At 44.9% G+C, this 144,179-nt stretch overlaps 5 protein-coding genes, 4 long non-coding RNA genes and 2 pseudogenes across 26 annotated transcripts; 6 read left to right on the forward strand and 5 right to left on the reverse strand.

The window, feature by feature from the left end:
• The window catches only part of LOC127921321 (thymidine phosphorylase-like), a 4,451-nt pseudogene extending 3,251 nt beyond the window's left edge, over positions 1-1,200 (forward strand).
• A 12,791-nt stretch (positions 1,201-13,991) lies between these two features.
• LOC127921319 (U6 snRNA-associated Sm-like protein LSm8) lies at positions 13,992-17,894 on the reverse strand. Its single transcript, XM_052505032.1, has 4 exons — positions 17,703-17,894; positions 15,599-15,639; positions 14,498-14,625; positions 13,992-14,260 (listed from the first exon to the last, which is right to left on the reverse strand). The coding sequence occupies exons 1-4, from the start codon at positions 17,731-17,733 to the stop codon at positions 14,170-14,172; spliced, it is 291 nt and encodes a 96-aa protein (XP_052360992.1). The 5' UTR covers positions 17,734-17,894; the 3' UTR covers positions 13,992-14,169.
• Positions 17,895-20,097: 2,203 nt separating this feature from the next.
• Positions 20,098-30,515, reverse strand: LOC127921322 (RAD50-interacting protein 1-like; annotated as a pseudogene).
• A 3,248-nt stretch (positions 30,516-33,763) lies between these two features.
• On the reverse strand, positions 33,764-34,536 carry LOC127921327 (uncharacterized). Its single transcript, XR_008108707.1, has 3 exons — positions 34,493-34,536; positions 34,253-34,358; positions 33,764-34,186 (listed from the first exon to the last, which is right to left on the reverse strand). It is a non-coding gene; the product is annotated as an uncharacterized LOC127921327 (long non-coding RNA).
• Positions 34,537-49,142: 14,606 nt separating this feature from the next.
• LOC127921323 (tetraspanin-8-like) lies at positions 49,143-56,214 on the reverse strand. The gene is made up of 9 exons (XM_052505034.1): positions 55,970-56,214; positions 53,850-53,915; positions 53,462-53,578; positions 53,084-53,158; positions 52,749-52,844; positions 51,254-51,352; positions 50,982-51,092; positions 50,716-50,799; positions 49,143-49,739 (listed from the first exon to the last, which is right to left on the reverse strand). The coding sequence occupies exons 1-9, from the start codon at positions 56,027-56,029 to the stop codon at positions 49,611-49,613; spliced, it is 837 nt and encodes a 278-aa protein (XP_052360994.1). The 5' UTR covers positions 56,030-56,214; the 3' UTR covers positions 49,143-49,610.
• On the forward strand, positions 51,267-51,833 carry LOC127921326 (uncharacterized). The gene is made up of 3 exons (XR_008108706.1): positions 51,267-51,416; positions 51,479-51,602; positions 51,666-51,833. It is a non-coding gene; the product is annotated as an uncharacterized LOC127921326 (long non-coding RNA).
• Positions 54,000-55,622, forward strand: LOC127921325 (uncharacterized). Of its 18 annotated transcripts, none has more exons than XR_008108700.1 (6): positions 54,005-54,046; positions 54,113-54,178; positions 54,245-54,508; positions 54,607-54,738; positions 54,797-55,192; positions 55,258-55,622. It is a non-coding gene; the product is annotated as an uncharacterized LOC127921325 (long non-coding RNA). The 18 variants fall into 18 exon arrangements; XR_008108695.1 differs by lacking the exon at positions 54,113-54,178 and having other exon boundaries at positions 54,008-54,112; positions 54,179-54,508; positions 55,258-55,323; positions 55,390-55,622; XR_008108702.1 differs by lacking the exon at positions 54,113-54,178 and having other exon boundaries at positions 54,008-54,112; positions 54,179-54,508; positions 54,797-55,060; positions 55,127-55,192.
• Positions 56,215-69,820: 13,606 nt separating the features above from the next.
• On the forward strand, positions 69,821-79,078 carry LOC127921324 (uncharacterized). The gene is made up of 6 exons (XM_052505035.1): positions 69,821-69,931; positions 71,519-71,614; positions 72,925-73,023; positions 73,398-73,508; positions 74,077-74,160; positions 78,484-79,078. Exons 1-6 carry the CDS (start codon positions 69,845-69,847, stop codon positions 78,610-78,612), a joined length of 606 nt encoding a protein of 201 aa, XP_052360995.1. The 5' UTR covers positions 69,821-69,844; the 3' UTR covers positions 78,613-79,078.
• Positions 79,079-82,903: 3,825 nt separating this feature from the next.
• Positions 82,904-89,633, forward strand: LOC127921316 (ras-related protein Rab-19-like). Its single transcript, XM_052505026.1, has 3 exons — positions 82,904-83,821; positions 88,916-89,099; positions 89,350-89,633. Exons 1-3 carry the CDS (start codon positions 83,618-83,620, stop codon positions 89,631-89,633), a joined length of 672 nt encoding a protein of 223 aa, XP_052360986.1. The 5' UTR covers positions 82,904-83,617.
• Positions 89,634-94,512: 4,879 nt separating this feature from the next.
• LOC127921317 (uncharacterized) lies at positions 94,513-99,397 on the forward strand. Its single transcript, XR_008108687.1, has 12 exons — positions 94,513-94,606; positions 94,699-94,742; positions 94,822-94,861; positions 95,213-95,300; positions 95,386-95,561; positions 95,604-95,735; positions 97,269-97,484; positions 97,611-97,694; positions 98,096-98,135; positions 98,175-98,218; positions 98,661-98,704; positions 98,805-99,397. It is a non-coding gene; the product is annotated as an uncharacterized LOC127921317 (long non-coding RNA).
• Positions 99,398-123,757: 24,360 nt separating this feature from the next.
• On the reverse strand, positions 123,758-125,696 carry LOC127921320 (uncharacterized). Its single transcript, XM_052505033.1, has 2 exons — positions 125,250-125,696; positions 123,758-125,029 (listed from the first exon to the last, which is right to left on the reverse strand). Exons 1-2 carry the CDS (start codon positions 125,672-125,674, stop codon positions 124,522-124,524), a joined length of 933 nt encoding a protein of 310 aa, XP_052360993.1. The 5' UTR covers positions 125,675-125,696; the 3' UTR covers positions 123,758-124,521.
• Between the last annotated feature and the right edge of the window lie 18,483 nt (positions 125,697-144,179).

A 144,179-nucleotide genomic window follows, 5' to 3' on the forward strand; every position in this document is an offset into this window, starting at 1 on the left:
GTTAGAATGACAGTGCTGCTCGGGCTTAGCTACAGTCTCGACACAGAAGCTGTGGACGTTCATTATCTTCAAACTCAAGTCAATATTCTGTGTGTGTGTGCGTGTGTGTAGGTGGGCTGCTGTTGTGGATGATTGGCCGTGCAGGGAGCCTGGAGGAGGTAAAAGGTGATCTCTACAACCCTGCAGAATGGTGCAGCCCTGGAAAAGTTCCAGAACATGATGATTGGTCAGGGAGTAGCCAGTCAGATCGCTGCATCACTCTGTTCAACCAACGCAGACTACTACAGCATCCTGAGACAGGCACACTACCAGACAGAACTGGAGACACAGAGCCACGGTAACACACACACACACACACACACACACACACACACACACACACACACACACACACACACACACACACACACACACACAGCACACAGGTACAGATACACAAATGCGCATACACACACACACACACACACACACACACACACACACACGGTAACACACACACACACACACACACACACACACACACACACACACACACACACACACACACACACACGTATACACTGCATGACTTTGTCTTTTGGTGTCTGCAGGGACAGTGCTGGACATTGACGGCATGGTCATTGCTCAGGTGCTGCACAGGTTGGGGGCGGGACGTTCGAAGGCCGGAGACCCTGTCAATCACAGCGTGGGGGCGGAGCTTCTGGTGTCTTTGGGACAGAAGGTGGAGGAAGGTGAGAACTCTCTGACTGTGTGTGTGTGTGTGTGGTGTGTAATATGTGTGTGTGTGTGTGTATGTGTGTGTGTGTGTGTGTGTGTGTGTGTGTGTGTGTGTGTGTGTGTATGGTCGGTGTCACCCTGATCTGACTCGACCTTTGCCCTCTGACCCCAGGGCAGCCATGGCTGCGTGTCCACTACGAGACTCCGCGCTGAGTGCAGAGCAGAGACTCAGTCTACAAGGGCGCTGACACTGGGGCCCGTCGACCAGCTACACACACAGCCACTAGTGGCAGAAATCATACTGCCATAGTGACACAAATCCACTCTATGTTAAAGCTTGATTGGGAGATGACCTGCCTTTGGGAATCTCAGTGTTTCATTTTTAAAGGATGTATAGTTCAGAACTAAAGCCTCTGTCTCCTGCTCTTCACTCTCAAAGTCCTCTCTGATTCACTCATATAAAGTCATAAGATTCTGTGGAGACTAAATAGTGTTTACCGTTTCCAGGAACTGTGTGAAGGCAATTTCTGTTAAACGTTACTAATGCTTGTGTACTAACATATCCTTCTTTAAGCCTCGGCATTGGGCTTGAGATGGTTCAAGAAACTCACATAAGATATAAAAGTGTGTGCACATTAATAGAGGCATGTTGTAACTGTTCTGGTGTGTAGAATGGCCCCAGGATGTCTGGGAGCTCAGCCAATACTTGACAGGAACTGACTGGTTCCTCTTAAGTTAACTGGAGACAGAGTAAAGGTTTTTATCCTGCACACCAATGATTGAACTATTGTTCTGTCTGGAGCCTGTTTCTGGGCAAAATATTCATGTTTTTTGTGTGTGTGTGACCAGTACGACCATACATCATCTGGGCTGACAGTCAAGGCACTAGCATGCCCAACTTGAGGGGAACCGTTAAGCTACTCAAATCAAATCAAAGTGTATTTGTCACGTGCGTGGAATACAACAGTTGATTACAGTGAAATACTTACTTACAGGCTCTAAGCAATAGTGCAAAAAAGGTATTAGGTGAACAATAGGTAAGTAAAGAATTAAAAACAACAGTAAAAAGACACTGAAAAATAACAGTAGAGAGGCTATATACAGTAGAGGCTATATACAGTAGAGGCTAGTAGAGAGCTTTTATACAGTAGAGAGGCTATATAGAGTAGAGGCTATATACAGTAGTGAGGCTATATACAGTAGAGGCTATATACAGTAGAGGCTATATACAGTAGTGAGGCTATATACAGTACGAGGCTATACAGTAGTGAGGCTATATACAGTAGAGGCTATATACAGTAGAGGTTATATACAGTAGAGAGGCTATATACAGTAGAGAGGCTATATAGGCTATATACAGTAGAGGCTATATACAGTAGTGAGGCTATATACAGTAGAGGAGTATATACAGGCTATATACAGTACAGGCTATATACAGTAGAGGCTATATACAGTAGTGAGGCTATATACAGTAGAGAGGCTATATACAGCTATATACAGTAGAGGCTATATACAGTAGTGAGGCTATATACAGTACAGTAGAGGCTATATACAGTACAGGCTATATACAGTAGAGAGGCTATATACAGTAGAGGCTATATACAGTAGTGAGGCTATATACAGTAGAGAGGCTATATACAGTAGAGAGGCTATATACATTTAGATATGGTATAACAGTAGAGGGCTATATACAGTAGAGAGGCTATATGACTGGTGTGGCACAGTAGTGAGGCTATATACAGCCTGGTCAGGATGGCTATATACAGTAGTGAGGCTATATACAGTAGAGTTTTTAGCTATATACAGTAGAGGCTATATACAGTTGGTGTGTTTGGACCGTTCTAGTTTGTTGGCTATATACAGTAGTTGAAGGCGGTCCTATGCGCGGTCCTCTTTTTCCTATATACAGTCATCTCCTTAGGCTATATACAGGTAGAGTTGTTATATACAGTAGTGAGGCTATATACAGTCGTGAGTGAACTATATACAGTAGGGGCTATATACAGTAGAGGCTATATACAGTAGTGAGGCTATCTATACAGTAGGGAGGCTATATACAGTAGAGAGGCTATATACAGTAGAGAGGCTATATACAGTAGTGATGAGCTATATACAGTAGAAGGCTATCTCACATAGTGTTCCTATATACAGAGAGGGCTATATACAGTAGAGCATCAGGCTATATACAGTAGCGAGGCTATATACAGTAGTGAGGCTATATACAGACTCCGGTTAATCGGGCTGATTGAGGTTGTTTGTACATTTAGATATGGTTGGGCACAGTGATGATGCATATATGATGAACAGAGAGTCTAGCAGTAGCGTATGACTGGTGTGGCTGGGTCTTTGACCATTTTAGGGCCATCCTCTGACACCGCCTGGTCAGGATGCTCTCAATGTTACTCACGTCTGCTAGAACGTTTGAGATCTCAGGACCCATGCCAAATGTTTTAGTTTCCTGAAGGAATAGGCTTTGCTCGTGCCCTCTTCACAGGACTGTCTTGGTGTGTTTGGACCGTTCTAGTTTGTTAGTGATGCCCTGGACACCAAGGAAGTTGAAGCTCTCGGCCTACTCACTACAGCCCCGTCGTATGAAAATGAGGCATTTTCCTCTTTTCCTGTAGCATGAACTCACAATCATCTCCTTACGTCTTGGTTACTTTAGGTATAGGTTGTTATTCTGGCACCACCCACGGCTATTATAAGATGATGGTGTTGGAGTATGGCCCGTGCCTGGGCATGCAGTCGTTGGGTGAACAGGGAGTACAGGAGGGGACTTAGCACGCACCCCTGGGGGGGTTACTCCAGTGCTGAGGATCAGTGTGGCAGATGTGTTGCACTACCCTCATCACCTGGGGTGGCCTGTCAGGAAGTCCAGGATCCAGTTGTAGTTTGAGGTGTTTAGTACCTGAATCCTTACTACATTAGTGATGAGCTTTGAGGGTACTATGGTGTTGAACGCTGAACTGCAGTCAATGAATAGCATTCTCACATAGGTGTTCCTTTTGTTCAGGTGGAAAGGGCTGTTTGGAGTGCAATAGTTTTGATTGCATAATCTTTGTACATCTGGTTTGGGCGGTATGCAAATTGGGCGTCTAGGGTTTCTGGGGTAATAGTGTTAAATGATGGGGAGCAGCGAAAAACCAATCTACCAGCCTTTCAAAGCACTTCAATGGCTACGGACGTGAGTGCCACTCACAGGACTTTGTGGTAATTGTGTAGAGAGGCTGTGGTTGCTTTGTGTTCTTGGGCACAGGAAATATGGTGGTCTGCTTGAAACATGTTTGTATTACAGTCTCAATGCAAATGTCAGTGAAGACACCTGTCAGTTCCCAGTCCAGCACATGCCCATAGCATGATGCGTCCTGGTAATCCGTCTGGCCCCGCAGCATTTTATGAATGTTGTGCGTGTTTAAAGGACTTACTCACGTAGGCTACGGTAGTATCTTTATTTGTGGATCACACAGTCGTGTGGAATAACAATTCACTGATGCTCTCATGCATGCCTCAGTGTTTAACAGCTAGGTGGCTACCGCTAACTAGCTCTAGGGGAGAGGGAAGGGTTAGCTTGTCTGGTAGGCTCGTGTCACAGGGCAGCTTTGCGGAAGGGTGCTTCCCTTTGTAGTCTGTAATAGTTTGCAAGCCCTGCCACATAAGGGGAGGGAAGGAGTGTAGTATGATTCAATCTTAGCCCTGTATAGTGACACTTTGCCTGTTTGATGGTTCAAACGCAGGGCTAGGTTCAGGATTTCACTATAAGCTTCGGGTTAGACCTGTCGCACCTTGAAAGTGGCAGCTCTACCCTTTGGTTAATTGAAATCAACTGTTTTTACTTGGAGAATTATCCATGGTAATATTTTAGTATAGGCTTGTCTTGTGGGATGACATCCTCAACGAGGCGTACAAAACAGTCTTGTGGTTTTAGCATCTGTTTTCATCTGACGGAACTTTTTTATAGACTGAGTCATTGGTGCTTACCTGCTTTGAATATTTTTTGCTTGCTGAAGCAGGAATTTTCAGGAAGATACAATGCCTTCTGAAAGTATTCGGCTCCCATTGAACTTTGCGACCTTTGCCACATTTCAGGCTTCAAAGATAAAGATATAAAACTGTATTTTTAATCAAGAATCAACAACAAGTGGGACACAATCATGAAGTGGAACGACATTTACAAGATATTTCAAACTTTTTTAACAAATCAAAAACTGAAAAATTGGGCGTGCAAAAGGACCTCTGTTTTTCAGCCCCTTTGAGCTCTTACGAATACTTTCGTAAGGCACTAAATAAAGATTATGGTCGGAAGTATCTCAGGCGTGACTTCCTGACTGTTATCCAGAAACACACAGTAAGCCGAGACAAATGCCGATCGACACACTGACTGTGCACACACACATTATATCAGCTGTTCACTGACATGTTTTCATTCGTGTGTATGTAGGGATTTTCCTTTTTGGTTTGTCTCAGCATGAACTCAACAGATTCTTCCAAAACAACAACGATACTGCTTTCCACCATTGCTTCTAAATATTCTAAATATGAAAACACATGAACCACACATCTCTATTATAATATAAATATAAGAACAAAATGTTTGGCCAGTATGGCCCCATATTTCCTGGTAACTTTAATATTATGCAAACGTTTGGTGACACAAAAGAAAGCTAACATTACAGAAAGAAAGGAGATATTACTGCACTGTTGGAGCTGGAACACAAGCATTTCACTACTCACTCACATACATCTGATAAATATGTATCGTGACCAATAAAATGTAGTTTGATTTGATTTGTAAAGGACATCATAAAGGCCCAATGTAGACTACATATCAATCAATAGAAAAATGTTTTGCAAATGTATTGAAAATTATATACAGAAATCAAAATTTGAACATTTGGCAGAAGCATGACAGATTTGCTTTGTCTTGGTTTTGTTTGTATCGGCTTTGTACATCTGGATTAGGGGTTTTCTCCCATTCTTCCTTTTCTCACGCTCTGTTCTGTTCTCAAGCTCTGTTAAATAAGACGGGGATTAGGCGAAAAACAGCAATCTTCAAGTCCTTCAATCCACAGATTTTCAATGGGTTCAAGTCTGGGCTTTGGCTGGGCCACTCAAGGACTTTTCACATTCTTGTTCTGAAGTCATTCCAGTATTGCTTTGGCCGTTTGTTTGGGGTCATTGTTCTGTTGGAACGTAAGTCTTTGCCTCAGTCTAAAGTTGTTTTGCGCTCTGAAGCAGGTCATCATCAAGGATTTGCCTGTATTTGGATCCATTCATTGTTCCCTCTGTCCTTGCCAGTCTCCCAGTCCATGCCGCTGAAAAGTGTCGCCATAGTATGATGCTGCCACCACGCTTCACTGTAGGGATGGTGTTAGACGGGTGATGAGCTGTGCCTGATTTTCTCAACATGGTCTCAGAGCATTTCGTATTATTTTGGACTAGGGTATATAATCCAAAACACTCCATTTACTGTGATATGTTACGTTTTGTATGGTATCTTATTTTGTGGATGTCCATTATCCATTTTGTATGATATGTTATGAATTACAATTCATAATACAATTCCTACAATATGTTTTGAATTTGTTAAATGTATGACATGTCACAAATTACAATTTGTTGTTGCTAACAGCTAGGTGTCTAACGCTAACTAGCTATAGAAGGGTTAAGGTTAGGGGAAGGGTTAGCTAAACGGGTTAGCTCAGGGGAAGGGTTAGCTATAAGGGTTAGGGGAAGGGTTAGCGAACTTGATAAGTAGTTCCAACGTAGCTAAACATTTGTTTCAATGTTGCTAATTAGCTAAAATGCTAAAGTTTTCCGTGATGAGATTCAAACACTCAACCTTGAGGTTGCTAGAAGTTTGTGTTATACACCCCACATCCACCCCGACTAATCACCCTACTATTGTTTTTGCCTTAAGAAACCTGTTTTATGTAACCATTATGGAGGAAATGATTGAATTACCTATGTAAATTAATTAAACATACTATGCTGTTTTTACTTGGAGAATTATCCATGGTTATATTTTAGTATAGGCTTGTCTTGTGTGACTTAGTCATGGGTCTGGGCGTACAGATAAGAGCCGCTTAGGTGCAACTGCAGTATGTGAGATCCTGTTTTAACAATCTACAGGAACTTTGATGTGTGAAAACTGTAAGAGAAATATTACGTATTTACCTGCTTTGTTGAATATTGATTGTTGAATTATATGCTGAACAATAGTAAGAGATTTTCATAACTACAAATGCTGTGCTTCTGTAAAGGGATGGCTCCCCTCTAGCTCCCTGCAGCTGGTCTGTGGGTATAGTCAAGGACATGGTGTGAGCCGAGATCGAGATGAGAAATAGAACAAACCCCTATTTGTTTCTAATCATCTATGCTTCTGAGAAACGAAGCCAGGGTACAGGGAAACAACACCAGGTGAACATAACCACAAGATGAACCCAAGGTAGCTTATGATGCCCGATCTGCATGGGAGGGGTGGAACCAGCCATGACGAAGCATTTCTAGGTCTGCTAAAAAGGACCTCTGTTTTTCTGTACCTTTGAGCTCTCGGCCTTACACTCAAGAGTGTGGGGTCGACCAGCTTCATTATTGCAATTCTTACTAAATAAAGATTATCATTTGAAGAAATTACAAAGTCTCTCTTGGTTAGAATGTCCTGCTTAACATTCAGGTAACACACAGAAACACACACAGACACGCACACAAACACACCGACACATGCACACACACTTGCGCACATGCGCACACACACAACAAACACACGCAACACGCGCACACACACATACACACTACTCAGCTGTTCACATTTGTCTTGATTGACATGTTTTTCAGTTAGTTTGTTGTTGTTGTTGATGTTAAACAGGTCCTTCAGTTTATAGTGACTGTGTATCTTTACCAGACTGTTGGTCAGAAAGTCAAGCTGAGATACGTTAGTCAACTGATTCTCTCTGAGGACCATTGCGAATCAAACTCTGACTACCTTGATGACCCTGACTATCCTGATCAAAACCATGGCTATCCTGAACCAAACCAGGCCTACTCACATACAAACCTTGCTGAATTGATACAAAATACTGTGCAGTAATGTCATATTTCACTGGATAAGTCTGAAACTTTGCACACAGACTGCTGCCATCTGGTGGCCAAAATCTAAAGTACAGCTAGACTGTAAAAACTTTTTTTTGGGGGGTTGTATTATTTTTACCATTTCCAATGTGTTATATTCTCCTACATTAATTTAACTTTTCCACAAATTTCCCAGTGTTTCCTTTCAAATGGTATTATGAATATGCAGATCTTTGCTTCAGGTCCTGAACTACAGGCAGTTAGATTTGGGTATGTCAATTTAGGTGAAAATTGAAAAAAGGTCACGATCCTTAAGATACCCTGCCTTTAAATATTTAATTGAGTTTCATAGTGCTATCATTGTGTGATGCCTGACATTGGTGATAAGTCAATTGATTGTCTGTAAATTAGGCATTCTGAATTAGATTTGATTCTTCACAATGGCACCCTCCTCTGGTTATCTTGAGTGACACAGGTAAGTTTTATATATACAGAGTAGCATTCTGTTTGTGAGATGTGGCGTAAGTGATGTTATGGTATAGGCCTATGAAATGCTTTGATTAAGATCCATTATGTGTCTTTCATATTTGATGGAAAAACATATCTATTAAGGCATTAGGAGGGAGACAGGTCAGATGTTAGGGAGGGTACAGGGACAGGGACAGGGTCAGATAGGGAGGGTACAGGTAGAGGAGGACAGGTCAGATGTTAGGTACGGACTAGGGAGGGTACAGGTAGAGGAAGACAGGTCAGATGTTAGGTACGGACTAGGGAGGGTACAGGTAGAGGAAGACAGGTCAGATGTTAGGAGGGACTAGGGAGGGTACAGGAAGACAGGTCAGATGTTAGGTACGGACTAGGGAGGGTACAGGTAGAGGAAGACAGGTCAGATGTTAGGTACGGACTAGGGAGGGTACAGGTAGAGGAAGACAGGTCAGATGTTAGGTCACGGACTAGGGAGGGTACAGGTAGAGTCAGGGAAGACAGGTCAGATGTTAGGTACGGACTAGGGTCAGGGACAGGGAGGGTACAGGTAGAGGAAGACAGGTCAGATGTTAGGTATGGACTAGGGAGGAAGGGTACAGGTAGAGGAAGACAGGTCAGATGTTAGGTACGGACTAGGGAGGGTACAGGTAGAGGAAGACAGGTCAGATGTTAGGTATGGACTAGGGAGGGTACAGGTAGAGGAAGACAGGTCAGATGTTAGGTACGGACTAGGGAGGGTACAGGAAGACAGGTCAGATGTTAGGTATGGACTAGGGAGGGTACAGGGAGGAAGACAGGTCAGATGTTAGGTTACAGACTAGGGAGGAGAGGAAGACAGGTCAGATGTTAGGTACGGACTAGGGAGGGTACAGGTAGAGGAAGAGAGGAAGACAGGTCAGATGTTAGGTACGGACTAGGGAGGGTACAGGAGGAAGACAGGTCAGATGTTAGGTACGGACTAGGGAGGGTACAGGTAGAGGAAGACAGGTCAGATGTTAGGTACGGACTAGGGAGGGTACAGGTAGAGGAAGACAGGTCAGATGTTAGGTACGGACTAGGGAGGGTACAGGTAGAGGAAGACAGGTCAGATGTTAGGGTCGGAGGGAGGGTACAGGTAGAGGAAGACAGGTCAGATCAGGGAGGGTCAGGTAGAGGAAGACAGGTACAGACAGATGTAGGGAGGGTACAGGTAGAGGAAGACAGGTCAGATGTTAGGTGGACTAGGGAGGGACTAGGAAGACAGGTCAGGTACTAGGGAGGTACAGGAAGACAGGTACAGACCAGGTCAGATCAGGGAGGGTTCAGGTAGAGGAAGACAGGTACAGACTAGGGAGGGTACAGGAAGACAGGTCAGATGTTAGGTATGGACTAGGGAGGTACAGGAAGACAGGTACAGACCAGGGTCAGATGAAAGGACAGGGAGGGTTCAGGTAGAGGAAGACAGGTACAGGTACAGACCAGGTCAGGGAGGTACAGGAGGAAGACAGGTCAGATGTTAGGTACGGACTAGGGAGGGTACAGGTAGAGGAAGACAGGTCAGATGTTAGGTACGGACTAGGGAGGGTACAGGTAGAGGAAGACAGGTCAGATGTTAGGTATGGACTAGGGAGGGTACAGGTAGAGGAAGACAGGTCAGATGTTAGGTATGGACTAGGGAGGGTACAGGAAGACAGGTACAGACCAGGGTCAGATGAAAGGATCAGGGAGGGTTCAGGTAGAGGAAGACAGGTACAGACCAGAGTCAGGGAGGGTTCAGGTAGAGGAAGACAGGTCAGATGTTAGGTTTGGACAAGGGAGGGTACGGGTAGAGGAAGACAGGTCAGATGTTAGGTACGGACTAGGGAGGGTACAGGTAGAGGAAGACAGGTCAGATGTTAGGTACGGACTAGGGAGGGTACAGGTAGAGGAAGACAGGTCAGATGTTAGGTATGGACTAGGGAGGGTTCAGGAAGATAGGTACAGACCAGGGTCAGATGAAAGGATCAGGGAGGGTTCAGGTAGAGGAAGACAGGTACAGACCAGGGTCAGGGAGGGTTCAGGTAGAGGAAGACAGGTCAGATGTTAGGTATGGACTAGGGAGGGTACAGGAAGACATGTACAGACCAGGGTCAGATGTAGAGATCAGACAGGGTTCAGGTAGAGGAAGACAGGTACAGACCAGGGTCAGATGAAAGGATCAGGGTTCAGAAGACAGGTACAGACCAGGGTCAGGGAGGGTTCAGGTAGAGGAAGACAGGTACACCAGGTCAGATGAAAGGATCAGGGAGGGTTCAGGTAGAGGAAGACAGGTCAGACCAGGATCAGGGAGGGTTCAGGTAGACAGGAAGACAGGTACAGACCAGGTCAGGGTCAGGTAGAGGAAGACAGGTACAGACCAGGGTCAGGTTCAGGTCAAGAGGAAGACAGGTACAGACCAGGGTCAGGGAGGGTTCAGGTAGAGGAAGACAGGTACAGACCAGGGTCAGGGAGGGTTCAGGTAGAGGAAGACAGGTACAGAGTGTCAGATTTAGAGATCAGGCAGGGTTCAGGTAGAGGAAGACAGGTACAGACCAGGGTCAGGGAGGGTTCAGGTAGAGGAAGACAGGTACAGACGAGGGTCAGATGTAGAGATCAGGCAGGGTTCAGGTAGAGGAAGACAGGTACAGACCAGGGTCAGGGAGGGTTCAGGTAGAGGAAGACAGGTACAGACCAGGGTCAGGGAGGGTTCAGGTAGAGGAAGACAGGTACAGACCAGGGTGGACAGGGAGGGTTCAGGTAGAGGAAGACAGGTACAGACCAGGGTCAGATGTAGAGATCAGGCAGGGTTCAGGTAGAGGAAGACAGGTACAGACCAGGGTCAGGGAGGGTTCAGGTAGAGGAAGACAGGTACAGACCAGGGTCAGGGAGGGTTCAGGTAGAGGAAGACAGGTACAGACCAGGGTCAGATGTAAGGATCAGGGAGGGTTCAGGTAGAGGAAGACAGGTACAGACCAGGGTCAGGGAGGGTTCAGGTAGAGGAAGACAGGTACAGACCAGGTCAGACCAGGGTCAGGGAGGGTTCAGGTAGAGGAAGACAGGTACAGACCAGGGTCAGGGATGTAGAGGAAGACAGTACAGAGTGTCAGATCAGGCAGGGTTCAGGTAGAGGAAGACAGGTACAGACCAGGGTCAGGGAGGGTTCAGGTAGAGGAAGACAGGTACAGACCAGGGTCAGATGTAGAGATCAGGCAGGGTTCAGGTAGAGGAAGACAGGTACAGACCAGGGTCAGGGAGGGGTTCAGGTAGAGGAAGACAGGTACAGACCAGGGTCAGGGAGGGTTCAGGTAGAGGAAGACAGGTACAGACCAGGGTCAGGGAGGGTTCAGGTAGAGGAAGACAGGTACAGACCAGGGTACAGACCAGATGTAGAGATCAGGGAGGTTCAGGTAGAGGAGACAGGTACAGACCAGGGTCAGGGAGGTACAGTTCATCAGGCAGGGTTCAGGTAGAGGAAGACAGGTACAGACCAGGGTCAGGGAGGGTTCAGGTAGAGGAAGACAGGTACAGACCATGTAGGTCAGGGAGGGTTCAGGTAGAGGAAGACAGGTACAGACCAGGGTCAGATAGAGATCAGGGAGGGAGGTAGAGGAAGACAGGTACAGACCAGGGTTCAGGTAGAGGAAGACAGGTACAGACCAGGGTCAGATGTAGAGATCAGACAGGGTTCAGGTAGAGGAAGACAGGTACAGACCAGGGTCAGATGTAGAGATCAGGGAGGGTTCAGGTAGAGGAAGACAGGTACAGACCAGGGTCAGGGAGGGTTCAGGTAGAGGAAGACAGGTACAGATTGATGATAATGGATAGAGTTAATACACTGGATTATAGGTTTGATGTGGGGGGTGAGGGTAAGGGGAGGGATGAGGGTAAGGGTGGGGGTAAGAAGAAGGGTGAGGGTATTGGGATGAGGGGATGTGGTAGGGTCATATTTATTTAGGTCAAAATGACTGTTTCCCTTTCTGACTCGTGATGGGTTGTGACTACTGTAGTAGTTAATGACTAACTGACCCGCTCCACCACTCACACCCATTGGTCACTAGTCCTTCCATACAGACAGACAGAGAGGGGTATTTGACCAGTGTGTATCCTCAAGGTTGGAAGACATGACAGTGTTCAGGAGCAGCTTTCTGGTACAGGTTGGAAACTCTTGACATTTTGAAAACCTTGACAGACCCAAATTGAAAGCAATTGCATAAAACTACTATAGATTTGTTCTACTCATGACTAGTTTGATAGTTATGACACTACCATTTGTTAAACGTATGATATGTCACGAATTACAATTTGTTGTTGCTAACAGCTAGGTGGCTAACGCTAACTAGCTCTAGGGGTTAAGGTTAGGGGAAGGGTTAGCTAAATTTCTAACGAGTTGCAACGTAGCTAAAAAGTAGTTACAAAGTTGCTAATTAGCTAAAATTGTCCGTGATAGGATTCAAGACATTTGTGTTATACACCCACCCATCCACCCCACTTTTGTTTTTGTCTTAAGTAACCTGTCTTTTGTAACCATACCAAACATAACATATTATACTAATTTGAGTTGTCCCAGATTTGCTTTTAATGTGCATTCAGGTCAAAGAGCAACATTTTTGTCTCATCAGACCTTTATCCAAACTTAAGGTGTGCCTTTTCTCTGGAGTGGTTTTCCAACGCCCAGATGGGTGAAGTCCTGTAGAGACTTGTCCTTCTGGCAGGTTCTCCCAGCTTAGCCAAGGAACTCTTTAGTTCTGCCAGAGTGGTCATTGGGTGTGGTATATGTGCACCAGGGGGTGTGGTATATGTGCACCAGGGGGTGTGGTATATGTGCACAAGGGGTGTGGTATATGTCCATAAGGGGGTGTGGTATATGTGCACAAGGGTGGTATATGTGCACGGGGTGTGGTATATGTGCACGGTGTGGTATATGTGCAGGGGGTATGTGCACAAGGGGGTGTGGTATATGTGCACGAGGGGGTGTGGTATATGTCCATAAGGGGGTGTGGTATATGTGCACAAGGGGGTGTGGTATATGTGCACAGGGGGGTGTGGTATATGTGCACAAGGGGGTGTGGTATATGTGCACAGGGGGGTGTGGTATATGTGCACGGGGGGGTGTGGTATATGTGCACAAGGGGGTGTGGTATATGTGCACGAGGGGGTGTGGTATATGTGCACAAGGGGGTGTGGTATATGTGCACGTGGTATATGGGTATATGTGCACATAGGGGTGTGGTATATGTCACGAGGGGGTGTGGTATATGTGCACAGGGGGGTGTGGTATATGTGCACGAGGGGGTGTGGTATATGTGCATGAGGGGTGTGGTATATGTGCACGGGGGTGTGGTATATGTGCACGAGGGGTGTGTGGTATATGTGCCAATATACCATGTGTAGTATATGTACGGGGTGTGGTATATGTGCACAGGGGGTTGCTATATATAAACTGGTATATGTGCCAACGGGGGTAGTAGTATATGTATTGTTTTGTCATACCCATGGTATATGGTCTGATATATGTGCACGAGGGGCTGTCATGCCAATCAGCATTCAGGGCTCGATCCACCCAGTTTATATATAGCCCTTTATGTCACACTGTTGTTGTCCAGTATGGTATATGTGCACACACTTCATGTTAAACGTAAAAAGTAACACACTTTATTCAGCCAAAAAAATATCACCACATTAACAACACACACTTCATCAACATCCTATTATTAGTCCCCTGGGTCCTTCATGGGGAGATAAACTGTGCTCTTCAGACAGGGACATCAGCTATTGCTGAGTAGGTGGTGAAAATTGAAACACTACTCTATTTCTAGCTTTCTCTTTCACACTCTCTCTCACACACACAATCACTCAGGTGTAGGGGTCAGCACATCCGAGTTGAGGGGTCAGGGTGAGAGGTCAGTGGACTATAGAGTTAAGGGGTTCAGCGCGGATGTTCCCCAGGTCCAGCGAAGAATCTGTGTCCTCGTCAATCTCCCCAATCACAGCTCTGCAAAATAGAGGAGAGCAGTTGGGCCTGGGTGTATTACTGTGTGTTGAAGTCTGGGGGGGGTCAAAGTGGCCAGTTAAAGTGTTCATTCCCCTCACGGTTTCAGAAATGTTGTCGACCCTCATTCTCTTCACCAATCCAAGTGCATGGTGGGGAGTGAACGGGCGCAGTGAGAGGTCATAAGGGGTCGTTTGGGTGAAAGGTGAGAGTTCCGCCAGAGGTCGACATGATACTTACACGTTGTCTCCTCTGACGATGTATAGTCCCAGGACCACCTGCTCCACACCCTGAGAGGAACTGAACACACGCTCATGACTCTCATCCAGAATCAGGTTGATGGTCTGGTCAAAGCCCTTCAGGGTGCCCTGAACACACACAGTCAGTTCAACGGTCCAATCAAAACAGTACACACACAATCAGATCAACGGTCCAATCAAAACAGTACACACACAATCAGATCAACGGTCCAATCAAAACAGTACACACAATCAGATCAACGGTCCAATCAAAACAGTACACACACAATCAGATCAACGGTCCAATCAAAACAGTACACACACAATCAGATCAACGGTCCAATCAAAACAGTACACACACAATCAGATCAACGGTCCAATCAAAACAGTACACACAGATCAACGGTCCAATCAAAACAGTACACACAATCAGATCAACGGTCCAATCAAAACAGTACACACACAATCAGATCAACGGTCCAATCAAAACAGTACACACACAATCAGATCAACGGTCCAATCAAAACAGTACACACAGATCAACGGTCCAATCAAAACAGTACACACACAGTCAGATCAACGGTCCAATCAAAACAGTACACACACAGTCAGATCAACGGTCCAATCAAAACAGTACACACAGATCAACGGTCCAATCAAAACAGTACACACACAATCAGATCAACGGTCCAATCAAAACAGTACACATCAGATCAACGGTCCAATCAAAACAGTACACACACACACAGATCAACGGTCCAATCAAAACAGTACACACAGATCAACGGTCCAATCAAAACAGTACACAGTACAGATCAACCTGGTCCAATCAAAACAGTACACACAGATCAACGGTCCAATCAAAACAGTACACACAGATCAACGGTCCAATCAAATCCAGCACACACAGATCAGCGGTCAACAGATCAACGGTCCAATCAAACCAGCACACACAGATCAACGGTCCAATCAAAACAGTACACACAGATCAACGGTCCAATCAAACCAGCACACACACAAAATCAGGTTTATGGTCCAGTCAAAACCATTCAGACGCACAGATCTGGAGCCAAGTACGGCAGTGAAGTAGCTAGAGACATACCACTATCATCCGTCCGTCAGATGTAACGATGGCCACTGTACCTGAAACACAGCAGCTAAGGAAGACATTTGGGACACTATTTCCAACCTGGTCTCAGGGTAGACGCCCAACCACCTACTTTACTTTCTACTTATTGAGTAACGTTCATTTTTATGTAACCATACTATGTCCTTCAATCCATTTGAGTGGCCAGGATTTTGGACGTTTACTATATTCCGTCTAGTCTATCACCTCGTTCAGAATAACAGCGTCAATGCTTGTTTTGGTGCATTCATTTCCAAAGTATGATACGCTTCGCTTGCCTTGCAACATTCCGTAGCAGTGGTTCACACGCTGAAAAAAAAGTTGCAAAGCAACATGTAAAGTGTTGGTCCCATGTTTCTGAGCTGAAATAAAAGATCCCAGAAATGTTCCATACACACAAAAAAGCCTATTTCCCTCAAATGTTTTGCACAAGTTTGTTTACATCCCTGCAACATTTAGCAGTGGTTCATAGCTGAACAAAAACGCTCTGGATAAGAGCGTCCCAGAAATGTTGCTAAATGACTTAAATCTTAAATGTAAATTTTTGTAAAATGAGAATGTCTCTTTTGTCAAGATAATCCATCCACTGTACAGGATAGGCATATCAAGAAGCTGATTAAACACCACGATCATTACGGGTGACCCTAAAAGGTCACAAAAATGTGCAGTTTTGTCACAACAATGCCAGATTTCTCAAGTAGAGGGAGTGTGTAATTGGCATGCTGACTGCAGGAATGTCCAACGGGGCTGTTGCCAGAGAATTTAATGTTCATTTCTCTACCATAATGTCGTTTTAGAGAATTTGGCAGTACTTCTAACCACAGACCATGTGTATGGCGTCGTGTGGGTGAGTGGTTTGCTGATGTCAACGTTGTGAACAGAGGGCCCCCCCCACGGTGGCGGTGGGGTTATGGTATGGGCAGGAATAAGCTACGGCCAACGAACACAACTGCATTTTATCGATGGCAATTTGAATGCATAGAGATACCGTGACAAAATCCTGAGGCCCATTGGTGTGCCACTCATCTTGTTTTAGCATGATAATGCACGGCCCCATGTCACAAGGACCTGTACACAATTCCTGGAAGCTGAAAATGGCCTACATTCTCAGGCATGTCACCCATTGAGCATTTTATTTGATCTTTATTGAACTAGGCAAGTCAGTTAGGCACAAATTCTTATTTTCAAAGACGGCCTAGGAACAGTGGGTTAACTGCCTTGTTCAGGGGCAGAACGACAGATTTGAACCTTGTCAGCTCGGGGATTCGATCTTGCAACCTTTCTAGTCCAACACTCTAACTAACCACTAGGCTACCTGACGCCCTAACCCACTAGGCTACCTGACGCCCTAACCACTAGGCTACCTGACGCTAACCCTGGCTACCTGACGCTCTAACCACTAGGCTACCTGGCTCTAACCACTAGGCTACGCGCTCTAACCACTAGGCTACCACTGCTACCTGACGCCCCAATCGAGGCATATGAGACCAGGCTGCTATTTCATGAGAAGCTGCACATGCAGCAATACTGTTGAGCTTGCACGTCAAATCCGTAGTTAGCTTGCTATTATAAACTTGGTGGTTCAAGCCCTGAATGCTGATTGGCTGAAAGCCGTTGTATATCAGAGAGTATACCACTGGTATGACAAAACATGTATTTTTACTGTTCTAATATTACATTTGTAAACAGTTTATAATAGCAATAAGGCACCTCGGGGGTTTGTGGTATATTGCCAATATACCACAACTAAGGGCTGTATTCAGGCACTCAGCTTTGAGTCGTGCTAAATATACCATAGCCGTGGTATATTGGCCATATACCACACCTCCTCGGGCCTTATTGCTTAAATAACACATTTGGAAGAACATGTACCCATGTTTGGCTTCCAAAATCATTTGTATTATATTTTATCTAACTAGCGCATAGTTACATGTCATTCTACTAAAAAGCCATATGCGATGCTATTGCTAGCAAAGCTCAATCTAGCAGGCCAAAGCACCCACACATCAATAATCACGCGATTCATCCGCAAAAGTCCCATTCAGTGACTGTACCAGGATGACTTTCGTTCAAAGGATACGGTTGATGTAGCTCTCGAGGGCAGTCGACATGGTGACAACAAAAAACTCGTTCAAATCCGCCGGGTTTATTTGGAAAACACAAACGTAGCTCCACCGTAGATCACAAAATCGGCGTGCAGGCACAACCCGGAAACAGCATCAGACCAGACTAGATGATTGCAGACCCACTAATGATTTTGGTGTCCAGAAGATGGCGCCGAATCCACAGAAAATGAGTGTCGCGCCGTTCTTTATACCTCAGTGGTGTCGCACTACCGATCCATGAGTTTACCAGACCGCCCTTTCTAGAGATAATAGGCTTGTTCGACCTTGGATCATAATTAATTACTGATTATTATTTGTAGATCAGTCAGTCACCATTTACCCACAATGCATCATGGATTTGATGTTCTCCAGCCAAAGGGACCAGGGTTCTGGTCTTGAAGCATGGTTTCAACTGCTCCTACAGTTTTGTTTCGGTACTGCAGTTTAACTGACACCCGGCACAGAAAAAAAGTCAGATTAGAAAATGTATTAATAAGACACTTTAGTCATAAACTTTGTGCACAAAACAGCCATTTCATTATTTGAATGATTTTCCCCAGTGCTCACAGTTGAAGACAGTTGTCCTGTTGGAGAGCATTAACGTAATGTATCATTGGTCAATTGTGACTGACTGATCTACAAATAATGAGTCGTTATTTATGATGCAAGGTGATTTGTAGATCAGTCAGGCAGCAGTCACCTGCAATATCAAACAAGTCCATTAACATGTTAATATTCATCCAATGTCTGCTGTTTTCGGATGATGTAATCGCTACTCCTTTTGCATATTGAGTACTAGTGCACATGTGATGTTGGTCTGTATAAACCGCATACAACCTGGTCATATGGATGCAGTCTCTAGCGCTCATTATACCTCAGTGTCTCCAACACCGCTTCTGTTTCTATGGCATACTGCACCTGGGCAGGCTGCTGAGACCCATACTGCACCTGGGCAGGCTGCTGAGACCCATACTGCACCTGGGCAGGCTGCTGAGACCCATACTGCACCTGGGCAGGCTGCTGAGACCCATACTGCACCTGGGCAGGCTGCTGAGACCCATACTGCACCTGGGCAGGCTGCTGAGACCCATACTGCACCTGGGCAGGCTGCTGAGACCCATACTGCACCTGGGCAGGCTGCTGAGACCCATACTGCACCTGGGCAGGCTGCTGAGACCCATACTGCACCTGGGCAGGCTGCTGAGACCCATACTGCACCTGGGCAGGCTGCTGAGACCCATACTGCACCTGGGCAGGCTGCTGAGACCCATACTGCACCTGGGCAGGCTGCTGAGACCCATACTGCACCTGGTCAGACTGCTGAGACCCATACTGCACCTGGGCAGTGTTGAGCACTGACCTAGGCACCCATACTGCACCTGGGCAGCTGCTGAGACCCATACTGCACCTGGGCAGACTGCTGAGACCCATACTGCACCTGGGCAGGCTGCTGAGACCCATACTGCACCTGGGCAGGCTGCTGAGACCCATACTGCACCTGGGCAGGCTGCTGAGACCCATACTGCACCTGGGCAGGCTGCTGGGCAGGCCTAAGACCCATACTGCACCTGGGCAGGCTGCTGAGACCCATACTGCACCTGGGCAGGCTGCTGAGACCCATACTGCACCTGGGCAGGCTGCTGAGACCCATACTGCACCTGGGCAGGCTGCTGAGACCCATACTGCACCTGGGCAGGCTGCTGAGACCCATACTGCACCTGGGCAGGCTGCTGAGACCCATACTGCACCTGGGCAGGCTGCTGAGACCCATACTGCACCTGGGCAGGCTGCTGAGACCCATACTGCACCTGGGCAGGCTGCTGAGACCCATACTGCACCTGGGCAGGCTGCTGAGACCCATACTGCACCTGGGCAGGCTGCTGGAGACCCATACTGCACCTGGGCAGGCTGCTGAGACCCATACTGCACCTGGGCAGGCTGCTGAGACCCATACTGCACCTGGGCAGGCTGCTGAGACCCATACTGCACCTGGGCAGGCTGCTGAGGCCCATACTGCACATGGGCAGGCTGCTGAGACCCATACTGCACCTGGGCAGGCTGCTGAGACCCATACTGCACCTGGGCAGGCTGCTGAGACCCATACTGCACCTGGGCAGGCTGCTGAGACCCATACTGCACCTGGGCAGGCTGCTGAGACCCATACTGCACCTGGGCAGGCTGCTGAGACCCATACTGCACCTGGGCAGGCTGCTGAGACCCATACTGCACCTAGGCAGGCTGCTGAGGCTCACTGGAGTGACTTCATTAGAATCTTTCTCTCTGAAATACATTAGCATGAACGTACATGATTGGTTGTCAAAACGGCAGTTACTTGACATAAATAACATTTTCGGGATTTAAACGTTTTATTTCTCACTTCATTACAAATGTATATGACATTAAATAAGGTAATGTGACAGACAGGGCTGTTGTTGTTATCAAATGCACTGGACTGCTTAAAACAGCAGTGTTAAGGTCTCCTATATCTCATGTGGTTAAAGACAACAGTCCCTGTCAGGAAGTGAGAGGGAGCCTCCTGATATACCCATCCACACCATGTGGTACTACTAGATGTCCTCCACAAGAAGACAGAAGTCTGTGCTGTCAGTCAATAGACAAATAATGTCCTCTACATGAGCAGTTCATTTAAACACATCCTTCAGGCTCCAGTCGAGGTCTCTCCCCTGCGTTTAGACCAGGAGTGGTGAGTTGATATGGAACAGGTGCTGAGCTTGTAGACAGAGGATCGGCAAAGTAAACAAAACTGGGATTAAACGGGATGGGACAGGAGTATTCAGGAATGACAGCGGTCTATTCCAGGTTTCTGGGATACGGTGTAGTTCATTGGTAGTGGTTGCTCTTTGCCAGCTATAGCCCGTCCTAGCCTGGTCACAGATCTGTTAGTGCTGCCTTGCTCAACTCCTACGGCCAATCGGCATCACAAAGACCATAGGAGTTGTCAAAAACACATCTGGGACCATGCTACTGTTCTTCCTCCCATCTCCCCTCACTTTCCCGGCCAGGAGGCCCTGAGGTTGAGCAGGATGAGGACGTCGCAGGGGGCCAGGCGGTAGACCCCCAGCTCGTTGAGGGCTGACGTAGGGCTGGGCTTGCCGTCCGGGGTCCCTGGTTGCTCCTCGTCTTCCTCAGCCTGCCTCAGGACGTCTCGTAGAAGAAGAGCCGAGCCCACATTCAGACACAGGATGACGCAGGCCTCCTTCACACTGAGAGAGGGAGACATGACCAATCATTTTTTACCTAGAAATGATTTGACAAGAAATTCAAGCAGGACATTTAATAACCTAAGGAACTACAAACTGTCGGTCTCTTCTAAAGATTATGGTCCAATGGACAATGTTTTCAGGTGATATTGTCAGCAGAATTGCCATTGTATGTAATGGCCCACTCACTGTTTGAAGAAGTTCTCAGGCCTCTTGCAGTAGTGTCCAAACAGAGGGAAGAGGTTTCTTGTCATGTCGAATTGGAGCTGGGCTGCACCCCCCTCGTTGAAGTGGTTATACAGAATCACCTAAGGGAGACAGGTAGCAGATCCATAAGTTAATAGAGATGTGATTACCCCCCACAAAAAAACATTCTCTATTGCTTCATCCTATTTTCTTACGTCTGTATTTTATCATTAGAATTAGTCAGTAGCCAATGTAGTTTTAATGTATTTGAGAACAGATGTGTCTAATGATGTGTGACAATCTGATTATCTTCTTTTAAGTCTCTCCAGACAGTAGTATCTGAGAAATCACTAAAAGTTCAAATATTTAATGAAGTCAACTATCTGATTCATTCCCATTGTAGCAGGTCAGCAGTGTGACTCACATTCTGGTAGAGGAAGAGGTCCAGCCTCTCAGCCAGGTCCTGCCAGCCCATCTGGAAGAGAGGCAGACACAGCATCTGCTGCAGCTGGAGCAGGTGGTCCCTGAGACAGAGCATCAGAGGACAGGCTAGACTGGACAGGGACATGGTGGCCTGGTCACACTGGGACGGCAGAGACAACCACCTGGGAGGAGAAGGATACACGTCGGTGTCATTCTAGTTTTCAACATTTTGTTGTTCAATTGGTTATATGGCGGCTGTAGGTGATGATCTGAGCTCAAGAAATCACATTTCATTTCTACTGTCCAGGCGTGTTACAGGACAAAGATATTTGTCACAAAGTGCTTACAATCAGCCTGGGCCTAAACACCAAGCAAAGCAAGGTGACAGTGGGTGTCTAGTGTTTAAAACTCCAAAGATAGGACTACATCTTGAGAGGAACTAGATTGAACAGAAAGAACCCTTCCTCTAAGAGAAGAGTGTCTCCATTGACCTGTCCCTGGAGTAGGGCTGAGCCTTCTTCTGTACGTCCCTCATGACAGCCTCCAGTAACCTGCCCAGCATGTCTCCTCTCAGCCTCTCCAGCAGCCCCAGGAGCCCCTCAAACAGAGACCCCTCCAGAGAGGCCAGACGGCCGGACTCAGTGACCCCAGTGGCCCCAACAGCTCCTCCTCCCCCAGGGCCACAGCAGACTGCTGCAGCTGCAGGAAGAACTGAGGAAGAACAGAGGACAGAGAAAAGAACATTGAACAGCATTGAAGAAGACCTCTGGAGCAGTGCAGTAAAAGGAGGAACATACAGCAGAGTGAAGGTGTTAATATGTGGCTTTTTCTGTCCCCTTAACTACTTCTGAACGGACAACACATGTACATTCAGACAGACTGACAGATTGACAGACAGGCAGGCAGACTGACAGACAGGCAGGCAGACTGAGGCAGACAGGCAGACTGACAGACACAGGCAGACAGCAGTCAGGCAGACTGACAGATTGACAGACAGGCAGGCAGACAGTCAGGCAGACTGACAGATTGACAGACAGGCAGACTGACAGACAGGCAGGCAGACACAGTCAGGCAGACTGACAGATTGACAGACAGGCAGGCAGACAGACAGATTGACAGACACAGGCAGACTGACAGACAGGCAGGCAGGCAGACAGACAGTCAGGCAGACTGACAGATTGACAGACAGGCAGGCAGACAGACAGATTGGCAGACAGTCAGGCAGACTGACAGATTGACAGACAGGCAGGACAGACAGATTGAGACAGTCAGGCAGACTGACAGATTGACAGACAGGCAGGCAGAGACAGACAGATTGGCAGACAGTCAGGCAGACTGACAGATTGACAGACAGGCAGGCAGACAGACAGATTGACAGACAGGCAGGGCAGCATGTGCCAAAGCAGCAGCTACTCTTCCTGGGGTCCAGTGAAATGAAGGCAGTTTATACAACTGTAATACATTACAATACATTCACAGATTTCACAACACACTGTGTTCCCTCAGGCAGACTACTCCACCACTACCACAGACAGACATCTACAGTACTAAACCCATGTGTATATATAGTGTCTTGTGTGTGTGTGTGTGTGTGTGTGTGTGTGTGTGTGTGTGTGTGTGTGTGTGTTGGTGTGTGTGTGTGTGTGTGTGTGTGTGTGTGTGTGTGTGTGTGTGTGTGTGTCTGTGCCAATGTTTGTGTTGCTTCACAGTCCCTGCTGTTCCATAAGGTGTTTTTTTATCTGTTTTTAAACCTAATTTTACTGCTTGCGTCAGATACTTGATGTGGAATAGAGTTCCATGTAGTCATGACTCTATGTAGTACTGTGGAATAGAGTTCCATGTAGTCATGGCTGTATGTGGTACTGTGGAATAGAGTTCCATGTAGTCATGGCTCTATGTGGTACTGTGGAATAGAGTTCCATGTAGTCATGGCTCTATGTAGTACTGTGGAATAGAGTTCCATGTAGTCATGGCTGTATGTGGTACTGTGGAATAGAGTTCCATGTAGTCATGGCTGTATGTGGTACTATGGAATAGAGTTCCATGTAGTCATGGCTGTATGTGGTACTGTGGAATAGAGTTCCATGTAGTCATGGCTGTATGTGGTACTGTGGAATAGAGTTCCATGTAGTCATGGCTGTATGTGGTACTGTGGAATAGAGTTCCATGTAGTCATGGCTCTATGTAGTACTGTGGAATAGAGTTCCATGTAGTCATGGCTCTATGTAGTACTGTGGAATAGAGTTCCATGTAGTCATGGCTCTATGTGGTACTATGGAATAGAGTTCCATGTAGTCATGGCTGTATGTAGTACTATGGAATAGAGTTCCATGTAGTCATGGCTCTATGTAGTACTGTGGAATAGAGTTCCATGTAGTCATGGCTCTATGTAGTACTGTGGAATAGAGTTCCATGTAGTCATGGCTCTATGTAGTACTGTGGAATAGAGTTCCATGTAGTCATGGCTCTATGTAGTACTGTGGAATAGAGTTCCATGTAGTCATGACTCTATGTAGTACTGTGGAATAGAGTTCCATGTAGTCATGACTCTATGTAGTACTGTGGAATAGAGTTCCATGTAGTCATGACTGTATGTAGTACTGTGGAATAGAGTTCCATGTAGTCATGACTCTATGTAGTACTGTGGAATAGAGTTCCATGTAGTCATGACTATGTAGTACTGTGGAATAGAGTTCCATGTAGTCATGACTCTATGTAGTACTGTGGAATAGAGTTCCATGTAGTCATGACTCTATGTAGTACTGTGGAATAGAGTTCCATGTAGTCATGACTCTATGTAGTACTGTGGAATAGAGTTCCATGTAGTCATGACTCTATGTAGTACTGTGTGCCTCCCATAGTCTGTTCTGGACTTGGGGACTGTGAAAGAGACCTGTGGCTTGTCTTATGGGGTATGTATGGGTGTCCGAGCTGTGTGCCAGTAGTTTAGACAGACAGCTCGGTGCATTCAACATGTCAATACCTCTCATAAATAAAAGTAGTGATGAAGTCAATCTCTTCTCCACTTTCAGCCAGGAGAGATTGACCTGCATATTATTAATGTTAGCTCTCTGTGTACATCCAAGGTCCAGCCGTGCTGCCCTGTTCTGAGACAAATGCAATTTTCCTAAGTCCTTTTTGTGGCACCTGAGCACACGACTGAATGAGTGTCAAGGTCTGACAAAACTAGGGCCTGTAGGACCTGCCTTGTTGATAGTGTTGTTAAGAAGGTAGGGCCTGTAAGGACCTGCCAGGAGACAAATGCCTGTAGGATTTTCTAAGTCCTGTAGGACCTGAGCCTTGTTGATAGTGTTGTTAAGAAGGTACAAACTAGGGCCTGACCTGCCTTGTTGATAGTGTTGTTAAGAAGGTAGAAACTAGGGCCTGTAGGACCTGCCTTGTTGATAGTGTTGTTAAGAAGGTAGAAACTAGGGCCTGTAGGACCTGCCTTGTTGATAGTGTTGTTAAGAAGGTAGAGTATTGCTTTATTATAGACAGACTTCTCCCCATCTTAGCTACTTCTGCATCAATATGTTTTGTATAGCAACAGCGTGATGACTCCGAGGGCCACGTACCACGTTGTCTCCCCAGTCCCCCAGCACGGTGGAGATGTAGTTGGCAGCGTTCAGAATAGCACAGTATCTAGCGCCCAGCGGGTTACGGGACTCTTCCTTCATCACCTGGGTGAGGCGGATACGGAAGTCGTCCACCAACTCTCTGTAGCGCCAGGAAACGCAGCTGGGCACGAGGGCAGGGAGGCACGGTAGCGGTCTGGTAGGGAGTATTAGAGATTGAGGGGAGAGAGAGGATAGAGGGAGGTGGAGGAGAGAGAGATAGAGTGCAGTTAGTCAGAGGCTGCCCCAACAGCAGGTTGTCCCTCTACGACAAAACAGAGGACAAGACAGACAGAGTGAGACAGATAGATAGAGAGGCAGAGAGAGAGAGGCAGAGAGAGAGGCAGAGGCAGAGGCAGAGAGAGAGGCAGAGAGAGAGAGGAGAGAGAGAGAGAGGCAGAGAGAGAGAGAGAGGCAGAGAGAGAGAGATAGAGATAGAGGCAGAGGCAGAGAGAGAGGCAGAGAGAGGCAGAGAGAGAGGCAGAGAGAGAGGCAGAGAGGAGAGAGAGATAGAGGCAGAGCAGAGAGAGAGAGAGGCAGAGAGAGAGAGAGGCAGAGAGAGGCAGAGAGAGGCAGAGAGAGAGAGATAGAGAGAGAGAGATCCTACCAGAAGATGACCAGCAGTAAGAGTCAGAATAATCCTACCAGAGAGACCAGCAGTAGAGAGCCTTGAGTCTCAGCGCAGTCTGGAGCCTTTCCCTAACCTCCTTGTTGGGAGCTCCAAGCCCACTGATGTCAGACAGCAGGCATCCACCTTCCCCCACTACAGAGAGAGGCATGAGCACACAAGTAGTTAATACCTTCCTAAATCCATACACTGACCACAGGTTGTCTCAGCGATGGCACATGTCACTGATGTCATTCACTAAATCATCCACCTTCTCTACACTGAGCACACATCACACATTCACTAAAATCACATACAGTAAACGGAGTCTAACAGAGAAGTCTCTTTAGTCTCTTAAATCTCTTTAGTCAGTCCCAATGGCTTCCTACCCTTCACTTCACCCAAACCCTTCAATGTTTGCAGATCTGTAAGGTAGAAGCGATATGGCGGAAGCTCTGCCAGTACACTGCTTATACCTATCCCAGCCCCTTCAGATCTGCGGAAATTGGAGGGGTTAGGGCCAAGGGGAAAGAGTAGGGAACGATGAGAGATGCTCCACTGCTGCCTCTCTCACTCACTCTTCCTCCACAGTGAGCCACTTCTGCAGCTTTGACCTCCTCCAGCAGTACATGCAGCACTCCGGGCAGGGTGCTGGGGTAGGAGGTGGGTGGTGCGCAGCTCCCTCTCAAACTGCAGGATCTCATCCACCAGGTGGCAGAAGAGAGAGTCGTCGTAGAGCAGCCGTGGAGCATCCAACGCTAGCTTCTCCTGGGCCAGGGTGAGTAGACCGCGACACAGCTCCACCTGGTGGGGACGTGAGGGATGACATGAGATACTTCAATAGCTATAACCATTATATTTTATTATATTTATATATATATGCTTATATCCTCTCATATGACTGTGGAACATCAAGAGCTGCTACGATTGACAGATGACTGCAATGGACTCAGCTTGACTTTCAGATTTGAATCTTGGGGGTGAACAAATACTTCAATGGCACATGAACTCAGGATTCTAGATGATTATATAGCGGCTGATCCTCTAACCTTGGCGTTGACGTTAGCTCCATTTCTGTCCCAGAATGGGCTGGATCTTCTCCTCCATGAAGTTGGAGCTGTTACCCATCCACATCAGGACCTGGGTCAGGAACCACTCAGGCTGCATGGAGACAGAGATGGAGGTTATTATTATATGTGTGTGTGTGTGTGTGTGTGTGTGTGTTGTGTGTGTGTGTGTTGTGTGTGTGTGTGCTGTGTGTGTGTGTGTGTGTGTGTGACATGCTCTCTCTGTGTGTGTGTGTGTGTGTGTGTGTGTGTGTGTGTGTGTGTGTGTGTGTGTGTGTGTGTGTGTGTGTGTGTGTGTGTGTGTGTGTGTGTGACATGCTCTCTCTCTGTGTGTGTGTGTGTGTGTGTGTGTGTGTGTGTGTCTGTGTGTGTGTGTGTGTGTGTGTGTGTGTGTGTGTGTGTGTGTGTGTGTGTGTGTGTGTGTTGCTCAAACCTTGTTGAGTGAATTGGTCTGACGGTTTCCAGTGAAGTGGTATCGAAACCTCTTGCTCAGAGGAAGCAACATGATCTGGACAGGAAGAGACAGGGGTGGAGCCGGGGCAACCCTACACGGGACACAGAGGTTGGCTTCTCTGATATGAGATCATCACTGAGAAACAGGTTAAAGAAACTGGCCAGGTATTCATCTCAGTACAATATCAACATCAATATCAGTCAATATCTTAGGAAGTGTGTGAGGAACAGTATGTCTGTGACTGGGAATGTATGATGTATGAAGCTAGTGTATGAAGAAGTGTGCAGAGTGGAAATAATGCACTGTGTCTATAACCTAGTAGTGTCTATAACCCAGTCCTGTCTATAACCCAGTCCTGTCTATAACCCAGTAGTGTCTATAACCCAGTCCTGTCTATAACCTAGTAGTGTCTATAACCCAGTCCTGTCTATAACCCAGTAGTGTCTATAACCCAGTCCTGTCTATAACCTAGTAGTGTCTATAACCCAGTCCTGTCTATAACCCAGTAGTGTCTATAACCCAGTCCTGTCTATAACCCAGTCCTGTCTATAACCTAGTAGTGTCTATAACCCAGTCCTGTCTATAACCTAGTAGTGTCTATAACCCAGTCCTGTCTATAACCCAGTAGTGTCTATAACCCAGTCCTGTCTATAACCCAGTCCTGTCTATAACCCAGTCCTGTCTATAACCCAGTCCTGTCTATAACCCAGTAGTGTCTATAACCCAGTCCTGTCTATAACCTAGTAGTGTCTATAACCCAGTCCTGTCTATAACCCAGTAGTGTCTATAACCTAGTCCTGTCTATAACCCAACTATAACCCAGTCCTGTCTATAACCTAGTAGTGTCTATAACCCAGTAGTGTCTATAACCTAGTAGTGTCTATAACCCAGTAGTGTCTATAACCCATCCTGTCTATAACCTAGTCCTGTCTATAACCCAGTCCTGTCTATAACCTAGTAGTGTCTACAACCCAGTAGTGTCTACAAAGTCGTGTCTATAACCCAGTCCTGTCTATAACCTAGTAGTGTCTATAACCCAGTAGTGTCTATAACCCAGTCCTGTCTATAACCTAGTCCTGTCTATAACCCAGTCCTGTCTATAACCTAGTAGTGTCTATAACCCAGTACTGTCTATAACCCAGTCGTGTCTATAACCCAGTCCTGTCTATAACCTAGTAGTGTCTATAACCCAGTCCTGTCTACAACCCAGTAGTGTCTATAACCTAGTAGTGTCTATAACCCAGTCCTGTCTACAACCCAGTCCTGTCTATAACCCAGTCCTGTCTATAACCCAGTCCTGTCTATAACCCAGTAGTGTCTATAACCCAGTCCTGTCTATAACCCAGTCCTGTCTATAACCCAGTCCTGTCTACAACCCAGTCCTGTCTACAACCCAGTCCTGTCTACAACCCAGTCCTGTCTACAACCCAGTCCTGTCTACAACCCAGTAGTGTGTATAACCTAGTAGTGTCTATAACCCAGTCCTGTCTATAACCCAGTCCTGTCTATAACCCAGTCCTGTCTATAACCTAGTAGTGTCTATAACCCAGTCCTGTCTACAACCCAGTAGTGTCTATAACCCAGTCCTGTCTATAACCCAGTCCTGTCTATAACCCAGTCCTGTCTTCTGTAGTGCTATAACAGTCATGGTAGAGTCTATAAGGCAGTCCTGTCTAACCCAGTAGTGTCTATAACCTAGCAGTGTTCGATTGTCTAAAACACACATGACTGTAAGTCGCTTTGGATGTCTGCTAAATGGCATATATATTTATATATATTTAACCCAGTCCTGTCTATAACCCAGTCCTGTCTATAACCTAGTAGTGTCTACAACCCTGTCTACAACCCAGTCCTGTCTATAACCCAGTCCTGTCTACAACAGTATTAGGGTGAAGGACTGTATTGGTGAAGGATACGAGGTCTGTAGAGACAGGAGCTGGGCCACCAGTAGCTCCAGCTGGCTGTGGAGCTCCTGAGCGTTGGCAGGGGGAGAGAGACTGGGTGGGGGAGATGGCGGCCAGTGGAGCTGGATCAGCAACTCCTCAAAATCACTGCCAGACAGAGGAGGAGGAGGAGTTACAAATCACATTCAGGTCTGAGAGTAGCTTGACTTTGGATCATCATAATAACTGTGAATCACCAAGGCCGGTCCTGGAGAGATACCGTGTGTCTCTTACTTGTTCTGGGCAACACAATACACCTGGTCAACTAATCATTTAGACTGAATTAGATGGGTTAGTGCCAGGCTGGAACAAAGGCCTGCATGGCCAGTTGCTCTCCAGGACCAGGGTTTCTGACCACTGATCTAAACAGAGATCCTAATAACTAGCACAGAGTTCTCCATCGCCAGTCCTTCTGCTCCGGCCCGGCCCGCTAACACAACACACTGCCTGGCCTGTCTGACCCACTCAGACACACATACCCAGCCAGTCTGTCCTTAATGATCTTGTGCCAGAAGCATAGTGTCTCTCTGAGGAAGGCCTGGAGATGAGAGCAGCCAGACTGCTTTAGGCCCACATCTAGACTGGCCATGCTGCCCACCGCCACCACTGCCTCCCATATACTGTTGGTGATCAGACACTGCTGGATGCTGTCACTGTGGGAGGAGAGAACGGCAGTTAGCGGAACAACTTAACATACAGTAGGATACCATTTTGTGTGTGTGTGTATTCCAATCAGGATCCTATCTTTGAATAGTGTCAAATATATTGTCCAACTGCAAGAAGATGAAAATATATTGTCCAACTGCAAGAAGATGAAAATATATTGTCCAACTGCAAGAAGATGAAAATATATTGTCCAACTGCAAGAAGAAGAAGAAGAAAATAATAATACTGTTGCTCACCTGAGTTCTTCAATGCGTGACAGACACTGCAGGTATTTCATGTGTTTCTCTGTGTTGTCCAGCTGTTCCAGGGTCTGTCCCAGGCTGTCTGCCCAGGGCTGGGCGCCCTGCAGGTGCTGTATCAGGGTGTTGGACAGGACCCTCTCCCGCTGGAGCAAACCCCAGAGACACACGGGACTCCTCGGCAGCAGACAGCGCTGCTGACACCCGCAGCGGCACCGAACTGGACACCGTCAGAACCTGAGAAGGTGGGTGGAGGAAGACCTGTCAGCAAGGGAAATGCACGCCCTTAAACTAGCTAGCAAAGGTTAGCTATATATCATGTTTGTATTACTTACATTAACTAGCAAGGGGCAGAATAATACTCGCATTATTAACGATTCTATTATTTTTCATGCAATAGTGATACAGCATTGAAAGCTGATGTGAGTGTGCAACATGAAGTTAACAACGCTTGCTAACTACCTGCTCCTCCAGCAACTTGTTTTCGCTGTCAGTTTCTCCAGGAGTGCGCTAACTTTCTTCAGCGACTTCAGATCCCTCCGATTTCTTTCTCTATCAATTCGACAACGTAGTCGGGAGTGCTCCCTCCCCCGATTCTGTTTTGAGTCTTCATAATTTGTCGATATAGGGCTTTGTAGATCAGAATCATCACTTTGGCCGTTTTGCTGCTCTGCAAAGGGCGCCGCCATCTTTCTTCTGTGTCTCTTCCACGTCAACAGCACGCAGATGTAAACACAGCACCGAACACAGCCGTCACCGTCTATACACCCCCTCTAGTGGTGACAGTTAGTACTGCGGGTCCTGTCACGGGTAAACACTTGGGACATTTCCAACTATAACACAATCCACGCTTCCTTCCATCCTCCATTCATTGGTTCATGTAACCAGTGATATCATAAGTGGAGTGGTGATAGCTTCAGACAATTTACAGTTGATGTGTTATTTCAGTGATTACTAAAGGGAATTAGGAAGGATGTTTCCAAAACAAGACCCTCTTCAGTGTTTGAGTGTCATGTTGACAATCAAGACCTCACGAAACAACTGGACATACTGTATGTGCTCAGTTATGTAGTTGTTGAACTAATCTGTTACCCAGAACGGAACAGTTACTCTCTTATTCTGTCCTATTCTACTGTATCTTAGTCTATGCAGCTCTGACATTGCTTGTCCACATATTTATATATTCTTAATTCATTTTAATTCCATCCCTTTACTTTAGATTGTGTATATTGTTAGATATTACTAGTTAGTTATTACTGCACTGTTGGAGCTAGAAACACAAGCATTTCGCTACACCCTCAATAACATCTACTATACACGTGTATGTGAAAAATGAAATGTGATTTGATTATATCTCAAACATATTATAACATTTGTACGGCTCCCTTATCCTTCATTCGGTACATCTGTTTCCTGTCTGTTCTATTTACTATCATAATGGTCTGTTCTGTTACTATATGCTTGAGTCTGTTCTGTTACTATCATATGCTTCAGTCTGTTCTGTTACTATCATATGCTTCAGTCTGTTCCATTGCTATCATATGCTTGAGTCTGTTCCTGTTACTATCATATGCTTGAGTCTGTTCTGTTACTATCATATGCTTGAGTCTGTTCCATTCCGTTAGTCTGTTCCATTGCTATCATATGCTTGAGTCTGTTCTGTTACTATCATATGCTTGAGTCTTTTCTGTTACTATCATATGCTTGAGTCTGTTCCGTTACTATCAGTCTTTTATTGCTATCATATGTGAGTCTGTTCCATTACTCTCATATGCTTGAGTCTGTTCCATTACTATCATATGCTTGAGTCTGTTCCCATTGCTATCATATGCTTGAGTCTGTTCCATTACTCTCATATGCTTCAGTCTGTTCCATTACTATCATATGCTTGAGTCTGTTCCATTGCTATCATATGCTTGAGTCTGTTCCATTACTCTCATATGCTTGAGTCTGTTCCATTGCTATCATATGCTTGAGTCTGTTCCAGTCTGTTACTATCATATGCTTGAGTCTGTTCCATTACTATCATATGCCTGAGTCTGTTCCATTGCTATCATATGCTTGAGTCTGTTCCATTGCTATCATATTATTGAGTCTGTTCCATTACTATCATATGCTTGAGTCTTTTCCATTACTATCATATGCTTGAGTCTGTTCTGTTACCATTACTATCATATGCTTGAGTCTGTTCAATTACTATCTTCCTCTGTACAAAATGTGCTCCAGATGTTTTGTGGGGTTGCATTGACATTGACATTGCTTAACACTTGGCCCTTCTCTGGATCCCTAGAGACCCAATGGGAGTTAGCTTCTCAAATAGCACTCTATTCCCTATATAGTGCACTACTTTTTGACCAGGGCCTAGAGGCATTAGGGGAATAGGGTGCCATTTTGGACGCAAGTGGTGAGGTCATAGTTGTCCAGAAATGGCTGATTATGTGATTTCATGTTCACTCAGGCCTCCTTGCTCTGGACTGGACCTCTGGAGTCTGGGTTCCTGTAGTAGATGCTTTGTTCTGCCAAGACAACAGATAGAAGAGCAGACAATAAGTGCTTTATGAGTTCTTAACTCTCTCTCTCTTTAATGGGGTGTTGTTGGCATGAGAAACATATGTTTTCATTGTCAAAGCAAATTAGAAATAAACAATAAAGAAAGTGAGAAGAAACAAAAACAACTTCAACAACAAGCGATTAGAAATAAACAGTAAACAACACAAAGGTTTTTCATAAAGATACAGACATTTCAAGAGTTATATTATCATATATGTCCAGGGTTTTAATGAGCAAATAGTTGTAGTACGAATAGTTGGGGGAAGATAAATTAACAGATTAATATTCACAATGTTGTTTTGCTCCACTGGTGCCGTTTTCTCAGGGCAACTGGCCACAAATCTTACTGTCTGGTTTCACATCTCTCTAACTTCCGGGAGAGCCCATTTAAAAGAAAATATAAGTCTAGTCCCTCCCTTTATGGCTGCCTAAGCTCTAACCATCAGTGACATAATGTTCATGCTCGTCCCTCCAATGTCACAAAACACCATTCAGCAGCATGTCAACACACTCTCATGTTGAGAAGAAGAAGAAACAGTTAAAGGAATCAGAAATCTATTTTCTGGACTTAAAGATCTTGGGCTTCAGCAAGACCAACTCTGAAGTGAACTGCTTATCCAAACTGTTGTTTTTAATATAACCAAATATAGAAATGGGAAGAATACTTATCTGCGTAAAACGGACGTTCATTTTCGTCTGTGTCTTGATCGGGAGTAAGTTATCGTCCAGTATTTTGACCTGTTAATATACGAGTTGATAAACCATTTTTTTAGAGGAGCAACGTTTTTAATACAGGCAAATGTTTTGTAATTATTGTCGGTTATTTTTGTAACTTCTGCGCGCGGTGGGGTCTTCAAGCAGTGAGAGTTGCAGTTTACACGCGACGGAATAAAGAGCAGTGCCACTTTCATCAACACTAATGAGCGAGTTGTTCTATAGCGCGGCATTTAAAGAAGCACTCAAATTAAATATACATGTATATAATGTTGCAATTAGGCTACTGGGTTTTGCTCAGTATAATCCTCGCGCTTTGCTAAATGTTTTAAAGTCATGAGTTATGTTTATTCTCATCTTCAAATAGGCCTACTGACCTTAGTTATCACGTTTTTGGCAGAATATTAGGATAGTCAATAACTGTTATTAGATTTTTATAAACAGCTGACTAAGTAAATATTTCAGCTATTCATTTCTTAGTAATGTATAATTTCTTAGTATATTTATAAATTAGGTATAATATATGTAAATACAATTTACTGTCTGCTTACAAACCATTTGTAGATGGCGTTGGTCAAATGCATTATGGAAGTTATGAAGAAATGGATCCCTCAACTCCTCTGAAACAAATGATTGTATCAACCTTTACTGTGCATTATCAGTAGAATTCTCAGAATAATACCCTGTACATTGTAATGATTGTATCAACCTTTACTGTGCATTATCAGTAGAATTCTCAGAATAATACCCTGTACATTGTAATGATTGTATCAACCTTTACTGTGCATTATCAGTATAATTCTCACTATAATACCCTGTACATTGTAATGATTGTATCAACCTTTACTGTGCATTATCAGTAGAATTCTCACTATAATACCCTGTACATTGTAATGATTGTATCAACCTTTACTGTGCATTATCAGTAGAATTCTCAGTATAATACCCTGTACATTGTAATGATTGTATCACCTTTTACTGTGCATTATCAGTAGAATTTTCAGTATAATACCCTGTACATTGTAATGACTGTATCAACCTTTACTGTGCATTATCAGAAGAATTAATTCTTTTATAATACCTGTACATTGTAATGATTGTATCAACCTTTACTGTGCATTATCAATAATTCTGAATAATACCCTGTACATTGTAATGACTGTATCAACCTTTACTGTGCATTATCAGTAGAATTCTCAGAATAATACCCTGTACATTGTAAATGACTGTATCAACCTTTACTGTGCATTATCAGTAGAATTATGAATAATACCCTGTACATTGTAATGATTGTATCAACCTTTGCTGTGCATTATCAGTAGAATTCTCAGTATAATACCCTGTACATTGTAATGACTGTATCAACCTTTACTGTGCATTATCAGTAGAATTCTCAGTATAATACCCTGTACATTCAAATGATTGTATCTACCAGATCTGTTGGTTTATCAGTAGAATTCTCACTATAATACCCTGTACATTGTAACAGATTGTATCTACCTTTACTGTGCATTATCAGTAGAATTCTCACTATAATACCCTGTACATTGTAATGATTGTATCACCTTTACTGTGCATTATCAGTGTGAATTCTCATGTATAATACCCTGTACATTGTAATGATTGTATCTACCTTTACTATTGCATTATCAGTAGAATTCTCACTATAATGTGTGTGTACATTGTAATGATTGTATCTACCTTTACTGTGCATTATCAGTATAATTCTCACTATAATACCCTGTACATTGTGTAATGATTGTATCTACCTTTACTGTGCATTATCAGTAGAATTCTCAGTATAATACCCTGTACATTGTAATGATTGTATCTTCCTTTACTGTGCATTATCAGTAGAATTCTCAGCAGAATAATACCCTGTACATTGTGATGACTGTGTCAACCTTTACTGTGCATTATCAGTAGAATTCTCAGTATAATACCTGTACATTGTAATGATTGTATCATGTGTTGTATCTCTTCAGATCATCAGCACCCTCTTGTTGGCCATCACCTTATTTGGACATGGGTACTTCCACCAATCAGAAGAAGTAATTATGTTTTTTTTTTATAGCTCCTATTACATTGACTAACCGTATTTCTGTGTGTTTCATTATAATAATTCTGTGTCCATATGTTTTGTTTGATAGATCTGTTTGTGCTGTCTTTCAACTCCTACAGTGTTTAGCATTCATTCAACCATAGCACTTTCCTGCATTTATAAACGAATCTTCGCTGTGCTTCAAGCGTATCATTGTAATATTCCATGAGCCTAAACCCAGAGTTGCCAATACTCATTAGTCTGGCTTGTCTTCCTATAGTCACAGATATATGAAATTCTGCCTGGGATAATAGTCCTATAATTCCTATAAAACTACAACCTAAAACGTCTTACCTGTCAATCTTTGGTGACTCATGTTAAAAGGAAAGACCAGCTTTGTGGTTCTGGTAAGCCTTCTGAGACCTGTCTCAAAGTGTTAGCCTGATCCATGGATCTGTTGGTTTGTCTTGGATAATTATCATAGGAGTTGGTTAGAAAGCACAAACTGATCTGGGATCTGGCTACCGACTTGACTTCACTGCTGCAAACTGTTCCTTTTGATAGGTAATAGCATGCCATACAACTCAACTGGAACCAGTCAACACTTTCCCCATGACATGTTTCGATTAAGCGGGATAAGGTTTGAATGAACCTTTAGTATTGATTTTGCTTGACAACCCCTGTATGTGTGTAGTTTTCTCAGGTATGTCACTGGCCAGCCTATCTGTTTGTGGGAGGCGTGAATGGATATCAAAGCAAACACGAGGTACAGTAGTCTATATATATATATATACATACACAGGTAACTGTCAAAAAATAAAGGAAACACTTACATAAACTGTCTTAATAGGGTGTGAAATTGTGTCACTTCTCTTGCGTTCTGTGCAAGCAGAGTCTGGTATATGCAGCAGTTTGGGCCGCCTGGATCGTTGTGAACTGTGTCGAGACCATTTCTTACTATCAAAGACCGTAATTAATTTGCCAGAATTGTACATAATTATGACATGACATTGAAGGTTGTGCAATGTAACAGCAATATTTAGACTTATGGATGCCACCTGTTGGATAAAATAAGGAACAATTCCGTATTTCACCGAAAGAATAAACGTTTTGTTTTTTCGAAAATGATAGTCCCGGATTTGACCATTAATGACCTAAGGCTCGTAATTCTGTGTGTTTCAATTATATTATAATTAAGTCTATGTTTTGATATTTGATAGAGCAGTTTGACTAAGCGGTGGTATTCATGCCCAGGCTTGTAGGCATTCATTCATTCATAGCACTTTCCTGCATTTGCCGAGCTCTTCGCTGTGCTTCAATGCGGTGCGCTGTTTATAATGTCCAGCCTACCAACTCCCGAGATTAGGCTGCCAATACTATAGTGCCTATAAGAACATCCAATGTCAAAGGTATATGAAATACAAATGGTATAGAGAGAAATAGTCCTATAATTCCTATAATAACTACAATAAAACTTCCCCTGGGAATATTGAAGACTCATGTTAAAAGGATGCCACGAGCTTTCATATGTTCTCATGTTCCAATTCAAGGAACTAAAATGTTAGCTTTTTTACATGGCACATATTGCACTTTTACTTTCTTCTCCAACACTTTGTTTTTGCATTATTTAAACCAAATTGAAGATGTTTCATTATTTATTTGAGACTAAATTGATTTTATTTATGTATTATATTAAGTTAAAATAAAAGTGTTCATTCAGTATTGTTGTAATTGTCATTATTACAATATATATATATAAAAATCAGGGTGCCGATTAATCGGTATAGGCTTTTTTTGGTTCTCCAATTATCGGTATCGGCGTTGAAAAATCATACCAACATATACATATCAACCTGTAGTTCTTTCAGGGCCTTCGAGGTATCTGCTTGGGGGGGATATACATGGCTGTGACTTTCATTCAACCTTGAGGCAATGTTTGTTTGCTGTTCTGGTAAAAAGATATTTGAGAAGTTATTGTATGATGGTGCAATGCATCTGATTCTTGATAATTCAATGTATTGTATCTGTCCTTTTCAAATTCAGAGCTGATTATAGCTTTCATCTGTGACTATAACACTCAATGTTAACTTGATTCATTTCAAGATGGAGGAGTTAACCAGAGAGGAACATCTAGCGATGATGCCTCTGAGTGGAGCGAATCAAACTGATTTAGAAGGGCTATACAACATACAGACTAACATTCAATGTCACCTTCATTTAATGCTTCTTATGTCTCTGCTTGTGCCGATTCAATGTGCCAATACAATGTCCCAGGGTGCCGATTCAAAGTCCCAGGGTGCCCATTCAATGTCCCAGGGTGCCAATTCAATGTCTCAAATGGGGTGCCCATTCAATGTCCCAGGGTGCCCATTCAAAGTCCCAGGGTGCCAATTCAATGTCCCAGGGTGCCAATTCAATGTCTCAGGGTGCCAATTCAATGTCCCAGGGGTGCCCATTCAATGTCCCAGGGTGCCCATTCAATGTCCCAGGGTGCCAATTCAATGTCCCAGGGTGCCAATTCAATGTCCCAGGGTGCCAATTCAATGTCCCAGGGTGCCAATTCAATGTCCCAGGTGTCAATTCAATGTCCCAGGGTGCCGATTCAATGTATGTGTGTCTTTAGGGGGACGGTGTCGATTTTTCCATATTATGTAAACCAAGGCCGATTCAATCAATGTCCAATGTATGTAAACCAAGGCCTGGACTAAAACACTTTCATTGGAGATTTCTCCATGGAGGTTCTTCCAGGACGAGGCCTTAACTATACCTGGTAAATCATGTTTTTAAAATGTCTGTTGTGCTGTTGTTCTGTTTCCTTCACTTTCAGTTAAAATGCTGTGGGCTCGTACAAGGCTACCAAGACTGGGGCACAGACATCCCCCTCTCCTGTCTCTGTTCTGATGAGGACTCAACAGACTTTAAATGTGTGAGTCTGCTGTGTTAAATAAGTTAACTTGTTGCTTTTGTTATGTGTGTGATGAGGAGGATGGGTTTCATGTGTCCGTCAGTTAACCTGTGTTATGTGTGTGAAGGAGGATGGGTTTCAGTGTGTCAGTCTTGTTGTTAACCTGTTTTTGTTATGTGTGTGATGAGGAGGATGGGTTTCAGTGTGTCAGTCTGTGTTAAATAAGTTAAATTATCAGTCAACGATGTTGCTGTTGTTATGTGTGTGATGAAAATGTCTGTTAAATAAATTATCTCTTGTCTTGTCTTTTTAAGAGCAATACATTTTTTATTTAAAAAAAAAAATACAAAACAGATGATGAGGACAGTGACAAGACAACCATAAATAAACTGAGGAAGATGTACATGACAATACTCTAAAAGACCAACAAATACCATAGAACACATTTGGACCAGACACATAATGGATGCCATGCTGCAGCCTAGTAATAAATCATGCAGCTAAAGTAGAGCACTGTTTTAAACCATGTCACATTCTATTTCAGGTTGCTCCTGGTAACAATACAATATTTGTTATTCACTATCCCAACAGTGATATGTCTGAGGATGATGACCACAAGGGATTAATGGATGAACACATTCTGGTATATAAAGAGGTAAAATCATGTCATTCCACTACACCAGGGATGGGCAACTGGCGGCCATTTTGAAGGCCCTCCGATCAATTAGGCCATGTCAGTTAATAATTAATTAGGCCGAACTATTAACCCATGTCAGTTAATATCTTTTAGATTGCTAAATTTGTTTACCAGTCAGCTATCTAAACCTGTTATCATGGTCGAATTACCGCCCATGGAGTCCCCATTGATGTTGTTAGTCAGTCTCACTCTCATGTCATATTAAAAACTGCATACATTTCTCACCACCCTATGGCAAAATGTGTAGAATTGCAGCAAACTTGCTTTAAAACGGCAATATTTTCTCTACACCCCATGTCAAAATGGGTCGAAATGAACTCTCTTAAAAAATTATCTCTGCTGTCAAGAAGGTGCAACTTAAAAGTTTATTTTTTAATTTTGCGCAAAATGTCTTGCAGTGCTCATTGATACAATAAACAGCTATATGTTCAAGATCTGATATGATACAGAGTGGATACTCTTGTTTTTTACAAACTCTTTATTTTTCATTTTCAGCCATGTCTTCCCATCTTAATCTCTTTTGTGGGCTATGACATCAGCCTGATAATAGGAACATTAGTAGCACTGAAAGCATTATGGGTATGTATTTCAGATCGATGTCCGTACTATTCCACCATTTCAGGGTTGGGGTCCATTCAGTTTTTAAATTCAATAAATAGAAAGTCAATTCTCTAATTGAAAATTGTCCGTCATTTTTCATGTGTATTTTTCAATTCAGGAAGTGAATTTCAGTACCAGAATTGAAAACTTTAGTAGTATTTGTTTATTATAATTATTACTGATGTGGCAGCTAAAATCTGAATTGCAGTACACAGTACATACAAGTAAACAAGAACAATTAAAACATCTGAAAGTCAGGATGCTAACTGAAGGATGGATGAATCGACCCCAACACTGTACCATAGTGATTTTCACCGTACCTTTTGAGTGTAGGCCTTTTAGATTGAACCATCATCTATCACACTCAGCATCTGGTCACCTGCTCCGTCAATCCTGACTGAACCGTTACTGTGTGTCTGGTCCTCAGGATGTTGGAGTTGTCCTGGCCATCACAATACTCTGCCAGATGAGAGTCATGTGTGAAAGGTCCCGAATGATACAAGCGCCATGCCACCTGTGATCTTCACCTCTCAACCACCTCAATACAGGGAGCTGTGTGACACAGCAGAGAGTGTCTGAAATGAAATGGTCCTCTTATGAAGGAGACTCAATGCACTAGTCTGAGTGCCAGTCTGTTTGTGCCATCATGACAACTCCTGTCACTCATTTGTGTCAAGCCAAACATGACAATGGGTGACAAAGAGTTGACTTGGCAATGACAGACTGGCACGATAACCCTTTATTTAGCTAGGCAAGTCAGTTACAAACAACTTCTTATTTACAATGACGGCCTACTGGGAACAGTGGGTTAAACTGCCTTGTTCAGGGCAGAACGACAGTTGGCATTGGCAAGACCACAAACACCACAAACAGATCTGGGATCAGGTTAGCAATGCACTCATATTATGTACATACTCATAACACACATGAAAGGACAACTCAGGACATTATTAGACATCTCTACTGTGTTGTCCAAAGTGTTACTGTTCAACCATTTAACCGTTGAAGTGCCTAAGTGTTGGTTACAGTGTCTTGAATAAAGGGACAATCATCTTTTAACATTATGGTCCTTCTTTATTTGACAACCATTTCTTCCAATGACTTTTTGTCCTTTGTCCTTTGTCCCCATCCTTATTTATTTTCTTTTATTTTCCTGCTCTCTCCTCTCATCCTCCTCTCTCTTCCTCTCTCCTCTCATCCTCTTTCCTCTTTTCCTTTTCTCCTGCTTTTCCTCCCCGCTCTCTTCCCTCTCCTCCTCCTCCTCCTCTTTTCCTCCTCTCCTCCTCTCTCTTCCTCCTCTCTCTCCTCCCTCTCTTCCCTCTCCACTCCTCCTCTCTTCCTCTTTTCCTCCCGCTCTCTCCTCTCATCCTCCTCTCTCTTCCCCTCCTCCTCTCCTCCTCTCTCTCTTCCTCCTCTCTATCTTCCCTCCTCTCTTCCTCTTTTCCATCCTCCTCCTCTCTCTTCCTCTCTTTCATCCTCCTCTCTTCCTCTCTCCTCCTCCTCTCTTAAAAACCTCACCTGCTCTCTCCTCTCATTCTCCTCTCTCTTCCTCTCTCCTCTCACCTCTCCTCTTTCTCTCTCCTTTCCTCTCTCACCCTCCTCTCTTTTTCTCTCCACCTGGCCCTCTCAGATCCTCTCTTCCTCTCTTTCACTCCTCTCTTCCTCTTTTCCTCCCGCTCTCTCCTCTCATTCTCCTCCTCTCTTCCTCTCTCCTCTCATCCAGACCTCTCTCCTCTTCTCTCAGCTCTCTCCTCTCATCCTCCTCTCTCTTCCTCTCTCCTCTCATCCTCTCTCTCTTCCTCTCTCCCTCTCCTCCTCCTCTTCCTCTTTTCCTCCTCTCTCTCCTCATTCTCCTCTCTTCCTCTTTTCAGCCTACTTCCTCAGGGCCTACCCCTTAAAACCTCACCACTATTCCTACTTGGCCTATCAGTTTCTATCTGATTCCACTACCAGACCCTACACCCATTAAAACCTCACCACTATTCCACTACTTGGCCCTATCAGATCCTACACCCATTAAAACCTCCCCACTATTCCACTACTTGGCTTTATCAGACCCTACACCCACTAAAACCTCCCCACTATTCCACTACTTGGCCCTATCAGATCCTGTACCAGGCCTCTTTTCCACGTTGATAGCATGCATACGTAAACACAGCACCAGACCAATGTTTATCTATTATATTGACTAGATAGTGACCGCTCTAACAATGGAAATACATCTCCTCAATGATCAAAGACAGGGGAGATCAGGTTATAACATTCTAGCCAATGAGAGGGCAGATGTGAAAAACTGGAACAATTAAGTTATTTTACTCAAAGTTGTCAGAATGTCACTTGCATCCACTTATATCAGTACATTTTGTAACAGCCTAAACATCACAGAACTATTAGATCAAATAAGCCTCACATATTTGACCCTTCCTAAGTTCGCCTCATGGTTACTTCTGCAACATCGACAACATTTTCCCTAAGCCCAATTCCCCATTCAACCACTGGTAGAAATCCCCTCACAACCATCTCAAGTGTGTTTCTAATACACAATGAAATGAAACACTGACTTCCCTTTTTGCTCACCAGGAAACTATTGGGTATGTTGTTGTGGACTGTTATTATCATTGCTTCACTGGAACCTGGTCAAAGCTTCTGTCCTCCTCTGGGTACATTAACTTCAACACAAAACCTGGGAGGCCCATGGTTCTCTCCTCTCCGTAGACTTATGGAATGGCTGTGAGCTTGTGTGGCCCCCACCACTTCACGGCTGAGCCGTTGTTGCTCCCTAGACGTTTCCACTTCACCATAACAGCACTTACAGTTGAGGCCGGGCAGCTCTGGCAGAGCATACATTTGATGAGACTGACTTGTTGGAAAGTCGGCATCCATAACGGTGCCACGTGAAAGTCACTGAGCTCTTCAGTAAGGACATTCTACTGCCAATGTTTGTCTATGGAATTCCATGGCTGTGTGCTCATACACCTATCAGCAAAGGGTGTGGCTGAAATAGCTGAATCCACTAATTTGACGGGGGTCCACATCATTTTGTATTTATAGGTTAGCTCACAGAAGCGATCTAGTTGTAAAGACATGTTGGTTTTGAAAGGCTGACTCTAAACGCTGACTGGCTCTGGAAGCTGGTTGGCTGTGGAGCTTGGTTGGACTGGAGGCTCGATTGTTCTGCGGTCACTTTTCAACAAGGGTTGCTTTTGTATGCGTTGACAAACATGGGCTCTTGGACATGCCCATGACCGACACCTATGGGAGAGTGAGCGTCGCCATTCCGCCATGCTCTATGGCAGGTGAGGAAACCTCTGTTATAACCAAGGGCACTGGGACAGCATTAAGGCTGCAACATTTCAGTTACTGTTACACTCTGTGCAGCATGCTGGCTTGTTGAAGAGCAGAATCTAAAGCAAATGTAGTTGTCCTTTAGACAATGTTTACGTTCTTCTCAGAGGCTTTGTCACAGATCCTCTACAGCTCTTGAGATGGTGTGGTACTTGTGGATAGGGCATCCCTGTGTCTCGTCCTCAACTGGATGTTGCTGGTAGGCAGGTTTTACCAGCCTCTGTTTAGTGTGCTTTGAGATGGGATTGAATCTTCATGTCTTACTTGGAGTCTCTCTGGTCTTGTCATGGATGTACTTGAGGTTGAAAGGGTAAAGCTGGTCGTTCCTCACGTTTGTCTCATTGAGGATGAAAAAGGACAAGTGAAAGGAGGAGAAAGGCCCAGTGTCGCTGTTTGCAACTCAGTCTGTGACACCCATTTCTCTTGAAGACTGGAGGGGTAGCTTCTCTACAATGGGAATGATTCCACGTGCTGTATTTTCAGTTGTATTTATACTTATTAACGATCCCCATTAGTTCCTGTCAAGGCAGTAGCTTCTCTTCCTGGGGTTTATTATGGATCCCCATTAGTTCCTGTCAAGGCAGTAGCTTCTCTTCCTGGGTTTATAATGGATCCCTTCCTGTCCAGGCAGTAGCTTCTCTTCCTGGGGTTTTATTATGGATCCACATTAGTTCCTGTCAAAGGCCTTCTGGGGTTATTATGGATCCCTATTAGTTCCTGCTAGGCAGCAACTACCCTTCCTGGGGTATATTATGGATCCTTATTGGTTCCTGCCAAAGGAATCAGCTACTCTTCTGGGGTTTATTATGGATCCCTATTGGTTCCTCCCAAGGCAGCAGCTACTCTTTCTGGGGTTTATTACGGATCCCCTTAGATCCTGCTAAGGCAGTCAGCCCTCAAAACCAACAAGTCTTTAAACCAGACAGCTCTCAGAGCTGAACTATATGAACAAAGTATTTGTATTCGGCTATTTCAGTCACACCCATTGCTGACAGGTGTATAAAATTAGGCACACAGCTATGCAATCTCCATAGACAAACATTGACAGTAGAATGGCCTTACTGAAGAGTTTAGAGACTTTCAACATGGCACAATCATAGGATGCCACCTTTCCAACAAGTCAGATCGCCAAATATTGAAACAATCTTGAAGCATAGATTCTGATTGGTCAGACCAACATTGAACAGTCCTTACCACGGGTACTTCCTGTTTAAATTTCTGCCTATAGGATGGGAGGAGCAAAATGGAGGTGTGATCTGATTTTCTGAAAGGAGGTGGGGGAGGGCCTTGTAGCCATCCCAGAAGGGGGAGAAACAATGGTCCAGAGTTCTCGATGCCCGATAGTAGCACAGGAGATGTGTTGATAGAACTTCGGTAGCATACTCCTCAGATGTATGTTATTAAAGTCCCCAGCTACAATAAATGCAGCCTCAGGATATGCAGTTTCCAGTTTGCACAAAGTCCAGTGTATTACTTTGTGCCCCTTCAGAGTTTTGGGTGCATGACGCCTCTGCTAGGAGAAGGTTTTGTAAAGTTACCCGTAATGTTACCTAATGTTTGAGTGTCCAGTTTTCCGTTGGTTAGGGGACCTTCTATCTGTATGTTAGGTTCTAAGTTCTGGTGCAAATCCAGTCAGACACCAAAGGAAGCTCAGACTAGATTTATTCCACCCAAAACTGGATGCTGCTGCTGCAAGCACACATAGAATTCACACAAGCATATATATACACCTTTCAATTAGGAGTCACCTCCTTGTATGTCTGGAATACAATCAGTCTCTGTTGTTGGGCAGGAACTGAGTCAGGTCCCCCTATTGGTGTAATCGTGGCCCAGCCTGAGTGCAGGACCTTTGTGGGCAGGGAGTGTGTGTGAGAGAGAAAAGGCTATAGTTGAAGGGTTGATGGGATGTGCCACTCTAGCCTCCCTCGTAGAAGTTTATTCTCTTCAACTTTGTCCTCACTTCGATGTGGAAGTCTCTCCCAGGCCTAGTTCCACCGAAACTCGCATGATCTTACCAGGAACTGAGACTCGCCTGTGGTTCTTTACCTACTTCCTTAGAAATATTAATATGCAGAAATAACATATCTGGCCGTACAGAGACATTCTGGACTTCCCTTTGTCTCTCCAGCTCCAACATCTTAACCAATAACAAATTATTACTACTAATAAGCACTTTTTTGTGATTATAAACAGACTCATTATGCATCGAAAACTGGCTCAAGTCAAATAGTTTGCAACAATCTTCCTTCTGGAACGTTCCACTTCACCTATAAAGCATAATGACTTGAGCAGACTGAACATTTCTGGGATCTTTTATTTCAGCTCATGAAACATGTGATCAACACTTTACATGTTGCATTTATATTTTTAAATATGTTTTTTCAGTGGACAATATTTTATGTTTAATGGATGTGGCAAGAACATCCATGTGTCCAGTTTTGTAAGGGTTAGGAGAATATTCCATCAACGTCCCAACAAACATACACAGAACATGGCTGCTATGTTCTCAGAAAACAAGATTAAGTAAAGGAGAGCCGCACGCTCTATTAGCTCAAATGCCTAAATATTTACGTCCAACATTTTGACAGACAAGCTATCTTCGTGTTCTCAGAACATAAGATATTCATGTTCTAGACACGTTTCAAGAACATTTCTGTGTATCAGTTGTCAGGACGTCGCCTGATGGAACAAAACAAATAGAAATGGTTTCATTACAAGTCAAGACTTGTTAGTGTTGTCATGCCAATCAAGGCCCTGATTGGTGAACCACTGATCCATTCATAGCTCTTTTTTTGTTGGCAAGTGACACTCACACAGAATGCTTTTAACATAACATCATCAAATGAGATATTTGACTACAATTGTGCATGTTAGTTTATACAATAATTATTATTCTACAGTTCTCACCAGTGATTTGAACTCATAACCTCTTGTTTCACGGTATGTCTAGCTTTCTGCTACACTACCATGTCCATATCATGTACTGATTAATCTGACCATTCTCATAATTGATTTGATTGACTTATTTCATCCATTTAAGGGCTTTCAGAACAGTTGTCTAATGTTGGTGGTGCATTTTAACCTGTTTTAATTGATACTCTTGAATCCCTTTTTCGTGAGAGTACTTTTAACAGAGGTGTCAAGTTGTTTCAAATCGGCACAAGTGTCTGGTGAGTAGGGGTAGGGTTTGTTCTGGACAGGACAGGGCCTAACTATAGTGGCCCAATAAGCACATGTCCTAGCGATATCCCTTATTGGGACAGTGGTGAAGGTGTTTGTCATTGGTCTTTGGTCTTGTGTTCAAGACCCACTTAACAAAACACGTTAATGTCATTATTTTGGCATCAGTTACAACAGACCTATCTGATCGAATTTAAAATTAGTTTGTCATCAAACGTTAGGAATATGTGCGTTTTCCCCTTGAGCACGAATTATAATTGACCACATTTCTACTACCTCATAAATGGTCAGTATTTATTCATTCTACATAGCTGAGCATCTCAAAAATAACTCCATGGTCATTTTGAAATCTACACCACATATATAATGCACAACAAACATGTCATTGACAAACTTATTTTGAATTAGATCAGATAGGTGTTTAACTGCTGCCAAATAATGACATGAACATATATTGGTACTAATGTGAGAGTAGGGTGACTCCTAGAGAGTATTGAACCCAGGACAACAGCACCAATGCCAAACCCTAACCACTGTCCAATAACAGCTATCACTATGGCATGTGCTTATTGGGCCAGTATAGTTAGGCCCTGTCCAATAGAAACCTACCTCCTCCTCCCTAGGAGGATATGAAAGAGCTGTATAGGTGATATGTAGAGCCGTTTGCACACTCTAGCCTGCATCTAGCTGATCTAAGATGTAATCATTCGTCCAAAAGTTGCAAATGTGAGTTTCTGTTGGACAAATTCAGGTATGTTTATTTCTGTTTCGTTCCGTTTGCTTCTGTTTAAGGTTTTTCTTTTAACAGAATCGGAGGAATGAACACACACCTGATCACACGCAAACACAATTCACTTTCAAAGCAGCCACATAAAAACCGCATTAACACTTTGCTCGTTGTATATAGAATTCCCTCTTGCAATTACCAACTTGCTCTCATCCTCTCACCTTTTCCATTCGCTTGTGGACTTTAGTGCACAACACATCAGCTGTCTGTAACCAGGAGAAAAAACCTTTACAAGCCAAACCTTCATATCATGACTGCTAACCGCTACACACAGCCTACAGTGGCAAACATTCATTAAAACAAGAGCTTATCTTGACTTGAATGAGTTCCAGAGTTGGATAGCCATAGCCAACTAAGTAACATAGCATCCTTCTCTGTTTGAGCCAGGTATTTGAATAGGCTAAACTAGCTAGCTGCATTCCCTAGCTAAGTGAAAGTGAAGAAAAGAATACAACCAAACATAGCTATCTATCTCTCTCTCCCCTCTCTCTCTATCTCTCTCTGTCTCCTTTCTCTCTCTCTCTCTTTCTCTCTCTATCTGTCTCCATCTCTCTCTCTCTCTCTCTGTCTCTCTCTTTCTCTCTGTCTTGCTTCTCCTTAATTTTGGAAGAAATTAATTTGTTCAACTATTGTCTTTTCTCTCATTGAGTCATCTATCTCTCTCTGTCTCACCACATGTTATGCACTGCAGTGCTAGCTAGCTGTAGCTTATTCTTTCAGTACTATATTAATTCTCTGATCTTCTAATTGGGTGGACAACGTCAGTTCATCTTGCAATTGGCTCTGACGTTGTCACAATTTCTGTGTAAGTCTATGGAAGTGGTTAAGAACCATGAGTTCTCTAGGTTTTGTATTAAAGTCAATGTACCCAGAGGAGGATAGAAGCTCGCTGTCCTCTAGCTACACCATGGTGCTACCCTACAGACTGCTGCTGAGGCTACTGTAGACCTTTAGTGCAAACAGTGTGTTTTAATCATTTATTTGCTGACCTGAATATATATAGTATAGTTTTATTAAAAAATATAACTTTTTAAATGTTTCCCTATTTGTATTTTTCAGAAATGCACTGAGGCGGATGGTCCTCCACACTTTGAGATCATTGTGAGGGGATTTCACCAGTGGTTGAATGGGGAATTGGGCTTCAGGGAAAATGTTGTTCGATGTTGCAGAAGTAACCAAGTGAGGCGGAACTTAGGGAAGGGTCAAATATGTGAGGCTTATTTGATCTAATAGTTCTGTGATGTTTAGGCTGTTACAAATGTACTGATATAAGTGGATGCAAGTTACATTCTGGCAACTTTAAGTAAAATAACTTAGTTGTGTATCTGCTTTCTCATTGGCTAGAATGTTACAACCTGATCTCCCCTGTCTTTGATCATTGAGGAGATGCATTTCCATTGTTAGAGCGGTCACTATCTAGTCAATATAACAGATAAACATTGGTCTGGTGCTGTGTTTACGTATGCATGCTATCAACGTGGAAAAGAGGCCTAGTACAGGATCTGATAGGGCCAAGCAGTGGAATAGTGGGGGAAGTGGGTGTAGTCTGATAGGGCCAAGTAGTGGAATAGTGGGGAGGTTTTAGTGGGTGTAGGGTCTGATAGGGCCAAGTAGTGGAATAGTGGGGAGGTTTTAGTGGGTGTAGGGTCTGATAGGGCCAAGTAGTGGAATAGTGGGGAGGTTTTAGTGGGTGTAGGATCTGATAGGGCCAAGTAGTGGAATAGTGGGGAGGTTTTAGTGGGTGTAGGATCTGATAGTGCCAAGTAGTGGAATAGTGGTGAGGTTTTAATGGGTGTAGGATTTGATAGGGCCAAATAGTGGAATAGTGGTGAGGTTTTAATGGGTGTAGGATTTGATAGGGCCAAATAGTGGAATAGTGGTGAGGTTTTAATGGGTGTAGGATCTGATAGGGCCAAGTAGGCTGAAAAGAGGAAGAGAGGAGGAGGAGAGGAGGAAGAGAGAGGAGAGAGCAGGAGGAAAAGAGGAAGAAAGAGGAGGAGGGAAGAAGAGAGGAGAGAGAGCAAGTGGAAAGAGGAAGAAGGAGAGGGAGAGGAGGAGGAAGAAGAGAGAGCAGGAGGAAAAGACAAAGGCAGAAAATAAAATAAGGATGGGGACAAAGGACAAAGGACAAAAGTCATTGGAAGAAATGGTTGTCGAATAAAGAAGGACCATAATGTTAAAAGATGATTGTCCCTTTATTCAAGACACTGTAACCAACACTTAGGCACTTCAACGGTTAAATGGTTGAACAGTAACACTTTGGACAACACAGTAGAGATGTCTAATAATGTCCTGAGTTGTCCTTTCATGTGTGTTATGAGTATGTACATAATAGGAGTGCATTGCTAACCTGATCCCAGATCTGTTTGTGGTCTTTATGCCAACGGTCGTTCTGCCCTGAACAAGGCAGTTTAACCCACTGTTCCCCAGTAGGCCGTCATTGTAAATAAGAAGTTGTTTGTAACTGACTTGCCTAGATAAATAAAGGCCATCGTGCCAGTCTGTCATTGCCAAGTCAACTCTTTGTCACCCATTGTCATGTTTGGCTTGACACAAATGAGTGACAGGAGTTGTCATGATGGCACAAACAGACTGGCACTCAGACTAGTGCATTGAGTCTCCTTCACAAGAGGACCATTTCATTTCAGACACTCTCTGCTGTGTCACACAGCTCCCTGTATTGAGGTGGTTGAGAGGTGAAGATCACAGGTGGCACATCAACCTTTCTTCTCATCTGGCAGAGTATTGTGATGGCCAGGACAACTCCAACATCCTGAGGACCAGACACACAGTAACGGTTCAGTCAGGATTGACGGACAGGTGACCAGATGCTGAGTGTGATAGATGATGGTTCAATCTAATAGGCCTACACTCAACACCTATGGTAAAAATCACTATAGTACAGCGTTGGGGTGTGATAGAAAAATTACATATTTACCTGATTTGTTAATTATTAATAGTTTGCAATTAATGTTTAATAGATAGAAGGATATTTCTGTCCTGTTAGTTTCTATTTTATTATGGTCTCCTCTAGTTCCCTGCAGCTAATCTGGGCATATGGTCACCAGAGATGATTTGAGCTGACAAATGAGTTAAAGACTGCATTACATAGTAAAGATGTGATGGGTGTAACCAAGAGGAGTTTAGAACAATTCCTCATTGTCACTCTAAATCATTCTTCCATCTTGGAAACTAAGCCAGGGTGGGGTTAAGACAACAACCCAAGTGCAGATAACGACAGGATGCAGCCAGTGGCTTATGATACTCCTTGGTCTGCATGGGGGGGTTGAACCAACCATGACTGAGCATGGTTAGTGTCAGCTATACACAGTACTCTGTATTTGTGTAAGGTTAAGAGGTTAGGGGGGGGGGGGGGGTCAACCATCCTCAGTATTGCAATAATTAATCAATATTAAATAAAGATGATTGTTTGAAGAAATGACCAAGTCTCTCTCAGTACCCACGACAGTTAGCATCCTGACTTTCAGATGTTTTAATTGTTCTTGTTTACTTGTATGTACTGTGTACTGCAATTCAGATTTTAGCTGCCACATCAGTAATAATTATAATAAACAAATACTACTAAAGTTTTCAATTCGGGTAGTCAATTTAATTTAATTTCCTGAATTGAAAAATCCACTACGGACTATTTTGGTGGAATTGAATTTCAATTGATTTGATTGAAAAAACTGAATGGACCCCAACCCTGAAATGGATAAATAGTACAGACAGAGATCTGAAATACATACCCATAATGCTGTCAGTGCTACTAATGTTCCTATCATCAGGCTGATTGCATAGCCCATGGAAGAGAGCAGGATGGGAAGACATGGCTGAAAATGACAAATTTAGAGTTTATCATTTTGTGAGAAAAACAAGAGTATGTGTGTCTGTATTATATCAGAACAAATATCAGTTTATTGTATCAGAGACTGTATCAGTACTGTAAATCCTCTTTGTATATCAAACTAGAATTATGGCATTGTAATGGTGTAGTGGAATGACATGATTTTACCTCTTTATATACCAGCATGTGTTCATCCATTAATCCCTTGTGGTCATCATCCTCAGACATATCACTGTTGGGATAGTGAATAACAAATATTGTATTGTTACCACGAGCAACCTGAAATAGAATGTGACATGGGCTCATTAAAATATACAAATTGATCTTCCCGAAAGACATAACAGATTTATTTAACACAGACTGACACACTGAATCCTCCTCAGCATACACACAACAACAACATCATCATCAAGTTAACTTATTTAACACTGCAGACTCACACATTCAAAGTCTGTTGAGTCCTCATCAGAACAGAGACAGGAGATGGGGATGTCTGTGCCCCAGTCTTGGTAGCCTTGTACGAGCCCACAGCATTTGAACTGAAAGTGAAGGAAACAGAACAACAGACACTTTAAAACATGTAATGATTTCCAGAACTATAAGGTCTTGAAGACTACTCCATGGAGACATCTCCAATGAAAGAGATTTTAGTCCAGAACTATAAGGCCTTGAAGCCTACTCCATGGAGACATCTCCAATGAAAGAGCTTTTAGTCCAGAACTATAAGGCCTTGAAGACTACTCCATGGAGACATCTCCAATGAAAGAGCTTTTAGTCCAGAACTATAAGGTCTTGAAGCCTACTCCATGGAGACATCTCCAATGAAAAGAGCTTTTAGTCCAGGACTATAAGGCCTTGAAGCCTACTCCATGGAGACATCTCCAATGAAAGAGCTTTTAGTCCAGAACTATAAGGCCTTGAAGCCTACTCCATGGAGACATCTCCAATGAAAGAGCTTTTAGTCCAGAACTATAAGGCCTTGAAGCCTACTCCATGGAGACATCTCCAATGAAAGAGCTTTTAGTCAGAACTATAAGGCCTTGAAGCCTACTCCATGGAGACATCTCCAATGAAAGAGCTTTTAGTCCAGAACTATAAGGCCTTGAAGACTACTCCATGGAGACATCTCCAATGAAAGAGCTTTTAGTCCAGAACTATAAGGCCTTGAAGCCTACTCCATGGAGACATCTCCAATGAAAGAGCTTTTAGTCCAGAACTATAAGGCCTTGAAGCCTACTCCATGGAGACATCTCCAATGAAAGAGCTTTTAGTCCAGAACTATAAGGCCTTGAAGCCTACTCCATGGAGACATCTCCAATGAAAGAGCTTTTAGTCCAGAACTATAAGGCCTTGAAGACTACTCCATGGAGACATCTCCAATGAAAGAGCTTTTAGTCCAGAACTATAAGGCCTTGAAGCCTACTCCATGGAGACATCTCCAATGAAAGAGCTTTTAGTCCAGAACTATAAGGCCTTGAAGACTACTCCATGGAGACATCTCCAATGAAAGAGCTTTTAGTCCAGAACTATAAGGCCTTGAAGCCTACTCCATGGAGACATCTCCAATGAAAGAGCTTTTAGTCCAGAACTATAAGGCCTTGAAGCCTACTCCATGGAGACATCTCCAATGAAAGAGCTTTTAGTCCAGAACTATAAGGCCTTGAAGCCTACTCCATGGAGACATCTCCAATGAAAGAGCTTTTAGTCCAGGACTATAAGGCCTTGAAGACTATCATCTGAGACATCCAATGAAAGAGCACAGTCCAGGACAGGCCTTTTTATCCAAAACATCTCCAATGAAAGAGCTTTACCAGGACTAGGTTTTACATCTACCTAGGACTAGGTTTAAAAACCTACCTAATTACAAAGGTGGAAGCACACACCCTGTCCTGGATTGGCCGAGACCCTAAGAAGTACTCAATGAAGGTGACTTACATTAGCTTGAAAGTAGTATATCTGTTCTATATCGTTTTGTTTCGCTCCACTGAGAGGCATCATGGCTAGGTCTTCCTTTCTGCTTAACTCCTCCATCTTGAAATGAATGAGGTTTACATTGAATGTTATATTCACAGCTAAAACCTATACAGTAATCATCTACGACTTTGATAGGAACAGACTGAATTATCAAGAGTCAGATATATTCCACCATCATGCTTTATACTATAACATTTGTTACATTTAACTCTAATATATTTTCACCGGAACAGCAAACAAACATTGGCTCAAGGTTGAATTGAAAAGGTAAGATACATATAAGCTGTAGACTGTACCTTGTGTTTGGCTTGATATACTTTCACACACTCCACAAACAGGTATAGGCTGGCCAGTGACATACCTACTGAAAACTACACACATATTGGGGTTGTCAAGCAAAATCAATACTTAAAGGTTCATTCAAATCAAATCATCAAACCATATCACACTTTCTGGGAAACATGTTGGAAACAGGTCATGGGAAAATGGTTGAGTTGAGTTCTAAGGCCATGACTTGTCAGAAAGGAACCGTTTTGCACGTCAGTAGACACTAACCTGATCCCAGATCTGTTTGTGTTGTATAGCCAACCCCTATGGTCATTGTCCAAGACAACACCAACAGATCTTGGACCAGGGCAGCTACTACTTTAGGGTACAGGTCTTGGCAAGCTTACCAGAATCACAGCCCACTTCTTCTCCTTGCGAGCTCCATAGACCCCAAAGATTGACAGGACCAGGGTTGCTGCTTCTAGGACATACAGAACTGCTATCCCTGGCAGCATCTTGTCTATCTGTGAGTAGGAAGACAAGTCAAATTCATGAAATGGCAATTATGGGTTTATAATCATAATATTACAATGATACTGCTGGATTCTAGCCTGGTCTCAGATCTGTTTATGCTGTATAGCCAACACCTATGGTTGTTGTCATGCCAAACACTGTAGGAGTTGGAAAGACAGCACAAACAGATCTGGGACCAGGCTAGATGGACACAGAATTATTATAACAAAATGTGTATGACATAATAAGAAATGCAATAGGAGCTATAAAAATAACAATTACTTCTTCTGATTGGTGGAAGTACCCATGTCCAAATAAGGTGATGGCCAGCAAGAGGGAGCTGATGATCTGAAGAATACAACACATGATACAATCATTACAATGTACAGGGTATTATATGAGAATTATACTACAATCAGGTTTACATTACAATGTACAGGGTATTATAGTGAGAATTCTACTGATAATGCACAGTAAAGGTTGATACAATCATTACAATGTACAGGGTATTATACTGAGAATTCTACTGATAATGCACAGTAAAGGTTGATACAATCATTACAATGTACAGGGTATTATAGTGAGAATTCTACTGATAATGCACAGTAAAGGTTGATATAATCATTACAATGTACAGGGTATTATACTGAGAATTCTACTGATAATGCACAGTAAAGGTTGATACAATCATTACAATGTACAGGGTATTATACTGAGAATTCTACTGATAATGCACAGTAAAGGTTGATACAATCATTACAATGTACAGGGTATTATACTGAGAATTCTACTGATAATGCACAGTAAAGGTTGATACAATCATTACAATGTACAGGGTATTATACTGAGAATTCTACTGATAATGCACAGTAAAGGTTGATACAATCATTACAATGTACAGGGTATTATACTGAGAATTCTACTGATAATGCACAGTAAAGGTTGATAGTCATTACAATGTCATTACAATGTACAGGTTGATACAATCATTACAATTCAGGGTATTATTCTGAAATTCTACTGATAATGCACAGTAAAGGTTGATACAATCATTACAATGTACAGGGTATTATAGTGAGAATTCTACTGATAATGCACAGTAAAGGTTGATACAATCATTACAATGTACAGGGTATTATTCTGAGAATTCTACTGATAATGCACAGTAAAGGTTACAATCATTACAATGTACAGGGGTATATACTGAGAAATGATAATGCACAGTAAAGGTTGATACAATCATTACAATGTACAGGGTATTATAGTGAGAATTCTACTGATAATGCACAGTAAAGGTTGATACAATCATTACAATGTACAGGGTATTATAGTGAGAATTCTACTGATAATGCACAGTAAAGGTTGATACAATCATTACAATGTACAGGGTATTATAGTGAGAATTCTACTGATAATGCACAGTAAAGGTTGATACAATCATTACAATGTACAGGGTATTATTCTGAGAATTCTACTGATAATGCACAGTAAAGGTTGATACAATCATTACAATGTACAGGGTATTATAGTGAGAATTCTACTGATAATGCACAGTAAAGGTTGATACAATCATTACAATGTACAGGGTATTATTCTGAGAATTCTACTGATAATGCACAGTAAAGGTTGATACAATCATTACAATGTACAGGGTATTATTCTGGAATTCTACTGATAATGCACAGTAAAGGTTGATACAATCATTACAATGTACAGGGTATTATTCTGAGAATTCTACTGATAATGCACAGTAAAGGTTGATACAATCATTACAATGTACAGGGTATTATAGTGAGAATTATACTGATAATGCACAGTAAAGGTTGATACAATCATTACAATGTACAGGGTATTATTCTGGGAATTCTACTCATGCTTCATCATGAGTCATGAGGGATGGAATTATTTACAGGGTTTGTGAGCAGAGGGTTAATGAGTTTACAATATTTCATATGTATCATTTATAAATAGCCTATCAATGATTACATGAATAGCTGAAATGTTCATTTAGTTGGCTGTTTACTAATCAAATATACTTACAAACCCTTGGTGGTATGCCATGTCTGAGTTAATAAACATGACATAACTTTATAACATGCTGCAGCTTAAGTAGAATATGCGGAGACAATAAATACATATGTTGAACACATCTCCACAAGCCACACCTAAAAAACGGATTCCAGTGAAAGTTTAAACATGACAGCTGATATAAAGGGTAACTACGTAGGCTACAACATCTATTTTCTTTTACTTCTTAGTTCTTCAACAACAACAAGCGCTGCAATAAATGTGGGGATGGAAGTCATATAACTAAACGTGTCTACACGGTCATAAGTGACCGATAAAAAAACGAATTCATCAACTCGAATGAAATAAGGCCAATAGACTGGAAGATCACTTACCCCTATCAAGACACACACACAAATGAACGGCCGTTTTACCCAGATATGAATTCTTCCCATTTTAATATTTGGTTATGATACAAACAACAGCTTAGATAAATTGTTCACTTCAGAGAGGGGCTAACTTAAATGCAGAAAATGGATCGCTCGATTTCTTTAACCGGTTTTTCTTGTCTAACGACTCAAACTGAATTATTCCGCTGCTCTATGTTAGCTACATACTTTGGAGAATAAACTAAGGTCCATGGGCGTGGCGTATCGTTTTGACAGAGCAAAGGTCTTTGTTGACATACTGCTGAATGGTGTTTGGTTACATGGGGGGGACTAGCCCACATGAACGCAACCTCCCATGTTATGTTGGCCAGTGCACGATGGCTAGAGATCAGGCAGGCTAAAAGGAACTACATGGTCAATCTGCTGTCTGCGTTGGCCTTGCAGCATTTATGGTGATAGGGCCTCTACTTCTTACGCTTTGCGGAGCAGCGCAGAACTGTTAACGTTTTGATCCCAGCGCGACAGAAATGAAGCGCCCCGCACTCTTGGCCTCACACGCCAGCAGTGAACATTGCAGAAACATAACGCTGTGCTGCATATCTCACCGCTTTCTTTCATGTGCTGTGCTCTCCTGACGTCAAATAATCAACACTTCTTCATATTGATTCAATGGTTTGTGGTCAGTTAACCAATGGAATATGGTGTCAATATTATAAAAACGAAATATATATTAGCAAATACAAATTACAAGTGCTATAAACTATATCGTTATTTTCCATGAAGAAACGTTCAGTTTCTGCAAAATGTTCACTGCAAGCGTTCGAGGCCAAGGCTTAATTTCGGTAGCGCAGGAATCAACCATCCGAGACTTGTCAAGGATCAAATCAAATCAACGTTTATTTTCACAACAGGTGAAATGCCTTACAGTGAAATGCTTACTTACCGGCTCTAACCAATAGTGCAAAAAAGGGTACGTAATAGGTAAGTAAAGAAAAAAACAACAGTAAAAGACAGGCTATACACAATAGTCTGGGTAGCCATTTGATTACCTGTTCAGGAGTCATATGGTTGCAGGGGTAAAAACTGTTGAGAAGCCTTTTTGTCCTAGACTTGGCACTCCGGTACCGCTTGCCATGCGGTAGTAGAGAGAACAGTATATGACTGGGGTGGCTAGGGTCTTTGACAATTTGTAGGGCCTTCCTCTGACACCGCCTGGTGTAGAGGTCCTGGATGGCAGACATCTTAGCCCCAGTGATGTACTGGGCCGTACGCACTACCCTCTGTAGTGCCTTGCGGTCAGAGGCCGAGCAATTGCCATACCAGGCAGTGATGCAACCAGTCAGAATGCTCTCGATGTTGCAGCTGTAGAACCTTTTGAGGATCTCAGGACCCCTGACAAATCTTTTTAGTTTCCTGAGGGGAATAGGCTTTGTCGTGTCCTCTTCACAACTGTCTTGGTGTGTTTGGACCGTTCTAGTTTGTTGTTGATGTGGAACATTATCTTCACACAAGATCAGAAGATCAAGAAAACTGATTTGGCGTGTATCAGATTGCATAGTAAATCTCAAATGATCAGAACAGGAGTTAAGAAAAGCATGGAACGCCTGGAGCTGTTTTGCATCACCCTCCACAGAACAAAAATATCAATAAAAGTAGATAGAGGGGCTGTTATCAATATACCGTTTCCAAATGATGTTAGGCAAGATTTTTTTGTTGAGGGATTGAAAATAGACTGTTTCTCCATGTAACCCACATACAAATTAGCATAGTTAGGAGCCATGGGGGATCCCATAGCAGTACCCTTCGTCTGAATAAAGAAATCATTTAGAAACATGAAATAGTTATGTGTGAGTACTATTTCAGACAATGTTATAATGCATCACTGGAAGGCAGTTCATTAGGATCACGTTGCAGAAGAAAATGTTCCATAGATTCAATACCGCCCTCGTATTGTGTATAACGACTCAACATCAAAAGTAACACAAGGTATTCTCAGGATCAAGGAGAGGATCAAGAGATTCAATGATAGCTGATCATACTGCTGGTGTCCTTTACAAAGGAGGGTGTTGAATAGGTTATGCTGTTCTGAACTTAAATACCCATCTAGGACAGTGATAGTCTAATAAAAAAAAGTCATAAACTGTCCTAAAAGTACAAGATCAGCAGGACGGGGCTGTTACTACAACCGAACCCACCCTTATCAGCAGGACGAATAAGGACTGTCAATGCCCGACCCACCCTTATCAGCACTAATAAGGACAATAAGGGAGGGCGACTGTCCTATCCCCTTATGGAGGTTTTGTAACACCCTTTCTTGTCCTATCCATGAGTACAACCGACCCACCCTTATCAGCAGGACGAATAAGGACTGTCCTATCCATGAGTAATTTCAGCAGGAAAAGGACTGCCCTATCCATGAGTGGCAATTTAAGGACTGTGTTGAATAGCCACCCTTATCAGCAGGACGAATAAGGACTGTATCCATGAGTACAACCGACCCACCCTTTTGGTAAGGACTGTCCTATCCATGAGTACAAGACCCACCCTTATCAGCAGGAAATAAGGACTGTCCTATCCATGAGTACAGGACCCAGTCAGCAGGACGATAAGGACTGTCCTATTCATGAGTACAACCGACCCACCCTTATCAGCAGGGAATAAGGACTGTCCTATACATGGTACAACCGACCCACCATTATCGAATAAGGACTGTTTCTATCAGCAGGACGAATAAGGACTGTCCTATCCATGAGTACAACCGACCCACCCTTATCAGCAGGACGAATAAGGACTGTCCTATCCATGAGTACAACCGACCCACCCATATCAGCAGGACGAATAAGGACTGTCCTATACATGAGTACAACCGACCCACCCTTATCAGCAGGACGAATAAGGACTGTCCTATCCTGCCCACCCTTATCAGCAGGACGAATAAGGACTGTCCTACATGTACAACCGACCCACCCTTATCAGCAGGACGAATAAGGACAACCATGAGTACAACGACCCACCCTTATCAGCAGGACGAATAAGGACTGTCCTATACATGAGTACAACCGACCCACCCTTATCAGCAGGACGAATAAGGACTGTCCTATACATGAGTACAACCGACCCACCCTTATCAGCAGGACGAATAAGGACTGTCCTGAGTACAACCGACCCACCCTATACGAATAAGGATGAGTACAACCGACCCACCCTTATCAGCAGGACGAATAAGGGATCCTAACGACCCACCCTTATCAGCAGGACGAATAAGGACTAACCTATTGTAAATCAAGCAAAGCTTGTTTTTCATCCTTAGGTAAATTATGGAAAGATTTGGACCCCTGTTTATTCTTAAGTAGCTGTCCAACATCTTTTTCCATAAGTCTGCAATATGTCTCAGAGTGATTGCGATTGGCTGGAGGTATAAAATAACTCTTGCTTCTAAAAGGAGTCAAAGTATGTACAGGAGAGCAATCTACTGGTTCAATAGAAGTGTCAGAATTAGGGGAGCTAAAGTATTCCCATAAACGGATGTTTCTAAAAAACTTAAACATGTCTACCTTTATTAATCTTCTTGTGACTCCCCATCCCGGGTCCGGGAGCGTAATCATCGACTGACACTAATTAGCATAATGCAACGCAACGGACATAAATCTTCCTAGAAAATCTTCCGATTCATGAAAATCACAAGTGAAATATATTGGAACACAGCTTAGCCTTTTGTTAATCACCCTGTCATCTCAGATTTTCAAAATATGCTTTACAGCCAAAGCTAGACAAGCATTTGTGTAAGTTTATCGATAGACTAGCATAGCATTGTGCCTTGCTAGCAGCAGGCAACCTTGTCACGAAAATCAGAAAAGCAATCAAATTAAATCGTTTACCTTTGATGAACTTCGGATGTTTTCACTCACGAGACTCCCAGGTAGATAGCCAAATTTCATTTTTTCCCCCCAAAGATTATTTTTGTAGGAGAAATAGCTCCGTTTGTTCTTCACGTTTGGCTGAGAAATCGCACGGAAATTGCAGTCATGAAAACTGCAAAAATATTCCAAATTAGCTCCATAATATCAACAGAAACATGGCAAACGTTGTTTATAATCGATCCTCAAGGTGTTTTTCAAATATCTATTCGATAATATATCTGTCAGGACAATTAGTTTTTAAGTAGGACCGATTGCAGTAATGGCTACCTCTGTATTTTACACGAGAGTCACCCTGGGAGCCATCAGGTGACCACTTACGCAATGTAGCCGCCTACGGCTATTCTTCAACATAAATGCGTAAAACTACGTCACAATGCTGTAGACACCTTAGGGAATACGTAGAAAGCATAAGCTGGTTGATAGCACATTCACAGCTCAATAGGGACTCATTGGAACACAGCGCTTTCAAAATATGGGGCACTTCCGGATTGGATTTTTCTCAGGCTTTCGCCTGCAACATCAGTTCTGTTATACTCACAGACAATATCTTTACAGTTTTGAAAACGTTAGTGTTTTCTATCCAAAGCTGTCAATTATATGCATATTCTAGCATCTTGTCCTGACAAAATATCCCGTTTAAAAAGGGAACGTTTTTTTTTCAAAAATGAAAATACTGCCCCTAGAGTCGCAACAGGTTTTAACATCAACATCGTTGCACTGGGTTGTAAGGCACAACATATAACCCTTTATTAAGCAAAGAGACGTGGGCAGGGCTCAATATCTTGCTTGATAAATTAAAGACACTCAGTCCCGTGGGTTCTGGGACCGTGTGAACGGTCTCCTCTACCTCTGATAGTCGTTTCTTCTTACCCTGTCGAGTGCGGCATCTCGTCGATGCGCGTGCCTGCGGCCTCCTCCGCCCTTCCGTCCGTCCAGTCTCTCGTTGAATAAAAAAACTACCACGGGAAGCGCTGGTTGTAGAGCGTTGATCAGACGGGGTGGATAGAAGTAAGCGGCATCCCTCCTGCGTCTGCCATGGAGAGGAGGAGCAGGACCTCGTCAGGTTTCTCCAGAAGTAGACTTTATTCTCGGCCTTGTCTTTTTTGTCTTGGTTGAATTTCTTGATTTTAAGTTCCTTTATTTCTTAAGACAACTTGTCCTGGAGCGCTTGGTTAGTTTTCATCAGTTCATTGAATATGCCATCATCATTAACAGCTATTTTTAAAGCTGTGCGTTTGTCTTTAATCGTGTTATCCATTACAATAAATAAATCATTCTTCAACTGGTCAACAATTAACGTCATTAAACCAATAGAGCATTTGTTCAGGATGGCACACCAGCGCTCACAGAAGTCATCTGTAAGCGAGATGGTTCTTTTGCCACCTGAGTCCCCGTGGAATAATGCATTGACGCACATAATCACTAAGAGTGACTATATGTAGATGCGTTCTCGTCTGGCGCTTAGATAAACGTAACAGTTCTTTCGAGAGGTCAGAATTACCTCCCGGAAGAATGACGGGAGTCTGAAACCTTGAAGATTTAAAATAGTTTATTGGGTGCTTCTCTCTTCAATACAGTTTTCAGTTGGCTCTCTCTCATTCAACTGTCTTGGCTAGTCTTATACAATTCCAAATATCCAACGTACTAAAACACTATTTGTAAAAATGTATAAATTACCATTTTATCTCATAGATACATTATTAAAATGTAATTCTCAAAATATCTCTAAATACAGCCAGTTAGAATGTTTCCACTCTGTGTGAATGTTCGTTGGTCCTGTCTCCATGACTACGACAGGCTAGCTTGACTGGAGCTAACTTTAGCCGACGTTAGCTCTATGCTAACAGACTTTTATAAATCAATTAAACTATCAAAACCTTGTAAAACACAATTATATCATTACATTCCGCTTAACTTGGTGTTTCATATCCTATGCTTTATAATTCGCTCACTGTGATAATGTTTACAATATTTACTTCTCTCTTCAGTTTTCAGTTGTCTCACTCATTCAAATTACTCACTGACTAGGCAGCTAGCGCGAGAGCCACTGTAGAGAGACTGCATGAAGCAACCGCTACTAGAGCAAGCGGCTTCCTCAGTGTGCCGAAACAAGCGGAACACCCATTGACTATAAATAGTGTAAATGGTTGCAAAATGCCTAAAATATGGCGACCATATACCTCACTATCTCCCACATTTCAGGTTGGCAACACAAGGAACCCAAACATGAGCTAAAAACGGTACTATTAAAACAGAAAGTATTACCCCTTTTTCACAGCACCTCTTTCCCTTTTTCTTGACAGAAAACTAAGACCAACAAGTAGCCTGCCTCTGACTTTATCAGAACGTTTCCATACTGGTATATAAATTCATCAATATAACGCCAACCAAACTCTTTTGGCCTTGGGGGGGTTTATTTATTTAATGCATTATACTGCCATTTTACTATGATAACGCATAATAAATAAATATGGTACCATATGGTATTTCCAAATATTACACAATCCATGCTTCCTTCCCTCCTCCGTAACTTGGCTTGGAGTAACCACTGATATCATAAGATTTACAGCAGATGTGTTATTTCAGTGATTAATAAAATGGAATGAGCAAGCAACCCTTAACCATAAGTGAGAGTACCAGCTGTTCAGGGCGTCTGCGTGATCACGCTCTCCGTAGCCGATGTGGGTAAGACCTTTAAACAGGTTAACATCAACAAGGCCCCAGGACCAGGATGCATACTCGGAGCATGCACTGACCAGTTGGCAAGTGTCTTCATTTACATGTTTAATCTCTTACCCAGTCTGTAATACCTACATGTTACAAGCAGACCACCATAGTCCCTGTGCCCAAGGACGCCAAGGTAACCTGCCTAAATGACGACGCCCCATAACAGTCACATCTGTAGCCATGAAAAGCTTTGAAAGGCTTATCATGAATCACATCAACACCATCATCCCAGACACCCTGGACCCACTCCAATTTGCATACCACCCCAATAGATCCACAGATGACATAATCTCTATTGCACTCCATACTGCCCTTTCCCACTTGGACAAAAGGAACACCTACGTGAGAATGCTGTTCATTGACTACAGTTCAGCGTTCAACACCATAGTGCCCTCCAAGCTCATCACTAAGCTAAGGATCCAGGGACTGAAAACACTCCCTCTGCAACTGGATCCTGGTGAACATCTCCCTCTGCAACTGGATCTTGGTCTTCCCAACGGGACGTCCCCAGGTGCTGAAGGTAGGCAACAACACATCCCCCACGTTGACCGTAGTGCATACGGCCCAGTACATCACTGGGGCAGAGCTCCCTGCCATCCAGGACCTCTATACCTCATTGTGTATCCATTACTACGTGTTTGACTTGTCTATTATTTCTCTATTTTTCTTTCTCTCTGCATTGTGGGAAGGGCTCGTAAGTAAGCATTTCACTAACAGTCCATACCTGTTGTTGATGAAGCATGTGACAAATACAATTTGATTTGAAGGATGTTTTCATGTTGACAGTCATTATTGAGACCACACACTGTTAAAAATCCTTTCTTAAACCCTCAAGTTCAACTTATCTTTATTGTCCCCATTGGGAGATATGTTGTGCAGTCAGGGTTCAACAATACAAAACGGCAACATTAAAAACAGTGACAACCATACAACCAATACACACAACATGAAACAATGACATTGATAAAAAGGAGCAATCATTGAGCAGAAGTGCAGCAATAAATCAACATTTAATTTAATGTGCAGATTCAGAAAGTTCATGGGGCTGTGGGATAAAATAGTTATTGTATCTGCTGCTATTGAGTTTGGGAAGTCTAAAACGACGACCTAAGGGGAGAAGTGCAAAATTGTCAAGGAGGGGGTGATCAGAGGACAGTCTAGGATACTGTTAGCTCTCCTCACCACATGCTTTCTGGATGTCACTGAGAGCTGTGCCTGTTGAACCCTGATGACCTGGCTGGTCACCTTAACCACACTGTCCAACCTAAACAGTGTCATCACGGTCTTGCTGACATTAAAAGAGTTCATCTTTCTCAACAACATAAAAGCCATTGCTAGCAATGAGGAATCAGCCCAGAAACGGCCCTCTTCCGGGGCCGGAACTGATAGAATCGACCCGAATCGGATGTCGGACTCGGCCTGGAATCAAAATGAATGACTGCCCAGAATCGTCCCGTTTCCATCTACGTGAGTTCAGTCGACTTTTTTGGCATCTTACCAGAATCCCCCAGAAGGGGCCTGATGCTAATTTAAATAAATGTATACAAAATTACCGAATTTAGTCATTTTAAACATTACTATTTTACATTTTATGCATACAAATTATACCCATCCACCCCCAAAAAAATTATGTAGGAGAAAACACTGTACACCTGATGACCGTGTCAGCGTGCATGCGCCTGGCCCACCACAGGAGTCGCTACATGGGGACGGGACAAGGACATCGCGTCCGGCCAAACCCTCCCTTAACTCGGACGACGCTGGGCCAATTGTGCGGGTCTCCCGGTCGCGGCCGGCACGGTTATCGAACTAGCATCTGTAGCAACGCAGTTTGCACATCGATGCAGTGTCTTAGACCACTGAGTCACTCGGGAGGACCCAGCAACTTTTTAATGCTTGTCAATTGCCTTGCACAAAGTATCAAAATACTAAAATACTACTTAAGCAGGACTTTAAATGTTTTATTTAAATGTTAATTGTATTTTTTCTCACATAAACAATTAAAAATATGGAAAAATAAATAATGAAATGCTAATTATATAAAGCAGCCGTGTAATCATCTGCCAGAGTAGCCCCAATCGACACGAGACCCAAGTAGTACATTTGGGACAGATAACTCTCATCGGAATCGGCCCGAGTTCAATCCCCGCATCCTAGACATAAGTTATACTGCCTAAGGCGGCCCAGACTCGGACCACATAACGTCGGCCGAGTGTAACGCTCAGCAGGAATCTGCCCAGATCCACCATGCTACCTGGGAGACCTGTTAGAAAAGGAAATGCACGCCCTTAAACTAGCAAAGGTTAACTAGCTGGATGGATCATTTTTTAATTACTTACATTAAATTATATGCTGTCAAGGGCAGAATAATATTCTCATAATTAACTATTATATTATTTTAATTCAATAACTGATACAGCACTTAAAGCTTATATTATTTGAGTGTGCAAAGTTAACTAGCTAGCTTGGTACTTAACTACCTGCTCTTCCAGCAACTATTTTTCCCACGGTCAGTTTATCCAGGAGCGCTTTCTTCAGCGACTTCAGATCCACTCCGATTTCTTTCTCTATCAAATCGACAAGGTAGACGGGGAGAGCTCCATCACCCAAACCTGTTTCGGAGTCATCATTTGTCGATATAGGGCTTTGTAGATCAGATTCATCACTTTGGCCGTTTTGCTGCTCTGCAGAGGGCGCCGCCATCTTTCTGCTGTGTCTCTTCCACGTCAACAGCACGCAGATGTAAACACAGCACCGAACACAGCCGTCACCGTCTATACACCCCCTCCAGTGGTGACAGTTCGTACTACGGGGCCTTTCACGGGTAAACACTTGGGACATTTCCAACTATAACACAATCCACGCTTCCTTCCATCCTCCATTCATTGGCTTCGAGTAACCAGTGATATCATAAGTGGAGTGGTGATAGCTTCAGACAATTTACCGTTGATGTGTTATTTCAGTGATTACTAAAGGGAATTAGGAAGGATGTTTTCAAAACAAGACCCTCTTCAGTGTTTGAGTGTCATGTTGACAATCAAGACTTCACAGGAAACAACTGGACATACTGTATGTGCTCAGTTATGTAGTTGTTGAACTAATCTGTTACCCAGAAAGGAACAGTTACTCTCCAGCATTTCAAACCTACTGTAAAATAAGTATGCCCACCTGTCCTCGTTGGTTGGCCCTCACTTCATACTCGTCGCCAAACCCACTGGCTACAGGTTATCTACAAGTCACTGTTAGGTAAAGCCACGCCTTATCTCAGCTCACGAGTCATCATAGCAGCACCGACTCGTAGCACGTGCTCCAGCAGGTATGTCTCACTGGTCACCCCCAAAGCCAATTCTTCCTTTGGTCATCTTTCCTTCCAGTTCTCTGCTGCCAATGACTGGAACGAACTGCAAAAATCACTGAAGCTGGAGACTCATATCTCCCTCACCTGCTTTAAGCACCAGCTGTCAGAGCAGCTTACAGATCACTGCACCTGTACATAGCCCAGCTGTAAACAGCCCATCTATCTACCTACCTCATCCCCATACTGTATTTATTTATTTATCTTGCTCCTTTGCACCCCAGTATCTCTACTTGCACATTCATCCTCTGCACATCTACCATTCCAGTGTTTAATTGCTCTATTGTAATTATTTTGCCACCATGGTCTATTTATTGCCTTAACTCCCTTATCTTACCTCACCTCATTTGCACTCAGTGTATATAGACTTTTTGTTTTCTTTTGTTCTACTGTATTATTGACTATGTTTTGTTTATTCCATGTGTAACTCTGTGTTGTTGTATGTGTCGAATTTCTATGCTTTATCTTGGCCAGGTCGCAGTTGCAAATGAGAACTTGTTCTCAACTAACCTACCTGGTTAAATAAAAGTGAAATAAAATAAATAAAAAATAAAATCCTTCATTTGTACATCCTTTTCCTGTGAATGGGGAATATTCTTGAGTCGGTTCCATTACTATCATATGCTTGAGTCTGTTCCATTACTGTCATATGCTTGAGTCTGTTCCATTGCTATCATATGCTTGAGTCTGTTCCATTGCTATCATATGCTTGAGTCTGTTCCATTGCTATCATATGCTTGAGTCTGTTCCATTGCTATCATATGCTTGAGTCTGTTCCATTGCTATCATATGCTTGAGTCTGTTCCATTGCTATCATATGCTTGAGTCTGTTCCATTACTATCATATGCTTGAGTCTGTTCCATTTGCTATCATATGCTTGAGTCTGTTCCATTGCTATCATATGCTTGAGTCTGTTCCATTGCTATCATATGCTTGAGTCTGTTCATTGCTATCATATGCTTTCTGTTCCATTAGTCATATGCTTGAGTCTGTTCCATTACTGTTCCATTATCATATGCTTGAGTCTGTTCTGTTACTATCATATGCTTGAGTCTGTTCCATTACTATCATATGCTTGAGTCTGTTGGTTGCTATCATATGCTTGAGTCTGTTCCATTACTATCATATGCTTAGTCTGTTCCATTACTATATATGCTTGAGTCTGTTCCATTACTATCATATGCTTGAGTCTGTTCCATTGCTATCATATTATTGAGTCTGTTCCATTACTATCTTCCTCTGTACAAAATGTGCTCCAGATGTTTTGTGGGGTTGCATTGACATTGACATTGCGTAACACCTAGCCCTTCTCTGAATTCCTAGAGACCCAATGGTTTTTATTATAACCTCAAATGGGAAGCACTCTATCTCCCTATATAGTGCACTACATTTTGACCAGGGCCTATAGAGCACTAGGGAATAGGGTGTTTTTTGGAGCATGTTGATTATAGTTGTCCAGAAATGGCTGATTATGTGATTTCATGTTCACTCAGGCCTCCTTGCTCTGGACTGGACCTCTGGATTCACACAGGAGATGCTTTGTTCTGCCAAGACAACCGATAGGAGGGCAGACAATAAACAGATCAATATTTACAATGTTGTTTGTACTCCACTTGTTACCGTTTTCTCAGGGCAACTGGCCACAAATCTTACTGCTGTGGTTGCACATCTCTCTCTAACTTCTGGATTAGCCCATTTAAAGAAAATATAAGTCAAGTTCATGGGGCGTTGCGTTCATGCGGGCTAGTCCCTCCCATAACACAAAACACCATTCAGCAGCATGTCAACACACTCTCATGTTGAGAAGAAGAAGAAACCGTTAAAGGAATCGGACAATCTATTTTCTGGACTTAAAGATCTTGGGCTTCAGCAAGACCAACTCTGAAGTGAACTGCTTATCCAAACTGTTGTTTTTATTATAACCAAATACAGAAATGGGAAGAATACTTATCTGCGTAAAACCGACGTTCATTTTCGTCTGTGTCTTGATCTGTGTAAGTGATCGTATTCGAGTAGATAAACCCGTTTTTATAGGACCATGTTGCCAATTATGGCTCTCGATACACGTTTTTTAATACGACATTATTTGTTTACATTATTGCTGGTTATTTTTGTAACTTCACCGCAGTTAGAGTTGCAGTTTACACGGGACGCTTTCATCAACAATAATGAGCCGATTGTTTTATAGTGCAGTATCAAGACAAGCGCTAAAATTAAATACAAATGTTGTATTTAATGTTGCAGTTGGGCTGCTGGGCTTTAATCTTTCACTGGAACACGTTTTTAGCTTTGGTTTGTGGGTGTGTTCAGCTTACTTATTTATTTTTCGGCCTTTTAATTTGGCCCCTATTTGTTTATTATCTGCTAAATATCTTACATTTTTTTGTTATGTTTATTCTCATCTTCAAATAGACCTACTGACCTTAGTTATCACGTATTTGTCAGAATATTAGGATAGTCAATAACTGATATTCGATTTTTATAACCAGCCGACTAAGTAAATATTTCAGCTATTCATTTCTTAATCATGTATAATTTCTTAGTCTATTTATAAATGAGGTATAATATATGTAAATACAATTTACTATCTGCTTACAAACCATTTGTAGATGGCGATGGTCAAATGCATTATTGAAGAATTATATGAAGAAATGGATCCCTCAACTCTCCTCTGAAATAAATGACTGTATCAACCTTTACTGTGCATTATCAGTAGAATTCTCAGAATAATACCCTGTACATTGTAATGATTGTATCAACCTTTACTGTGCATTATCAGTAGAATTCTCAGAATAATACCCTGTACATTGTAATGATTGTATCAACCTTTACTGTGCATTATCAGTAGAATTCTCAGTATAATACCCTGTACATTGTAATGATTGTATCAACCTTTACTGTGCATTATCAGTAGAATTCTCAGTATAATACCCTGTACATTGTAATGATTGTATCAACCTTTACTGTGCATTATCAGTAGAATTCTCAGTATAATACCCTGTACATTGTAATGATTGTATCAACCTTTACTGTGCATTATCAGTAGAATTCTCAGTATAATACCCTGTACATTGTAATGATTGTATCAACCTTTACTGTGCATTATCAGTAGAATTCTCAGTATAATACCCTGTACATTGTAATGATTGTATCAACCTTTACTGTGCATTATCAGTAGAATTCTCAGAATAATACCCTGTACATTGTAATGATTGTATCAACCTTTACTGTGCATTATCAGTAGAATTCTCAGTATAATACCCTGTACATTGTAATGATTGTATCAACCTTTACTGTGCATTATCAGTAGAATTCTCAGTATAATACCCTGTACATTGTAATGATTGTATCAACCTTTACTGTGCATTATCAGTAGAATTCTCACTATAATACCCTGTACATTGTAATGACTGTATCAACCTTTACTGTGCATTATCAGTAGAATTCTCAGTATAATACCCTGTACATTGTAATGATTGTATCATGTGTTGTATTCTCTTCAGATCATCAGTATAATACCCTACATTGCTGGCCATCACCTTATTTGGACATCAGTACTTCTCACCAATCAGAAGAAGTAATTCTGTTTTTTATAGCTCCTATTACATTTACTAATTATATCATATTGATTTCATTATAATAATGCTGTGCATTAGCCTGGTCCCAGATCTGTTTGTAATGTCTTTCCAACTCCTACAGTGTTTAGCATGACATACCCTGTACATAGGAGTTGTATACAGCATAAACAGATCTGAGACCAGGCTAGAATCCAGCAGTATCATTGTAATATTATGATTATAAACCCACAGTTGCCATATCATTAGTCTGGCTTGTCTTCCTATGCACAGATAGATGAGATTCTGCCTGGGATAGTAGTTATGTATGTCCTAGAAGCAGCAACCCTGGTCCTGTCAATATTTGGGGTCTATGGCGCTCGGAAGGAGAAGAAATGGGTTGTGGTTCTGGTAAGCCTGCCGAGACCTTTCTCAAAGTGTTAGCCTGATGGCGCCGGAAGGAGAAGAAATGGGCTGTGGTTCTGGTAAGCCCTCAAAGTGTTAGCCTGATCCCAGATCTGTTGGTTTGTCTTGGATAATTATCATAGGAGTTGGTTAGAAAGCACAAACAGATCTGGGATCTGGCTACCGACTTGACTTCACTGCTGCAAACTGTTCCTTTCTGATAGGTAATGGCATGCCATACAACTCAACTGGAACCAGTCAACACTTTCCCCATGACATGTTTCCCTTAAAGCGGGATAAGGTTTGAATGAACCTTTAGTATTGATTTTGCTTGACAACATCCAATATGTGTGTGTAGTTTTCTGTAGGTATGTCACTGGCCAGCCTATACCTGTTTGTGGAGTGCGTGAAAGCATATCATTCCAAACACGAGGTACAGTAGTCTATATATATATATATATATATCCATATATCATTGTAATATTATGATTATAAACCCACAGTTATATATTATATATATCTATATATGCACACACAGGTAACTGCCAAAATAATGGAAAACACCAACATAAAGTGGTTTAATAGGGTGTTGGGGCACCACGAGCCAGAACAGCTTTAATGCACCTTGTCATAGATTCTACCAGTGTCTAGAAGTCTATTGGAGTGATGCGAGACCATTCTTTCACAATAAATTCCATCATTTGGTGTTTTGTTGATGGAAAACTCTGTCTCAGGAGCTGCTTCTGAATCTCACATAAGTTTTCAATTGGGTTGAGATCTGGTGACTGAGACAGCAATGGCATATGGTTTTACATCGATATGTTTTCATGCTCATCAAACCATTCAGTGAGCACTCATACCCTTTGGATGGCAGCATATGATCCTTTTTTATTATTTTTAACCTTTATTTAACCTTTTTTAACCTTTATTTAATATTTTTTTAACCTTTTTTTTAACCTTTATTGAACCTTTTTTAACCTTTATTGAACCTTTTTTTACTTTTATTTAACTAGGCAAGTCAGTTAAGAACACATTCTTATTTACAATGACGGCCTACTTGTAAAGCCCCGCTGGTCAAACCCTCCCCTAACCCAGACAACGCTGGGCCAATGGGACTCCCGATCACGGCCGGTTATGATACAGCCCGGGATCGAACCCGGGTCTGTAGTGATCCCCCTTAGACCGCTGCACCACTCGGGAGCCCGAGCCATGGGGAAGTAGCCATGGTAGCCAAAATCATTTTCATACTGTACATGACCCAAAGCATGATGGGATATGAATTGCTTAATTAATGGAGGAACCACACCTGTGTGGAAGCACCTGCTTTTAATATACTCCGTGTCCCTCATTTACTCAGGGGTTTCCATTCGTTTTGGCAGTTACCTGTTTATATCTTCATTTTCTAATTCAACCTTGAGACAATGTTTGTTTGCTGTTCTGGTGAAAAGATATTTGAGAAGTTATTGTATGATGGTGCAATGCATCTGATTCTTGATAATTCAATGTATTGTATCTGTCCTTTTCAAATTTCCAAGCTGATTATAGGTTTCAGCTGTGACTATAACACTGAATGTTAACTTGATTCATTTCAAGATGGAGGAGTTAACCAGAGAGGAACATCTAGCTATGATGCCTCTGAGTGGAGCGAAACAAAAAGATATAGAAACGATATACAACATACAGACTAACGTAAGTCACCTTCATTTAATGCTTCTTATGGTCTCTGCTTGTGCCAATTCAATGTGCCAATTCAATGTGCCAATTCAATGTGCCAATTCAATGTGCCAATTCAATGTGCCAATTCAATGTGCCGATTCAATGTGCCAATTCAATGTGCCAATTCAATGTGCCGATTCAAATTCCCAGAGTGACAATTCAATGTATGTGTGTCTTTAGGGACGGTTTTCCATATTATGTAAACCAAGGCCTGGACTAAAAACACTTTCATTGGAGGTTTCTCCATGGAGGTTTCTCCAGGGAGGTTTCTCCAGGGAGGTTTCTCCATAGAGGTTTCTCCAGGGAGGTTTCTCCAGGGAGGTTTCTCCAGGGAGGTTTCTCCAGGGAGGTTTCTCCATGGAGGTTTCTCCAGGGAGGTTTCTCAGGAGGTTTCTGGAGGTTTCTCCATGGAGGTTTCTCCAGGGAGGTTTCTCCATGGAGGTTTCTCCAGGGAGGTTTCTCCAGGGAGGTTTCTCCAGGGAGGTTTCTCCATGGAGGTTTCTCCATGGAGGTTTCTCCAGGGAGGTTTCTCCAGGGAGGTTTCTCCAGGGAGGTTTCTCCAGGGAGGTTTCTCCAGGGAGGTTTCTCCAGGGAGGTTTCTCCAGGGAGGTTTCTCCAGGGAGGTTTCTCCATGGAGGTTTCTCCAGGGAGGTTTCTCCAGGGAGGTTTCTCCAGGGAGATTTCTCCAGGGAGGTTTCTCCAGGGAGGTTTCTCCAGGGAGGTTTCTCCAGGGAGGTTTCTCCAGGGAGGTTTCTCCAGGGAGGTTTCTCCATGGAGGTTTCTCCAGGGAGGTTTCTCCAGGGAGGTTTCTCCAGGGAGGTTTCTCCAGGGAGGTTTCTCCAGGGAGGTTTCTCCAGGGAGATTTCTCCAGGGAGGTTTATCCAGGGAGATTTCTCCAGGGAGGTTTCTCCAGGGAGGTTTCTCCAGGGAGGTTTCTCCAGGAGGAGGTTTCTCCAGGGAGGTTTCTCCATGGAGGTTTCTCCAGGGAGGTTTCTCCATGGAGGTTTCTCCAGGGAGGTTTCTCCAGGGAGGTTTCTCCAGGGAGGTTTCTCCAGGGAGGTTTCTCCAGGGAGGTTTCTCCAGGGAGGTTTCTCCAGGGAGGTTTCTCCAGGGAGGTTTCTCCAGGGAGGTTTCTCCAGGGAGGTTTCTCCAGGGAGGTTTCTCCATGGAGGTTTCTCCATGGAGGTTTCTCCAGGGAGGTTTCTCCAGGCCTTAACTATATTTGGTAATTGTTTGCCTAATTGTTTTTAAAATGCCTGTTGTTCTGTTTCCTTCACTTTCAGTTCAAATGCTGTGGGCTCGTACAAGGCTACCAAGACTGGGGCACAGACATCCCCATCTCCTGTCTCTGTTCTGATGAGGACTCAACAGACTTTAAATGTGTGAGTCTGCTGTGTTAAATAAGTTAACTTGTTGTTGTTGTTGTTATTTGTATGCTGAGTAGGATCTGATTCAGTGTGTCAGTCTGTGTTAAATAAATCTGTTATGTCTTTTGGTAAAGAGCAATACATGTTTTATTCTATTATCTTTCAAATGTGTTTTTAAAACAAAATAAAAAAAGAGACGACGATAAGGACAGTGACAAGACGACCATGAATAAACTGAGGAAGATGTACATGACAATACTCTAAAAGACCAACAAATACCATAGAACACATTTGGACCAGACACATAATGGATGCCATGCTGCAGCCTAGTAATAAATCATGCAGCTAAAGTAAAGCACTGTTTTAAACCTTGTCACATTCTATTTCAGGTTGCTCCTGGTAACAATACAAGATTTGTTATTCACTATCCCAACAGTAATTCATCTGAGGATGATGACCACAAGGGATTAATGGATGAACACATTCTGGTATATGAAAAGGTAAAAACAAGTCATTCCACTACACCAGGGATGGGCAACTGGTGGCCATTTTGAAGGTCCTCAAATCAACTAGCCCATATCAGATAATATTTTTTAGATTGCTAAATTAGGTTAGCAGACAGTTATCTAAACGTGTTATCATGGTCAAATTACTACCCATAGAGCCCTCATTGATGTGGTTCCTCAGTCTCACTATGATGTCATTAAAAACGGCATACATTTCTCACCACCCCATGGCAAAATGTGTAGAGTTGCAGCGAACTTGCTTTAAAACGGCAACATTTTCTCTACACCCCAAGTTAAAATGCGTAGAATTACACCATTTTTTAAATGTGTCTGCTGTCAAGAGGGTGCAACTAAACGGTTTTGCTCGTAATTTTGCTCAAAGTGTTTTGCTGGCAGCTGTGTATCCACTAGAATGTCATAATGCTAGTTGGATCCATAGAGATGACTTGTACAGTACTCATTGATACAATAAACTGATGTTTGTTTAAGTTCTGATATAATACAGAGCTGTATACTCTTGTTTTTCACACAAAATGACAAACTCTTAATTGTCCATTTTCAGCCATGTCTTCCCATCCTGATCTCAGTCGAGAGCAATGCGATCAGCCTGGGAATAGGAATATTAGTAGCACTGACAGCATTATGGGTATGTATTTCTGATATATTTCTGTACTATTTAACTAGGGCCGGGCCTTGCCATTCTGCCTCCATAGGCAAGACCAAAAAATACCAACCCCGCAAAACTAGAATAGTCCCGTAAGCAAAATGACATCTAAAAGACAGATGAATGAAAGTTGAAAATATGTATTTTACAGATGTTGAAGAAACTTATTTTACAGATGTTGAAAATGTGTATTTTACAGATGTTGAAGATACTTATTTTACAGATGTTGAAGAAACTTATTTTACAGATGTTGAAAATGTGTATTTTACAGATGTTGAAAATACTTATTTTACAGATGTTGAAAATGTGTATTTTACAGATGTTGAAAATGTGTATTTTACAGATGTTGAAAATGTGTATTTTACAGATGTTGAAAATGTGTATTTTACAGATGTTGAAAATGTGTATTTTACAGATGTTGAAAATGTGTATTTTACAGATGTTGAAAATACTTATTTTACAGATGTTGAAGAAACTTATTTTACAGATGTTGAAAATGTGTATTTTACAGATGTTGAAAATGTGTATTTTACAGATGTTAAAATCATGCACATTGTTGGTTCTGAATGAAAGTTGAGAATAAGTCATTTATAGACATCTATGTTTGGGCCAAATCAAGGCTGGTCCAGACCGGACAAAATCTGAAACAAACATGATTGGTTCAGATTTGGTCCGGACCAAAACAAATGTCTGTTGGAAATCAAGGCCGGTCCTGAACTGCCGCAAAAAACGTCGCCCAAAAGGTGTCACCTGAAGCCTGCAGTTTGGCCTGAAATGGAATGTTATGAATGCCCATCTACAGTGCATTCAGAAAGTATTCAGACCCCTGAACTTTTTCCCCCAAAAATTATGTTACAGCATTATTCTAAAATGGATTATATAAAACAAGAAATCCTCATCAATCTACACACAATACCCCAGATTTTTTTATATTCTTTTTATTTTAGCAAATGTATTAAAATAAAAAACAGAAATACCTTATTTACATAACTATTCAGACCTCTTGCTTTAAGACTCAAAATTGAGCTCAAGTGCATGCTGTTTCCATTGATCATCCTTGATATGTTTCTACAACTTGATTGGAGTCCATCTGTGGTAAATTCAATTGATTGGACATGATTAAGAAAGGCACCAGACCTGTCTATATAATGTCGAGGCACAGATCTGGTCCATTCAAGGTCCCCAAGGACACAATGGCGTCCATCATTCTTAAATGGAAGAAGTGTGGAACCACCAAGACTCTTCCTAGAGCCGCCCGGCCAAACTGAGTAATTGGGGAAGAAGGGCTTAGGTCAGGGAAGTGACCAAGAACACAATGGTCACTCTGACAGACCTACAGAGTCCCTCTGTGGAAATGGGAAAACCTTCCAGAAGGATAACCATCTGCAGCACTCCACCAATCAGGCCTTTATGATAGAGTGGCCAGACTTCCATTTGGAGTTTGCCAAAAGGCATCTAAAAAATGAGAAACAAGATTATCTGGTCTGATGAAATCAAGATTGAACTCTATGGCCTGAATGCCAAGCATCACGTCTGGAGGAAACCTGGCATCATCCCACCGGTGAAGCATGGCAGTGGCAGCATCATGCTGTGGGGATGTTTTTCAGTTGCAGGGACTGAGAGACTAGTCAGGATCGAGGCAAAGATGAACGGAGCAAAGTACAGAGGAATCCTTGATGAAAATCTGCTCCAGAGCCCTCAGGATCTCAGACTGGGGACAAGGTTCAGCTTCCAACAGGACAACGAGCCTAAGCACACAGCCAAGACAACGCAGGAGTGGCTTTGGGACAAGTCTCTGAATGTCCTCGAGTGGCCCAGCCAGAGCCCAGACATGAACCCGATCTAACATCTCTGGAGAGGCCGGAAAATAGCTGTGCAGCGCTATCCAACCTGACAGAGCTGGAGAGGATCTGCAGAGAAGAATGGAAGAAACTCCCCATCCAACCTGACAGAGCTGGAGAGGATCTGCAGAGAAGAATGGGAGAAACTCCCCATCCAACCTGACAGAGCTGGAGAGGATCTGCAGAGAAGAATGGGAACTCCCCATCCAACCTGACAGAAACTCCCCATCCAACCTGACAGAGCTGGAGAGGATCTGCAGAGAAGAATGGGAGAAACTCCCCATCCAACCTGACAGAGCTGGAGAGGATCTGCAGAGAAGAATGGGAGAAACTCCCCATCCAACCTGACAGAGCTTGAGAGGATCTGCAGAGAAGAATGGGAGAAACTCCACAAATATTGTAGTGTTATATCCAAGAAGACTTGAGACTGTAATTACTGCCAAAGGTGCTTCAACAAAGGACTGAGTAAAGGGTCTGGATACCTATGGAAATGTGTTCATTCAGTTTGTATTTTTTTTAAATTCAGAACATTTTCCCCAAAAAATGATGCCTTGTTTTTATGGGATATTGTGTGTAGATTGATGAGGGGAAAAAAACAATTTAATACATTTTTTGAATAAGGCTGTAACATAACATTTTGAAAAAGTCAACGGGTCTGAATACTCTCTGAATGCATCGTATGTGGTAAGCCTACCGTTTTGTAAAACGCATAAAAACGACATCCGAACAGGACCAAAAAAAAGACATCTAAAATATGTCGTCTCGGGCTTACTGGGGTGTGGGGTGTAGCTTACCATGTTGCCCGCAATGGAATTGTATGAATGCCCATCCATGTGGTAGGCCCATCCATGTGGTAGGCCCATCCATGTGGTAGGCCCATCTTTGGAAAACAGGCCGTTACATTGGCTTTATTAGTCCTGATTCCTGTGACTAATCAATTTGGCAATTTAAGCCCTGAATATCAGCTACCCAACTTTATCAGGAGTTCTCAGGAGCCTATTTGCAATGTTTTTACATTGTAAATATTTTATTTTTCATTGTGATCAGCTTGTCAAAACTGGACAGATACCAACTTGAAACCACTGATCATGACAACGGGATGAAACTCCTGGACAACAGCTGTGATTATTCATTTCACTTTGAACTGTCCTGTTTTTAGGACATGTTTGTTTGTTATAATGACAGCAAATGTTCTATTTGATTGACCGCCGTTTAGGTCAGGCTATTTGATTGATCTCCGTTTAGGTCAGGCTATTTGATTGACCTCCGTTTAGGTCAGGCTATTTGATTGACCTCCGTTTAGGTCAGGCTATTTGATTGACCTCCGTTTAGGTCAGGCTATTTGATTGACCTCCGTTTAGGTCAGGCTATTTGATTGACCTCCGTTTAGGTCAGGCTATTTGATTGACCTCCATTTAGGTCAGGCTATTTGATTGATCTCCGTTTAGGTCAGGCTATTTGATTGACCTCCGTTTAGGTCAGGCTATTTGATTGACCTCCGTTTAGGTCAGGCTATTTGATTGACCTCCGTTTAGGTCAGGCTATTTGATTGACCTCCGTTTAGGTCAGGCTATTTGATTGACCTCCGTTTAGGTCAGGCTATTTGATTGACCTCTGTTTAGGTCAGGCTATTTGATTGACCTCCGTTTAGGTCAGGCTATTTGATTGACCTCCGTTTAGGTCAGGCTATTTGATTGGAGAAAGCTGCATGATGTAAAAAAGTGTGTCTCATTACATTTTATCTCCAGCCTGTAGGCTACAGAGAAGGTCACATACTCTTTCTTACATATCCTAAATCTACTACATTATTTATGTTAGATAATTTTTTCCCGGTATGTTGGTTGAGTGATCAGAGATGCGTCTCTCCAACTGCACCCTGGGGGAAGGACAAGCAAATCATTTAGCACCTTTGACAATGTGGGGCCTGCTTATCAAAGGGTGGCATTAGCGCTCACATAAAAAGCCCATATGCCACTGGTTGAGAGATTGTTTTGGGGCAGAATTATGTGAGGTTCTATGTGTTGTTGTTGGTGGGTCTTAGCAGTTTAGCTCAGAAAATGCTGCCCTCGTCAATCAGTGGGCCGGCCGTGTATTTAACCTTTCCAGGGTTGCAGTCAATTACATTTTTTTCAATTCAGTCAATTGAAATTCAATGCACAAATTGAAAATTGTCCATAGTTTTGTATGTGGATTTTTCAATTCAGGAAGTGAATTTCAATTGACTCGACCTGAATTTAAAACTTAATTGAACCAAATGCTGTTCCATACTCTTTTTTTACCATAGGTGTTGAGTGTAGGTCTATTAGATCCATTATCTATCACACCCCAACGCTGTACCACAGTGATTTTTACCATAGGTGTTGAGTGTAGGCCTATTAGATTGAACCATCATCTATCACACTCAGCATCTGGTCACCTGCTCCGTCAATCCTGACTGAACCGTTACTGTGTGTCTGGTCCTCAGGATGTTGGAGTTGTCCTGGCCATCACAATACTCTGCCAGATGAGAAGAAAGGTTGATGTGCCACCTGTGATCTTCACCTCTCAACCACCTCAATACAGGGAGCTGTGTGACACAGCAGAGAGTGTCTGAAATGAAATGGTCCTCTTATGAAGGAGACTCAATGCACTAGTCTGAGTGCCAGTCTGTTTGTGCCATCATGACAACTCCTGTCACTCATTTGTGTCAAGCCAAACATGACAATGGGTGACAAAGAGTTGGCTTGGCAATGACAGCAATGGAGTTGTCATTGGCCAGACCACAAACAGATCTGGGATCAGGTTAGCAATGCATCCATATTATGTACATACTCATAACACACATGAAAGGACAACTCAGGACATTATTAGACATTAGACATCTCTACTGTGTTGTCCAAAGTATTACTGTTCAACTGATTATCCATCTGACTGCCAGCAAGAGTCTTCTTATTGGCTGTCAAAGGTTCTGTAAAACCTGTGGTTTGTTTTTCTGTTGTAAATAATTGGTAACCATTTAACCATTGAAGTGCCTCAGTGTTGGTTACAGTGTCTTGAATAAAGGGACAAGCATCTTTTAACATTATGTTCCTTTTATTCGACAACCAACATCTCTTAAAAATATTCCTCTTTTCATCCTGTTCTCTCCTCTCATCCTCCTCTCTTCCTCTTCCTCCTGTTCTCTCCTCTCAACCTCTCTCTTCCTCTTCCTCCTGTTCTCTCCTCTCATCTTCCTCTTCCTCCTATTCTCTCCTCTCATCCTCCTCTCTCTTCCTCTTTTCCTCCTGTTCTCTCCTCTCATCCTCCTCTCTTCCTCTTTTCATCCTGTTCTCTCCTCTCAACCTCTCTCTTCCTCTTCCTCCTGTTCTCTCCTCTCATCCTCCTCTCTCTTCCTCTTCCTCCTGTTCTCTCCTCTCATCCTTCTCTCTTCCTCTTTTCATCCTGTTCTCTCCTCTCATCCTCCTCTCTTCCTCTTTTCCTCCTGTTCTCTCCTCTCATCCTCCTCTCTTCCTCTTCCTCCTGTTCTCTCCTCTCATCCTCCTTTCTCTTCCTATTTTCCTCGTGTTCTCTCCTCTCATCCTCCTCTCTTTCTCTTTTCCTCCTGTTCTCTCCTCTCATCCTCCTCTCTCTTCCTCTTCCTCCTGTTCTCTCCTCTCATCCTTCTCTCTTCCTCTTTTCTTCCTGTTCTCTCCTCTCATCCTCCTCTCTCTTCCTCTTCCTCCTGTTCTCTCCTCTCATCCTCCTCTTTCTTCCTCTTCCTCCTGTTCTCTCCTCTCATCCTCCTCTCTCTTCCTCTTTTCCTCCTGTTCTCTCCTCTCATCCTCCTCTCTCTTCCTCTTTTCCTCCTGTTCTCTCCTCTCATCCTCCCCTCTTCCTCTTTTCCTCCTGTTCTCTCCTCTCATCCTCCTCTCTCTTCCTCTTTTCCTCCTGTTCTCTCCTCTCATCCTCCTGTTCTCTCCTCTCATCCTCCTGTTCTCTCCTCTCATCCTCCTCTCTCTTCCTCTTCCTCCTGTTCTCTCCTCTCATCCTCCTCTCTCTTCCTCTTCCTCCTGTTCTCTCCTCTCATCCTCCTCTCTCTTCCTCTTTTCCTCCTGTTCTCTCCTCTCATCCTCCTCTCTCTTCCTCTTTTCCTCCTGTTCTCTCCTCTCATCCTCCTCTCTCTTCCTCTTTTCCTCCTGTTCTCTCCTCTCATCCTCCCCTCTTCCTCTTTTCCTCCTGTTCTCTCCTCTCATCCTCCTGTTCTCTCCTCTCATCCTCCTCTCTCTTCCTCTTCCTCCTGTTCTCTCCTCTCATCCTCCTCTCTCTTCCTCTTCCTCCTGTTCTCTCCTCTCATCCTCATCTCTCTTCCTCTTTTCCTCCTGTTCTCTCCTCTCATCCTCCTCTCTCTTCCTCTTTTCCTCCTGTTCTCTCCTCTCATCCTCCCCTCTTCCTCTTTTCCTCCTGTTCTCTCCTCTCATCCTCCTGTTCTCTCCTCTCATCCTCCTGTTCTCTCCTGTCATCCTCCCCTCTTCCTCTTTTTCTCCTGTTCTCTCCTCTCATCCTCCTGTTCTCTCCTCTCATCCTCCCCTCTTCCTCTTTTTCTCCTGTTCTCTCCTCTCATCCTCCTGTTCTCTCCTCTCATCCTCTCCTCCTCCTGTCTTTCACACTCCTTCATCTCTTTCTCTCTCCTCTTCTGTTCTGCCTTCTGTCTTTCTCTGCTTCCTTTCTCTTCCTCTCCTCCTTCTCTTGTTTCTTCAACTTGTCTTTCTGTTTCTTCGAACTGAATACAGTCTGATACAGGGGGAAAAGTTGATTAAAACAATGAATACGTAATGAAGGACTCTAAACGGTATGATATTAAACCAGTGGTTGTAGCCCGGGTACCAGTCTGTTTAGCTATCATTCCACTCCTTGTCACTCCTTGTCATGCTAAACATTTGGCATGTGACACGGAGTACAAGGGGTGGAATGTTCACTCAACAGACTGGCACCCAGGCTACTGTAGTACATACTCATAATATCATTTTACGTTCATTCAATAAACTACTTTGTTCTATTTGCCTGTGTGGCAGAAGTTTCCTTGGCAACGTGCTGCGATGATGTGGTTCCATGGTCATGGCTCCCCAAATGACCTGCTTTGCACTGTGAAATCACAGGAGGGCAGTAGATATTAACTCATCAAGTTAGTTAAATGCACACATCCTAGAGAGAGGGGCCTAGCCTGTTCCCAGATCTGTTTGTGTTATCATGTGTTTGGCATGACAAGCAGAGGCATGATGGCACAAACAGACTGGTTCCCAGGCTAAGAAGGGCCCCTGATATTTCCTGATGGTCCTCCAGCTATAGCTGGTACTCCAGCGTATCTCTCTCTTTAGCTGTTCCACTCTAACCAAAGCTTCTTCTGGTTAACTCTGTTATCCTCTAAATCTATCATCTCGTTTTCCTCCTGGTTATCTCTGTGCATGTTTTTTTTCTCTCTCCTTCTCCAGCTCTACCTCCTCCTTCTTCTCAGCTCTCTCCATCTCCACATGCACTGTTTCTCTCTCTCTTCCTTCCCTTCAGCTCTCTCCATCTCCACATGCACTGTTTCTCTCTCTCTTCCTTCCCTTCTGCTCTCTCCATCTCCACATGCACTGTTTCTCTCTCTTCCTTCCCTTCTGCTCTCTCCATCTCCACATGCACTGTTTCTCTCTCTCTCTTCTTTCCCATCTGCTCTCTCCATCTCCACATGCACTGTTTCTCTCTCTCTTCCTTCCCTTCTGCTCTCTCCATCTCCACATGCACTGTTTCTCTCTCTCTCTTCCTTCCCTTCTGCTCTCTCCATCTCCACATGCACTGTTTCTCTCTCTCTCTTCCTTCCCTTCAGCTCTCTCCATCTCCACATGCACTGTTTCTCTCTCTCTTCCTTCCCTTCTGCTCTCTCCATCTCCACATGCACCTTTTCTCTCTTTTCTCTCAAGCTCTACCTCCTCCTTCTCTTCTCTTGTCCTCCATCTCCAACTCTGCCTCTTCCTTCCCTTCTCTCTCTCCATCTTAATTAGATCCTTCCATTCCAACTCCCCATCTTGCTTCAAATGTAACAACCTTCTCCATCTTAATTCTCTTCCAACTCCCCATCTTGTCTTCAGACTCCCTTATCTCTGTCACTCCATTCTTCCTCCATTTTCCTTTTCTTCCTGATTCTCTCAGTCTCTTTCTGTATCACAGATCTGATTGGATCACAATTCCTCGCTGCTTGTCTTGCCTGGTCTACTGCAAGCTCCAGCCTTTCTTTCTCATCCAGTTCCCCCATATTTATCCTCCTCTTCATCCATCTGTTCCTCTTCTTCTGAAAGTCATTTTCTTCTACTTTTAAGTTTTCTTTCATTTTATTTTGATGTTTTCTTTTTCCCCGAATCTCTTTCCTTTTCTCCCCCTGGAGATCAACACTCGTCATCTCGTACTCTCTGTCACTGTCCCCAAGACTCTTCAATGGTAGCCAAGCCATTGCTCCACCAATCCACAAGCCGGAGTTATGTTGTGGTGGAGAATGTTTTGATTGAAGTGGTCTGGAAGATGCTAGTCATTTGAATAGAATGTTTCATTCAAAACAACTGCTTTACAGTTCTGAGTTCCAACATTGAATAGAATGTGAGGCAGAGTTTCCATAAATACTGAAAGTTGTTTTTCTCACAGTTAAAGACAATAATAATAACAGGATATATAATTATAATAAATCAAAACGGTATTTCTGTTTTAGTATCTATTTTGGTATCTATTTAATTTGGAAAGTGTTTAAACAAAATATTTTTAACAGATTGTATCCAGGTTTTGAGAGCAATGTCAATTAGAACTGAAACACTACATTTCCCACAATACCACAGGTGGGAGCTCACGTGACGATTAGCAGTTAGGGCGGGATTACATTGGTAGAAAGAGACGGAAAAACCTAATGAGGGCGGGAAGGCAACAGGTGGATGGAGGAAGAGAAAGTAACATACACTAACAAAGACAATCTGGAGGAGAAAGAAGGCAGCTCTTTTGACAGTGTAAAGGTGACTCAATCTGTTTCTTATTCTGTGTGGAAGAGAAGTGTTTACTACTGGCTGTTCAGTGCACTCTGTTGCCGTTGGAAATTAACTGGGGCAACACCTGAGAGGAGGCTGGTCGGGAGCAGAAAGGGAATGCTTTCTCTCTGGAGAATTGAGCCGCTGTTATCCTCACCTGATGGATGTACGGGGGGGAGAGAGGCCTGATTGGAGGGAACATTCTGGGCCTGACTGAAAGACCTGTGCTTCGTTCTCAGCTCTGAGGTGGTTATATGGCCAGAAGGAAATCCTGTATCAAACCTGATCAACTAAAGAATGCTATTTTCCACACTTGTGCTGTGACCTACTACAGTACTGAAGCTACTGTATATAGAAGAACCTTCTCTGGCCAGGGAGGATTTAGAAGTCACGAAGCGACAGGTACAAGTCAACAAGAGACCCTAGGTCATCTGGGATTATAACCTAGCAACAACCATCAGGGGATAGCATTGTAAAGCAGACATCACTCACTTGCTTATAACACAGTTATAACATAGTCATAGTATTGTGACGTGACACTAAGTCAGTGTCTTGGTGTGGCTCCCAGGCCCAGACAGCCCACTCCTCTTTACGATGCAACAGCCAACTGGAGGAGTGGAGCAGCAGGACGAATCCTTTGATTTCCTGTTTAAGATCATCCTGATTGGAGATTCTAACGTGGGCAAGACCTGCGTGGTCCAGAGCTTCAAGTCAGGACAGTTCTCAGAGAGGCAACAGAACACCATAGGAGTGGACTTCACCGTGCGGACAGTGGACATCGAGGGCAAGAAAATTAAGGTAAGGAAGTCAGCCTCAAACCTTTAGGAGAAATGGTGCTTTATAGAACTAAAATGGTTCAGTGAAAGTCAGCCTAAACCTAACCCTACAGTCACTGTCACTCCAGCAAGCTGTTGCATAGCAACAGAGCTGCAGTTGGTAGTTTGTTGATAGTTTGAACATGTACAACACATCTTCTGTTGTTGACTATACACATAACGTATAACTGAAATGTCAAAGTGTTGCCTGCTGATCAGATTAGTTTCTGTCTGAATACTTCAGTTTGGAGGCCATTGGGGTGGTTGGTGTAAAAACACAGCTGTTGTCTTGTGATACTGTCAAGAAGGCTTTGCAGGCCTTAATTAGGTTGACACTTAATACAAGTTGGACCGGCATGTCATGAGGGACTCGCCTTTCTGGTTCTCCTACAACACATCAGTCATTCCTCTTTCTCTTCCCTGACCAAAAACATCAGTATTTGTTTTTAAACTTCAATGAGAAAAGTGAGAGTAAGCCTTAAGTACCTATTGAGGTCAAACTACTGTATGCTTGAATAGGAAACCTCTATGAGGGGCTGGTTACACTCTTATCATTTTGTTTGCTATCTAGAACCTTAAAGGCTTTTTGGTTGCAGGTAGAATGCTTTTGTGTTCCATGTAGAACCCTTTCTACAAACGGTTCTAACTGGAATCAAAAAGGGTTCTCCTATGGGTCAGCTGAAGAACTCTTTTGGTACCCTTTTTTCTAAGAGTGTAGGTTTAAATACTTTAGAGCTACTTTAGGTTGAAATGATTTTGTAGCTGGAGGGCCCCTCCCTCCCTCCTCTACCAACAGCTGCTAACTGTATTGTTCCCCAAACCTGCCAGACAAGAGAGGCGATAGGAAGGTATTTATGGTGCGGCCTCTTCCTCTAACCAACCACTCTTAGAAAAAAGGGTCACAAAAGTATTCTTCTACTGTCCCCGTAGGAGAACCCTTTTTGGTTCCATGTAGAACCCTCTGTGGAAAGAACCATATAGGGTTCTATGGGGACAGCCATATAACCATTTTCGGTTGTAGATAGCACCTTTTTGTTTAAGAGGTATAGTAACATTATTACTAGAGGGGCCTACTGTGTGTCATATACCTCCTTCATTCTAGAATGGGTTCTATTTCATTCTGTGTTACTGACCGTATCCTCAACCAACTGACCTTTGACACAGGAAGGAAGGAAGAGCAGGCAAGTGGATGGCTTCAGAATGTATCTTAGTCTGGGGCTCTGTCCCAGAGCGCACCCTATTCCTTATCTAGTGCACTACTTTTGACCAGGGCCCATGTCTCTGGTTGAAAGTAGTGCACTATATAGGGAATAGGGTGCCATTTGGTTTATAGCCACTCTGTGTGAATAGGGCCTTGTTGCCTCAACTGACCGCACATCAGAACGTATGCAAATCATGCATGATGACAACACTAGACCATTGTTGCTCTCCCTGTACCACACACATAACTCCGTGACAACTGTAACCACACAAAGAGACAGAGATCAATGCAAACAGCATTTGAGTCTGCTTGTACTATTTACTGACAGGAACATGGATATTATTCTGCTGTTAAGAGTTCTATTTACTGACAGGAAATTGATATTATTTAACTGTAAAGAGTTGTATTTACTGACAGGAACATGGATATTATTTAACTGTAAAGAGTTGTATTTACTGACAGGAAATGGATATTATTTAACTGTAAAGAGTTGTATTTACTGACAGGAAATGGATATTATTTAACTGTAAAGAGTTGTATTTACTGACAGGAACATGGATATTATTCTGCTGTAAAGAGTTCAATTTAGTTTCTTTAGTCACTTTGCATGACAACGGCAGTGCTCTTGCTCCAGGCAGTGCTCTTGCTCCAGGCAGTGCTCTTGCTCAAGGCAGTGGTCTTGCTCCAAGCAGTGCTCTTGCTCCAGGCAGTGCTCTTGCTCCAGGCAGTGCTTTTGCTCCAGGCAGTGCTTTTGCTCCAGGCAGTGCTTTTGCTCCAGGCAGTGCTTTTGCTCCAGGCAGTGCTCTTGCTCCAGGCAGTGCTCTTGCTCCAGGCAGTGCTCTTGCGCCAGGCAGTGCTCTTACGCCAGGCAGTGCTCTTGCTCCAGGCAGTGCTCTTACGCCAGGCAGTGCTCTTGCTCCAGTCAGTGCTCTTGCTCCAGTCAGTGCTCTTGCTCCAGGCAGTCCTCTTGCTCCAGGCAGGGCTCTTGCTCCAGGCAGGGCTCTTGCTCCAGGCAGTGCTCTTGCTCCAGGCAGTGCTCTTGCTCCAGGCAGTGCTCTTGCTCCAAGCAGGGCTCTTGCTCCAGGCAGTTCTCTTGCTCCAGGCAGTGCTCTTGCTCCAAGCAGTGCTCTTGCTCCAGGCAGTGCTCTTGCTCCAAGCAGGGCTCTTGCTCCAGACAGGGCTCTTGCTCCAGGCAGTGGTTTTGCTCCAGGCAGTGGTTTTGCTCCAGGCAGTGCTCTTGCTCCAGGCAGTGCTCTTACGCCGGTGCTCTTGCTCCAGGCAGTGCTCTTGCTCCAAGCAGGGCTCTTGCTCCAGGCAGTGCTTTTGCTCCAGGCAGTGGTCTTGCTCCAGGCAGTGGTCTTGCTCCAGGCAGTGCTCTTGCTCCAGGCAGTGCTCTTGCTCCAAGCAGTGCTCTTGCTCCAGGCAGTGCTCTTGCTCAAAGCAGTGCTTTCGCTCCAAGCAGTGCTCTTGCTCCAGGCAGTGTTCTTGCTCCAGGCAGTGCTCTTGCTCCAGGCAGTGCTCTTGCTCCAGGCAGTGCTCTTGCTCCAAGCAGTGCTTTCGCACACATACTGTATATAAGCTCTCCCTCCCAAAGCCAGTGGCAGAGACATGTTTACTGCATTAGAACTACAGCACATATGAATCAAAACAGATCATCCCTACAGTAGCTTTGGGAAGCATATAAAAACAACATGTTCTCCTGTGCTTGTGTACATGTTGTGTGGATGATTAGGAGATGAAAGGATTTAACGGGGTTTTAGAGGAAGACAAAGATAAAGTCTGTGAGGAGAGTGATAAAGAAACCAAATGCAGGGTAAGACCAGGTGAGCATGGGAGTTTAGGAACTCTGGTGCCAGGTGTGTCAGGTTGCTATGGCAGTTGTTGCTATGCTAACATGAAGAGAGGAGCAGATCAGGCGGAGGCTGAAGGAGATACCTGAGACACACAGTGGCATATTGCAGATCAGGCGGAGGCTGAAGGAGATACCTGCCTGAGACACGGACAGTGGCATATTGCAGATCAGGCGGAGGCTGAAGGAGATACCTGAGACACACAGTGGCATATTGCAGATCAGGCGGAGGCTGAAGGAGATACCTGAGACACACACACAGTGGCATATTGCAGATCAGGCGGAGGCTGAAGGAGATACCTGAGACACACAGTGGCATATTGCAGATCAGGCGGAGGCTGAAGGAGATACCTGAGACACACAGTGGCATATTGCAGATCAGGCGGAGGCTGAAGGAGACACACCTGAGATCACACAGTGACATATTGCAGATCAGGCAGAGGCTGAAGGAGATACCTGAGACACACAGTGGCATATTGCAGATCAGGCGGAGGCTGAAGGAGATACCTGAGACACACAGTGGCATATTGCAGCCTTTTTTAAACATTTACAGTACATCATCATTTTGTTAAGGTGTCATTTCAGTAGTGCTGCCTTCACACAGAGTTTTGTATTGGTCCCTCCAGCAGTATATTAGACTGTGAGATCATTGTATTGTTCCCTCCAGGAGTATATTAGACTGTGAGATCATTGTGTTTGTATTGTTCCCTCCAGGAGTATATTAGACTGTGAGATCATTGTGTTTGTATTGTTCCCTCCAGGAGTATATTAGACTGAGATCATTGTGTTTGTATTGGTCCCTCCAGCAGTATATTAGACTGAGATCATTGTGTTTGTATTGTTCCCTCCAGGAGTATATTAGACTGTGAGATCATTGTGTTTGTATTGTTCCCTCCAGGAGTATATTAGACTGTGGGATCATTGTGTTTGTATTGTTCCCTCCAGGAGTATATTAGACTGTGGGATCATTGTTTTGTATTGTTCCCTCCAGCAGTATATTAGACTGTGAGATCATTGTGTTTGTATTGTTCCCTCCAGCAGTATATTAGACTGTGAGATCATTGTGTTTGTATTGTTCCCTCCAGCAGTATATTAGACTGTGGGATCATTGTGTTTGTATTGGTCCCTCCAGCAGTATATTAGACTGTGAGATCATTGTGTTTGTATTGTTCCCTCCAGCAGTATATTAGACTGTGAGATCATTGTGTTTGTATTGTTCCCTCCAGCAGTATATTAGACTGTGAGATCATTGTGTTTGTATTGTTCCCTCCAGCAGTATATTAGACTGTGAGATCATTGTGTTTGTATTGTTCCCTCCAGCAGTATATTAGACTGTGGGATCATTGTGTTTGTATTGGTCCCTCCAGCAGTATATTAGACTGTGAGATCATTGTGTTTGTATTGTTCCCTCCAGCAGTATATTAGACTGGTCCCTGTATATTAGATGAGATCATTGTGTTTGTATTGGTCCCTCCAGCAGTATATTAGACTGTGGGATCATTGTGTTTGTATTGTTCCCTCCAGCAGTATATTAGACTGTGAGATCATTGTGTTTGTATTGGTCCCTCCAGAGTATATTAGACTGTGGGATCATTGTGTTTGTATTGTTCCCTCCAGCAGTATATTAGACTGTGAGATCATTGTGTTTGTATCCCTCCAGCAGTATATTAGACTGTGGGATCATTGTGTTTGTATTGTTCCTCCAGCAGTATATTAGACTGTGAGATCATTGTGTTTGTATTGGTCCCTCCAGCAGTATATTAGACTGTGAGATCATTGTGTTTGTATTGTTCCCTCCAGCAGTATATTAGACTGTGAGATCATTGTGTTTGTATTGTTCCCTCCAGCAGTATATTAGACTGTGAGATCATTGTGTTTGTATTGTTCCCTCCAGCAGTATATTAGACTGTGAGATCATAGTCCAGCAGTATATTTTGATCATTGTGTTTGGTCCCTCCAGCAGTATATTAGACTGTGAGATCATTGTGTTTGTGTGTGAGGTATGTATCTAATTCTGTGTAAAACAGATGCAGGTATGGGACACGGCTGGACAGGAGCGTTTCCGGACCATCACCCAGAGTTACTACCGCAGCGCCCACGGCGCTATGATCGCCTATGACATCACACGCCACGGAACCTTTGACTCTGTGTCCAACTGGATCAGGGAGGTGGAGCTGTACGGCGCGGCCAATGTAGTGCTCTGTCTCATTGGTGAGTGGGAGCAAAAATATTTGCTGACGCTATGTGGCATGGGCCATTGTTTTGAATTTAAATGTTTCTTCTATCCTTTGTATTTCTATAATTGAGATGTAAAGATTTGAAACAAAAAAAATCTGGGCCTCTCTCAGAAAAGAGGTTCAAACCTTTAAAATTCTTTAACCCCTGACCCCTCAAATCAATGTGTTTTTGACAAATCAGTTCTAAAAACAAAACTTGAAACACCTATTTCTCTCCTTGCCAGGTAACAAGTCTGACCTGGAGTCTGAGCGTCAGGTGTTGTTCCAGGAGGCATGCTGTATGGCTGAGGAGAGAGGCATCCTGGCAGCGTTAGAGACCTCAGCTAAGGAGGCCCAGAATGTGGACGATGCCTTCATGATGATGGCCCGCGAGCTGCTGGCACGCTCGGCACTGCCGTCCGGCAACAGGCCCCTAGCAACAATGACTCGCCCATTGCGTCCTGCTCCGAGCCAACTCACGACCAATCAACGGGCCAGCGGTGATCACAGACAGGAAGTGTGTTGCTGACATAGAGAGGAGGAAGGACAACAGAGGGAGTGTAAGAATGGATACCTGCGTGTGCCACTGTGTTACCTGGAAGAGGACAGAATAAGGCAGGGATCATCAACTAGATTCAGCCGCGGGACCATTTTTTCTGGAGCGGATGTTCGAGGGGCCGGAACACAATTACAATTCATTTGTAAACCACAAATTGACCGCAAGAAGCCCAAACAGATATAGTTTGACGAAACATAATCATTTCAAACCTTGTTCACATTTGTTCACGTGTCTCTCCATTATGCCTGGGAATACATGGGAACAGATTTCTTCCATTAAAATCACTTGGAGCTGATTTCCTGGTGTTTCAACAATCTTTAATGTTCAACAATAAAAATTCCACAAAGAAATATAAATATAAATCAAACCCACCCGCGGGCCGCCACCTGGGGAACCCTGGAATAGGGGAAGCTGAGACCGTTACAGGCAGAACACACACTCCTTTTGTGTGTGTGACTTTAGGTACTATTGACCTATGACCTATGTGGTTTAGCGCAGTTTCTCAACCCCTGACCCCCCACAAGGTATGCAATTTAATTTAAAAATGCTAAGTAGCATTTTATAGCTGATCTCTGGCTCTTTTCCATATTCTGCTGAGAGAACATGTAGCTGTTTTAGTTCTCAGGGACAATCTCAACTTTTTCCCACGAATGTTGGTCTTAATATTAACAAAATGTGAAATATATATTTTGATCGACCAAAGTATCAGCTATCACACCATGTAAATGAATAACTTCCTAATGACATTTTTAATAAATCATCAAATGCAACTAACTGGATTTCTGTCAACTCCGTCAGACACCATAAAAGGCATTTTAATTTACAATTATTAAGTGTTTAAAACAGCCTTGGATTGTTTCACTCTAACATTAGATTATTCAAATATGTAATACAAATCTACAAACCTCTTTTTGTTTAGTTTTCTGGATTTAAGACCTAAAACAACATTTATAAAACTAACATCGCCCCCAGGTCTAACATAGCAAATATTACAACTGTTTGACCATCTGTTGCAGAACCATTCAAACATTTTGTCTGAATATTGACAACAACAGTATCTTAAGGGGGTCAGTCCTCAGTGACGGAGTTGACAAGCCACGGATGTAGTTGGCAACACATACTGATACTGCCTCTAAAAATACAAGTTCAATACAAAACATTTGTCAAATATGGAAAATGATTCATTTCAGCACTCTGACAGAGTTGATGCTTAACACACATGTAACAGAGAGGACAAAAATGGATGCCTAACAGAGAGGACAAAAATGGATGCCTAACAGTGGACAAAAATGGATGCCTAACAGAGAGGACAAAAATGGATGCCTAACAGAGTGGACAAAAATGGATGCCTAACAGAGAGGACAACAATGGATGCCTAACAGAGAGGACAAAAATGGATGCCTAACAGAGAGGACAAAAATGGATGCCTAACAGTGGACAAAAATGGATGCCTAACAGTGGACAAAAATGGATGCCTAACAGAGAGGACAAAAAATGGATGCCTAACAGAGAGGACAAAAATGGATGCCTAACAGAGAGGACAAAAATGGATGCCTAACAGAGAGGACAAAAATGGATGCCTAACAGAGTGGACAAAAATGGATGCCTAACAGAGTGGACAAAAATGGATGCCTAACAGAGAGGACAAAAATGGATGCCTAACAGAGTGGACAAAAATGGATGCCTAACAGAGAGGACAAAAATGGATGCCTAACAGAGAGGACAAAAATGGATGCCTAACAGAGTGGACAAAAATGGATGCCTAACAGAGAGGACAAAAATGGATGCCTAACAGAGAGGACAAAAATGGATGCCTAACAGAGAGGACAAAAATGGATGCCTAACAGAGAGGACAAAAATGGATGCCTAACAGAGAGGACAAAAATGGATGCCTAACAGAGAGGACAAAAATGGATGCCTAACAGAGAGGACAAAAATGGATGCCTAGGACAGAGACAAAAAGGACAGAGAGGAAAAAAATGGATGCCTAACAGAGTGGACAAAAATGGATGCTTAATTCAAGTGGTATACACAGTAGCAATTATGTTTTACTCAGTTGCTTTATGACTCTAAAACCTAATTTAAAAATATTTTTCACTCGAAACTGAGATTTGGTGAACTCCGTCAGATTAGTCTAAAATATCAAAAGAATCAGGATTGAGTAGGGGCAGCTATGCCATAAGGACCCCTTGTCGTTAGATTACGGTAGAATATGAATTTTGGTTAAAATATGTTAAATTTAAATCACAGAGGGCTCTTGCATAAAACTACACAAGATCGTGTTTCAGTTAATATCCATTATTACCATTTTTATATAATTTTTGGGAGTTTGAAATTGGGATCCTCAGGACAGGGCATTTCCAGGCATAGAGCCGACATGGAAATTAATAATATTGAAAGTATTTAGAAGATTTGAAAAAAATATATATATATTGTGTGTGTGTGCTATGCCAGTGGATCTATGACACTGTGACCTTGTGAGTGTCCCAGAGGGGAGTGGACTGGAGCAGTGGATCTATGACACTGTGACCTTGTGAGTGTCCCAGGGGGAGTGGACTGGAGCAGTGGATAAGCTATTGACACTGTGACCTTGTGAGTGTCCCAGAGGGGGTGGACTGGAGCAGTGGATCTATGACACTGTGACCTTGTGAGTGTCCCAGGGGAGTGGACTGGAGCAGTGGATCTATGACACTGTGACCTTGTGAGTGTCCCAGGGGAGTGGACTGGAGCAGTGGATTATGACACTGTGACCTTGTGAGTGTCCCAGGGGGAGTGGACTGGAGCAGTGGATCTATGACACTGTGACCTTGTGAGTGTCCCAGGGGGGAGTGGACTGGAGCAGTGGATCTATGACACTGTGACCTTGTGAGTGTCCCAGAGGGGAGTGGACTGGAGCAGTGGATCTATGACACTGTGACCTTGTGAGTGTCCCAGGGGGGGTGGACTGGAGCAGTGGATCTATGACACTGTGACCTTGTGAGTGTCCCAGAGGGGAGTGGACTGGAGCAGTGGATCTATGACACTGTGACCTTGTGAGTGTCCCAGAGGGGAGTGGACTGGAGCAGTGGATCTATGACACTGTGACCTTGTGAGTGTCCCAGAGGGGAGTGGACTGGAGCAGTGGATCTATGACACTGTGACCTTGTGAGTGTCCCAGAGGGGAGTGGACTGGAGCAGTGGATCTATGACACTGTGACCTTGTGAGTGTCCCAGAGGGGAGTGGACTGGAGCAGTGGATCTATGACACTGTGACCTTGTGAGTGTCCCAGGGGGAGTGGACTGGCAGATCATGACACTGTGACCTTGTGAGTGTCCCAGGGGGGTGGACTGGAGCAGTGGATCTATGACACTGTGACCTTGTGAGTGTCCCAGGGGGGGTGGACTGGAGCAGTGGATGAAACACTACATTACTGTTCCACCTGCTGCCATCCATGTTGTTGCTGAAAGCCTACAGTGCCTGAACAGAGCCTGAACAGAGCCTGCACAGAGCCTGGACAACAGAGCCTGCACAGAGCCTGAACAGAGCCTGCACAGAGCCTGAACAGAGCCTGCACAGAGCCTGCACAGAGCAGTGGACTGGACAGAGCCTGCACAGAGTGCACAGAGCCTGCACAGAGCCTGAACAGAGCCTGCACAGTGCCTGAACAGAGCCTGCACAGAGCCTGCACAGAGCCTGCACAGAGCCTGAACAGAGCCTGAACAGAAATCAGTGGTTCAGTTTGAAGACTGAACAGAGCCTGCACAGAGCCTGAACAGAAACAGAGCCTGCACAGAGCCTGCACAGAGCCTATAGACAGAGCCTAACAGAGCCTGCACAGAGCCTGCACAGAGCCTGAACAGAGCCTGCACAGAGCCTGAACAGAGCCTGCACAGAGCCTGCACAGAGCCTGCACAGAGCCTGAACAGAGCCTGCACATTGCCTGTAGTGTGACTCTCAGCAACCTACTCACACAGAGCAACCTATGGTATTGTATTAGAAACAATGTGCTCATCAGTGGATGTTCTACTGACGTCTCGAGAGACATTTTAATTTGTGATTTATGTACAATGTTGCCTAATATGTGACAGGCATTGGTCAATGGTCAAACGTTATACTATTGTTATAGACATTCAATAAGATTGTAATTTGAGGCCATGTGGCAGAAAGTGATGGGAAGCTAGTGGGTCTGGGAAGGTGTGATGTCCTTGATGTTTGTATGATGTATTTAGTATCTTTTGTATTGTTTCTCAAAGATCAAATAAAATCAACAACTTAAAAATACATAGATTGTAAAAGATGATTGTGGTTATTCGTCGAGGAAAAGGGTTGAGGTTCAGTTTGAACTAAGTGTTGCACTACGGGCTCTTCAAGTTGGGCCTTTGGAAAAGTACGACACCTGTGTGTCAGTAAGGAGAATACGGACATGCGTACACTTTGGTAAAAGACACTGAAAAACGTTGAGACTCTCTGGCGACCACTAGAGGGAGTAGTAGACCTACATTCACTGATCCACTTCAGAGCATCAGAAGAAGACAGAACGAAGCAGCTCCATTATTATGAGTCAAGTGAAGCATCATTGACAACAGCCACAGTATTTCTGCCTGGATACTGTAACTCCTAGACCTGCTATGACCTAACATCACAGGGCCTCTTGTTGCTAAAAAAGTACAGACTCATTTATCCAAATACGGAAATTGTGTTGAAATGTGTATGTCCTGCCAAACTATCCAGCTTTTATGGCATAATACTTCTGACTCGACAAAGAACTCAGCAGCATCTGGACGAAATGTGAGTTTGGAGAATGCGCATAGTACCAGGAGAGAGCCTTTGATTTGGCAGTTAGTACCAGGAGAGATCTTTGATTTTGATTCTGCAGCAGGTATGACAGTTAGTACCAGGAGAGAGCCTTTGATTCTGCAGCAGGTATGACAGTACCAGGAGAGAGCCTTTGATTCTGCAGCAGGTATGACAGTTAGTACCAGGAGAGAGCCTTTGATTCTACCAGCAGGTATGACAGTACCAGGGAGAGCCTTTGATTTGATTCTGATTCAGCAGGTATGACAGTTAGTACCAGGAGAGATCCTTTGATTCTGCAGCAGGTATGACAGTACCAGAGAGAGCCTTTGATTCTGCAGCAGGTATGACAGTACCAGGAGAGAGCCTTTGATTCTGCAGGAGGTATGACAGTACCAGGAGAGAGCCTTTGATTCTGCAGCAGGTATCCTGACAGTACCAGGAGAGATCCTTTGATTCTGCAGCAGGTATGACAGTTAGTACCAGGAGAGAGCCTTTGATTCTGCAGCAGGTATGACAGTTAGTACCAGGAGAGAGTTTGATTCCCTGATTCTGCAGTAGGTATGACAGTTAGTACCAGGAGAGGCTTTGATTCAAGTAGGTAAATAGCTACAGGAGAGAGCCTTTGATTCTGCAGCAGGTATGACTAGTACCAGGAGAGAGCCTTTGATTCTGCAGCAGGTATGACAGTTACCAGGAGAGAGCCTTTGATTCTGCAGCAGGTATGACAGTTAGTACCAGGGAGACTTTGATTCTGATTTTGATTCTGCAGCAGGTATGACAGTTAGTACCAGGAGAGAGCCTTTGATTCTGCAGCAGGTATGACAGTTAGTACCAGGAGAGATCCTTTGATTCTGCAGCAGGTATGACAGTTAGTACCAGGAGAGATCCTTTGATTCTGCAGTATGACAGTGAGTACCAGGAAAGAGCCTTTGACAGCAGGAGAAGGTATGACAGTTAGTACCAGGAGAGAGCCTTTGATTCTGCAGTAGGTATGACAGTTAGTACCAGGAGAGAGCCTTTGATTCTGCAGCAGGTATGACAGTGAGTACCAGGAGAGAGCCTTTGATTCTGCAGCAGGTATGACAGTTAGTACCAGGAGAGAGCCTTTGATTCTGCAGCAGGTATGACAGTTTACCAGGAGAGAGCCTTTGAGCAGTAGGTAGGTATGACAGTTAGTACCAGGAGAGAGCCTTTGATTCTGCAGTAGGTATGACAGTGAGTACCAGGAGAGAGCCTTTGATTCTGCAGTAGGTATGACAGTGAGTACCAGGAGAGAGCCTTTGATTCTGCAGCAGGTATGACAGTTAGTACCAGGAGAGAGCCTTGATTCTGCAGCAGGTATGACAGTCCCAGGGGAGATGACTGGAGCAGTACCAGGAGGAGCCTTTGATTCTGCACAGGTATGACAGTTAGTACCAGGAGAGACTTTTGATTCTGCAGCAGGTATGACAGTTATACCAGGAGAGAGCCTTTGATTCTAACAGCAGGTATGACAGTTAGTACCAGGAGAGCCTTTGATTCTGCAGCAGGTATGACAGTTAGTACCAGGAGAGAGCCTTTGATTCTGCAGAGTATGACAGTTTGATTCTGCAGCAGGTATGTCTTTTTTTTAGTACCAGGAGAGAGCCTTTGATTCTGCAGCAGGTATGACAGTTAGTACCAGGAGTGACCTTTGATGTCCCATGGAGGTATAGGATGACAGATGGAGAGATCCTTTTATGACAGTGAGTACCAGGAGAGAGCCTTTGATTCTGCAGAGGTATGACAGTTAGTACCAGGAGAGAGCCTTGATTCTGCAGTGTACCTGTGTGTGAGTACCAGGAGAGAGCCTTGATTCTGATAAGACTGCCAGCAGGGATGACAGTTAGTACCAGGAGAGAGCCTTTGATTCTGCAGCAGTATGGTATGACAGTGACAGTGAGTACCAGGAAGAGCCTTTGATTCTGCAGTAGGTATGACAGTGAGTACCAGGAGAGAGCCCAGCATATGACAGTTAGTACCAGGAGAGAGCCTTGATTCTGATTCAGTGTACCAGGAGAGAGCCTTTGATTCTGCAGGTATGACAGTTAGTACCAGGAGAGTACCAGGATGACAGAGCCTTTGATTCTGCAGTAGGTATGACAGTTAGTACCAGGAGAGAGCCTTTGATTCTGCAGTAGGCCTGACAGTGAGTACCAGGAGAGAGCCTTTGATTCTGCAGTAGGTATGACAGTGAGTACCAGGGAGAGCCTTTTGATTCTGCCAGGTATGACAGTGAGTACCAGGAGAGAGCCTTTGATTCTGCAGCAGGTATGACAGTTAGTACCAGGAGAGAGCCTTTGATTTCTGCAGCAGAGTGATTCTGACAGTATTAGTACCAGGAGAGAGCCTTTGATTCTGCAGTAGACAGTACCAGCAGAGATGACAGTTAGTACCAGGAGAGAGCCTTTGATTCTGCAGCAGGTATGACAGTAGTACCAGGAGAGAGCCTTTGATTCTGCAGCAGGTATGACAGTTAGTACCAGGAGAGAGCCTTTCTGCCAGTACCAGGAGAGAGCCTTTGATTCTGCAGCAGGTATGACAGTTAGTACCAGGAGAGAGCCTTTGATTCTGCAGTAGGTATGACAGTACCAGGAGAGAGCCTTTGATTCTGCTAGGTATGACAGTTAGTACCAGGAGAGAGCCTTTGATTCTGCAGTAGGTATGACAGTGACAGTACCAGGAGAGAGCCTTTGATTCTGCACAGGTATGACAGTTAGTACCAGGAGAGAGCCTTTGATTTCTGACAGTACCAGAGAGAGCCTTTGATTCTGCACAGTACCAGGAGAGAGCCTTTGATTCTGCAGCAGGTATGACAGTTAGTACCAGGAGAGAGCCTTTGATTCTGCAGTAGGTATGACAGTGAGTACCAGGAGAGAGCCTTTGATTCTGCAGCAGGTATGACAGTTAGTACCAGGAGAGAGCCTTTGATTCTGCAGTAGGTATGACAGTGAGTACCAGGAGAGAGCCTTTGATTCTGCAGTAGGTATGACAGTACCAGGAGAGAGCCTTTGATTCTGCAGCAGGTATGACAGTGAGTACCAGGAGAGAGCCTTTGATTCTGCAGCAGGTATGACAGTTAGTACCAGGAGAGAGCCTTTGATTCTGCAGTAGGTATGACTACCAGGAGAGAGCCTTTGATTCTGCAGCAGGTATGACAGTTAGTACCAGGAGAGAGCCTTTGATTCTGCAGTAGGTATGACAGTACCAGGAGAGAGCCTTTGATTCTGCAGTAGGTATGACAGAGAGAGCCTTTGAAAAGATGATGACAGTCAGTACCAGGAGAGAGCCTTTGATTCTGCAGCAGGTAAGTACCAGGAGAGAGCCTTTGATTCTGCAGTGAGGTATGACAGTTGAGTACCAGGAGAGAGCCTTTGATTCTGCAACAGGTATGACACTAGTACCAGGAGAGAGCCTTTGATTCTGCAGCAGGTATGACAGTTAGTACCAGGAGAGAGCCTTTGATTCTGCAGTAGGTATGACTGAGAGAGCCTTTGAGTAGGTATGACAGTTAGTACCAGGAGAGATCCTTTGATTCTGCAGTAGGTATGACAGTTAAAAGTACCAGGAAAGAGCCTTTGATTCTGCAGCAGGTATGACAGTTAGTACCAGGAGAGAGCCTTTGATTCTGCAGTAGGTATGACAGTACCAGGAGAGAGCCTTTGATTCTGCAGCAGGTATGAGTACCAGGAGAGAGCCTTTGATTCTAGCAGCAGGTATGACAGTTAGTACCAGGAGAGAGCCTTTGATTCTGCAGCAGGTATGACAGTACCAGGAGAGAGCCTTTTTTGATTCTGCAGTAGGTATGACAGAACCAGGAGAGAGCCTTTGATTCTGCAGCAGGTATGACAGTTAGAGAGCCTGCAGCAGGTATGAGTTCTGCATTCTGCAGGTATGACAGTACCAGGAGAGAGCCTTTGATTCTGAGAGACAGTGAGTACCAGGAAAGATTTGATTCTGCAGCAGGTATGACAGTTAGTACCAGGAGAGGGAGAGAGTTTGATTCTGCAGCAGGTATGACAGTTAGTACCAGGAGAGAGCCTTGATTCTGCAGCAGGTATGACAGTTAGTACCAGGAGAGAGCCTTTGATTCTGCAGCATCTGACAGTTAGTACCAGGAGAGAGCCTTTGATTCTCAGGTATGACAGTAGTTGGCAGGTATGACATTTAGTACCAGGAGAGAGCCTTTGATTCTGCAGCAGGTATGACAGTTAGTACCAGGAGAGAGCCTTTGATTCTGCAGCAGGTATGACAGTACCAGGAGAGAGCTTTGATTTGATTCTGCAGCAGGTATGACAGTTAGTACCAGGGAGAGAGCCTTTGATTCTAGTACCAGGAGAGAGCAGGTATGACAGTTAGTACCAGGAGAGAGCCTTTGATTCTGCAGCAGGTATGACAGTTAGTACCAGGAGAGAGCCTTTGATTCTGCAGCAGGTATGACAGTTAGTACCAGGAGAGAGCCTTTGATTCTGCAGCAGGTATGACAGTTAGTACCAGGAGAGAGCCTTTGATTCTGCAGCAGGTATGACAGTTAGTACCAGGAGAGAGCCTTTGATTCTGCAGCAGGTATGACAGTGAGTACCAGGAGAGAGCCTTTGTTTCAGAAGCAGGTATAACATTGTAGCATACCCACATGAGATAACATTTACTAACATTAACAGTGTAGGGGTTAGTTTGACCCACTGTTGCTTCTAGCTAAGATGATCTACTTCCTGAAGGCTTTGATCAATTAGTAAATAGCTACTATTACGGCGCCGTTGGAGCTAGAAACACAAGCATTTCGCTGCACCTGCGATAACATTTGCAAATCTGTGTATTCGACCAATAAACTTTGATTTGATTTGAAATCGTGTGATACTGCTTTCAGCCTTACCAATGTATACTGCAAAGTCCCTTGGTGGGATGAATAAAGTACTACTAACTACAACTACTACCATTACTACTGCTTTCAGTGTTGTTATTATTATAACAGCAATCAAAAGCACCATGACCATGACAGGCGGTCATGCATTTTGTTTTACAATGGGTCTTTTTTTTTAAATGGAATTTTGTGAGGCACCGACTGAAACAGATGGTTTAAATGTATGGTTTTCAGATGCGTTGAAAAGCATCACAACTGATCCCAGGTATGTGAACCTCTGTGACCTGTAATAAGAAACACATCCAGGGACACCCTATGAATGTCCAGCAGTATTAAGCCTAAAGCTATTCCAGTGTTCCTGTTCCCAGCTCCACATAACAGGGGCTTTACTGTTATCTGACACCTTGGTTGGTTCCCGTATGGATTTCATGGACTTCTGTTCAAGCATTAGGGGGCCTAGTGAAGTAACAAAATAACTACTGAGAACTGAACGACATCGAAACAAACAATCTAACAAACTAAACAGACATCACATTTCTGGCAACACACAACCCTCTGGAGTGGGGAAATCTCTTCTGAAACATCTGTAGCTAAACTGTCCTGTCCATTCAGTGAGAATCAGGCTGGAGGAAGAGTGTTTTGTTAGGTGGATGGAATGTCTACCATGTTGAGTCAGTCAGGCAATAACAACTTTCAGCACTGACATGGTTAATGGTAGAAGACTGAGAGGTGTGTGAATGAAGTTGACAGATAGACCACAGGGGGATATTTGATGGACGGGGCAAAGGAGAGAGAGAGAGAGAGAACACTAGAGAGAGAACACTAGAGAGAGAGAGAGCTAGAGAGAAACAAACAAACAAACAAACAGAGAGAGAGAGAGAACACTAGAGAGAGAGAGAGAACACTAGAGAGAGAGAGAGAGAACACTAGAGAGAGAGAGAGAGAACACTAGAGAGAGAGAGAGAACACTAGAGAGAGAGAGCTAGAGAGAAACAAACAAACAAACAGAGAGAGAACACTAGAGAGAGAGAGAGAGAGAGAGAGAGAGAGAGAGAAAACACTAGAGAGGGAGAGAGAGAGAGAGAGAGAAAACACTAGAGAGAGGGGGAGAGAGAGAGAGAGAGAACACTAGAGAGGGGAGAGAGAGAGAGAACACTAGAGAGGGGGAGAGAGAGAGAGAACACTAGAGAGGGGGAGAGAGAGAGAGAGAACACTAGAGAGGGGGAGAGAGAGAGAGCACTAGAGAGGGGAGAGAGAGAGAGAGAACACTAGAGAGGGGGAGAGAGAGAGAGAGAGAGAGAGAGAGAGAGAGAGAGAGAGAGAGAGAGAGAGAACACTAGAGAGGGGAGAGAGAAAGAGAGAACACTAGAAGGGAGAGAGAGAGAGAGAGAGAACACTAGAGAGGGGAGAGAGAGAGAGAGAGAGAGAGAGAGAGAGAGAGAGAGAACACTAGAGAGGGGGAGAGAGAAAGAGAGAACACTAGAAGGGGAGAGAGAGAGGGAGAGCACTAGAGAGGGAGAGAGAGAGAGAGAACACTAGAGAGGGGGAGAGAGAGAGAGAGAGAGAGAGAGAACACTTGAGAGGGGGGAGAGAGAGAGAACACTAGAGAGGGGAGAGAGAGAAGAGAGAGAGAGAGAGAGAGAGAGAGAGAGAGAGAGAGAACACTAGAGAGAGAGAGAGAGAGAGAGAACACTAGAGAGGGGAGAGAGAGAGAGAGAGAGAGAACACTAGAGGGGGAGAGAGAGAGAGAGAACACTAGAGAGGGGAGAGAGAGAGAGAGAGAACACTAGAGAGAGAGAGAACACTAGAGAGAGAGAGAGAGAGCTAGAGAGAAACAAACAAACAGAGAGAGAACACTAGAGAGAGAGAGAGAGAGAGAACACTAGAGAGAGAGAGAGAGAACACTAGAGAGAGAGAGAGAGAACACTAGAGAGAGAGAGAGAGAGAGAGAGAGAGAGAGAACACGAGAGAGAGAGAGAGAGAGAGAGAGAGAGAACACTAGAGAGAGAGAGAGAGAACACTAGAGAGAGAGAGAGAACACTAGAGAGGAGAGAGAGAGAGAGAGAGAGAACACTAGAGAGGGGGAGAGAGAGAGAGAGAGAGAACACTAGAGAGAGGGGAGAGAGAGAGAGAGAGAGAAGAGAGAGAGAGAGAGAGAGAGAAACAGAGAGAGAGAGAGAGAGAACACTAGAGAGAGAGAGAACACTAGAGAGAGAGAGAGAACACTAGAGAGAGAGAGCTAGAGAGAAACAAACAAACAGAGAGAGAACACTAGAGAGAGAGAGAGAGAGAGAGAGAGAGAACACTAGAGAGAGAGAGAGAGAACACTAGAGAGAGAGAGAGAGAGAGAGAGAGAGAGAGAACACTAGAGAGAGAGAGAGAGAACACTAGAGAGAGAGAGAACACTAGAGAGAGAGAACACTAGAGAGAGAGAGAGAGAGAGAACACTAGAGAGAGAGAGAGAGAGAACACTAGAGAGAGAGAGAACACTAGAGAGAGAGAGAGAGAACACTAGAGAGAGAGAGAGAACACTAGAGAGAGAGAGAGAACAAGAGAGAGAGAACACTAGAGAGAGAGAGAGAACACTAGAGAGAGAGAGAACACTAGAGAGAGAGAACACTAGAAAGAGAGAGAGAGAGAGAACACTAGAGAGAGAGAACACTAGAGAGAGAGAGAGAGAGCGAGAGCACTAGAGAGAGAGAGAGAGAACACTAGAGAGAGAGAGAGCTAGAGATAAACAAACAAACAGAGAGAGAGCTAGAGAGAAACAAACAAACAGAGAACACTAGTGAGAGAGAGAGAGAAACAAAGAAACAAAGAAAGAGAGAGAGAACACTAGGGAGCGAGAGAGAAAGAAAGAAAGAGCGATCACTACAGATAGAAGGAAAAGCTTTCAGTGGGGTGATCCGTGTAGAATAATTGTCCCATTGCTGGATACCATGTCTGCTGAAGACAGATGGAAGCAATTACCACAGTCTGTTTGCCAGAAGCCCAGGAACCAGAGTCTGGATCCCTACAGAGAGGCTCTATCCCTACAGAGAGGCTCTATCCCTACAGAGAGGCTCTATCCCTACAGAGAGGCTCTACCCCTACAGAGAGGCTCTATCCCTACAGAGAGGCTCTATCCCTACAGAGAGGCTCTATCCCTACAGAGAGGCTCTATCCCTACAGAGAGGATCTACCCCTACAGAGAGGCTCTATCCCTACAGAGAGGCTCTATCCCTACAGAGAGGCTCTACCCCTACAGAGAGGCTCTATCCCTACAGAGAGGCTCTATCCCTACAGAGGCTCTATCCCTACAGAGAGGCTCTATCCCCACAGAGAGGCTCTATCCCTACAGAGAGGCTCTATCCATACAGAGGCTCTATCCCTACAGAGAGGCTCTACCCCTACAGAGAGGCTCTATCCCTACAGAGAGGCTCTATCCCTACAGAGGCTCTATCCCATTTACATTTACATTTAAGTCATTTAGCAGACGCTCTTATCCAGAGCGACTTACAAATTGGTGCATACACCTTATGACATCCAGTGGAACAGCCACTTGCATCTCAATCTTTTTTTTTTGGGGGGGTGAGAAGGATTACTTACCCTTACTTACCCTATCCTAGGTATTCCTCGAAGAGGTGGGGTTTCAGGTGTCTCCGGAAGGTGGTGATTGACTCCGCTGTCCTGGCGTCGTGAGGGAGTTTGTTTTCCACCATTGGGGGCCAGAGCAGCGGAACAGTTTTGACTGGGCTGAGCGGGAACTGTACTTCCTCAGTGGTAGGGATGACAAGTGCCTGGATTAGGACCTGCGCCGCTTCCTGTGTGAGGCAGGGTCGTACTCTGCGGATGTTGTAGAGCATGAACCTACAGGAACGGGACACCGCCTTGATGTTAGTTGAGAACGTCAGGGTGTTGTCCAGGATCACGCCAAGGTTCTTAGCGCTCTGGGAGGAGGACACAATGGAGTTGTCAACCGTGATGGCGAGATCATGGAACGGGCAGTCCTTCCCCGGGAGGAAGAGGAGCTCCGTCTTGCTGAGGTTCAGCTTGAGGTGGTGATCCGTCATCCACACTGATATGTCTGCCAGACATGCAGAGATGCGATTCGCCACCTGGTCATCAGAAGGGGGAAAGGAGAAGATTAATTGTGTGTCGTCTGCATAGCAATGATAGGAGAGACCATGTGAGGTTATGACAGAGCCAAGTGACTTGGTGTATAGCGAGAATAAGAGAGGGCCTAGAACAGAGCCCTGGGGACACCAGTGGTGAGAGCGCGTGGTGAGGAGACAGATTCTCGCCACGCCACCTGGTAGGAGCGACCTGTCAGGTAGGACGCAATCCAAGCGTGGGCCGCGCCGGAGATGCCCAACTCGGAGAGGGTGGAGAGGAGGATCTGATGGTTCACAGTATCGAAGGCAGCCGATAGGTCTAGAAGGATGAGAGCAGAGGAGAGAGAGTTAGCTTTAGCAGTGCGGAGCGCTCCGTGATACAGAGAAGAGCAGTCTCAGTTGAATGACTAGTCTTGAAACCTGACTGATTTGGATCAAGAAGGTCATTCTGAGAGAGATAGCGGTAGAGCTGGCCAAGGACGGCACGCTCAAGAGTTTTGGAGAGAAAAGAGAGAAGGGATACTGGTCTGTAGTTGTTGACATCGGAGGGATCGAGTGTAGGTTTTTTTCAGAAGGGGGTGCAACTCTCGCTCTCTTGAAGACGGGAGGGACGTAGCCAGCGGTCAGGGATGAGTTGATGAGCGAGGTGAGGTAAGGGAGAAGGTCTCCGGAAATGGTCTGGAGAAGAGAGGAGGGGATACGGTCAAGCGGGCAGGTTGTTGGGCGGCCGGCCATCACAAGACGCGAGATTTCATCTGGAGAGAGAGGGGAGAAAGAGGTCAGAGCATAGGGTAGGGCAGTGTGAGCAGAACCAGCGGTGTCGTTTGACTTAGCAAACGAGGATCGGATGTCGTCGACCTTCTTTTCAAAATGGTTGACGAAGTCATCTGCAGAGAGGGAGGAGGGGGGAGGATTCAGGAGGGAGGAGAAGGTGGCAAAGAGCTTCCTAGGGTTAGAGGCAGATGCTTGGAATTTAGAATGGTAGAAAGTGGCTTTAGCAGCAGAGACAGAGGAGGAAAATGTAGAGAGGAGGGAGTGAAAGGATGCCAGGTCCGCAGGGAGGCGAAGTTTTCCTCCATTTCCGCCTCGGCTGCCCGGAGCCCTGTTCTGTGAGCTCGCAAGGAGTCGTCGAGCCACGGAGCGGGAGGGGAGGACCGAGCCGGCCTGGAGGATAGGGGACATAGGGAGTCAAAGGATGCAGTAAGGGAGGAGAGGAGGGTTGAGGAGGCAGAATCAGGAGATAGGTTGGAGAAAGTTTGAGCAGAGGGAAGAGATGATAGGATGGAAGAGGAGAGAGTAGCGGGGAGAGAGAGCGAAGGTTGGGACGGCGCGATACCATCCGAGTAGGGGCAGTGTGGGAAGTGTTGGATGAGAGCGAGAGGGAAAAGGATACAAGGTAGTGGTCGGAGACTTGGAGGGGAGTTGCAATGAGGTTAGTGGAAGAACAGCATCTAGTAAAGATGAGGTCAAGCGTATTGCCTGCCTTGTGAGTAGGGGGGAAGGTGAGAGGGTGAGGTCAAAAGAGGAGAGGAGTGGAAAGAAGGAGGCAGAGAGGAATGAGTCAAAGGTAGACGTGGGGAGGTTAAAGTCGCCCAGAACTGTGAGAGGTGAGCCGTCCTCAGGAAAGGAGCTTATCAAGGCATCAAGCTCATTGATGAACTCTCCGAGGGAACCTGGAGGGCGATAAATGATAAGGATGTTAAGCTTGAAAGGGCTGGTAACTGTGACAGCATGGAATTCAAAGGAGGCGATAGACAGATGGGTAAGGGGAGAAAGAGAGAAAGACCACTTGGGAGAGATGAGGATCCCGGTGCCACCACCCCGCTGACCAGAAGCTCTCGGGTGTGCGAGAACACGTGGGCGGACGAGGAGAGAGCAGTAGGAGTAGCAGTGTTATCTGTGGTGATCCATGTTTCCGTCAGTGCCAAGAAGTCAAGGGACTGGAGGGAGGCATAGGCTGAGATGAACTCTGCCTTGTTGGCCGCAGATCGGCAGTTCCAGAGGCTACCGGAGACCTGGAACTCCACGTGGGTCGATACGCGCTGGGACCACCAGATTAGGGTGGTCGCTGCCACGCGGTGTGGAGCGTTTGTATGGTCTGTGCAGAGAGGAGAGAACAGGGATAGACAGACACATAGTTGACAGGCTACAGAAAAGGCTACGCTAATGCAAGGAGATTGAATGACGAGTGGACTACACGTCTCGAATGTTCAGAAAGTTAAGCTTACGTAGCAAGAGTCTTATTGACTAAAATGATTAAAATGATACAGTACTGCTAAAGTAGGCTAGCTGGCAGTGGCTGCGTTGTTGACACTACACTAATCAAGTCGTTCCGTTGAGTGTAATAGTTTCTACAGTGCTGCTAATCGGGGGCTAGCTGGCTAGCTAGCAGTGTTGTTTACGTTACGTTGCGTTAAAAGAACGACAATAGCTGGCTAGCTAACCTAGGAAATCGCTCTAGACTACACAATTATCTTTGAAACAAAGACGGCTATGTAGCTAGCTACGATCAAACAAATCAAACCGTTGTACTGTAATGAAATGAAATGAAAATGTGATACTAACTGTGGAGCGAAGCGGAATGCGACCGGGTTGTTGTTGGCTAGCTGTTAGCTGTTAGCTGTTGGCTAGCAGAGAGGCTCTATCCCTATAGAGAGGCTCTATCCCTACAGAGAGGATCTATCCCTACAGAGAGGCTCTATCCCTACAGAGAGGCTCTATCCCTACAGAGAGGCTCTATCCCTACAGAGAGGATCTATCCCTACAGAGAGGCTCTATCCCTACAGAGAGGCTCTATCCCTACACAGAGGATCTATCCCTACAGAGGATGACGAAACAGAAAAAAAGGCTGACGTTTACATGGATATATAAGAAATCATTCCTCATCCGGGGGGCCCAGTGTTACCTCTGGTTTCATCCCAGCCACAGTCATGCCAAAGCAGCCACTTCCTCCAGGACGCTCCCCGTGGGTGTGGAGCTTCCAAGACATAGGCCATTTCCTCTCTAGCTACACACACAACTGCTAAACCTATAGAAGAGCCACGCTTCACATCTAATAGATGAGTGTACCAAACCTCGAAGAGGAATGTCACTTTATATTCCTATGAGAAGTTCTATTAGGACATTTCTGACCAAAAGTATGTGGACACCTGCTTGTCAAACCTCATTCCAAAATCAAGGGCATTAATATTGAGTTGGTCCCCCCTTTTGCTGCTATAACAGCCCCCACTCTTCTGGGAATGCTTTCCACTAGATGTTGGAACATTGCTGCGGGGACTTGCTTCCATTCAGCCAAAAAAGCATTAGTGAGGTCGGGCACAAAAAAATGATGTATTAACCTCGCTTTGTGCACAGGGGCATTGTCATGCTGAAACAGGAAAGATCCTTCCCCAAACTGTTGCCACAATGTTGGAAGCACAGAACTGTCTAGAATGTCACTGTATGCTGAAGCGTTAAGATTTCACTTCACTGGAACTAAGGGGCCTAACCCAATTCCTCCTCCACCAAACTTTACAGTTGGCACTATGCATTGGGGGCAGGTAGCATTCTCCTGGCATCCACCAAATGCAGATTTGTCTGTCGGACTGCCAGATGCTGAGCGATGAAAACCCATTTCATGAAGCTCCCGACAAACAGTTCTAGTGCTGACGTTGCTTCCAGAGGCCGTTTGGAACTTGGTACTGAGTGCTGCAACCGAGTACAGACTCATTTTAAGCACTACGCTTGTGTGGCCTACCACTTTGCGGCTGAACCATTGTTGCTCCTAGACGTTTCCACTTCACAATAACAGCACTAACAGTTAACGGGGCAGCTCTAGCAGGGCAGAAATTTGACGAACTGACTTGATGGACGGGTGGCATCCTATGACTGTGCCAGGTTGAAAGTCACTGAGCTCTTCATTAAGGCCATTCTACTGCCAATGTTTGTCTATGCAGATTGCATGTCTGTGTGCTGGATTTTATACACCTGTGGTTGAAACAGCAAAGTCCACTCATTTGTCCACATACTGCTGGATATACAGTGTATGACATGGCTCTGATGTTAATGATGTAGTGACTACGTGGATTTTGGTGCTAATCACACTGTCCCTCTACAAATGTAGACTGTTATTAAATATGATGTGGAGGGGAACACTCATGGGTTTAAAAGACCAATGATATTGAGACTGTAGATGGTAAAAATACTTTTAAATAATAATAATAATAAGACAAAGTGGCCTGTTTTTGTTTTATTTTCAACCAGTGAGACGTTAGTCGTATGAATGGCTGAAAAGCAGTTAGTGTTGTTTCCTTCATGGATAATGACGGCATCTTGAATAGTTTAATTCTGTTTTAATGTGAGCATTCACAACATATTTCACCATGTTTTCCTCCCACTTTGGTCAGAAACACACTGGAACACACATATATATAGGAGCTTTTTTCTGAGATACCCTGTGATTATTCCAAAACCAAAATTACAGCTTCTGAACACACAGATCTTGGAAGGACATGTTGTGGAATAGCCCAGCCCAGAACTCAAACTATGGCAACAGACCCACAGACAACAATGACACTCAATGGAAACATCCAGATCTCTCATCACCCAAATCAAGAGAGGTGTTCACTAGCAGCCCAACAGGAGAGCTCTAGAGAAACAAGCTGGCCCTCCCTTGAGCTGGTACAGTATGTGTCTGTTTGAGACTTTACAGTGACATGGTCTGCTGAGACTTTACAGTGACACGCTCTGCTGAGACTTTACAGTGACACGCTCTGCTGAGACTTTACAGTGACACAGTCTGCTGAGACTTTACAGAGACACGCTCTGCTGAGACTTTACAGAGACACAGTCTGCTGAGACTCTACAGTGACACAGTCTGCTGAGACTTTACAGAGACACAGTCTGCTGAGACTTTACAGAGACATGGTCTGCTGAGACTTTACAGAGACACAGTCTGCTGAGACTTTACAGAGACACGGTCTGCTGAGACTTTACAGAGACATGGTCTGCTGAGACTTTACAGAGACACAGTTTGCTGAGACTTTACAGAGACATGGTCTGCTGAGACTTTACAGAGACATGGTCTGCTGAGACTTTACAGAGACACAGTCTGCTGAGACTTTACAGAGACATGGTCTGCTGAGACTTTACAGAGACACAGTTTGCTGAGACTTTACAGAGACACGGTCTGCTGAGACTTTACAGAGACACAGTCTGCTGAGACTTTACAGTGACACGGTCTGCTGAGACTATACAGTGACACGCTCTGCTGAGACTATACAGAGACAGAGTCTGCTGAGACTTTACAGAGACACAGTCTGCTGAGACTTTACAGAGACACAGTCTGCTGAGACTTTACAGAGACATGGTCTGCTGAGACTTTACAGAGACACAGTCTGCTGAGACTTTACAGAGACACAGTCTGCTGAGACTTTACAGAGACACAGTCTGCTGAGACTTTACAGAGACACAGTCTGCTGAGACTTTACAGAGACACAGTCTGCTGAGACTTTACAGAGACATGGTCTGCTGAGACTTTACAGAGACATGGTCTGCTGAGACTTTACAGAGACACAGTCTGCTGAGACTTTACAGAGACACAGTCTGCTGAGACTTTACAGAGACACAGTCTGCTGAGACTTTACAGAGACATGGTCTGCTGAGACTTTACAGAGACACAGTCTGCTGAGACTTTACAGAGACACAGTCTGCTGAGACTTTACAGAGACACAGTCTGCTGAGACTTTACAGAGACACAGTCTGCTGAGACTTTACAGAGACATGGTCTGCTGAGACTTTACAGAGACACAGTCTGCTGAGACTTTACAGAGACATGGTCTGCTGAGACTTTACAGAGACACAGTCTGCTGAGACTTTACAGAGACACGGTCTGCTGAGACTTTACAGAGACATGGTCTGCTGAGACTTTACAGTGACACGGTCTGCTGAGACTCTACAGAGACATGGTCTGCTAATACTTTACAGAGACACAGTCTGCTGAGACTTTGCAGTGACATGGTCTGCTGAGACTTTACAGTGACACGGTCTGCTAAGACTTTACAGAGACACGGTCTGCTGAGACTCTACAGAGACATGGTCTGCTGAGACTTTACAGAGACATGGTCTGCTAAGACTTTACAGAGACACGGTCTGCTAATACTTTACAGAGACACGGTCTGCTGAGACTTTACAGAGACACGGTCTGCTAAGACTTTACAGAGACACGGTCTGCTGAGACTCTACAGTGACACAGTCTGCTGAGACTTTACAGAGACACGGCCTGCTGAGTCTTTACAGAGACACGGTCTGCTGAGACTCTACAGTGACACAGTCTGCTGAGACTTTACAGAGACACGGTCTGCTAAGACTTTACAGAGACATGGTCTGCTGAGACTTTACAGAGACATGGTCTGCTGAGACTTTACAGAGACACAGTCTGCTGAGACTTTACAGAGACATGGTCTGCTGAGACTTTACAGAGACATGGTCTGCTAAGACTTTACAGAGACACGGTCTGCTGAGACTTTACAGAGACATGGTCTGCTAAGACTACAGTGACACGGTCTGAGACTTTACAGAGACATGGTCTGCTAAGACTACAGAGACATGGTCTGCTGAGACTCTACAGAGACATGGTCTGCTGAGACTTTACAGAGACATGGTCTGCTGAGACTTTACAGAGACATGGTCTGCTAAGACTTTACAGTGACACGGTCTGCTGAGACTTTACAGAGATACGGTCTGCTGAGACTCTACAGTGACACAGTCTGCTGAGACTTTACAGAGACACAGTCTGCTGAGACTTTACAGAGACACGGTCTGCTGAGACTTTACAGAGACACGGTCTGCTGAGACTTTACAGTGACACGGTCTGCTGAGACTTTACAGAGACACAGTCTGCTGAGACTTTACAGAGACATGGTCTGCTGAGACTTTACAGAGACACAGTCTGCTGAGACTTTACAGAGACATGGTCTGCTGAGACTTTACAGAGACATGGTCTGCTGAGACTTTACAGAGACACAGTCTGCTGAGACTTTACAGAGACATGGTCTGCTGTGACTTTACAGAGACATGGTCTGCTGAGACTTTACAGAGACATGGTCTGCTGAGACTTTACAGAGACATGGTCTGCTGAGACTTTACAGAGACATGGTCTGCTGAGACTTTACAGAGACACAGTCTGCTGAGACTTTACAGAGACACAGTCTGCTGAGACTTTACAGAGACACAGTCTGCTGAGACTTTACAGAGACATGGTCTGCTGAGACTTTACAGAGACACAGTCTGCTGAGACTTTACAGAGACACAGTCTGCTGAGACTTTACAGAGACACAGTCTGCTGAGACTTTACAGAGACACAGTCTGCTGAGACTTTACAGAGACATGGTCTGCTGAGACTTTACAGAGACACAGTCTGCTGAGACTTTACAGAGACATGGTCTGCTGAGACTTTACAGAGACACAGTCTGCTGAGACTTTACAGAGACACGGTCTGCTGAGACTTTACAGAGACATGGTCTGCTGAGACTTTACAGTGACACGGTCTGCTGAGACTCTACAGAGACATGGTCTGCTAATACTTTACAGAGACACAGTCTGCTGAGACTTTGCAGTGACATGGTCTGCTGAGACTTTACAGTGACACGGTCTGCTAAGACTTTACAGAGACACGGTCTGCTGAGACTCTACAGAGACATGGTCTGCTGAGACTTTACAGAGACATGGTCTGCTAAGACTTTACAGAGACACGGTCTGCTAATACTTTACAGAGACACGGTCTGCTGAGACTTTACAGAGACACGGTCTGCTAAGACTTTACAGAGACACGGTCTGCTGAGACTCTACAGTGACACAGTCTGCTGAGACTTTACAGAGACACGGCCTGCTGAGACTTTACAGAGACACGGTCTGCTGAGACTCTACAGTGACACAGTCTGCTGAGACTTTACAGAGACACGGTCTGCTAAGACTTTACAGAGACATGGTCTGCTGAGACTTTACAGAGACATGGTCTGCTGAGACTTTACAGAGACACAGTCTGCTGAGACTTTACAGAGACATGGTCTGCTGAGACTTTACAGAGACATGGTCTGCTAAGACTTTACAGAGACACGGTCTGCTGAGACTTTACAGAGACATGGTCTGCTAAGACTACAGTGACACGGTCTGCTGAGACTTTACAGAGACATGGTCTGCTAAGACTACAGAGACATGGTCTGCTGAGACTCTACAGAGACATGGTCTGCTGAGACTTTACAGAGACATGGTCTGCTGAGACTTTACAGAGACATGGTCTGCTAAGACTTTACAGTGACACGGTCTGCTGAGACTTTACAGAGATACGGTCTGCTGAGACTCTACAGTGACACAGTCTGCTGAGACTTTACAGAGACACAGTCTGCTGAGACTTTACAGAGACACGGTCTGCTGAGACTTTACAGAGACACGGTCTGCTGAGACTTTACAGTGACACGGTCTGCTGAGACTTTACAGAGACACAGTCTGCTGAGACTTTACAGAGACATGGTCTGCTGAGACTTTACAGAGACACAGTCTGCTGAGACTTTACAGAGACATGGTCTGCTGAGACTTTACAGAGACATGGTCTGCTGAGACTTTACAGAGACACAGTCTGCTGAGACTTTACAGAGACATGGTCTGCTGTGACTTTACAGAGACATGGTCTGCTGAGACTTTACAGAGACACAGTCTGCTGAGACTTTACAGAGACATGGTCTGCTGAGACTTTACAGAGACACAGTCTGCTGAGACTTTACAGAGACATGGTCTGCTGAGACTTTACAGAGACACGGTCTGCTGAGACTTTACAGAGACACAGTCTGCTGAGACTTTACAGAGACACGGTCTGCTAAGACTTTACAGAGACACAGTCTGCTGAGACTTTACAGAGACACAGTCTGCTGAGACTTTACAGTGACACAGTCTGCTGAGACTTTACAGTGACACGGTCTGCTGAGACTTTACAGCACATATGTCAGAGTCAAGGCCCGCGGGCCACATCCGGCCCGCGAGAAGGTTTTTTACGGCCCCTGGGATGATCTTGATTTATTATTAGAACCGGCCCGCAGACCGCAGCAAGCCGGCAGCACGCAGATCTTTTACACGCACCAATACTACATTTCCCACAATGCAACGGTGACGCACCGAGCAGTAGGCTGCTTCATTTCAATATTTATTGGCACAGCAGTTGTCAGCATCACAGTAAAATTAACTTTCAGATACCCATCAAAAATGGCAAAACGGAAGGTGGACACTGAGAACCGGGGGTTTCAAACAAGGTGGGAGTCGGAGTATTTGTTCACGGAGTTAGCTGGAAAACCTGTGTGTCTTCTGTGTGGAGAAAGTGTGTCGGTACTGAAAGAGTATAATCTGAGACGACATTATGAAACGAAACACGCGGACAAAAACAAGAATATGGACATGGAACAAAGGCTACAAAAGGCAGAGGAATTAAAACGAGGCCTCAAATCTCGACAGGCTCTGTTCAAAAAAGCCAAATCACAAGGCCAGGCTGCTGTCAAGGCCAGTTTTATTTTGGCAGAAGAGATCGCTAAATCAGCCCGGCCATTTACGGAGGGGGATTTCATCAAAACTGCATGATTAAAGTTTGTGACGAAGTTTGCCCAGAAAAAGGCAACTCTTTTAAATGTGAGTCTGAGCAGAAACACCATTGCCGAGAGAGTAGACCAGTTGTCCATCAATCTAAAAGAGCAGCTTGTGAAAAAGGGAAAAGATTTCATTGCATATTCCTTGGCTGTGGATGAGAGCACCGACATTTCTGACATTGCCCAGTTGTCAATTTTCATCCGCGGAGTGGACTCCAGCCTAAGCGTGACAGAGGAGTTTTTGGCTTTACGTCCTATGCATGGCACAACTACGGGGCATGATTTGTATGAAGAGGTGTCAAGATGTGTAAATGAGATGGAGCTGCCTTGGGAAAACTCGTGGGTTTGACAACCGACGGAGCACCTGCGATGTGTGGACACAGGAGCGGACTGGTGGCGAAGATACGGGAAAAGATGCAAGAGGAAAACGCGACAGGTGAGCTGACAGCTTATCATTGTATCATACACCAGGAAGCGTTGTGCGGTAAAGCCTTGAAAATGGAGCATGTAATGAGCATCATCACGCACAGTTAACTTTATCAGAGCCAAAGGTTTGAATCACCGCCAGTTCAAGGCATTTCTGACGGAGTTAGAAACGGAGCATGGTGATTTGCCTTATCACACAGAGGTGCGATGGCTAAGCCAGGGAAATGTGCTTCAAAGATGTTTCGAGCTTCAGTGAGGAGATTTGTCTGTTCTTGGACAGCAAAGGGAAAGACACAACACAACTCCGAGACGAAATGTTTCTGTGTGAAATGGCTTTTCTGTGTGACATTACGAGTCATCTGAATGCAATGAACTTGCAGCTGCAGGGTCGGGATCGTGTCATCTCTGATATGTACAGTACAGTGAAGGCATTTAAAACCAAACTGACTCTGTGGGAGACGCAGATGCGGAAAGAAAATTTGAGCCACTTTCCCAGCTGCCAGACCATGAAAGAGAAGCTCTCTACCAGTGCGTTCCCGAGCGCACAGTTGGCTGATAAAATAGGTATGCTTGCCGCTGACTTTCGACGCCGATTTGCTGACTTTGAAGCACAAAAAAGCAGGTTGGAACTGCTCGGTAACCCATTTGCTGTTGACGTGGAAAGCTCACCACCAAACCTCCAAATGGAGTTGATTGACCTCCAATGCAATGATGCACTGAGGGCAAAATATGCGGCAGTGGGTGCTGCGGAGTTCGCCCGTTTCCTCCCCGACACAATGCCCCAGCTGCGCATCCAGGCTGCTCAAACGTTGTCTATGTTTGGCAGCACATACCTGTGTGAACAACTGTTTTCTTTGATGAACTTGAACAAAACATCACACAGAAGTCGACTTACTGCTGAACACCTCCACTCAATTCTGAGGATTTCCTCAGCTCAGAGCCTTACCCCGAACATTGATGAACTTGTGGAAAAGATGGGACACCACCAATTATCACCCTCAACCTCAAACAAGTGAACATTACTGTGCAATCACATATTTAGAGTTTTTACTCAGTTCAAGTTTAAAAGTTAAAGTTTAATATTTGTTTTCACTGCATGTTACTTCTCCTTAAACAAAGTGTTGTTTTTGATTAATAGATTTTTGCACTTTATTTTATTGTATTTCAATCCAATTATATTTTAAAAATATTTCAGTTGAGTGGATGATAGAAAATTGCTATTATTGTTTTTTTCTTTGAAGTAAATTTAGCCCACTTTTGCTAAAATAGAAAATATAGGCTACTGATGGTGCCTTGAATACCGGTTTCTTTCATTTAATGTTCATGTTATGGGGATTTTTATATAAAGGAAATTTGTCTTTTGTGTCTGTTGAAAATTAAAGATTACTGACAGAGCCATAAGAAAATATTGCTTTATTTATCTGATCATATTGGAATATATTTGTTAGGTTTTCAGTAGGTTCAATTAGGTTCACTAGACTATATGCGTCATTTAAAAAATTTTCAATGAACATTCGAACAGTCCGGCCCTCGGCTTGTAGCTAAATTTTTTATTTGGCCCTCCGTCCATTTGACTTTGACACCCCTGCTTTACAGTGACACGCTCTGCTGAGACTTTACAGAGACACAGTCTGCTGAGACTTTACAGTGACACGGTCTGCTGAGACTTTACAGAGACACAGTCTGCTGAGACTTTACAGAGACACAGTCTGCTGAGACTTTACAGAGACACAGTCTGCTGAGACTTTACAGAGACACAGTCTGCTGAGACTTTACAGAGACACAGTCTGCTGAGACTTTACAGAGACACAGTCTGCTGAGACTTTACAGAGACACAGTCTGCTGAGACTTTACAGAGACACGGTCTGCTGAGACTTTACAGAGACACAGTCTGCTGAGACTTTACAGAGACACGGTCTGCTGAGACTTTACAGAGACACGGTCTGCTGAGACTTTACAGAGACACGGTCTGCTGAGACTTTACAGAGACACAGTCTGCTGAGACTTTACAGAGACACGGTCTGCTGAGACTTTACAGAGACACGGTCTGCTGAGACTTTACAGAGACATGGTCTGCTGAGACTTTACAGAGACATGGTCTGCTGAGAAAAACAACTGTGTGTCAGTGTGTGTGAAGGTATTTCCTTCCCAGCTGAAAGCAGGTATTGTGTTGTGGACAGAGCTTGTATAGAGCTTGGTTGTAGTTATTCTCTGCTTCTCTGGTCTCTGCTAGGTTAGGATACGATCCCAGAGAAGCCATCATGGTTCCCAGTTCATCTCAGGCCAGCTCCAGTTGTAAATACCCAGGACCCCCACACAGGGGCAAAGCTCTGTCTGCTCTGTTCTGAATCACAGACCCCCACACAAGGGCAAAGCTCTGTCTGCTCTGTATCACAGACCCCCACACAGGGGCAAAGCTCTGTCTGCTCTGTTTTGAATCACAGACCCCACTGTCCAATCAGACTTCAGCGTCTGCATCCCAAATGGCCCCCTATTCCCTATGTAGTGCACTACTTTTGACCAGGGCACACAGCAAATAGACTCTCCCATAGGGCTCCGGTCAAAAGTAGTGCATTTATAGGGAATAGGGTGCCATTTGGGATCGCCCAGTGTCTCAGCCTAACCACCCCCTGTCGGCTCCTAAACCTCAAGATACCATGCTTTTGAATCTTAAAAGCCCTTCTCAGTAAAATACGTTATGAATGTCACTGGGGCTCACTGTTAACACAGTCAGTGAGGCTGCTGCCATATGAACTGCTGCTGGAGTGTTTAATGGGGCTAGTCTACTACTGATTACTTGTGCAGACAACATGCAGCTTGAATGGCCATACAGGGGATTCAGTGTCTCTAAGGAGACATTGAAGGGGGACGGTGGAGAGGAGCTGCACAGTCAGCAAGGTGGAAGTAATGGAGCAGATGGAGCATGAGACAACCCACTGCGGTCACCTATGGGCTGTTCTATTGACATTTGACCCCAGCCAGCTGTGTGAAACAAGACTTCTCCGGACAGACACCAAAGTCTGAAATTGCAATGTTATGTAACACATTGTGGATGTAACTTTTGGTAATGCTTATGTGTTTGTACATGGGTATGTGAGCCTGTGGAACAGACGGAGAGTTTAAAGGTCAAACATGCTTATTGAAAGTCAGAGGGAGCGATTTGTGGATACAGGGCCTGCAGGGATAAAAAATGTAGATGATGTCAGTAACGACAACAGAAGATGGAGTCGTGCCTACTGTTCTGTACTGATCTCATGCATCAGGTGTTAGACTGAAGAAGCATAACGGAGCATCACAGTGGGCTGGTAGTAGAGAAGCCTCCCACATCCAGGATCTGGAGAAAGCAGAGACTCTGGATAGTTGATACCTCAGAACCTGTAGCTCTGTTTCCTCCATTCACCAAGCAGACCTATCAAAGACAGGCTGCAGCATCCGCCTGGCCAGGGAAGAGCAGAGGAGTCTGGCCAGGGAAGAGCAGAGGAGTCTGGCCAGGGAAGAGCAGAGGAGTCTGGCCAGGGAAGAGCAGAGGAGTCTGGCCAGGGAAGAGCAGAGGAGTCTGGCCAGGGAAGAGCAGGGGGTCTGTCCAGGGGAGAGCAGGGGGTCTGTCCAGGGGAGAGCAGGGGGTCTGTCCAGGGGAGAGCAGGGGGTCTGTCCAGGGGAGAGCAGGGGGTCTGTCTAGGGGAGAGCAGGGGGTCTATCCAGGGAAGAGCAGGGAGTCTGGCCAGAGGAGAGCAGGGAGTCTGGCCAGAGGAGAGCAGGGGATCTGTCCAGGGGAGAGCAGGGGGTCTATCCAGGGAAGAGCAGGGAGTCTGGCCAGAGGAGAGCAGGGAGTCTGGCCAGAGGAGAGCAGGGGATCTGTCCAGGGGAGAGCAGGGGGTCTATCCAGGGAAGAGCAGGGAGTCTGGCCAGAGGAGAGCAGGGAGTCTGACCAGGGAAGAGCAGAGGAGTCTGGCCAGGGAAGAGCAGGGGGTCTGTCCAGGGGAGAGCAGGGGGTCTGTCCAGGGGAGAGCAGGGGGTCTGTCCAGGGGAGAGCAGGGGGTCTGTCCAGGGGAGAGCAGGGGGTCTGTCTAGGGGAGAGCAGGGGGTCTATCCAGGGAAGAGCAGGGAGTCTGGCCAGAGGAGAGCAGGGAGTCTGGCCAGAGGAGAGCAGGGGATCTGTCCAGGGGAGAGCAGGGGGTCTATCCAGGGAAGAGCAGGGAGTCTGGCCAGAGGAGAGCAGGGAGTCTGGCCAGAGGAGAGCAGGGGATCTGTCCAGGGGAGAGCAGGGGGTCTATCCAGGGAAGAGCAGGGAGTCTGGCCAGAGGAGAGCAGGGAGTCTGACCAGAGGAGAGCAGGGGATCTGTCCAGGGGAGCAGGGAGTCTGGCCAGGGGAGAGCAGGGAGTATGGTCAGGGGAGAGCAGGGGGTCTGGCCAGGGGAGAGCAGGGAGTCTGGTCAGTGGAGAGCAGGGAGTATGGTCAGGGGAGAGCAGGGGGTCTGGCCAGGGGAGAGCAGGGAGTCTGGCCAGGGAAGGGCAGAGGGGTCTGGCCAGGGAAGGGCAGAGGGGTCTGGCCAGGGAAGAGCAGGGGATCTGTCCAGGGGAGAGCAGGGGGTCTGTCCAGGGGAGAGCAGGGGGTCTATCCAGGGAAGAGCAGGGAGTCTGGCCAGAGGAGAGCAGGGAGTCTGACCAGAGGAGAGCAGGGGATCTGTCCAGGGGAGCAGGGAGTCTGGCCAGGGGAGAGCAGGGAGTATGGTCAGGGGAGAGCAGGGGGTCTGGCCAGGGGAGAGCAGGGAGTCTGGTCAGGGGAGAGCAGGGGGTCTGTCCAGGGGAGAGCAGGGGATCTGGCCAGGGGAGAGCAGGGGATCTGGCCAGGGGAGAGCAGGGGGTCTGTCCAGGGGAGAGCAGGGGGTCTGTCCAGGGGAGAGCAGGGGATATGGCCAGGGGAGAGCAGGGAGTCTGTCCAGGGGAGAGCAGGGGGTCTGGCCAGGGGAGAGCAGGGGGTCTGGCCAGGGGAGAGCAGGGGGTCTGTCCAGGGGAGAGCAGGGGATCTGGCCAGGGGAGAGCAGGGAGTCTGGCCAGGGGAGAGCAGAGGATCTGGCCAGGGGAGAGCAGGGGGTCTCGCCAGGGGAGAGCAGGGAGTCTGGCCAGAGGAGAGCAGGGAGTCTGGCCATGGGAGAGCAGAGGATCTGGCCATGGGAGAGCAGAGGATCTGGCCAGGGGAGAGCAGGGGGTCTCGCCAGGGGAGAGCAGGGAGTCTGGCCAGGGGAGAGCAGAGAGTCTGGCCATGGGAGAGCAGAGGATCTGGCCAGGGGAGAGCAGGGGGTCTCGCCAGGGGAGAGCAGGGAGTCTGGCCTAGTGTTGGAGGGATATCCCAGATGAATTAGCACTATGGGGAAGTAATCAGAGAGTGACAGACGGGAACACAGACAGATGAGATCATATGATGGAATAGACTGTGATAGTAGGAGTTGTTGGGTTGTCTCTGGTTTGACTGGAAAAGCTGTGGGAGGGAAAGCAGTGGAGAGAAGCCCGAAGAAGAGAGAGAGAGAGAGAGAGAGAGAGAGAGAGAGAGAGAGAGAGGAACCACAGCTGAAGTGTGTGGGTGCCATCTCTCTGTTTTCTGTCTCTCTGTCTATATCTCTCTGTTTTCTGTCTCTCTGTCTATATCTCTCTGTTTTCTGTCTCTGTCTATCTCTCTCTCTTTCTCTCTCTGTCTATCTCTTACACACACAAACACACAAACACACATGCACAAACGTGGCAAACATGGTGGGACAGAGATATCAAGTGTCTTTCTGGATGTCCATGTTTGGTGTAGCGTGGAAAATCCAACATGAAGCACAGTACAGTATGTGTCTGAAGTCTATAGGCCCATATGATTACACTGTGTTAGTCATAAACATCATGTAGTTTGATTAGTATAACAGATGTTAGTCATAAACATCATGTAGTTTGATTAGTATAACAGATGTTAGTCATGAACATCATGTAGTTTGATTCCTATAACAGATGTTAGTCATGAACATCATGTGTTTAATTCCTATAACAGATGTTAGTCATAAACATGTAGTTTAATTCCTATAACAGATGTTAGTCATAAACATCATGTAGTTTAATTCCTATAACAGATGTTAGTCATAAACATCATGTAGTTTGATTCCTATAACAGATGTTAGTCATAAACATCATGTAGTTTGATTCCTATAACAGATGTTAGTCATAAACATCATAAACATCATGTAGTTTAATTCCTATAACAGATGTTAGTCATAAACATCATGTAGTTTGATTCCTATAACATATGTTAGTCATAAACATCATGTAGTTTGATTCCTATAACAGATGTTAGTCATAAACATCATAAACATCATGTAGTTTGATTCCTATAACAGATGTTAGTCATGAACATCATGTAGTTTGATTCCTATAACAGATGTTAGTCATGAACATCATGTAGTTTGATTCCTATAACAGATGTTAGTCATGAACATCATGTAGTTTGATTCCTATAACAGATGTTAGTCATGAACATCATGTAGTTTGATTCCTATAACAGATGTTAGTCATAAACATCATAAACATCATGTAGTTTAATTCCTATAACAGATGTTAGTCATAAACATCATAAACATCATGTAGTTTGATTCCTGTAACAGATGTTAGTCATGAACATCATGTAGTTTGATTCCTATAACAGATGTTAGTCATAAACATCATAAACATCATGTAGTTTGATTCCTATAACAGATGTTAGTCATAAACATCATAAACATCATGTAGTTTGATTCCTATAACAGATGTTAGTCATAAACATCATGTAGTTTGATTCCTATAACAGATGTTAGTCATGAACATCATGTAGTTTGATTCCTATAACAGATGTTAGTCATAAACATCATAAACATCATGTAGTTTGATTCCTATAACAGATGTTAGTCATAAACATCATAAACATCATGTAGTTTGATTCCTATAACAGATGTTAGTCATGAACATCATGTAGTTTGATTCCTATAACAGATGTTAGTCATAAACATCATAAACATCATGTAGTTTAATTCCTATAACAGATGTTAGTCATAAACATCATAAACATCATGTAGTTTGATTCCTGTAACAGATGTTAGTCATGAACATCATGTAGTTTGATTCCTATAACAGATGTTAGTCATGAACATCATGTAGTTTGATCCCTATAACAGATGTTAGTCATAAACATCATGTAGTTTGATTCCTATAACAGATGTTAGTCATGAACATCATGTAGTTTGATCCCTATAACAGATGTTAGTCATAAACATCATGTAGTTTGATTCCTATAACAGATGTTAGTCATGAACATCATGTAGTTTGATCCCTATAACAGATGTTAGTCATAAACATCATGTAGTTTGATTCCTATAACAGATGTTAGTCATGAACATCATGTAGTTTGATCCCTATAACAGATGTTAGTCATAAACATCATGTAGTTTAATTCCTATAACAGATGTTAGTCATAAACAGCATGTAGTTTAATTCCTATAACAGATGTTAGTCATAAACATCATAAACATCATGTAGTTTGATTCCTATAACAGATGTTAGTCATAAACATCATGTAGTTTGATTCCTATAACAGATGTTAGTCATAAACATCATGTAGTTTGATTCCTATAACAGATGTTAGTCATGAACATCATGTAGTTTGATTCCTATAACAGATGTTAGTCATAAACATCATGTAGTTTGATTCCTGTAACAGATGTTAGTCATGAACATCATGTAGTTTAATTCCTATAACAGATGTTAGTCATAAACATCATGTAGTTTAATTCCTATAACAGATGTTAGTCATAAACATCATGTAGTTTGATTCCTATAACAGATGTTAGTCATAAACATCATAAACATCATGTAGTTTGATTCCTATAACAGATGTTAGTCATGAACATCATGTAGTTTGATCCCTATAACAGATGTTAGTCATGAACATCATGTAGTTTAATTCCTATAACAGATGTTAGTCATAAACAGCATGTAGTTTAATTCCTATAACAGATGTTAGTCATAAACATCATGTAGTTTGATTCCTATAACAGATGTTAGTCATAAACATCATGTAGTTTGATTCCTATAACAGATGTTAGTCATGAACATCATGTAGTTTGATTCCTATAACAGATGTTAGTCATAAACATCATGTAGTTTGATTCCTGTAACAGATGTTAGTCATAAACATCATGTAGTTTAATTCCTATAACAGATGTTAGTCATAAACATCATGTAGTTTAATTCCTATAACAGATGTTAGTCATAAACATCATGTAGTTTGATTCCTATAACAGATGTTAGTCATAAACATCATGTAGTTTGATTCATATAACAGATGTTAGTCATAAACATCATGTAGTTTGATTCCTATAACAGATGTTAGTCATGAACATCATGTAGTTTGATTCCTACAACAGATGTTAGTCATGAACATCATGTAGTTTGATTCCTATAACAGATGTTAGTCATGAACATCATGTAGTTTGATTCCTATAACAGATGTTAGTCATAAACATCATGTAGTTTAATTCCTGTAACAGATGTTAGTCATGAACATCATGTAGTTTGATTCCTATAACAGATGTTAGTCATAAACATCATGTAGTTTAATTCCTATAACAGATGTTAGTCATAAACATCATGTAGTTTGATTCCTATAACACTGTGTTAGTCATGAACATCATGTAGTTTGATTCCTATAACAGATGTTAGTCATGAACATCATGTAGTTTGATTCCTATAACAGATGTTAGTCATGAACATCATGTAGTTTGATTCCTATAACAGATGTTAGTCATGAACATCATGTAGTTTGATTCCTATAACAGATGTTAGTCATGAACATCATGTAGTTTGATTCCTATAACAGATGTTAGTCATAAACATCATGTAGTTTGATTCCTATAACAGATGTTAGTCATAAACATCATGTAGTTTGATTCCTATAACAGATGTTAGTCATGAACATCATGTAGTTTGATTCCTATAACAGATGTTAGTCATGAACATCATGTAGTTTGATTCCTATAACAGATGTTAGTCATGAACATCATGTAGTTTGATTCCCATAACAGATGTTAGTCATAAACATCATGTAGTTTGATTCCTATAACAGATGTTAGTCATAAACATCATGTAGTTTGATTCCTATAACAGATGTTAGTCATGAACATCATGTAGTTTGATTCCTATAACAGATGTTAGTCATAAACATCATGTAGTTTGATTCCTATAACAGATGTTAGTCATAAACATCATGTAGTTTGATTCCTGTAACAGATGTTAGTCATAAACATCATGTAGTTTGATTCCTATAACACATGTTAGTCATAAACATCATGTAGTTTAATTCCTATAACAGATGTTAGTCATAAACATCATGTAGTTTGATTCCTATAACAGATGTTAGTCATAAACATCATAAACATCATGTAGTTTAATTCCTACAACAGATGTTAGTCATAAACATCATGTAGTTTGATTCCTATAACAGATGTTAGTCATGAACATCATGTAGTTTGATTCCTATAACAGATGTTAGTCATAAACATCATGTAGTTTGATTCCCATAACAGATGTTAGTCATAAACATCATGTAGTTTGATTCCTATAACAGATGTTAGTCATAAACATCATGTAGTTTGATTCCCATAACAGATGTTAGTCATAAACATCATGTAGTTTGATTCCTATAACAGATGTTAGTCATAAACATCATGTAGTTTGATTCCCATAACAGATGTTAGTCATAAACATCATGTAGTTTGATTCCTATAACAGATGTTAGTCATAAACATCATGTAGTTTGATTCCCATAACAGATGTTAGTCATGAACATCATGTAGTTTGATTCCTATAACAGATGTTAGTGGGGGGTGTTGGGGGGGGTGTTACTTGGCTAATCGTGCTCTAGCGACTCCTTGTGGCGGGCCGGGCTCCTGCAGGCTGACCCCGGTCGTCAGTTGAACAGTGTTTTCTCCGACACATTGGTGCAGCTGGCTTCCGGGTTAAGCAGTGGGTGTTATGAAGCGTGGTTTGGCGGGTCATGTTTCGGGGGACGCATGACTCGACATTCGCCTCTCCCGAGCCCGTTGGGAAGTTGCAGCAAATGAGACAAGATTGTAATCACGAAAAATAAAACAGATGCTCAAGTCATTTATATTATTTTTCTACTTCATGCATGAGGTCATAATTTGTATTGTTAGCCATTGTGCGATCTGAGAGAGAAACTGCAGAAACAATCGTGAATAGTTTTACTGTCTGTGTTCTAACCTGACTTATTGTACTAATAATATAAATATATGCCATTTAGCAGACGCTTTTATCCAAAGCGACTTACAGTCATGTGTGCATACATTCTACGTATGGGTGGTCCCGGGAATCGAACCCACTACCCTGGCGTTACAAGCGCCATGCTCTACCAACTGAGCTACAGAAGGACCACAAGAGTGAGACTGTCCTCATTATTGTCTCCACCCCCTCCAGGTGTCGCTTGTTTTCCCCAGTGTATTTATCCCTGTGTTTCCTGTTTCTCTGAGCCAGTGTATTTATCACTGTGTTTCCTGTCTCTCTGAGCCAGTGTATTTATCCCTGTGTTTCCTGTCTCTCTGAGCCAGTGTATTTATCCCTGTGTTTCCTGTTTCTCTGAGCCAGTGTATTTATCCCTGTGTTTCCTGTTTCTCTGAGCCAGTGTATTTATCCCTGTGTTTCCTGTTTCTCTGAGCCAGTGTATTTATCCCTGTGTTTCCTGTTTCTCTGAGCCAGTGTATTTATCCCTGTGTTTCCTGTCTCTCTGAGCCAGTGTATTTATCCCTGTGTTTCCTGTTTCTCTGTGCCAGTGTATTTATGCCTGTGTTTCCTGTCTCTCTGTGCCAGTGTATTTATCCCTGTGTTTCCTGTTTCTCTGTGCCATTGTATTTATCCCTGTGTTTCCTGTCTCTGTGCCAGTGTATTTATCCCTGTGTTTCCTGTCTCTCTGTGCCAGTGTATTTATCCCTGTGTTTGCTGTCTCTCTGAGCCAGTGTATTTATCCCTGTGTTCCTGTCTCTCTGAGCCAGTGTATTTATCCCTGTGTTTCCTGTCTCTCTGAGCCAGTGTATTTATCCCTGTGTTTCCTGTCTCTCTGAGCCAGTGTATTTATCCCTGTGTTTCCTGTCTCGTCTTGTATGTCCAAGCCTACCAGCAGTTTTTCCCGTTTTCCTGCTTTGTCTTTTCTCCTTTTTTCTAGTCCTCCCTGTTTCCTCGAGCCTGTCTGGACTCTGTACCCGCCTGCCTGACCATTGTGCCTGCCCTGACCTCGAGCCTGTCTGGACTCTGTACCCGCCTGCCTGACCATTGTGCCTGCCCTGACCTCGAGCCTGTCTGGACTCTGTACCCGCCTGCCTGACCATTGTGCCTGCCCTGACCTCGAGCCTGCCTGGACTCTGTACCCGCCTGCCTGACCATTGTGCCTGCCCTGACCTCGAGCCTGTCTGGACTCTGTACCCGCCTGCCTGACCATTGTGCCTGCCCTGACCTCGAGCCTGCCTGGACTCTGTACCCGCCTGCCTGACCATTGTGCCTGCCCTGACCTCGAGCCTGTCTGGACTCTGTACCCGCCTGCCTGACCATTGTGCCTGCCCTGACCCTCGAGCCTGTCTGGACTCTGTACCCGCCTGCCTGACCATTGTGCCTGCCCTGACCTCGAGCCTGCCTGGACTCTGTACCCGCCTGCCTGACCATTGTGCCTGCCCTGACCTCGAGCCTGTCTGGACTCTGTACCCGCCTGCCTGACCATGTGCCTGCCCTGACCTCGAGCCTGCCTGGACTCTGTACCCGCCTGCCTGACCATTGTGCCTGCCCTGACCTCGAGCCTGTCTGGACTCTGTACCCGCCTGCCTGACCATTGTGCCTGCCCTGACCTCGAGCCTGTCTGGACTCTGTACCCGCCTGCCTGACCATTGTGCCTGCCCTGACCTCGAGCCTGCCTGGACTCTGTACCCGCCTGCCTGACCATTGTGCCTGCCCTGACCTCGAGCCTGTCTGGACTCTGTACCCGCCTGCCTGACCATTGTGCCTGCCCTGACCTCGAGCCTGTCTGGACTCTGTACCCGCCTGCCTGACCATTGTGCCTGCCCTGACCTCGAGCCTGCCTGGACTCTGTACCCGCCTGCCTGACCATTGTGCCTGCCCTGACCTCGAGCCTGCCTGGACTCTGTACCCGCCTGCCTGACCATTGTGCCTGCCCTGACCTCGAGCCTGCCTCGACTCTGTACCCGCCTGCCTGACCATTGTGCTTGCCCTGACCTCGAGCCTGTCTGGACTCTGTACCCGCCTGCCTGACCATTGTGCCTGCCCTGACCTCGAGCCTGCCTGGACTCTGTACCCGCCTGCCTGACCATTGTGCCTGCCCTGACCTCGAGCCTGCCTGGACTCTGTACCCGCCTGCCTGACCATTGTGCCTGCCCTGACCTTGAGCCTACCTGGACTCTGATCTTGTTATGACCTTTTGCCTGTCCTTGACCTTTCTCTTTCCTACCCCTTTGAATTTATTAAACATCTTAAACTCCAACCATCTGCCTCCTGTGTCTGCATTTGGGTCTCGCCTAGTGTCATAATAGACTGTTTAATTTAATCCGTTTTTTGGAAGCTTTTAAAATGGTTAAGTGGATGTGAGATTTGAATTTTACCAGATGTTTTCTGATGACAAAACCAACAAAAACTTGTATAAAAGTTTGCTTCTTTATTGTCTAGACCTCCTGTTAAAAAGTGGTTGGAAACTCAAAACCTTCATGCTTAGTAACACTTAGCCTTCCAATGACTTTTGTTTGTGCCTGCACCTCAGATTTTAATTGGATGGTTTTCATGCACAGCCCTGGCGGTACCTGTAAAATGCTTTCATTAATTTACAGCTGCGAAAGTCCACATTATAATGTAAATCTGGCGCCCCTCTCAGAGTTCAGGATCAATTAACTGGCAGAGATATGTGTCTGGAAATAATTGTGAAAACCCACACAGCTTAATAAAAATGTACCAACAGAAGGTATAATATCAATACTGTACCATTCTACCATTCTGCTGTACTCTGGGGGGACACTACCATTCTGCTGTACTCTGAGAGGGACACTACCATTCTACCATTCTGCTGTACTCTGAGAGGGACACTACCATTTTACCATTCTGCTGTACTCTGAGAGGGACACTACCATTCTACCATTCTGCTGTACTCTGAGGGGGACACTACCATTCTGCTGTACTCTGAGAGGGACACTACCATTCTGCTGTACTCTGAGAGGGACACTACCATTTTGCTGTACTCTGAGAGGGACACTACCATTCTGCTGTACTCTGAGAGGGACACTACCATTCTGCTGTACTCTGAGAGGGACACTACCATTCTGCTGTACTCTGAGGGGGACACTACCATTCTACCATTCTGCTGTACTCTGAGAGGGACACTACCATTCTACCATTCTGCTGTACTCTGGGGGACACACTACCATTCTGCTGTACTCTGGGGGGGGGGGACACTACCATTCTGCTGTACTCTGGGGGGAAACTACCATTCTGCTGTACTCTGGGGGGGACACTACCATTCTGCTGTACTCTGAGGGGGACACTACCATTCTACCATTCTGCTGTACTCTGAGAGGAACACTACCATTCTACCATTCTGCTGTACTCTGAGAGGGACACTACCATTCTACCATTCTGCTGTACTCTGAGAGGGACACTACCATTCTACCATTCTGCTGTACTCTGGGGGACACACTACCATTCTGCTGTACTCTGGGGGACACTACCACTACCATTCTGCTGTACTCTGGGGGACAACCACTACCATTCTGCTGTACTCTGGGGGGGGACACTACCATTCTGCTGTACTCTGAGGGGGACACTACCATTCTACCATTCTGCTGTACTCTGAGAGGAACACTACCATTCTACCATTCTGCTGTACTCTGAGAGGGACACTACCATTCTACCATTCTGCTGTACTCTGAGAGGGACACTACCATTCTACCATTCTGCTGTACTCTGAGAGGGACACTACCATTCTACCATTCTGCTGTACTCTGAGGGGGACACTACCATTCTGCTGTACTCTGAGAGGGACACTACCATTCTGCTGTACTCTGAGGGGGACACTACCATTCTGCTGTACTCTGAGGGGGACACTACCATTCTGCTGTACTCTGAGAGGGACACTACCATTCTGCTGTACTCTGAGGGGGACACTACCATTCTGCTGTACTCTGAAGGGGACACTACCATTCTACCATTCTGCTGTACTCTGAGAGGGACACTACCATTCTACCATTCTGCTGTACTCTGAGAGGGACACTACCATTCTACCATTCTGCTGTACTCTGAGAGGGACACTACCATTCTGCTGTACTCTGAGGGGGACACTACCATTCTACCATTCTGCTGTACTCTGAGAGGGACACTACCATTCTACCATTCTGCTGTACTCTGAGAGGGACACTACCATTCTACCATTCTGCTGTACTCTGAGGGGGACACTACCATTCTACCATTCTGCTGTACTCTGAGGGGACACTACCATTCTACCATTCTGCTGTACTCTGAGAGGGACACTACCATTCTACCATTCTGCTGTACTCTGAGGGGGACACTACCATTCTGCTGTACTCTGAGAGGGACACTACCATTCTGCTGTACTCTGAGGGGGACACTACCATTCTACCATTCTGCTGTACTCTGAGGGGGACACTACCATTCTACCATTCTGCTGTACTCTGAGGGGGACACTACCATTCTACCATTCTGCTGTACTCTGAGAGGGACACTACCATTCTACCATTCTGCTGTACTCTGAGGGGGACACTACCATTCTACCATTCTGCTGTACTCTGAGAGGGACACTACCATTCTGCTGTACTCCGAGGGGGGACTACCATTCTGCTGTACTCCGAGGGGGGACTACCATTCTGCTGTACTCTGAGAGGGTCACTACCATTCTGCTGTACTCTGGGGGGGACACTACCATTCTGCTGTACTCTGAGCGGGACACTACCATTCTGCTGTACTCTGAGGGCAGGACACTACCATTCTGCTGTACTCTGGGAGGGACACTACCATTCTGCTGTACTCTGAGCAGGACACTACCATTCTGCTGTACTCTGAGGAGGAACACTACCATTCTGCTGTACTCTGAGAGGGACACTACCATTCTGCTGTACTCTGAGGAGGACACTACCATTCTGCTGTACTCTGAGCAGGACACTACCATTCTGCTGTACTCTGAGCAGGACACTACCATTCTGCTGTACTCTGAGAGGGACACTACCATTCTGCTGTACTCTGAGGAGGACACTACCATTCTGCTGTACTCTGAGCAGGACACTACCATTCTGCTGTACTCTGAGGTGGACACTACCATTCTGCTGTACTCTGAGAGGGACACTACCATTCTGCTGTACTCTGAGAGGGACACTACCATTCTGCTGTACTCTGAGGAGGACACTACCATTCTGCTGTACTCTGAGGAGGATACTACCATTCTGCTGTACTCTGAGGAGGACACTACCATTCTGCTGTACTCTGAGCAGGACACTACCATTCTGCTGTACTCTGAGGAGGACACTACCATTCTGCTGTACTCTGAGGAGGACACTACCATTCTGCTGTACTCTGAGGAGGACACTACCATTCTGCTGTACTCTGAGGAGGACACTACCATTCTGCTGTACTCTGAGCAGGACACTACCATTCTGCTGTACTCTGAGCAGGACACTACCATTCTGCTGTACTCTGAGCAGGACACTACCATTCTGCTGTACTCTGAGAGGGACACTACCATTCTGCTGTACTCTGAGGAGGACACTACCATTCTGCTGTACTCTGAGCAGGACACTACCATTCTGCTGTACTCTGAGCAGGACACTACCATTCTGCTGTACTCTGAGCAGGACACTACCATTCTGCTGTACTCTGGGGGGGACAATACCATTCTGCTGTACTCCGAGGGGGGACTACCATTCTGCTGTACTCTGAGAGGGACACTACCATTCTGCTGTACTCTGGGGGGGACACTACCATTCTGCTGTACTCTGAGCAGGACACTACCATTCTGCTGTACTCTGAGGTTGACACTACCATTCTGCTGTACTCTGAGGAGGGGCTACCATTTTGCTTTCCCACATGTGTCAGTCCAAAACACAACCACTGGAGATCTTGGGCTGCCATACTGGCTCAATCTGGAACAATTATTACCACCTTTACTGTGTGTGCTTTGGAGCCTGTAAGATGAATAGCACAGTAAAATGGAAAGGACAGTTGGACTAAATTAAACAGCGCTCATGCAGTCACTTTGAGATCAGTTCCTACAGTTAAGAGTCTTGACGCTACAGTGTTAAGGTTTAAGGTTTAACAGCCACTCTGTTTCTAATTGGTCTCCTGACGGGGTCCTGCTGTTAGTGATTCTGTCTGAGGCTCAAATGGTACCCTACTGCATAACATAGACCCCTGTGGGCCCTGGTCAAAAGCAGTGCACTATGTTTGGAATGGGGTGTAGTTTAGGACGCAGACAGACTAAGTGATATAGAGGAGCAGTGTCTGGGTGCCAGTCTGTTGCTGCTGTCTTGCCAACTCCTTATGGAACATATGTTTGGCTTGACAATGACAGCACCTGAGTTGGAAAGAGCACAAACAGGTCAGGATAAAACAGAGGACCATGTTGGTGGGGCACAGAACAGCAATTTGTCTGCAATTCCTCTGTGTGTCTGTGTCATGTTGGCCCACCCATGTCCTGGGGTATCTCAGTAGTAACATGTTGGCCCACCCATTTCCTGGGGTATCTCAGTAGAAACATGTGGGCCCACCCATGTCCTGGGGTATCTCAGTAGTAATATGTTGGCCCACCCATGTCCTGGGGTATCTCAGTAGTAACATGTTGGCCCACCCATGTCCTGGGGTATCTCAGTAGTAACATGTTGGCCCACCCATGTCCTGGGGTATCTCAGTAGTAACATGTTGGCCCACCCATGTCCTGGGGTATCTCAGTAGTAACATGTTGGCCCACCCATGTCCTGGGATATCTCAGTAGTAACATGTTGGCCCACCCATGTCCTGGGGTATCTCAGTAGTAACATGTTGGCCCACCCATGTCCTGGGATATCTCAGTAGTAACATGTTTGCCCACCCATGTCCTGGGGTATCTCAGTAGTAACATGTTGGCCCACCCATGTCCTGGGGTATCTCAGTAGTAACATGTTTGCCCACCCATGTCCTGGGGTATCTCAGTAGTAACATGTTGGCCCACCCATGTCCTGGGATATCTCAGTAGTAACATGTTTGCCCACCCATGTCCTGGGGTATCTCAGTAGTAACATGTTGGCCCACCCATGTCCTGGGGTATCTCAGTAGTAACATGTTGGCCCACCCATGTCCTGGGGTATCTCAGTAGTAACATGTTTGCCCACCCATGTCCTGGGGTATCTCAGTAGTAACATGTTGGCCCACCCATGTCCTGGTGTATCTCAGTAGTAACATGTGGGCCCACCCATGTCCTGGGGTATCTCAGTAGTAACATGTTGGCCCACCCATGTCCTGGGGTATCTCAGTAGTAACATGTTGGCCCACCCATGTTCTGGGGTATCTCAGTAGTAACATATTGACCCACCCATGTTCTGGGGTATCTCAGTAGTAACATGTTGGCCCACCCATGTCCTGGGGTATCTCAGTAGTAACATGTTGGCCCACCCATGTCCTGGGGTATCTCAGTAGTAACATGTTGGCCCACCCATGTCCTGGGGTATCTCAGTAGTAACATGTTGGCCCACCCATGTTCTGGGGTATCTCAGTAGTAACATGTGGGCCCACCCATGTTCTGGGGTATCTCAGTAGTAACATGTGGGCCCACCCATGTTCTGGGGTATCTCAGTAGTAACATATTGACCCACCCATGTCCTGGGGTATCTCAGTAGTAACATGTTGGCCCACCCATGTTCTGGGGTATCTCAGTAGTAACATGTGGGCCCACCCATGTTCTGGGGTATCTCAGTAGTAACATGTGGGCCCACCCATGTTCTGGGGTATCTCAGTAGTAACATATTGACCCACCCATGTCCTGGGGTATCTCAGTAGTAACATGTTGGCCCACCCATGTCCTGGGTCTGGGTCCTAGTAACATGTGGGCCCACCCATGTTCTGGGGTATCTCAGTAGTAACATATTGACCCACCCATGTCCTGGGATATCTCAGTAGTAACATGTTGGCCCACCCATGTCCTGGGGTATCTCAGTAGTAACATGTTGGCCCACCCATGTCCTGGGGTATCTCAGTAGTAACATGTTGGCCCACCCATGTTCTGGGGTATCTCAGTAGTAACATGTTGGCCCACCCATGTTCTGGGGTATCTCAGTAGTAACATGTTGGCCCACCCATGTCCTGGGGTATCTCAGTAGTAACATGTTGGCCCACCCATGTCCTGGGGTATCTCAGTAGTAACATGTTGGCCCACCCATGTCCTGGGGTATCTCAGTAGTAACATGTTGGCCCACCCATGTCCTGGGGTATCTCAGTAGTAACATGTGGGCCCACCCATGTCCTGGGGTATCTCAGTAGTAACATGTTGGCCCACCCATGTCCTGGGTCTGGGTCCTAGTAACATGTTGGCCCACCCATGTCCTGGGGTATCTCAGTAGTAACATGTTGGCCCACCCATGTCCTGGGTCTGGGTCCTAGTAACATGTTGGCCCACCCATGTCCTGGGGTATCTCAGTAGTAACATGTGGGCCCACCCATGTCCTGGGGTATCTCAGTAGTAACATGTTGGCCCACCCATGTCCTGGGGTATCTCAGTAGTAACATGTTGGCCCACCCATGTCCTGGGGTATCTCAGTAGTAACATGTTGGCCCACCCATGTTCTGGGGTATCTCAGTAGTAACATGTGGGCCCACCCATGTCCTGGGGTATCTCAGTAGTAACATGTTGGCCCACCCATGTTCTGGGGTATCTCAGTAGTAACATGTGGGCCCACCCATGTCCTGGGGTATCTCAGTAGTAACATGTGGGCCCACCCATGTCCTGGGGTATCTCAGTAGTAACATGTTGGCCCACCCATGTCCTGGGTCTGGGTCCTAGTAACATGTTGGCCCACCCATGTCCTGGGGTATCTCAGTAGTAACATGTTGGCCCACCCATGTTCTGGGGTATCTCAGTAGTAACATGTTGGCCCACCCATGTCCTGGGTCTGGGTCCTAGTAACATGTTGGCCCACCCATGTTCTGGGGTATCTCAGTAGTAACATGTTGGCCCACCCATGTCCTGGGTCTGGGTCCTAGTAACATGTTGGCCCACCCATGTCCTGGGTCTGGGTCCTAGTAACATGTTGGCCCACCCATGTCCTGGGTCTGGGTCCTAGTAACATGTTGGCCCACCCATGTTCTGGGGTATCTCAGTAGTAACATGTTGGCCCACCCATGTCCTGGGTCTGGGTCCTAGTAACATGTTGGCCCACCCATGTCCTGGGATATCTCAGTAGTAACATGTTGGCCCACCCATGTCCTGGGGTATCTCAGTAGTAACATGTGGGCCCACCCATGTCCTGGGGTATCTCAGTAGTAACATGTTTGCCCACCCATGTCCTGGGGTATCTCAGTAGTAACATGTTGGCCCACCCATGTCCTGGGATATCTCAGTAGTAACATGTTTGCCCACCCATGTCCTGGGGTATCTCAGTAGTAACATGTTGGCCCACCCATGTCCTGGGGTATCTCAGTAGTAACATGTTGGCCCACCCATGTCCTGGGGTATCTCAGTAGTAACATGTTTGCCCACCCATGTCCTGGGGTATCTCAGTAGTAACATGTTGGCCCACCCATGTCCTGGTGTATCTCAGTAGTAACATGTGGGCCCACCCATGTCCTGGGGTATCTCAGTAGTAACATGTTGGCCCACCCATGTCCTGGGGTATCTCAGTAGTAACATGTTGGCCCACCCATGTTCTGGGGTATCTCAGTAGTAACATATTGACCCACCCATGTTCTGGGGTATCTCAGTAGTAACATGTTGGCCCACCCATGTCCTGGGGTATCTCAGTAGTAACATGTTGGCCCACCCATGTCCTGGGGTATCTCAGTAGTAACATGTTGGCCCACCCATGTTCTGGGGTATCTCAGTAGTAACATGTTGGCCCACCCATGTCCTGGGGTATCTCAGTAGTAACATGTTGGCCCACCCATGTTCTGGGGTATCTCAGTAGTAACATGTGGGCCCACCCATGTTCTGGGGTATCTCAGTAGTAACATATTGACCCACCCATGTTCTGGGGTATCTCAGTAGTAACATGTTGGCCCACCCATGTCCTGGGGTATCTCAGTAGTAACATGTTGGCCCACCCATGTCCTGGGGTATCTCAGTAGTAACATGTTGGCCCACCCATGTTCTGGGGTATCTCAGTAGTAACATGTTGGCCCACCCATGTCCTGGGGTATCTCAGTAGTAACATGTTGGCCCACCCATGTTCTGGGGTATCTCAGTAGTAACATGTGGGCCCACCCATGTTCTGGGGTATCTCAGTAGTAACATGTGGGCCCACCCATGTTCTGGGGTATCTCAGTAGTAACATATTGACCCACCCATGTCTGGGGTATCTCAGTAGTAACAACCCATGTTCTGGGGTATCTCAGTAGTAACATTGGGCCCACCCATGTTCTGGGGTATCTCAGTAGTAACATGTGGGCCCACCCATGTTCTGGGTATCTCAGTATCTCTGGGGTATCTCAGTAGTAACATGTTGGCCCACCCATGTCCTGGGTCTGGGTCCTAACATGTTGGCCCACCCATGTTCTGGGGTATCTCAGTAGTAACATATTGACCCACCCCCTGGGTACAGTAGTAACATGTTGGCCCACCCATGTCTGGGGTATCTCAGTAGTAACATGTTGGCCCACCCATGTCCTGGGGTATCTCAGTAGTAACATGTTGGCCCACCCATGTCTGGGGTATCTCAGTAGTAACATGTTGGCCCACCCATGTTCTGGGGTATCTCAGTAGTAACATGTTGGCCCACCCATGTCCTGGGGTATCTCAGTAACAGTGGCCCAACTAGTAATGTTGGCCCACCCATGTCCTGGGGTATCTCAGTAGTAACATGTTGGCCCACCCATGTCCTGGGGTATCTCAGTAGTAACATGTTGGCCCACCCATGTCCTGGGGTATCTCAGTAGTAACATGTGGGCCCACCCATGTCCTGGGGTATCTCAGTAGTAACATGTTGGCCCACCCATGTCCTGGGTCTGGGTCCTAGTAACATGTTGGCCCACCCATGTCCTGGGGTATCTCAGTAGTAACATGTTGGCCCACCCATGTCCTGGGTCTGGGTCCTAGTAACATGTTGGCCCACCCATGTCCTGGGGTATCTCAGTAGTAACATGTGGGCCCACCCATGTCCTGGGGTATCTCAGTAGTAACATGTGGGCCCACCCATGTCCTGGGGTATCTCAGTAGTAACATGTTGGCCCACCCATGTCCTGGGTCTGGGTCCTAGTAACATGTTGGCCCACCCATGTCCTGGGTCTGGGTCCTAGTAACATGTTGGCCCACCCATGTTCTGGGGTATCTCAGTAGTAACATGTTGGCCCACCCATGTCCTGGGTCTGGGTCCTAGTAACATGTTGGCCCACCCATGTCCTGGGATATCTCAGTAGTAACATGTGGGCAGTAGTAACATGTGGGCCCCCATGTCCTGGGGTATCCAGTAGTAACATGTTTGCCCACCCATGTCCTGGGGTATCTCAGTAGTAACATGTTGGCCCACCCATGTCCTGGGGTATCTCAGTAGTAACATGTTGGCCCACCCATGTCCTGGGGTATCTCAGTAGTAACATGTTGGCCCACCCATGTCCTGGGGTATCTCAGTAGTAACATGTTGGCCCACCCATGTCCTGGGGTATCTCAGTAGTAACATGTTGGCCCACCCATGTCCTGGGGTATCTCAGTAGTAACATGTGGGCCCACCCATGTCCTGGGGTATCTCAGTAGTGGCCCAACATAGTAACATGTTGGCCCACCCATGTCCTGGGGTATCTCAGTAGTTGGCCCACCCATGTCCTGGGTCCCACCCATGTGGCCCACCCTGGGGTATCTCAGTAGTAACATGTGGGCCCACCCATGTCCTGGGGTATCTCAGTAGTAACATGTTGGCCCACCCATGTCCTGGGGTATCTCAGTAGTAACATGTTGGCCCACCCATGTCCTGGGGTATCTCAGTAGTAACATGTTGGCCCACCCATGTCCTGGGGTATAACTGGCCCACCCAGTAGTAACATGTTGGCCCACCCATGTCCTGGGGTATCTCAGTAGTAACAACCCATGTCCTGGGGTATCTCAGTAGTAACATGGCCCACCCATGTCCTGGGGTATCTCAGTAGTAACATGTTGGCCCACCCATGTCCATCTCAGTAGTAACATGTTGGCCCACCCATGTCCTGGGGTATCTCAGTAGTAACATGTGGGCCCACCCATGTTCTGGGGTATCTCAGTAGTAACATGTTGGCCCATCTCAGTAGTAACATGGCCCACCCATGGGGTATCTCAGTAGTAACATATTGACCCACCCATGTCCTGGGGTATCTCAGTAGTAACATGTTGGCCCACCCATGTTCTGGGGTATCTCAGTAGTAACATGTTGGCCCACCCATGTTCTGGGGTATCTCAGTAGTAACATGTAGGCCCACCCATGTTCTGGGGTATCTCAGTAGTAACATATTGACCCCCACCCATGTCCTGGGGTATCTCAGTAGTAACATGTTGGCCCACCCATGTCCTGGGTCTGGGTCCAGTAGTAACATGTGGGCCCACCCATGTTCTGGGGTATCTCAGTAGTAACATATTGACCCACCCATGTCCTGGGATATCTCAGTAGTAACATGTTGGCCCACCCATGTCCTGGGGTATCTCAGTAGTAACATGTTGGCCCACCCATGTCCTGGGGTATCTCAGTAGTAACATGTTGGCCCACCCATGTTCTGGGGTATCTCAGTAGTAACATGTTGGCCCACCCATGTTCTGGGGTATCTCAGTAGTAACATGTTGGCCCACCCATGTCCTGGGGTATCTCAGTAGTAACATGTTGGCCCACCCATGTCCTGGGGTATCTCAGTAGTAACATGTTGGCCCACCCATGTCCTGGGGTATCTCAGTAGTAACATGTTGGCCCACCCATGTCCTGGGGTATCTCAGTAGTAACATGTGGGCCCACCCATGTCCTGGGGTATCTCAGTAGTAACATGTTGGCCCACCCATGTCCTGGGTCTGGGTCCTAGTAACATGTTGGCCCACCCATGTCCTGGGGTATCTCAGTAGTAACATGTTGGCCCACCCATGTCCTGGGTCTGGGTCCTAGTAACATGTTGGCCCACCCATGTCCTGGGGTATCTCAGTAGTAACATGTGGGCCCACCCATGTCCTGGGGTATCTCAGTAGTAACATGTTGGCCCACCCATGTCCTGGGGTATCTCAGTAGTAACATGTTGGCCCACCCATGTCCTGGGGTATCTCAGTAGTAACATGTTGGCCCACCCATGTTCTGGGGTATCTCAGTAGTAACATGTGGGCCCACCCATGTCCTGGGGTATCTCAGTAGTAACATGTTGGCCCACCCATGTTCTGGGGTATCTCAGTAGTAACATGTGGGCCCACCCATGTCCTGGGGTATCTCAGTAGTAACAGTAACATGTGGGCCCACCCATGTCCTGGGGTATCTCAGTAGTAACATGTTGGCCCACCCATGTCCTGGGTCTGGGTCCTAGTAACATGTTGGCCCACCCATGTCCTGGGGTATCTCAGTAGTAACATGTTGGCCCACCCATGTTCTGGGGTATCTCAGTAGTAACATGTTGGCCCACCCATGTCCTGGGTCTGGGTCCTAGTAACATGTTGGCCCACCCATGTTCTGGGGTATCTCAGTAGTAACATGTTGGCCCACCCATGTCCTGGGTCTGGGTCCTAGTAACATGTTGGCCCACCCATGTTCTGGGGTATCTCAGTAGTAACATGTTGGCCCACCCATGTCCTGGGTCTGGGTCCTAGTAACATGTTGGCCCACCCATGTCCTGGGTCTGGGTCCTAGTAACATGTTGGCCCACCCATGTCCTGGGTCTGGGTCCTAGTAACATGTTGGCCCACCCATGTTCTGGGGTATCTCAGTAGTAACATGTTGGCCCACCCATGTCCTGGGTCTGGGTCCTAGTAACATGTTGGCCCACCCATGTCCTGGGATATCTCAGTAGTAACATGTTGGCCCACCCATGTCCTGGGGTATCTCAGTAGTAACATGTGGGCCCACCCATGTCCTGGGGTATCTCAGTAGTAACATGTTGGCCCACCCATGTCCTGGGGTATCTCAGTAGTAACATGTTGGCCCACCCATGTCCTGGGGTATCTCAGTAGTAACATGTTGGCCCACCCATGTCCTGGGGTATCTCAGTAGTAACATGTGGGCCCACCCATGTCCTGGGGTATCTCAGTAGTAACATGTTGGCCCACCCATGTCCTGGGGTATCTCAGTAGTAACATGTGGGCCCACCCATGTCCTGGGGTATCTCAGTAGTAACATGTTGGCCCACCCATGTCCTGGGGTATCTCAGTAGTAACATGTTGGCCCACCCATGTCCTGGGGTATCTCAGTAGTAACATGTGGGCCCACCCATGTCCTGGGGTATCTCAGTAGTAACATGTGGGCCCACCCATGTCCTGGGGTATCTCAGTAGTAACATGTGGGCCCACCCATGTCCTGGGGTATCTCAGTAGTAATATGTTGGCCCACCCATGTCCTGGGGTATCTCAGTAGTAACATGTTGGCCCACCCATGTCCTGGGGTATCTCAGTAGTAACATGTGGGCCCACCCATGTCCTGGGGTATCTCAGTAGTAACATGTGGGCCCACCCATGTCCTGGGGTATCTCAGTAGTAACATGTTGGCCCACCCATGTCCTGGGGTATCTCAGTAGTAACATGTGGGCCCACCCATGTCCTGGGGTATCTCAGTAGTAACATGTGGGCCCACCCATGTCCTGGGGTATCTCAGTAGTAACATGTGGGCCCACCCATGTCCTGGGGTATCTCAGTAGTAACATGTTGGCCCACCCATGTCCTGGGGTATCTCAGTAGTAACATGTTGGCCCACCCATGTCCTGGGGTATCTCAGTAGTAACATTTTGGCCCACCCATGTCCTGGGGTATCTCAGTAGTAACATGTTGGCCCACCCATGTCCTGGGGTATCTCAGTAGTAACATGTTGGCCCACCCATGTCCTGGGGTATCTCAGTAGTAACATGTTGGCCCATCCATGTCCTGGGGTATCTCAGTAGTAACATGTTGGCCCACCCATGTCCTGGGGTATCTCAGTAGTAACATGTTGGCCCACCCATGTCCTGGGGTATATCAGTAGTATCATATTGACCCACCCATGTTCTGGGGTATCTCAGTAGTAACATGTTGGCCCACCCATGTCCTGGGGTATCTCAGTAGTAACATGTGGGCCCACCCATGTCCTGGGGTATCTCAGTAGTAACATGTTGGCCCACCCATGTTCTGGTGTATCTCAGTAGAAACATGTGGGCCCACCCATGTCCTGGGGTATCTCAGTAGTAACATGTTGCCCCCATTAATTCTAGTGTCTAACCCCACTAGAATGAGTGCAGCCATATTGGTGCAGTAGATATGTACAACAGATATCAACTGGAGGTCAGAACCATGTCCACCTTCTTCTGACAAATATTTGATCCAGTCTAGGGACATTGATGAGAATACATCTGTTCTGACAGATATTTGATCCAGTCTAGGGACATGGATGAGAATACATCTGTTCTGACAGATATTTGATCCAGTCTAGGGACATGGATGAGAATACATCTGTTCTGACAGATATCTGATCCAGTCTAGGGACATGGATGAGAATACATCTGTTCTGACAGATATTTGATCCAGTCTAGGGACATGAATGAGAGTACATCTGTTCTGACTGCACACAAGCCATAGATGAGGTACACCCACAGCACAGTACATAACCATTTGGAGTCCAGTGGTCCTTCTGTAGCTCAGTTGGTAGAGCATGGCGCTTGTAACGCCAGGGTAGTGGGTTCGATTCCCAGGTCCACCCATACGTAGAATGTATGCACACATGACTGTAAGTCGCTTTGGATAAAAGCGTCTGCGAAATGGCATATATTATTATATTATATATTATTGTTCTGTCTACCTGATATAAGAATTTGTATGTTTAAGATAATGACTAAAGTATTCCACCCTGAAACCATATAATTGTATGAAATGTGTCAGAGTCATAATCCAATAATGTGTGTGACTAGACTTTTATAAGACTATGTCATTGTGTTACTATTTCGCAGTATGAGCAGGGTATAGTTGAGACATTCAAGGACAACTGAACTGTTGACTTGTGATAACGGTGAAACTAATAACTGGAAAGAGGCCTCCCCACCCTAGGGAGGAGAGCAACTGTTAGAAACGGCTTGCAGAAGATGATGAAACATGTTGCAGAAGGGTGATAAACAATGTATGTGAACTTTGGAAAAATACAGCCCACCTAAAGAGAGGTGGAGTTTCTACTGATGTGAGTTCATTTGTGTGTGTGTGTGTGTGCTATGAAAAGATTGTGTTGTCATTTTGAAGTCAGAGCGCTCTCTGAATAAAGTATTGATCTATTGCAGACTGGGACTTTGTCTAATTCTTCACTAACCAGAGCCTTACAACCTCTGGGAATTGGTCAAAGCTTGAGTGATAGTTGAGTTCCAACACTGAAATTCAGTGCAGCTCATCGGTGCAGCTAATCGGTGCAGCTCATAGGAACATTGGTGCAGCTCATAGGAACATTGGTGCAGCTCATCGGTGCAGCTCATAGGAACATCGGTGCAGCTCATAGGAACATCGGTGCAGCTCACAGGAACATTGGTGCAGCTCATAGGAACATTGGTGCAGCTCATAGGAACATCGGTGCAGCTCATAGGAACATCGGTGCAGCTCACAGGAACATTGGTGCAGCTCATAGGAACATCGGTGCAGCTCATAGGAACATCGGTGCAGCTCATAGGAACATCGGTGCAGCTCATAGGAACATCGGTGCAGCTCACAGGAACATTGGTGCAGCTAATCGGTGCAGCTCATAGGAACATTGGTGCAGCTAATCGGTGCAGCTCATAGGAACATCGGTGCAGCTAATCAGTGCTGCTCATCGGAACATCGGTGCAGCTAATCAGTGCAGCTCATAGGAACATCGGTGCAGCTCATAGGAACATCGGTGCAGCTCATAGGAACATTGGTGCAGCTCATCGGTGCAGCTCATAGGAACATTGGTGCAGCTCATCGATGCAGCTCATTGGAACATTGGTGCAGCTCATAGGAACATCGGTGTAGCTCATAGGAACATTGGTGCAGCTCATAGGAACATCGGTGCAGCTCATCGGTGCAGCTCATCGATGCAGCTCATTGGAACATTGGTGCAGCTCATAGGAACATTGGTGCAGCTCATAGGAACATCGGTGCAGCTCATCGGTGCAGCTCATCGCTGCAGCTCATCGGTGCAGCTCATCGGTACAGCTCATCGCTGCAGCTCACACATAAGTGGAGGTGAAGCGCAATGAATCTATGGCCAATAAAACTGTGGGGTTTTCTCACTGACCTCAAGGCCCTTTTTCTTTTGTAAATCACGGGAGATTTACAAATCCAATACGTGACCTGGATAGTTCTGTAATCAACCTGCTTTCCAAGTCACCTTTCTTAACATTACTGAGAAGTTTTTAGGGCTTAATGCTCCATTTAAAGAAAACAGACGCTGAATGTAGTTAGAAAGCCTGGTATTTGAGAAGAAGTGAATGAGATACATTCATATATTATCCTCACTGACTTTAGGACCTCTGAAAGAGAGGAGATATGATGACCCAAATACCTCACGGTCATTGACCATACCTCTCCCCCGTCTCTCCCTATCCCTCCATTCTCCCCCACTAACACATTTCTCCCCCACCCTGCTCTTCCCCCCTCTCTTCCTCCTCTCTCTCCCACCCTGCTCTTCCCCCCTCTCTTCCTCCTGTCTCCCCCACCCTGCTCTTCCCCCCTCTCTTCCTCCTCTCTCCCCCACCCTGCTCTTCCCCCCTCTCTTCCTCCTCTCTCCCCCACCCTGCTCTTCCCCCCTCTCTTCCTCCTCTCTCCCCCACCCTGCTCTTCCCCCCTCTCTTCCTCCTCTCTCCCCCACCCTGCTCTTCCCCCCTCTCTTCCTCCTCTCTCTCCCACCCTGCTCTTCCCCCCTCTCTTCCTCCTCTCTCTCCCACCCTGCTCTTCCCCCCTCTCTTCCTCCTCTCTCTCCCACCCTGCTCTTCCCCCTCTCTTCCTCCCTCTCCCCCACCCTGCTCTTCCCCCCCTCCTCTTCCACCCTCTCTCCCCCACCCTGCTCTTCCTCCCTCTCTTCCCCCTCCTCTCTCCCCCACCCTGCTCTTCCCCCTCTCTTCCTCCTCTCTCTCCCACCCTGCTCTTCCCCCCTCTCTTCCTCCTCTCTCCCCCACCCTGCTCTTCCTCCCTCTCTTCCTCCTCTCTCCCCCACCCTGCTCTTCCTCCCTCTCTTCCTCCTCTCTCCCCCACCCTGCTCTTCCCCCCTCTCTTCCTCCTCTCTCCCCCACCCTGCTCTTCCTCCCTCTCTTCCTCCTCTCTCCCCCACCCTGCTCTTCCCCCCTCTCTTCCTCCTCTCTCCCCCACCATGCTCTTCCCCCCTCTCTTCCTCCTCTCAACAGAAGATGACATTCCGGAGGGGAGCAGCAGAGTGAAGAGGTCTGGATTGGGGTGTAGGGGTGTAAGTCTGAGAGCCTGGTGAGTCAGTCAATCATATTTCAGAACAGACAGAGGACCACACCACTGGCGCCACATCAGTGCAGAGCAGAGAGGCTAGAGAGGGGAGGGTTACACACAGGCATACAGGCACACACACACACACACACACACACACACACACACACACACACACACACACACACACACACACACACACACACACACACACACACACACACACACACACACACACACACACACACACACACACACACACACACACACACACACAGAGTACCCTGTCCGCACCACAGAGGAACTGCTGGTCTGTACTGGAGAACAGATGTCAGAGTGAATGGTTTATGCTCCATGGTGAACTGCCTGGAGTCACACAGCAATCCTTTTCCATTCTTCAGTCTGTGTTTACATACAACATGTACCATCCTCCACAAATCTAACAGACATCCAACCACAAAAAGGGTTGGCAAAGAGAGAAAGCAGAACGTTGCCTTTTAGCCAGCATGAAACAAAGAGAGAGGATGAATGGGTGCTAGATTAGAACCTCCATGTTTTTGTGGAGATTCATAACTATCCTGGGGTTTGTTATTAGCTTTATCAGAGAGACAGAGAGAGGGGACAGGAGACAGAGAGACAGAGAGAGAGAGACAGACAGACAGACAGAGAGAGGGAAGAGAGAGAGAGACAGAGAGAGAGAGAGAGAGAGAGAGAGAGAGAGAGGAGATAGACTGTCTGTGTGTTCTTTAGAGGTGTTTTGAACAATGGGACAGGATATTTATTTATGGAGTGAGGACTCCAAGGTGCTCATGGGATGAGACAGATATTGTAAAAATAATTATTAAGATGACACATAATCCTTCTAACACTCTGATACCTGTGATCCCATTCCTCTTGTCTAAACCCTGGTTCTCTGCCAAAGAGGGAAAGGGGAAGGGGGAGACCTAGTCAGTTGCACAACTGAATGGTTTCAATTAAAATGTGTCTTCCGGATTTAACCCAACCCCTCTGAATCAGACTGTCAGGCTCGGTAACTGAAGGGGTTCGAGCCCTGTGAGTCTTAAATAGCTCATGATAATCTCTCCTGTTGACTGGTGACGAGAAAGAGACAGGTGTGTTGTATCTCCATGACGACCCAGGCCCACACAGACACAGCCACTCACTGACAGACACACAGACAGCCCTTACATTCCTGCTGGAGACACAAAGTACAATGTGAATGACAGGGAAAAACACAGGGATAACTAGCCTTCTGGTCCAGGCTGTGGAGAGAAGGAAATGGAATGTATTCCGTATGGGGGGCTGGAAAGAGGGAATTCATTAGTTCCAGAATCTTCTAGGGGAGAGTGGGGTATGATGAGCCAAAGGGGTAAGTTGAGGCACCCTTGTTTCTAGGAAACCATAGACAAAATGTCTAATTTGACCAAATATTTATGAAATATATACATATATATTTTTGGTTGTATTTTCGTGATATCCAATTGCGATCTGGTGTCATCGCTGCACCTCCCCAACGGGCTCAGGAGAGTCATGAGGTCAAGTCATGAGTCCTCCGCCAGACCGAGGTTCTTAACACCCGCCTGCTTAACCCGGGAGCCAGTTGTTACACCGTTCAACCGACGACCGAGGGCAGCCTGCAGGCGCCCGGCCCGCCACAAGGAGTCGCTAGAGTGCGATGAGCCCCCCTGACCAAACCCTCCTCTAACCCGGAGGACTCTGGGCCAATTGTGCACCGCCGTATGGGACTCCAGGTCACGGCTGGTTGTGACACAGCCTGGGATCGAACCCGGGTCTGTAGTGACGCCCCAAGTGTGGGCTAATATAGTAAAAATGTTATCCTTGGGGTAAGTTGTGTCAATGGTTGAGCCAATGGCAAGTTGAGCAAGTGTTGTCTTCCCAGGCGTAATGCAAGGCAT

This window comes from Oncorhynchus keta, unplaced genomic scaffold (genome assembly GCF_023373465.1).
Source record: "Oncorhynchus keta strain PuntledgeMale-10-30-2019 unplaced genomic scaffold, Oket_V2 Un_contig_2200_pilon_pilon, whole genome shotgun sequence".
In the NCBI taxonomy this organism is placed as follows: Eukaryota; Metazoa; Chordata; class Actinopteri; order Salmoniformes; family Salmonidae; genus Oncorhynchus; species Oncorhynchus keta.

Excerpts from the sequence above, each read along its gene's own strand:
- LOC127921319 (XM_052505032.1), bottom strand. The coding sequence starts at position 17,733 with ATGTCGACTGCCCTCGAGAGCTACATCAACC. Across the intron at positions 14,626-15,598 it reads CTGACGGACGGATGATAGTG|GGCACCCTGAAGGGCTTTGA; the intron begins GTATGTCTCTAG and ends GTGTGTGTTCAG. Across the intron at positions 14,261-14,497 it reads ATCGTCAGAGGAGACAACGT|AGCTGTGATTGGGGAGATTG; the intron begins GTAAGTATCATG and ends TCTATTTTGCAG.
- LOC127921323 (XM_052505034.1), bottom strand. The coding sequence starts at position 56,029 with ATGGGAAGAATTCATATCTGGGTAAAACGGCCGTTCATTTGTGTGTGT. Across the intron at positions 51,353-52,748 it reads TATACTACTTTCAAGCTAAT|TTCAAATGCTGTGGGCTCGT; the intron begins GTAAGTCACCTT and ends CTTCACTTTCAG. Across the intron at positions 49,740-50,715 it reads TAGCACTGACAGCATTATGG|GATGTTGGAGTTGTCCTGGC; the intron begins GTATGTATTTCA and ends TCTGGTCCTCAG.
- LOC127921320 (XM_052505033.1), bottom strand. The coding sequence starts at position 125,674 with ATGGTCAGGCAGGCGGGTACAGAGTCCAGGCAGGCTCGAGGTCAGGGC. Across the intron at positions 125,030-125,249 it reads AGAGTCCAGGCAGGCTCGAG|GTCAGGGCAGGCACAATGGT; the intron begins GTCAGGGCAGGC and ends GACAGGCTCGAG.
- LOC127921324 (XM_052505035.1), top strand. The coding sequence starts at position 69,845 with ATGTATGTCCTAGAAGCAGCAACCCTGGTCCTGTCAATATTTGGGGTC. Across the intron at positions 71,615-72,924 it reads TATACAACATACAGACTAAC|TTCAAATGCTGTGGGCTCGT; the intron begins GTAAGTCACCTT and ends CTTCACTTTCAG. Across the intron at positions 74,161-78,483 it reads TAGCACTGACAGCATTATGG|GATGTTGGAGTTGTCCTGGC; the intron begins GTATGTATTTCT and ends TCTGGTCCTCAG.
- LOC127921316 (XM_052505026.1), top strand. The coding sequence starts at position 83,618 with ATGCAACAGCCAACTGGAGGAGTGGAGCAGCAGGACGAATCCTTTGAT. Across the intron at positions 83,822-88,915 it reads TCGAGGGCAAGAAAATTAAG|ATGCAGGTATGGGACACGGC; the intron begins GTAAGGAAGTCA and ends TGTGTAAAACAG. Across the intron at positions 89,100-89,349 it reads TGTAGTGCTCTGTCTCATTG|GTAACAAGTCTGACCTGGAG; the intron begins GTGAGTGGGAGC and ends TCTCCTTGCCAG.